At 46.3% G+C, this 129,064-nt stretch overlaps 2 protein-coding genes across 3 annotated transcripts; one reads left to right on the plus strand and one right to left on the minus strand.

Annotated features, from left to right (window-relative positions):
• The first annotated feature begins 40,331 nt into the window (after positions 1-40,331).
• BNIP5 (BCL2 interacting protein 5) lies at positions 40,332-61,568 on the plus strand. Its single transcript, XM_055264333.2, has 12 exons — positions 40,332-40,508; positions 46,513-47,126; positions 48,514-48,630; positions 50,145-50,209; positions 50,490-50,733; positions 51,796-51,927; positions 53,027-53,088; positions 53,702-53,942; positions 54,790-54,921; positions 56,113-56,177; positions 57,724-57,975; positions 59,938-61,568. The coding sequence occupies exons 2-12, from the start codon at positions 46,517-46,519 to the stop codon at positions 59,971-59,973; spliced, it is 1,956 nt and encodes a 651-aa protein (XP_055120308.2). The 5' UTR covers positions 40,332-40,508; positions 46,513-46,516; the 3' UTR covers positions 59,974-61,568.
• Positions 61,569-63,139: 1,571 nt separating this feature from the next.
• Positions 63,140-107,094, minus strand: PNPLA1 (patatin like phospholipase domain containing 1). Of its 2 annotated transcripts, XM_055264334.2 has the most exons (9): positions 106,492-107,094; positions 85,625-85,857; positions 84,050-84,115; positions 82,777-82,986; positions 81,748-81,808; positions 75,058-75,666; positions 71,165-71,249; positions 69,713-69,838; positions 63,140-65,328 (listed from the first exon to the last, which is right to left on the minus strand). In XM_055264334.2, the coding sequence occupies exons 1-9, from the start codon at positions 106,694-106,696 to the stop codon at positions 65,205-65,207; spliced, it is 1,719 nt and encodes a 572-aa protein (XP_055120309.1). In that variant the 5' UTR covers positions 106,697-107,094; the 3' UTR covers positions 63,140-65,204. The 2 variants fall into 2 exon arrangements, with proteins under 2 accessions (XP_055120309.1, XP_055120311.1); XM_055264336.1 differs by lacking the exons at positions 63,140-65,328; positions 106,492-107,094 and having other exon boundaries at positions 69,709-69,838; positions 82,777-83,028; positions 85,625-85,777.
• Between the last annotated feature and the right edge of the window lie 21,970 nt (positions 107,095-129,064).

A 129,064-nucleotide genomic window follows, 5' to 3' on the forward strand; every position in this document is an offset into this window, starting at 1 on the left:
GAGCTGGCCATGAGCAGCTGGTGCAGGGATGCATGGCAGGAGTCTGGCTGCCTTTGTAGGGCAGGAAGCCACCAGAATGCGTGAGTACCGCAGGGTCTGGCAGAAGGAATGGCAGCTCTGTGTGGACCCTCTAGAATACAGGTCACTGTATGCAGGTTGCACAACGGGCACAAAGGGGGTCTGGACAACTTTTCAGGAAGTTTCAGATCACATGGGCCCTGCTGAGTTTTAGTTTCCATGTCGAGATGTTGCAAGCCAAGGCTGCAAGGTGGCTGAGGGACCACGCCTAGGTCTGTGGTTGGGGCTTGAACATGATCAAGGCCCAGCCAGAGAGCTCCTGCCCCCTGCAGTCTCTCCATCCTCTACCTAGATGCCTGCAGAATGTTCACTTCCAGAAGGTGTATTGAACAGTGTTTCCCAGTTTATCACAGTGCACATATTGAAAGGTGCACTGGGAGCTGGGAGGCAATAGACTGAAAACTGACACAGGAGACGCTGGCTCATAGCAACGAAGAGAAGCTGAAAAGGAGTGGGAAGGAACTAACTGTAATTTTATATCAATGATCTGCATCTTTGTTTCGGTGGTTTGTGGCAACCAAAATGACTATTCTTTCTACCCTCCTAGTTCAGACATAGCCTGAGAGTTTTCTTTTTTTGAGATGAAGTCTCACTCTGTCACTCAGGCTGGAGTGCAGTGGCGTGGTCTCGGCTCATTGCAATCTCCGCCTCCCGGGTTCAAGTGATTCTCCTGCCTCAGCTTCCAGAGTAGCTGGGGCTACAGGCACCCACCATCATGCCTGGCAAATTTTCGTATTATTAGTAGAGATAGGGTTTCACCATGTTGGTCAGACTGGTCTTGAACTCCTGACCTCAGGTGATCTGCCCGCCTCTGCCTCCCAAAATGCTGAGATTACAGATGTGAGCCACTGTGCCCGGATGCCTGAGACATTTTTGGCAACAGCTGTGACAGAAGAAATGTGTATCCCTTCTGGGCAGGGGATTTAAGAAGTGGCTCATGGCTGATTGTGTTTTCTTTGCTCTGTTTCTGGAACTGTGGGAGCATCTTCTGGGATAAGGGTCTATCTATTTGAGACTCTGAATGACTACGACCACCAGAGCCCCCTTGTTGACCCGTGATGGATGTGAAATCAATTGAGAAGTCAAGGCTGGGCTCAGTGGCTCACGCCTGTAATCCCAGGACTTTGGGAGGCTGAGGCGGGCAGATCATGAGGTCAGGAGATCGAGACCACCCTGACTAACACAGTGAAACCCCATCTCTACTAAAAATACAAAACATTAGCTGGGTGTGGTGGCAGGCGCTTGTAGTCCCAGCTGTTCGGGAGGCTGAGGCAGGAGAATCGCTTGAACCCAGGAGGTGGAGGCTGCAGTGAGCTGAGATTGCACCACTGCACTCCAGCCTTGGTGACAGAGCAAGACTCCATCCACCACACACACACACACACACACCTCCCCCCACCCCGCAAAAAAAGAAAAAAAAGAGAAAAGAAGTCAACTTTGCTGTTGAAGCCACTGAGGTTTGGGGGCTTGTTTGTTACACAGCATCACCTGTCCTGACCAATGCATGACTCATTTCATCCTTGGCACAGCCCCTGAGAGAAGGGGCTTTATCTTCATTTCACAAATGAAGAGTCAAGTCTCAGAGAAGTTAGCAGCATGAAAAAGTTCACACAGTGAGGGGTGGAGCTTGGATTTGAATCCAGGTCTATCTAACCTCAAAGACTGAAGTGGGGATGAAAATAAGTTGTCATTGTTGTTTGCCTGTCACCCAGGTGATGTAACTCTTGTCTAGGCTTTGCATACGGAGGCTTTGTGACATATCTCTGCACTGATCACCCAGGTGATGGGACTCTTGTCTAGGCTCTTCTATCCTTGGATTGTAACCTTGCAGGATCTTGAACTCATATCCTTTCAGGGATCATAGAAGCGAGCACCTCAAAGCTGCCATAATGAACTTGTGGAAAAGTAGGCACTATATTGCCAAATGCAAAATATCTGGGCTATATTTTGGTCTGAGATAACCATTTGAGATTCCTGGAAAATAGGGAACATGGAGGCCAACTCTCATAGGGATGTTGTATAAGACAGCAAGCCCTAAGTCAATGATCTCAACCCTGGGGATCAGCACCCTCCATGCAATGGGGCATCTTAACCCATTTTGTGCTGCTATAACAGAATACCATAGACTAGGGAATCTATAAAGAAAAGAAATTTATTTCTTAGAGTTCTGGAGGCTAGGAAGTCCAAGGATGAGGGGTCTGCATCTGGTGAGGGCCTTCTTGCTGTGTCATCTCATGGCTGAAGGCAGAAGAGCAAGAGTTTGAGAAAGAAACAGAGCAAAAGGGGCTGAACTTGCTTTTAATACAAGCCCACTTCCAAGATAACTAACCCACCCCCAAGATAACTAAGCTACTCCTAAGATAATGACATTAATCCATGTATGGGGCAGAATCTCATAACCTAATCACTCTTATTAGGCCCCGCCTCTCCACACTGTCACATAGAGGATTAAGTTTCCAACACCTGTGCTCTGGGGGACACGTGAAGACCATAGCATGGGGGACTGTTGAGTATATGGGAGGGACCAGTCATGAATATTTTGGCTGAGAGTTGTGTTTGAGAGCTGAAGCCATGCTCCATCATGGCAGGGCACACATAGACCCTTGAATGCTCTGAGGAATGAATACTGAACAGTGTAACTCATGGCAGAAGGTGGAATATTTAAAAGGCAGAACTACCTGGGTCAAGTGAAATAGTGCACAAGCAGCCTGTAGCCTGTGACTGGCTCCTCTTCCCTTCCCGTCCCCACCTTTCACCTTCCTCTTTCTTTCTTTCCCTCCCTCTCTCCCTTCCTTCCCTCCGTCCCTCTCCCTCTCCCTTCCCTCCCACTCTCCTTCCTTCCTTCCTTTTCTCTCCCCCCTTCCTCTTACTCTCCCTCCCTGCTTCCTTGTTTCTTTCCTTCTCTTTCCCTCTTTCTCTCTCTCATTCCTTCCTTCCTCTCTTCTTTCTCTCTCTCTCATTTCCTTCTTTCCATCTTCCTCTCCCTCCATCCTTCCTTCTCTCATTCTTTCCTTCCTTCTCTTTCCTTCTTCATCCCCTTCCTTCCTTCCCTCCTTCCTTCCTTTCTTCCTCCCTCCTTCCTTCTCTCATTCTTTCCTTCCTTCTCTTTCCTTCTTCATCCCCTTCCTTCCTTCCCTCCTTCCTTCCTTTCTTCCTCCCTCCTTCCTGCCTTCCTTTCTTCTCTCTTTCTTTGACTGATGTGTTCTGAGCCCAAGAACCCTGTGAGGTATTAAGTGGTACCAAAATTGACTCAAGAATCAAGAAGAAATAGAAAACCTAAGAAGTACTATAACATGAAGAACATAAAATCTCTAGTAAAATAAAATCTTTCACAAAGGGAGGACTAGGCCCAGATGGTTGTATGAGCAAATTTTACAGACTTTCAAAGAATGGATCATTCTAATTATGTCCCAAACAACTGTAGCTAGGAATATTAATGCTTGATTCTCAAGAGCCTCATTTCCTAAAATCTGTAGATTCAAAAGTAGACTGGCAGGTGTTGGAAATCCTCAAATGTTGTGCAGTTCCTTGGAGTTTTAGCATTAAAAAAGAAAGGCCTTGCCTGCATTAACTTTGAATTTTGTAACAGTTACCAGTTAATAGAGATACTCTATGCATTTATATACACTCTGATTTTATAGGAATGGAGGCATATCAGACACATAGTTCTGCACCCAGGTTTTTTACTTTGTAACATATCTTGGACATCATTTTTGAGCATCATTTTAAAATTTACTGTTTTAAATAGCTGCATAGTATTCTATCATATGAATAACCATAATTTCAATAAACAGGTGATAATCATTAATGTGATTGATAAACATTAAGGTGATTTCTAGACTTTTGTTAATTAAAAATGTGGTATAATACTTTCTCCCATTCATACATAATTCCAGGCATCATGAGTATGTCTGTAGGGTAAATTTCTGGAAATGAAATTGCTGAATCAGAGAGTATTTCCATTTATAATTTTGGTATATATTGTTTAATCACAATTGATAAAGTTTGTATGAATTTATAATCCCAGTAACAAGATGTGAGTACCACTTCAAACTCCACAACTTCACTGGCAGTGCTTGAAGTCATGATGCATATTGCCAGGCTCCCTTCAAGTAAAGTTCTATTAACTCTACAGAAATTTTATAAATGGCAGACGTTACATTTCCAGATAGCTCTGTGGTAACCAAAAAAGAATTGATTTATTAGCAATTTTTATATCACATTGAGACAAAATATTATTTGTGATAAATATCATTATTTTTACATATTTAAAACATCTCATGTATTAAGAAATCATACTTTAGATGGGGCCAAGCTGGCCAATTAGAAGCAGCTGTGGCCCATGGCTCTCACGGAGAGCAATGAAAACTGAGAGTGAATTCTGCACCTTCAATTGAGATATTCAGGTTCTTGCATTGGGACTGACTAGGCAGAGAGCTCGACCCAGAGAAAGTCAGGAAAAGCAAGTTGGGCAATGGCCCACCCAGGTATGGCACAGAGCTATCTGAGCCCCCACTCGCAGGCAAAGGAGTCCATGAGTGATTGTGTGACTCTGCCCGGGAAGCCATCCTTCTCCCATGGATCTTTGCAACCTGCAGATCAGGAGGTCCCCTCATGAGCTCAGCCACCTTGGGTCTGAAGCACAGAGCTGTGTGAATTCTTGGTGGAGTGCTCACTGGCTCACTGGGAGCATGGAAACCAGGGAGTTTTGCATACTCTGCCCCAAGAATTCCAGCAAAGTGGGAGATACATCCGTGCATTCCCCTAGGACGGGGGCTGGATCCAGGGAGCCAAGTGACATCATTCTGAGGCCCTACTCCCACAACACCTCACAAGACCCATTGGGTTGGAATTCCAGCTGGCCAGCGGCAGCAGGCTGGAGACAGCCAGAGGTGGACCGAGTTCCCAGGGGGAGGGGCAGCCGCTCTATCTGTGGTTTCAGTTGGTCACTCTAGCCTGTTGGCACCAGGGACCAGGAGGAGTCCCCTATAACACAGCATAACTGTTGTAATTGATCATGGCCAGGCTGCTTCTTTAAGTGAGACCAAAATCCATCCCTCCCCTCACTGGACAGAGCCTCCCGATTGGAATTTTAGCAACTCCAGCCAGAGTTCTATGGACAGAACTCTGATTTCTCCCTGGGATAAAGTCCCCAGGGAGAGGGGTAGCTGCTGTCTCCCCAGTTCAGCAGACTGAGCCTTTCCAGCCTGTTGGCTCTGGAGACTCCTGGGGGTCAGCACAGCAGACCTGCTCTGCCAAAGGGCAGTCAGACTGCTTCTTTAAGCAGTCCCTGATCCTGTTCCTCCTGACTGGGTGAGACCTCCCAACAGGGGTCTCAAGACACCTCCTATGGGAGCCTTCCAGCTGGCATCAAGTCAGTACCCCCTTGGACTGGTGCTCCCAGAGGAAGGATCAGGTTGCCATCTTTGCTGTTTTGCAGACTTCACTGGTGATACCCCTAGATGCAGGAGAGACTGAGGCGACTAGGGTCCAGAGTGGACCCCCAAAAACCACAGCAGCCCTAGTCCTAGGGAAGAGTGGTCTGACTGTTAAAATCAAACAGAAAGCAACAACAACATCAACAAAAAGACCCCACAAAAACTCCGTTCAAAGGTTAGCAACGTCAAAGATCAAAGGTAGACAAGCCCAAAAAGATGAGAAAGCATCAACACAGAAATGCTGAAAACTCAAAAAGGCAGAATGCCTCTTCTTCTCTAAATGATAACAACACCTCCCCAGCAAGGGCACAGAACTGACCTGAGGCTGAGATGGCTGAATTGACAAAAGTAGGCTTTAGGAGGTGGGTAATAACAAACTTCTCTGAGCTAAAGGAGCATGTTCTACCTTAATGCAAGAAGCTAAAAATCATAAAAGAACACAGTAGCTTATAACCAGAATATTCACTTTAGAGAGGAACATAACTGACCTGATGGAGCTGAAAAACACACCATGAGAGCTTCACAATGCAACCACAATTATCACTCGCAGAATAGGCCAAGTGGAGGAAAGAATCTCGGAGCTTCAAAACTATCTGTCTGATATAAGACAGGAAGAGAATAGAGAAAGAAGAACAAAAAAGAATGAACAACAAAACCTTCAAGAAATATGGGATTATGTAAAAAGACTGAACTTAAGACTGATAAGGGTACCTTGACCCACCATGATCAAGATGGCTTCATCCCTGGGATACAAGGTTGGTTCAACACAGGCAAATCTATAAATGTAATTCGTCACATAAACAGAACTAAACACAAAACAACATGATTATCTCAATAGATGTAGAAAAGGCCTTCAATAAAATTCAACATCCCTTCATGTTAAAAACTCTCAATAAACTAGCTATTGAAAGATCACACCTCAAAATAATAAGAGTCATATATGACAAACCCACAGCCAATATCATACTGAATGAGCAAAAGCTGGAAGCATTCCCCTTGAAAACTGGCACAAGACAAGGATGGCCTCTCTCACCACTCCTATTCAACATAGTACTGGAATTTCTGGCCAGGGCAATCAGGCAGGAGAAAGAAATAAAGGTATTTAAATAGGAAGGGAGGAAGTCATACTATCTTTGTTTGCAGATGACATGATCCTGTATCTAGAAAACCCCATCATCTCAGCCCAAAAGCTTCTTAAGCTGATAAACCACATCAACAGAATCTCAGGATACAAAATCAGTGTGCAAAAATTGTTAGTATTACTATACACCAACAACAGGCAAGTAGCCAAATCGTGAATGAACTTCATTCACAATTGCTACAAAGAGAATGAAATACATAGGAATACAGCTAACAAGCAAAGTGAAGAACCTCTTCAAGGAGGACTACAAACCACTGCTCAGAGAAATCAGATAGGACACAAACAAATGGAGAAGCATTCCATTCTCATGGATAGGGAAGAATTAATTCCTGAAAATGGCCATACTGTCCAAAGTAATTTATAAAAGAATTCAATGTTATTCCCATTAAACTACCAATGACATTCTTCACAGAATTAGAAGAAACTATTTTAACATTCCCATGAACCAAAAAAGAGCCCAAATAGCCAAGATAATTCTAAGCAAAAAGAACAAAGCTAGAGGCATCACATTACCCAACTTCAAACTACACTATAAGGCTGCAGTAACCAAAACAGCATGTACTGGTACAAAAACAGACACATAGACCAATGAAACAGAATAGAGAACTCTGAAATAAGACCATACACGTACAACCATCTGATGTTTGACAAACCTGACAAACACAAGCAATGGGGAAACGATTCCTTATTTAATAAATCACGTTGGGAAAACTGGCTAGCCATATGCAGAAACTGAAACTGGACATCTTCCTTATACCTTATACAAAAAATAATTCAAGATGGAACAAAGACTTAAACATAAGACCTAAAACCATAAAAACCCTAGAAGAAAACATAGGCAATACCATTCAGGACATATGCATGAGCAAAGACTTTATGACTAAAACATCAAAAGCAATGGCAACAAAAGCCCAAATTGACAAACGGGATCTAATTAAACTAAAGAGCTTCTGAACAGCAAAATAAACTATCATCAGCATGAACAGACAACCTATAGATTGGGAGAAAATTTTTGCAATCTGTCTGTCTGACAAAGGGCTAATATCCAGAATCTACAAAGAACTTAAAAAAATTTACAAGAAAAAAACAACCCAATCAAAAAGTGGGCAAAGGAAATGAATAGACACTTCTCAAAAGAAGACATTTATGTGGACAACAAACATATGAAAAAAAGCTCATCATCACTGGTCATTAGATGAATGCAAATCAAAACCACAATGAGATACCATCTCACACCAGTTAGAATGGTGATTATTAAAAAATCAGGAAACAGCAGATGTTGACGAGGCTGTGGAGAAATAGGAATGCTTTTACACTGTTGGTAGGAGTGTAAATTAGTTCAGTCATTGTGGAAGACAGTGTGACAATTCCTCAAAGATATAGAACCAGAAATACCATTTGACCCAGCAATCCCATTATGGGGTATATACCCAAAGCATTATAAATTATTATACTATAAAGACACATGCACTGTATGTTTATTTCACCACTGTTCACAATAGCAAAGACTTGGAACCAACCCAAATGCCCATTAATGATAAACTGGATAAAGAAAATGTGGCGCATATACAGCATGGAATATTATGCATTTATATCCTTTCCAGGGAGATGGATGAAGCTGGAAACCATCATTCTCAGCAAACTAACACAAGAAAAGAAAACCAGGCCAGAAGCAGTGACTCATGCCTGTAGTCTCAGAACTTTGGGAAGCTGATGTGGGGAGTTTGAGATCAGCCTAACCAACATGGAGAAACCCCGTCTCTACTACAAATACAAACAATTAACCAAGCATATTGGCACATACCTGTAATCCTAGCTACTTAGGAGGCTGAGGCAGGAGAATCGCTTGAACCCAGGAGGCAGAGGTTGTGGTGAGCCGAGATCACGCCATTGCACTCCAAACTGGGCAACAAGAGTGAAACTTTGTCTCAAAAAAAAAAAAAAGAGAAAGAAAAGGAAAAAGAAAAAAGAAAAGAAAACCAAACACTGCATGTTCTCACTCATAAGTGGGAGTTGAACAATGAGAACACATGGACACAGGGAGGGGAACATCACACACTGGGGCCTGTCATGGGGTGGGAGGCTAGGGGAGGAATAGTGTTAGGAGGAATACCTATGTAGATGATGAGTGCAGCAAACCACCATGGCACGTGTATAACTATGTAACAAACCTGCATGCTCTGCCCATGTATCACAGAACTTAAAGTACAACAAAGAAAACTTTATATAAATGCATAAAGTCTAGAACAGCTAATATATTATAATGAAATGTCAACTATAATCCCAGCTCAAAGAGAACACCGTAAAATTATGAAGAGCTCTCCACAAATCTCTAAATTTATGTCCTCATAAGATTACATTTCTATTTCTTCTTGAATAATTTCCTCATTTTAGCTATGATTTAGTGATAGTAAGATGGTAATCATGAGGAGAAAATTCTCCTAACATTCCCTTGAGAAAATTCTGCCTCATTTCACCACACACCTGAGTCTTAAGCAGTCCCTTCTAATGTAGCTGAATAATAGATCCTCACCTGGCTGAGTCTATGAATTGAATCCACGTATGTGAAATAAGACCCCCAAGGAGAAGTAATAAGCTGGGAATGCCATCAGCTCATCTTTCTTCAGGCCTTTATTTGTCATTGTCACTTGTAGAAGCAGGACAGCCCTGGCATTGGGATTGGCAGAAACAGAGAGTACCAAAGGGAAAACTGAACTTCCCTAATTTTTGGAAAGCAGCAGATTGGAAACAGATGGGCTCCAGCGTTTTCCTTGTGTGAGGTCATTGTCCCAGGTAGCCTTACTCAGAACCACATTTCTTGTCAGCAAAACAGAAGTCAAACGATATTTCTACCTTCCAAGACAGTAGAACATAATGTCAGATTTTCTCATGGATTCCCACAAGTTCAAGAAACTTTCATGGCCTTACTTAAATGCTTAAGCATTTCAACTAAAAAATTATTTGTCTTTCAAATACACAGGAATCTGGAAAGATTTTAACCAGAAAAAATTGGAATTCTAAAGTAAAAAATGCATAAGGCCATGAAAATTTTTTACAGCTTTTAATTTAGATGTCAACTGGGGAAAAATAAACATTCTCTGAAGTTTGCTTTTATACCATTAAAGATTTACTTTTTATTAACAGCAATACAGGGCGACTTATTCAGGTTGAATCTTGAAGGTAAACTTTAACTTAATTTTATTTATTTATTTATTTATTTATTGAGACAGAGTCTCGCTCTGTTGCCCAGGCTGGAGTGCAGTGGCACAATCTCGGCTCACTGCAAGCTCTTCCTCCCGGGTTCACGCCATTCTCCTGCCTCAGTCTCTCCGAGTAGCTGGGACTACAGGCGCCCGCCACCACACCCGGCTAATTTTTTTTGTATTTTTAGTAGAGACAGGGTTTCACCGTGGTCTCGATCTCCTGACCTCGTGATCCGCCCCCCTCGGCATCCCAAAGTGCTGGGATTACAAGCGTGAGCCACCGCGCCCGGCCAACTTTAACTTAATTTTTAGTGTTGGCTAATTTTTAAGCATTTCTCAGTCACCTACCATGATTTCATCTCAGAAACCAAAATCTCAATTTCATTTAGACCTTTGAAACATTAAAACAGAAGATTAAATGCTTCAAAATAATATTCATGTAGAGACTTACATATGTGGACCAGGAATCTCCATGTATTACAAAGTTTATGAGAACATAACGAATGTTGATACACACATTTAATTCTGCAGTAAAAACTTACAACAAGTAAAACTGTAACAAATCAAGAAAATTTTGTAGGTTACACATTTTATGTCTAAAAATATAGGTATTAAACAGTCAAGAATGGATAAAAGAAATCACAAGAGAAAACAGAAAATATCTAGAGACAAATTAAAAATATGAAATACCAAAAATTAAGAGATACATCAAAAACAGTACCATAAGGGAGAAATTTATAGCTATAAATGATTATAAAAAATAAGATACCGAATCAACAACTTTACTCCTAAGGAACTAAAAACAGGGAAAATGAGGGACTATTAAAGAGGGACAACTAAAAGCTAGCAAAATTAAAAAAATGATAAAGATAGCAGTGGAAATCAGTGAAATAGACAATAGAAAAACAATATCAAAAATCAACAAAGCCAAGTTTGTTCTCTGAAAAAGATCAAAACTGACAAAATTTTATCCAGATTGACTAAGAAAAAAAGGGAATACTTAAATTATTAAACTCAAAAATAAAATGAGTACATTACTGGCAAATTTTTGGAGTAAAAAAGGGATGTAGGAGAGTACCATAAGGAAATATACACTAAAAAATTGAATAGCCTAGATAAAATAAACAAATTCCTAGAAACAAAAAACCTACTAAGACTGAATCAGAAAAGTTGAATAAACCTATTCAACAAGGAGATTCAGCAGGAAGATTGCGTCAGTAATCAAAAACCCAGCAACAAAGAAAAGCCTGGACCAGATGGCTTCACTGTTGACTTCTATCCAATGTTTAAAGCGGAATTAACACCACTTTTTCTCAAACTTTTTCAAAACATTGAAGAGGAGGTAATGTTTTCTAACTTATTCTAGGAGGCCAGTATTACCCTGACACCAAGCCAGACAAAGGCATCATAAGAAAACTACAAACAAACACCCCTTATAAATGCTGATGCAAAAATCCTCAACAAAATAGAGCAACTCAAATTTAGCAGTACATCAAAAGAATTATACACTATGAATGAGTATAATTGACTCCTGAAATAAAAGTATGTTCCAACACATGAAAATCAGCGTAATATCACATTAACATAAAGAAGGAAAAAACCTTCATGTGATCATCTTAATCAAAGAAAAAGCATTTGTCAAAATGTAACCCACATTCATGATAAAATATACTTCATAAGCTATGAAAAGAAAGAAAACACCTTAACATAATGTTATACAAAAAACAAAAACAAAAAAAAACACACAGCTAACATGGTGAAAGACCAAAAGCTTTTACCCTAAGAGTGAAAACAAGGATGCCTGCTTTTACTACTTCTATTTAATACAGTACTGAATGTTCTAGTTAGCTAAAACAATAAGGTGAGTAAAATAAAAGATATTCCAATTTTTTAAAAAGTAAAATTATCTGTTTGCAGATGACATAAACTTGTATATTAAAAATCTTTTAGTTTCTGTGAAATAAACCATCGGATGCAATAATTAAAATTCAGCAAAGCTGCAGGATACAAAATCAATACACAAAAATCTGTTGTATTTCTACAATAACAATAAACTATCTGAAAAAGAAATCAAGACAACAGTATCATGTATGATAGCATCAAAAGACTAAAATACTTAGAAACCCACTTAACCAAGGAAATGAAAAACCTGTACAGCAAAAACTATAAACATGGCATGAAAGTATTAAAGATGACACAAATAAATGAAAAGACATCATGTGTTTATGGACCGGAAGACAATATCTTGTCAAGGTGCCATTGTTATCGATAGTCATCTACAGATTCAATAAAATCACTATAAAAATTCCAATATTTGCAAAAATAGAAAAACCTATTCTAAAATTCAGATGAAATCTCAAAAAACCCCAAGTACCCAAATCAATCAATCTTAAAAACTAACAAAGTTAGAGGACTAACACCTCCTGGTTTCAAACTTCAGTACCCAAAACAATGCTGTACCAGCATAGTGACAGACACAAAGACCAATGCAATAGAAATAAGGAACCAAAAAAATATGGTCATGATTTTTAACAAGGGAGTCAACACTATTCAAAGGGAAAAGGAGGGTATATTTTAAATGGTGTTAAAAATGGATATTTACATCTATCTATCATCTATCTATCTATCTATCTATCTATATGTATATATATTCCAAATTAGCTTTTTGCCCGTCATGTATGTTGTAGATCTATTTCCCCAGTCTGTTGACTTTTGACTTTGAGGCATTTTTCTCTCATACAAATTTTTAATTTTTATGGAGTCAAATACATCAGTCTTCTGTTCAGTGACTTCTTCATGGGTATGGTGTTTCAGTTTAGGATGATAAAGAAGTTGTAGATATGGATAAATTAGATAAATTCGATGGTTGGACAACACTGAATATACTGGATGCCACAGAACTGTACATTTAAACATGGTTAAAATGTTTTAACTTTTATGTTATATATATATTACCACCAAACAAGGGCCAGGCTTACATGTTTATATGTTAGAGGTTTGGAGTACCTCTAACATTTATTCCCTTCCAGGGGAATAATTTATAAGCACCCACACAAGAAAAGTAGATACTGACTTCACAAATCTCCTTACAAGTCCCACAGCAGGGGCAGTCTGGGAAAGCAGAGGTGGAAAAAGTTACATAAACTTGAGGTCAGTGTGAGACCTCCCACCCCCCACTCTGGAATCAGATAGAGGAAGGCATGCATGCAGGCTGAGCTGGAGAGATGAGCTGGGGTGGGCAGAACGGTCCTCCCATGACCCTAGACCTGAAGTGCTCCCACATGCTCTCAGGCATGTATCAAGCCAAGAAAGCAGGCTAGGAGGGTAACACAGCTACCTGTATACAGGGAGCGATGAAATATCTGAGCTGCGCAAGTGGATGGATTCCTAGATCACTTCTTCCAGTTATAAGTGGTGTTTGCCTGCTGGTGGGTTGATGGATGTCAACAGCTACATTTCCCAGGAATGAGGCCTTAACTCAGGCAATGAATCTCACCCACCACTGAGACCATCACGGCCAGGGGTGGGCTACTAGGAGGGCAGGGATGAACCACTGCTAGAGATCCCGACTCCGGAATTCTGCACTCAGCCCTGGGGCCATGCCACCTTTTCTCCATCTCCCCAGGGAGATCAGGCCCTGGTCTGGGGATGGATCCCTGGGTGCCCGTAGTAAAGGGGTTCATTTAGGCCTTCCTTCTACAAACATCAATTGAGTACCTGCTGTGTACTGGGCACCAGGTGAGGCATTGAGTTTATATCCATTTTTCATACAGTTAAAGTCCTGAAAAGTGGCAGGTCATTGAAAATGACATAAGTCAAACTGAACTTCTCACAAAGAATTTTTTTTTTTTGAGGTGGAGTTTTGCTGTCACCCAGGCTGGAGTGCAGTGATGTGATCTCAGCTCACTGCAACCTCTGCCTCCTGAGTTCAAGTGATTCTCCTGCCTCAGCCTCCCTAGTAGCTGGGACTACAGGCACCCGCCACCACACCAGCTAATTTTTGTATTTTTAGCAGAGACGGGGTTTCACTGTGTTGGTCAGGCTGGTCTCAACCTCAGGTGATCTGCCAGCCTTGGCCTCCCAAAGTGTTAGGGTTACAGGTATGAGCCACTGCACCTGGCAACAAAGAATTTTAAAAAGCAGGAGATACATTCTCATGGTTTGAAAAAGTGGCCAGACATGATTACATTACAGTTAAAGAATTGACAATAGATAAAGACAATAGATAAAGAATTTATGAAAAATGAGTATAATAAAAAGTTCATTAATGAAACAAATGATACAAGTCACTGTCTTGGTCCAGTTGAGCCATTTACAGCATTAACCCATGAGCATGAGCCCTGGTCTTCCTCTTCTCTATTAGGTGGATTCTTGCCTAGGAAGGCTTTTTCCCTCATAGGAAAGTTCCAGATCTAGCACTTGATTTAATCCTGTTGGCTCTGCTGGGTCTTGGGCTCTTACTGCAGGAAGCCTGGGCTGATGCTGGAGACCCATCCTCTTTGTCACAGAGGATCCTAGGGCCCCAGTCTTCCTTGGCTTCCTCCTCTGGTCCCACAATGTTAGTGATCCACATTTTCTACTCAAATGTTCTCACGAAAGGTTTGTAGAGACACACAGAAAACACAGACCTTTACAGAGCAAAGGCCTGTACCGCAGAAATGTCCAGATCTGGTGGTAAATGTGAGGGCGGTGTGGGCTCAGAGGGAGCCTGTTGAATGCCAGTGTCAGGGCCCTGCGCTGCTGGCGTGCTCCCTCAGTGAGACCTCTGTCCTCAAAGGACCTCAGTGGGAACTAAGCCACCAATGGGACAGCCCCAGAACTTGAGTGAGGAATTTAAAGCAGGTTGTTCTGAAACCAGTATATGCAACTCAGAAATATTTTAATCCTGATCTTGATTTTTTAAAGTCCCAAATCCTTGTGAGTTAATTGCTCATATACCGGGGATGGGGAGTGATGGTGAGTAAACAAAGGGGAATAGGGCCCTGGCTTGGAAAGTTTGCACGGAAGTAGGGGAAACAGATGTAGCTGATGAGCAAACCATTGCTGTCCCCAGGGAGAGAAGACGTGAGAAGTGTGCCCATTGGGGACAGTGCTGGACAAAGTGGTGCTGGTGAATTCGGCTTGAGAGTCACCAGGGAGAGTTTCCCTCCGGAGAATCACAGGCTTCTGCTCTCTTTTTCCAACTTCCCTTTTGGAGGGCTGAGGTCTAGAAGCACAGCGGGGCTGTGGGCCTTCCGATCTTTGAGGGGGTCAGGGAGACTGCACATGAAATGGGATTCTGGGCTGTGGACTTCTCTCCACGGAAAGGCCTGCAGTTTAAAACCATGTCCACTAGGTGGTGCAAAAGCCTCTTTTTGTGTTAGTGTGGGGCCGGGCGGTGGCTGACTGCATGTTCTATGGACAGCAAGCCTGCCGTCTCTCACGGGGAGGTGTGTACTCTCCAGCTCAGGCATGCTCTGTAAGTAGACATCCAGGCCCTGCTTGAACACCTCCAGTGACGGGGAACTCACACCTCCAGGGGGCAAAGTAAGTAGCAGGGGTGGGGGTGGAATTGAGGGGCACCAAAAAGCCAACTCTCCATTGATAGCGTCAGCCTCCTTCCTAACCCACAGGCCACTGGTTTCTGCAATTCCTATTTTCCCAGTCTCTTTATTGGGAATAACTTCTTATCTCCTCTTCTTATGATCACTTTATCCTTGAGTAGTTTGTCAGCAGGGGCCTAGATGAGGCCTGTTACAGATCTGGGACATCTGCTAGGGGCGTGTCAAAGCCTCTCTACCCTCACCCTACCCATGTAGACCTGATTAGGAATCAAAAAGACTGGCCGGGCATGGTGGCTCACACCTGTAATCCCAGCACTTTGGGAGGCCGAGGCAGGCAGATTACAAGGTCAAGAGATCGAGACCATCCTGGCCAACATGGTGAAACTCTATCTCTACTAAAAATAAAAAAATTAGCTGGGCGTGGTGGCACATGCCTGTAGTCCCGGCTACTTGGGTGGCTGAGGCAGGAGAATCACTTGAACCCGGGAGGTGGAGGCAGTGAGCTGAGATTGCACCACTGCACTCCAGCCTGGCATCAGAGTGAGACTCTGTCTCAAAAGAAAAAAAAAAGGACGGAGGCTTCCTTAATTTTCTATTAGCTTTAGTTACACCACCCTTCTAGGCCTCACTTTCCACTTTTGTAAAATGAAAGACAACATCCTTTGCCCTGCTTAGCACATGGAGTTGCTAAAAATTTCAAATGAAGTAATGCATTCATTTATTTAACATTCATTGAGTACCTACTATAGGTTAAGCACTGTCTAGAAACAGGAATATCGTGCTGACCAGAACAGATAAACAAATTAATACAGAATATAATGGCAGGTGGTGTTATGTGCTATGAAGGAAAATAAAATAGAATCAAGTGAGAGGGGCCAAATTTAAATTGAGCTGTCAGAGATGTAAAAAACATGTGTAAGCAGGAACAAATCATCTTTACCTATGTCACTTTCTCCCCTGTAGTAGTCTGTCCCCTTTCTTTCTTTTTTCTTTTCTTTTTCTTTTTCTTTTTTTTTTTTTTTTGAGACTGAGTTTCGCTCTTGTTGCCCAGGCTGGAGTGCAATGGCACGATCTCGGCTCAACGCAACCTCCACCTCCTAGGTTCAAGTGGTTCTCCTGCCTCAGCCTCCTGAGTAGCTGGGATTACAGGCATGAACCACCACACCTGGCTAATTTTTGTATTTTTAGTAGAGACAGGGTTTCTCCATGTTGGTCAGGCTGGTCTTGAACTCTCAACCTCAAGTGATCTGCCCACCTCAGCCTCCCAAAGTGCTGAGATTATAGGTGTGAGCCACTGCGCCCGGCCTGTCCGTCCTGGGCGCAGTGGCCCAGGTCAAGTCTATTTAACCTGCAGGTCACACCATGAAAGATGGACACTGTTGTTAGTTTGTTGTGTGCAATCCAATGCAATCTTATGGGACATGAATAATGTAGACAGGCTGGGAGGAGAAGATCATCTTGGCCTAAAGCTGCCCCTCTCCCATCCTCATCCTTTGCGGGAGCCATCAGCTAAGACCACTGAGATCATAAAGTCTCCTGAATAGACCTCAGCTCTCCAGATCTGGCCTAGCTAAACATCCCAACTCAGGGCAGCACGGTGTATTGTTGAAAGTGCTCTGGCTGGAAAGCCCCAGAGTTCTAAATATGGCTCTTAAAATTCCAGCAATTCTGAGCAGGAAGAGATTTCCCCTCAGTCACATGATCATATGCTCCAGCCAGTGACAAGCTCAGGTTCTCGACCTGTGGGGTGGGGTGGGGAGTACATACCAGATTCTCAGGGGACAGCTGATTGTGGGTGGCTGAACGTGGCGTGCAAATCTCTAGAGAGCTTCTAAAGCACCAACAAAGGCACTTTCTTCTCCACCACCCCCACGAGTGTCAGTGAGCTGACCCAGTTTTAGGGTTTGGGGGATGGGGAAACTGAACATCAGGGGGACCTTGAGATCTGGGATTCTGGGCTTTCAGCCAGGGACCCTTCCAACCTTAGGAACAGAATATGCCAACTCTAGCCCTCTGCAAACTCTAAAATGATTTGCAATAAGAACATTATTTTTTCCTGACTGACCAGTGAGTAATTTACCAAGATGGGTCTTGATTGGCCACCAAAAGAAAAAAGGGCCTTTGACAAAGCAGGAGACCTGAACTAGAGCCAGCAGTAGAAGGCCCCCAGTGAAATGACAGAAGCAAAAGTTTGGCAGCTCAACCACATCTTTATTTTGAGCAAGATGAAGTGCCTTTCTGACAATACAAATTAATTCACCCAGCTTTTAAGTGAGGAAGACATGTCCAGATCAAAGTTCAGCTTCCCTTCTAAGGAGGCCAGCCCTACGTCATCTGCAGCTACTGCATCAGTTAGAGTCATGCTGGCCATAGCATCTCAACTGAAATCTCAGTGGCTTGATGTGATAGACATTCATTTTCTTGGCCACATAAAGCTTGGTTCATGGCTGGGGAGGGATCTTCCCCATGAAGTCATCTGGGGACCCAGGCTGATGGAGGTTGTACTGTCTCCTTCATGTGGCTTCTGTGTGGGGGATTGACACCCAGCCAGCAGGTAGGGAAGAGAAAGCGTGAAGGATTGGGGAGGTGTTTTTTTGTTGGTTTTTGCTTTTGTTTTTGAGACAGAATCTCACTCTGTCACTTGGGCTGGAGCGCAGTGGCACAATTTTGGCTCACTGCAACCTCCACCTACCAGGTTCAAGCGATTCTTGTGCCTCAGCCTCCCGAGTAGCTGGGATTACAGGCGTGTGCCACCAAACCTGGCTGATTTTTTATATTTTTAGTAGAGACAGGGTTTTGCCGTGTTGGCCAGGCTGGTCTCGACTTCTGACCTCAGGTGATCTGTGCCTGCCTTGACCTCCCAAAGTGCTGGGATTACAGGCATGAGCCAGCACATTCGGCCGGGGAGGTGTTCTTATGGGAGGCGCCCATCATTTCTGCCCATATTCGTTGTCAGAACTCAGGCTTGTGATATTCCACCTATGTTCCTTGCTCCTTTTGAGTGACTTTTCCCCTTATCTATACCATTCTCCACCCTTCTTCATCTTGCTCTGTGGCCAGGAGACTGTCCTGTATGGATTGCCCCAATGGGCTTCCTGTCCTCTGGCTCCTGGTTGGTTTTAGTCAAGGAACTCTCTGGTTGGAGATTGCCAAGGTGTTTTATTTCTCTAGTCCCTCCCTGCTGGCTCCCATAGGTTGGCTGTGTTCTCCTACTTAAGGCCGCAGCTCCTGTGCACTGCCCTCTTTGTGCAGCCATATTCTTTCCAAGCTGTGTCACTGCTCCTTCCCCTGGACCTTTTAGGCTTTCGGTTGAAATCTGTTCAACTGACATTCAGCAGCCCTCTCAGTGGCAAACGGTATCTTGATTTTCCTGAGATACCTGGCTCCCTACATGTAGATTCAAACATAGGTTTCTCCTTGTGGATCCAAAAAAAAAGAGATAATTTGTAATGCACTGTCTGCCAAATATCTTCTCCCAACTTCCCATCAAAACTCCATGCTGGCTTCCAATCCTTTACAGCTGCTTCTCTGCGTTATGGCATAGAACTTTGATGAATTAACCTGTGATGATGTTTTCACAGATGGTGATGGGGTCCCTCAAATTTCCCTCCATAGTGTATCTCTACTTGATACACGCATCTTCACAGGACAATGCCTTAATCCTTAGGAGAGACTGGCAGTGAAGTAATGCAGGTATCAGCCCAACATTCCATCCACTGTCCTCCTGGTAATAACTTCATCTCGGGGAGCAACTCTTTTCCTACTCCATCACAGTGTCCTGCCCCCAGCAGTTGAGGGGGGACCCTGTAGCCCAGGCTGGGCCATTAAGAGAAGCCCATTTCCATGGCCACAGCAACTGGTCCAGATGGTGCATGATCCAGGATAGGCCAATCAGGGTCCTCCCTGGGATTTCTCTTTCTGTGTCTGGCTGGGAAGTTACCCCAAGCTAGTGGTAGCTGTGTCTTCTGCCATGAGGGGACACCAGAGGGGCAGAAAGGTGAGGTGAAGTCCCTGGAGGGTCTGGTCTCCACTTCTAATCTTGGGGCTCTTGGAGCTGTCATGATCCCTGCAGATCTTTCTTCAATTCTTTTTAAAAAATTGATATATTATAGTTGTATATATGTTTGGGATACATGTGTTTGTTTGTGTGCTTTTTTTTTTTTTTTGAGACAGGGTTTCACTCTTTTACCCAGGCTGGAGTGCAATGGTGCCATCATTGCTCATTGCAACCTCTGCCTCCTGGGTTCAAGCCATTCTCCAGCTTCAGCCTCCCGAGTAGCTGGGACCACAGGTGTGTGCCACTACACCTGGCTAATTTTTGTAATGAGATGGGGTTTCACTATGTTGCCTAGGCTAGTCTCAAACTCCTGAGCTCAAAGCAATCCACCTGCCTTGGCTTCCCAAGGAGAAGGGATTACAGGTGTGAGCCACTGCGCCCAGCCCACATGTGAAATTTTGATAGCTGTAATTGCTTCAATTCTTTGACAATCCCAATAGCTTTCGAATACATCTCCTTTTCACTTACGTTAGTTTGAGTTGTGGTTTCTGTCTTGCACAATTATGAAAGGTCTATTTCTTGAGGAGGTACAATTTTTAGTCAAGGGATTGTTTGATACTCTTTAAGTTCACCACCAGGCCTACCACTTGTCTCTGTTGTAGGAGGAGAGTTCCTGTAACGAGAAGTTTTTAAGATGTCCTTTGTTCTGGGATGAATCAGAGGGAATGACTGCCTTGGAGCTCAGGATATTAAACTGAGTGGTGTCAAATATTCCCAGGATCAATCGACAATGCCATGTGTACCATCTCCTCCTGCAGGGATTAAAGGCCTGACATTTGGATATGATTCTAGTTTTCTCTCAAATCCATACTTTAAGAGCTTATGGGCTGGGTGCGGTGGCTCACACCTGTAATCCCAGCACTTTGGGAAGCCAAGGTGGGCGGATAAGTTGAGACCAGGAGTTTGAGACCAGCCTGGCCAACATGGTGAAACCCTGTCTCTACCAAAAAATACAAAAGTTAGCCAGGCGCAATGGCGCACGCCTGTAATCCCAGATACTTGGGAGGCTGAGGCAGGAGAATCACTTGAACCTGAGAGGCGGAGGTTGGAGTGAGCCAACATCATGCCACTGCACTCCAGCCTGGATGACAGAGTGAGACTCTGTCTCAAAAAAAAAAAAAAATCTATGAACATCAGTGTTATATAGCACACTAATCTAATAAAATGAAAGACAAAACCCATATAATCATCTCAATAGATACAGAAAAAGCATTTGACAAAATCCAAGTGTCTTATCATAAGAATATTCAACAAACCAAGACTAGAAGAGAACTTCCTCAACCTGATCAAGACCATCTGTGAAAACCCCACAGCTACCAACCTACTTAGTGGTGAACGACTAGATGCTTTTCTCCTAATATTGCAAGGTTCTAGTCAGATCAGTGAGGCAAGAAAAAGAAATAAAAAGCATCTAGGTTGGAAAGGAAGAAGTAAAACTATCTCTGTTCATAGATAAATGATACTGTGTATAAAAATTCTGAGGAATAAAAAAAACTGTGAGAACTAATGAGTTCAGTAAGTTTGCAGAATACAAGACTAACCTACAAAAGTCAATTGTATTTCTATGACAATGAACAACCTGAAAATGAAATTCAGAATAATTCTATTTCCAATACCATCAAAAGAATAAAACACAAATAAACTTAAAGCACAAGACATATACTCTGAAAACTACAAAGCATTGTTGAAAGAAATTAAAGTAAATCTAAATAAATGGACAGATATAACATGTTGCTGGATTGTTAAGATGGCAATACTCCCTAAATTGGTCTACATATTCAATGCAATCCCTATCAAAATTTCAACTGCTTTTTTTTTTCAGAAATGGACAAGCTGATCTTCATATTCATATGGAGTTTCCAGTGACCCCAAATAGCCAAAACAGTCTTGGATAGAAAAACAAAGTTGGAGGACCCACATTTCCTGATTTTGAAACTTGCTACAAAGCTATAGTACTCAAAACAGATTGGTACTGGCATAAGGATATAGATTAAGAACAGTTTTTTCAACAAATAGTGTTGGGACAATGAGTGTCCACATGCAAAAGAATAAAGTTGTCCCCTTACCTTACACCTTCTCCAAAAATTAACTCAAAATATGTCAAAGACATAAACATAAGAGCTAAAACTGTACAACTCCTAGAATAAAACATAGGAGTAAAGCTTTATGACCTTGGATTAGATTAGGCCATTGCGTCTTAAATATAACACCAAAAGAATAAATAATAAAACAAAAAAAGAGATAAATTGAACTCCATCAAAATTAAAAGCCTTTGTGCTTCATAGGACACCATCAAGAAAGTAAAAAAAAAAAAAAAAAAAAAAAAAAACCACAGGATGGGAGAAAATATCTCCAAATTATATATCTGATAAAAGAATTGTATCCAGGATTGATAAAGAGTTCCTACAACTCAATAATAAAAAGACAACCCCAAATTGGGCAAAGGACATGAATAGAGATTTTTCCCAAGAAGATACACAAATAACCAATAAGCACACGAAGAAATGCTAACATCATTGTATTAGTCCGTCTTCACACTGCTGGTGAAGACACACCCGAGACTGGTAATTTATAAAGAAAAGAGGTTTAATTGACTCACAATTCCACATGGCTGGGGAGGCCTCACAATCATGGCAGAAGACAAGGAGGAGCAAGTCACATCCTACATGGTGGCAGGGGAGAGAGAGCTTGTGCAGGGAAAAATTATGGGGTCTTGTGAGACTTATTCATAAGCATGAGAATAGCACGGGAGAGACCTGTCCCCATGATTCAATTACCTCCCACTGGGTCCCTCCCACAACATGTGGGAATTGTGGGAGCTACAATTCAAGATGAGAATTGGCGGGGGTTGGGGGGCACACAGCCAAACCACAACAATCATTAATCATTAGGGAAATGAAGAAAAAACTACCATGAGATACTACTTCTTGCTCACTAGGATTGTTAGGGAAACAGAAGCATAGGAGAGCCATGGTGACATCATTTTAAAATCAACTCCATCTTAAAACTATCAAGGCACGTTCCTTGCCAGTCATGACTCATGGTCCTAAGATGTTTACAGTTGAGGAAACACCTTAAAAATACCTGCAAGGACACACTCCTACAATAACGAAAAGTCCAGATGTCCCACTATCCTTAACAAGATATGCTTTTAAGATGACTATAGTCATGCTTTGTTGTACTTATGCACTAAAATGCCAAAGATACTTTCTTTAAATCAACAAAATACTAAATTTTATCATGCTGTCAGCCCACCCACACATAGACATAATTTATCTTAGCTTTTACATAGATGAGACTCCTATATGAGAAGAGTTTAAGACAGAGATGGCGTGTTCCTCCTCTTGCTTTCTGAGGATGCCCTATTCTGTGACCGAGTAGCTTTCAATAAACTATCCTCTGTCTGCACTTTGTAACTTGCCTTGAATGCCTTCCTGTGCAAGATCCAACAATCCTCTCTTGGAGTCTGGATTGGGACTCTTTTTCTGGCAACAGCAGAGCTATAATTTAAAAAAAAGATGGACATTAACAAGTGTTGGAGAGGATGTGGAGAAGTTAGAACCCTCATACATTACTGGTGAGAACATAAAATGATGCAGCTGCTGCGGAAAACAGCTCAACAATTTCTCAAAAAGCTAAAATAGAGTTACTGTATGACCCAGCAATCCTGCTTCTAAGTATATACCCGAGAGAATTAAAAACATATGTCCACACAAAAACGGGTACACAAATGTTCACAGTAGCATTATTTGTAGTTGCCAAAATGAAAAACAACCCAAATGTCCATTAACTGCTGAATGGATAAGCAAAATGTGATCTGTCCACACAATGGAACATTATGCAGTCATGAAAAAGGAATAAAGTTCTAATACATGCTGTAACACGGGTGAACCTTGAAGAAATAGTGTTGAGTGTAAGGAGCCAGGCACAGCATATGATTGTATGGTTCTGTTTATATGAAATGTCCAGAGAGGCAAATCCACCCAGCCAGGTGGGAGATTAATGGTTCACTGGGGTTGGGGGTGAGAGGGCCTGGGAAGGGACTGGTAATGGGTATGGGATTTCTTTCCAGGGGTATGAAAATGCTCTGGAAGTGGGCAGTGGTGGTGATGAATGCACATCTCTGCAAATATATTAAAACTCATGGAATTGTACACTTTTAAAGAGTGAATTTTAGCCAGTCATGGTAGCTCACACCTGTAATCCCAGCACTTTGGGAGGCCGAGGCAGGTGGATTGCTAGAGGCCAGGAGTACGAGACCAGCCTGACCAACACGGCAAAACCCCGTCTCTCTTAAAATCACAAAAATTAGTTGGGTGTGGTGGCACGTGTCTGTAATCCCAGCTACATCAGGAGGCTGAGGCACAGAATTGCTTGAACACAAGAGGCGGAGGTTTCAGGGAGCCAAGATCGTGCCACTGCACTTCAGCCTGGGTGACAGAGTGAAAAAAAGAGAGTGAACTTTGTGGCCTGTGAATGAGATCCCAGTAGAGTTATTAAAAAAAAATTTATGAGCAAACAGAGGCTCTGCATAGAGTGGCAGCTTCCCCAAAGAGGGCAGCAAATCAGGGGCACTTTCTTAGGACTGGCAAAGTGGGATGTAGCATGAGGATTAAGAACCCAGGCTTTGAACCTGAAGGTTGTGGGTCTGAATCCTGCTTCCACGTCTTATGAGCTGTGGAATGTTGGAAAATGGACTCAATCTCTCTGAACCTCTCAACTGTAAAATGAGAATAACTCCTACTTTGTGAGGTTCTTATGAGGGTTAACTTCTTGGTAGCTTCGAATATTCAGTAAATGATAGGTAGTTTTATCATTTTTTTCCTCTGGAAACAAGAAGGAAAGAATTCTCTGGAAGGCAACTTTGACCTTGGACTGAAGATGGAAAGAACAGGCCCATTTTAAATAAGTACAAAAAGACTTCAGGTTCTAGCTTGGGCTAGAGGGATATGGAAGACCCTCTCCAGGCATGGTGGGTGGTCAGTAGGGGTTCAGGGAGGGTGACTGGAGGCAGAAAAAGTACAGACACTCATTCTCCCACTAGGCTGCCAGGTCTGTAGGTTAGAACTGGATGTCCTGGTATTCAAGTTTTGTGCCAGGAGAAAAATGAGATAAGTTATTACCATCATGTTTTGTTACCACTTTTCCCCTCACTCTCAGAAAGGAGCTGGGAGCTCCTCTGCAGTCTCACATCAGATATCAAGTGTGAGCCCAGATCAGCCCAGGCTGTCATCGGCTGAGCTGGTGAATCTGCGTTCAAATGAACAACAGCAGCTGGCCTGCTAGGCCCGGCATCTCAGTGGGGCTGGCTGTTTTCTTCTCATCAATATTTGATCCTTGTGGAATAACAGATGATGTTTATTTCATTCTTTGTGCCTCTGCTTAGTTTTCACATCGTCTAAAGGGATGAGATATCTAACTAAAGTGCTATTAGGAAAACCGTAATAAGCATGATTCATGCCCGTGTTGCCCTTTGTCTAGACTTTTCTTTCTCTTATCTTGCATGGCTGCCTCGGTCAAGATAAAGCATATTTGTGAGCTGTATCAGTCACGGTTCAGCTGGAGGAAACCACAGCAGCTAATTTTAGTGGGAAAGGCATCAGGGGTTTACAAAGTCATTGGAAGGGTGGAGGAGTGGGTTCCTGGTGGGGCTCCAGGGATGAGCCGGAACCTCAACACCGCAGCAGTGATGCAGAAGGCGGGAACCACGCTGCGCATGGAGTGTCAGCATGCGAGCCTTGCTGGAATGCGCAGCTTCTCCTTGACCTTGCTTGTTCAGTAGCACGGGATCCACAGGAAAATGCCCTCACCTCACTTCCTCCTCCCAACCTGGGCCAGAGCATCGAATTGTCAGATCCTAATTCACATCAGAAACTCCAGCTGCTAAGGGGCCAGGGGAGTTTACTTTTCAGCTTTCCCACCTCTGAAGGAGAAAAAGGGCCTTTGATGGTGTGGTCCAGGCCAACCCACCAGGACCTTACATCAAGGTTTTAACATGTAATTTGGTTCAGTACTTACGTGAGATAACTGACAATCCTTTCATTTTTGTCTGTATAAAAACTATATTTGTGGTGTAAAGTGAATTCCTCCTGTCTGTGGCGTCTATAAGTTGACTTCTGAAGTCCTGTCTGTGAACATGGGTGCCCTCAAAAGCTAGAGAAGTGGCTTCCTGTCGATCAGTCCTGGAATCAGCTCTTGGCATGTGGCATTTGGTGGGTGCTGACATCAACAGTCTCCTTTTCCCCGTGAGGTGAGAAGGGTCTGTGTGCCATAGGAAAACAGAGCTTCCACGTATTCTCTTGGTTATAATGAGCACTTCCAGGAGGAAACAATAGAACTTGTAAGTGGATTTTTTTTTTCCCAATAAAGAATCTGCTGCTTAGGAACAAACTCAGAGGCCAAGAAGCATTTGAGAAGATGTTTAACTTCACTGTGAAAGAAAGGCAAATTTGGTCCAGCACGGTGGCTCACACCTGTAATCCCAGCAGTTTAGGAGGCCAAGGCGGGGGGATCGCTTGAGCTCAGGTGTTGGAGACCAGCCTGGGTAACATAGCAAGACCCTGCGTCTACCAAAATAATAAGAAGAAGAAGAAAGAAAGAGAGAAAGAGAGAAAGAGAGAAAGAAGAAAGAAAAGAAAGAAAGAAAGAAAGAAAGAAAGAAAGAAAGAAAGAAAGAAAGAAGAAGGAAAGAAGGAAAGAAAGAAAGAGAAAGAAAGGAAGGAAGGAAGGAAGGAAGGAAAGAAAGAAAGAGAGAGAGAGAGAGAAAGAAAGAAAGAAAGAAAGAAAGAAAGAGAGAGAGAAAAAGAGAAAGAGAGAAAGGGAGGGAGGGAGGGAGGGAGGCAAATTAAGACAAGAGTGCCTCATCTGATGGACAGCAATGAACAGGCTCCACAGTGTCCACAGTGAGCGTGAGGGTGAAGAAGCAGCCACACTCATTGACACAGCTGGTGGTGGAAAGAGGCATACACTTTTGGAAGGCAATTCGGCAGGGCCTACCCAGGTTGTAAGTGTGTCTCCCTTGTGACCCAGACATTCTGTTTCTGAGAATACACCTTTCACAAAACTTCTCACATACGTGCAGACATATATTTATAGAGATGTTCTCTAGAGCACTGGTTGTTCTTACAAAGCATGGGGAAAATCCAAAGGTCTAGCAATGGGGTTTGGGTAAGTAAATACAGTGGAATACCCTGTAGCTCACATAAAGAGAAGATCTGCAAGAACTGATGGGGAAGGACGCGTGATGCCCCTGCAGGTGCAAGGCTGGGGCTCCTGGGCCATCTGCCAAGTGGTGATGCTACCCTGTCTGTGAACATGTGGAGCTGGTAAAATGAATGATGATTCAGAGAACATGGCACAGCAAGGCATAGTTGCTTTTGTTATATAAGATAATTTCTATAAATTATTTCGAGGAATTAGACTAAAAGTATGGGATATTCTCTAGTCTGTATATCGTCCATATGTCATGAGAATTTTACTTACCTCTCAAGTACCCCGAGTGAGAAAAAAAAATGGACTTGGATGTGTTGTCAACCGTCTTGGGATTACAAAAGAGAGAAGCATTGCCTTGGGGAGAGAGGCAATGAGTGACCTTGCTGGGGACAAGCTGATTTGGGTTCACCTCCTTGTCCCCTTACCCTATCCCTGTCTGCCTAAGTTGCAGTGGGAGTAGGAGCTGCAAGTTCCACTCCAACTTTGCAAGGTTTCAAAGAGAAAAGTCATCAGTGGAAGGCTGAGAAGTTCATGTGGGTGAAATGCAATTGTTCCTAATGTCCCCTTGTGTGGAAACCCCCCTTCCTGAGAAGTTGATGGTCTCTTGGAGTTCTGAACCCTTTCCCTTACTAAGTTTTAAAAAAGAAATTATTTGGGGCTTGGAAGACAGAAGGGAGTCTCCCCCACTCTGTGGCCAAAAGCTCCCTTAGGATAATGTTTTTTGGGAACTGCCACCACCACTGGAACAAAACACAACACCACTAACAACAAAGAGGCCAGGCCAGTAGCTCGCGCCTATAATCCCAGCACTTTGGGAAGCTGAGGCGAGGTGAGTGGATTACTCGAGCTCAGGAGTTCAAAACCAGCCTGGGCAACATGGCAAAACCTATCTCTACCAAAAATTTAAAAAATTAGTGGCCGGGCACAGTGGCTTACGCCTGTAATCCCAGCACTTTGGGAGGCTGAGGCAGGCGGATCACAAGGTCAGGAGACTGATACCATCAGGGCCAACAGGGTGAAACCCTGTCTCTACTAAAATACAAAAAATTAGCTGGGCATGGCGGTGCGCGCCTGTAGTCCCAGCTACTTGGGAGGCTAAGGCAGGAGGGTCGCTTGAACCCAGGAGGTGGAGGTTGCAGTGAGCCGAGATCGCACCACTGCACTCCAGCCTGGGCGACAGAGCAAGGCTCCATCTCAAAAAAAAACAAATTGTCTTGGCGTGGTGGTATGCCTGTAGTCCCAGCTACTTGAGAGGTTGAGGTGAGGGGAGGCTGAGGCTGCATGAGGTGTGATCATGCCACTGCACTCCAGCCTGGGCAACAGAGTGAGACCCTGTATCAAAAAAAAAGAGGAATAGTAATAATATGATGCTATGTGCATAGAAAAAATGCCTTGGAAGAGCTTTTTCTAAGCAGTGGCTATTCCTAGGCAGGAAAGTGGCAAACAACAACAACAGTAACAAAACCCTCAGTGGCCATCGCTCAAGTGTGGCATCTCTGGTGTTGTAAATGAGACACAGCCATGTACTAATTGTTGCAGTACAACAGCCTGGCTCCCAGCAAACCGTTTCAACATGCTCTCTGCTCTTGTTTTGATAAGACCAAAGTCTGTCTTGAACAGCCCATTTTCTGGTTAATGGGGTGTTCTTATCAACTGAGAGGACAGTCACCTGCTAATGCAAGGGCCCGCCCCTTCCCTGAAATATAGCTCCTTCCCTGAAATACAGCCCCTTCCAGCTTGGGCCTAGTGCCTGAGATCCCGCCATCTGATCATATTTCCTGGGAATTGCAGTTGGTTGGGCTCAGAGGGCCTGGCCCGCAAGTTTCACCTTGTGGGCAACCTCTGTGAGTGGAAACCTGGTCTCACCTTGGACTTGAAAGTCAGAGCTAACTAAGAACAAAAGTCACCAAGGGCAGGAAAAAGGGTGAGGACGTGCTTTAGGGGTCAGCCTCGGCACTGGTTTTACATTTTTTACTTCAAGATTAATTATTTTACATCATTTTATTTGCTTATTTTTTAGGGCCACAAAGGGAACACTTTGAGAGTGACAGGATGGAAGATCTTCAGGCTCTGCCACCTGCCTGGCACCCACCCCTTCTGTGGGACAGTCAGCTCAACCGGGAGCCTGAGTGAGCCGGGTGGGGGCTTCAGGACCTGGAGACCCAGTCAGCTGAGTGGCTGGGTGTGAGAGACAGTGTGTTATTTTCCCAGGGTGCTGTAACAAATTACCACAAACTTGGGGATTTAAAACAATGGGCATTAATTGTCTCACAGGAGGTCCACAATCAGGCAGAGATTGATTCCCTCTGGGCACTCTGAGGGGGAGTCCCTTCGCTGCGTCTCTCCCAGCTCCTAGCCTCTGGGGGTGGCGGGCAGACCTTGGCATGCCTTGGTTTGTGGCTGCATCACTCCCATCTCTGCCCCCATCTTCATGTGGCCGTCTTCCCCCAGTGAATCTCAGGTCTCCTCCTGCTCCTTCAGGACCAGCTCTCACTGGATTTACACCCCCTCCAAATCCCGGATGATCTCATCTTGAAATCCTTAATTATGTCTGTGAAGACCCTTTTTTTCTAATCAGGTCACATTCACAGGTTCTGAGCGTTAGGACCCGGACGTATCCTATCGGGAGCCATTCTTCCGGCCATGACCGAGAGGGACCCAACACAGCTGAGGCCAGTTACTGCTCTCCTTCCCTCAAGTTACGGCGATTAATTAGTCATGGCTGTGGCGTGATGGCAGCAAACCTCTCCTTGCCTAACCATTCACATAACCTCGTATCTGTAAAAGAGGTCCCAGCTCCTGAGGCCTCAATTACATCCTTTTGATGCAGGGCAGGCAAGCCTAATACTGGGGCTTAGCCCAGGAAGATTCTTGGCTCTGCCCCAAAAACAATCCAAGTTCAAGCTGGTGGTGTTAAAACAGCAAATTTTATTGAAGTGACAGTGTATGGCAGCAGCAGAGGTCCTGCTCCCTGCAGAGCAGGGCTACCCAACAGGCAGTGTGCCCAGAGCAGCAGCTCAGAGGCAGGGCTGCACTCATATTTATACTCACTTGCATTATATGCAAATTAAGGAGCAGATTATGTAGAAATTTCTATTTTTTTTTTTTTTTTTTTTTTTTTTTTTTTTTTTTTTTTATTAATTTTTTTTGCATACAAAAACAATAAACATTTTCTAAAAATACATACAAACAAAAAGATGCGTATCAAACATATTAGGAAGGTTGCACATGGGAAGTCGGGGAATAGAAATGGGGGTGGGAGTTAAAATAAATGAGAGAGGGACTTTATATGGATCAGTGATAATAACTCAATCCTCTATTTGACAAAGAAGAGGGAGAAGGAAGAGGAAGAAAAAGAAAGTGGGATAAAGGATCAGAAAGGGAGGAAAATAGAAAAAATTAGAGTATGACTCCAGGGTAGACCTGTTTTGTTGTCATTGAGTTGGTTGGTTGGTTTGTCTGTTGTATTCTTCATGTTTCGCCAAGTTGGCCAGACTGGTCTCGAACTCCTAGTCCGAAGTGATCAACCCGCCTCGCCCCCCAGAGCGCCGGGACCACAGGCGTGAGCCACCACGTCCAGCCCCCACATTGCTTCTGGCCTCCGTGGTAGACCTCCCAGACGGAGCGGCCAGGCAGAGGAGCTCCTCACTTCTACCCAGACACGGGGCGGCCGGGCAGAGGGGCTCCTCACTTCCCAGACGGGGCGGCCAGGCAGAGACGCTCCTCACTTCTTCCCAGACGATAGGAGGCCGGGCAGAGGCGCTCCTCACTTCCCAGACGATGGGTGGCCGGGCAGAGGCGCTCCTCATCTCCCAGACGATGGGTGTCCGGGCAGAGGCACTCCTCACTTCCCAGATGGGGCAGCCGGGCAGAGGCGCTCCTCACTTTCCAGACGATGGGTGGCCGGGCAGAGGCGCTCCTCACCTCCCAGACGATGGGTGGCCTGGCAGAGGCGCTCCTCACCTCCCAGACGATGGGTGGCCGGGCAGAGGCGCTCCTCACCTCCCAGACGGGGCGGCTGGGCAGAGGCGCTCCTCACTTCTTCCCGGACGGGGCGGCCGGGCAGAGGCGCTCCTCACTTCTTCCCGGACGGGGCGGCCGGGCAGAGGCGCTCCTCACTTCCCAGACGGTGGGTGGCCGGGCAGAGGCGCTCCTCACTTCCCAGACGATGGGTGGCTGTGCAGAGGCGCTCCTCACTTCTTCCCGGATGGGGCGCCCGGGCAGAGGCGCTCCTCATTTCTTCCCGGACGGGGAAATTTCTAGAAAAAGAGTGGTAACTTCCAGGTCACCAGGTAGTTGTCATGGAAAGGGGCGGTAACTTCTGGTGTTGCCATGGCAATGGTAAATTGACATGCCGCACTGATGGGCGTGCCTTAGCGTGTCTTATGGAAAGCTGCTTCGCCCTGTCCTGGTTTTACCCAGTCCTCAGTTTGGCCTGGTGTCCAAGCCCCGCCTCGGCAGTTGAATCCTGACTCCTAGGACTCAGCTTACTCTCAGCCACTTCACACCTGGCTGGAGGGTAGTTATAATGGGGCCCATCTGCAGAAGAAACTGTGGTGCTCAATGGAAAGAGAGGTAGGGGCACTTGGGGCAGATAGTTAGCTCCTTCTGGAATCCTCTCTCCTCCTCTCTGCTCATAGTCATTCCCAGGCCTGTGCTGGTGGGGAAATCCCTCCACATTCCCCAAGCGTCAGGGCTTGAACTGGATTTGCTCAGTGTCCAGAGAGCTGGAGCCACAGCTTCACTGTGACAGAGGAGGCCTGGCCGTGCAACTGGAGTTTCTCTGTGTTACTGAGAGGGCTCAATGTGTGAAACCCAGCGTGGATGGGAAGGGATCCTTTCATGGGGAAGAGTGACCTGGAAACTGTCACTGTGGCAGGTACTCCAGGAATCAAAAGCCCTTTGACAAAAAGGGCCTGTTTCTATAATTTACCTGGTTGAGGACCAAGCCAGAGAAACCCTGGTAACTAATTTTCTTTTTTTTCTTTCAGACCGAATCTCGCTCTGTCACCCAGGCTGGAGTGCAGTGGCACCATCTCGGCTCACTGCAACCTCCGCCTCCAGTGATTCTCCTGCTTCAGCCTCCCAGGTAGCTGGGATTACAGGGGCCTGCCACCATGCCCGGCTTATTATTTTTTTTTTTTTTTGGTATTTTTAGTAGAGACAGGGTTTTACCATGTTGGCCAGGCTGGTCTCGAACTCCTGACCTCAGGTGATCTGCCCACCCCAGACTCCCAAAGTGCTGGGATTACAGGCGTGACCCACTGAACCTGGCCTGTGTAAGAATTTTGTTGGAATATACATGTAGTAGTGGAATTGCTGGGTCCTGGGAATACATACACCAGTTTTGACTAACAGTGCCTGATTGCTTTCCAGAATAGCTGCACCAGTCCATATACCCTCCCGCTGTAGCAGTGCATGGAAGTTCCTATGCCCCTGTGAATGTTCTGGCCAACACAGGAAATCTGGTTTAAAAACAACAACAGGCCGAGCACAGTGGCTCACACCTGTAATCCCAGCACTTTGGGAGGCCAAGGTGAGCAGATCACAAGGTCCAGAGTTTGAGACGAGCCTGACCAACATAGTGAAACCCCATCTCTTCTAAAAACACAAAAAGTTAGCTGGGCATGGTGGCGGGCGCCTGTAGTCTCAGCTACTCAGGAGGCCGAGGCAGGAGAATCGCTTAAAATCCCAGGAGGCGGAGGTTGCAGTGAGCCAAGATCGCACCACTGCACTCCAGCCAGACAGAGACTCCATCTCAAAAAAATAAAACAAAACAAAACAACAACAACAAACTAGCATTATGGGAAACCCACCCTCACTCCTATACCCTAAGGACAACTAGTCTCAGTTAATTTGTTTTCAATTTTTCCAATGGCTACTGTATTAGTCAGAGTTCTCTAGAGGGACAGAATTAATAGAATATATATTATTATTATAATATTATATTATTATAATATATAATATATATATTATATATAATATATATAATAATATATATAGGAGTTTATTAAGTATTAACTCACACGATTACAAGGTCCCACGATAGGCTGTCTGTAGTTTGAGAAGCAAGGAGAGCTAGTCTGAGTTCCAAAACTGAAGAACTTGGAGTCTGATGTTTGAGGGCAGGAAGCATCCAGCATAGGAGAAAGATGTAGGCTGGGACATCACAGCTACTTTCATTAATCTAGATAATGTTTTGAATATCATTTCAGAGAAACCATTCTTACGGAAAAGAAATATCCTTCTGCCTAGTTTTAAAATTTTCCAACCGAATTGCATATAGAAATTATCAAACATTTTTGTTTGAACCTATTGGTATAGTTCCCTGATAGTAACAGTTTCCCAGTTTTAAGTTAATCTTTTTTTTTTTAATTGAGATGGAGTTTCACTCTGCCTCCCAGTCTGGAGTGTAGTGGTGCAATCTCAGCTCACTGCAGCCTCCACCTCCTGGGCTCAAGCGATTCTCCTGCCTCAGCCTCCTGAGTAGCTGGGATTACAGGCGCCTGCCGTCAGGCCTGGCTAATTTTTTGTGTTTTTAATAGAGATGGGATTTCACCTTGTTGACCAGGCTGGTCTCAAACTCCTGACCTCAAGTGATCTGCCCACCTCAGCTTCCCAAAGTGCTGAGATTACAGGCGTGAGACACTGTGCCCGGCTTCAGTCTTAATCTTAATCTTTGATTTCCTAAGACACAGTCTTCTGGGTTGTGATGGCTAAGTCATTTAATGCACTTTCAAGTTTAACTTACTGTTTGATCTTAAGAACTACTGTGCATTACTGCTTTATGTGATCCTGTTGTGTCTTTGAGAATGACCAAAACATGTGACTCTCAGCATTAATCAGGGTTAGCAAACTAAGGTCCATCACCTGTTTTTGTATAGCTGGTGAGCCTTTAAAAATGGTTTTTACATTTTTATATGGTTGAAAAAAAATTTTTAAGGAATAATATTTTATGACATGTGAAATTCATATGAAATTCAAATTTCAGTGCCCACAAATAGAGTTTTATTGGAACACAGCCATGCTCATTTGTTTAAGTATCAGCTATGGCTGCTTTCTCCCTCCAACCGCAGAGTCGAATGGTTGCAACAGGGATCATACAGCCCACAAAGCTGAAAATACTATCTGGCACTTTGCAGAACAGCTTTGCCAACCCTTGGCATAAATGATTCAATCAAAAAAAGTTTATGGAGAACTTAAACTTTGGTGAAGGACAAGCTGTTCTGGTCTCCATGGACATTTCCTGTCCTGCTAGGGAAACAGTCACAACACAGGGTGATAAGTGCTAGGATGGTGTGGCACAGGGGACTAAGGCCTCGAGCCACACTGAGGAGATCAGGGAGGGCTTCCCAGAGGCAGTGACATCTAAGTTGAGACCTAGGAGTGAGAAGGAGCTGGCCAGCTGAAGAGGGGTGAGGGGAGGTTAGAGGTGGCAGGAAGAATGTTCTGGGCAAGTGGAAGAGCATATTCAATGGCCAGAGGGATCAGGACTTGTTGGAGAAACTGGGAGATGTTTGCATTATTATTTGTATCATAGGCTTATTTGTAATTAGACAATTTAATTTTTCATGTAGATAAATAATCATCTACTTAAGGCTCTTAGTGATATAAGCAAGGAAGGGGGAAGGTCAAATCATTGATCAATTGATTGATTCATTCATTCATTCATTCAACGAGCATGGAGTGAACACCTTCTAAGTGCTGAGCACGAGGCTAAGTTCTGAGGATACAGAGGAAAACATGTGGATCCCTGTCCTGAAGCCTTAGTGAGGAAAAGCAGATAGATTTAAAAATAATTTCTGCAAGTATGAGGAGTGTCTAATCTGCCAGGTCAGGGAGGGCCCACCATTTCCATCCTTCTTCCCCCTTGCCACTTAGTCATTTTCCCAGCTCCCTTGCTGCTAGGACTGGATATATATCCCAGTTTTGGCCAATGAGACATACGGGAGATCTGCTGAGAAGTGTCTAGGGAAAACTCTCTAGATTAAAGATGATGCCACAGATGACACCATCGCTTTCCTCCTCTTGCCTGCCTTTGAATGGGATTGTGGTGGTGGCACAATGGGATCTGTGGCAGCCATCTTGTGATCATGAATTGATGAGCATTAGGACAACATTGGTGGTTGTTGTCGTCATCATGCTGCTGCCTCAAACCTGGAACTACCTGTCTTCAGGGACTCCTAGTTAACGTGAGATCATTGCATGTTGTTATTGCTTAAGCCAATACTTCTCAGCTGGGCGAGATTTTGCTCTCCAGGGGACTTGGAGGCATTTTTGGTTTTCACTGCTGGGTGGGATACTACTATCATCTAGTGAGTAGAGGCCAGGGATTCTGCTAAACATCCTATAATACACAGGACAGCCCCTCTCCCCTCTAGTAAATAGGTATCCAGTCCAAAATGTCAACAGAGCTGAGGTTGAGAAACTCTGGCTTAAACCAGGTGCTTCCTTTACTGGCACAGTGTGAGAGGGCTTGCCAGAGCCACTGGAGGTTGAGGAGACCAATGTCCACCTTAGGGCCCAGGAAAGAGGAATTTGGGGAATTATCCTGGCTGGGCTCACCCGTATGAGACTGTTGGGCTTGGAGCAAGTTCTGTGACAGAGCTGTGGGCCCTAGTACCATGATGAGACCTCACTGTGGGCTCCTCTACAGCAAATGCTCCCACTACCCAGGTGCCCACCAGCATCCTATGCCAAGTGCTCACTGCATCGCCTCACTCAAGTTTCCTAACAGTCCTGCAAGGTTGCTATCATTTATTCCCATTGTAATGGTGTGAAAATTGAGGTTCAGAAGAACAGTGGAGTGTACTTTGGAGACTGGCAGATTTTTATTTTTATTTTTTGGAGACAAGTTCTCGCTATGTTGTCCAGGCTGGATTAGAATTTCTAAGCTGGAGAGATCCTCCCGCCTTAGCCTCCTGGGTAGCTGGGAACACAGTTGCATGCCACAAGGCCTGGCTGACTGGCAGGTTTTAATCTGCCATTTACTAGTATCACTTAAGCATTTTACCTTTTTTTTTTTTTTTTTCGGATGGAGTCTCATTCTCGCCCAGGCTGGAGTGCAGTGGTGCCGTCTCAGCTCACTGCAACCCCCGCCTCCCAGGTTCAAGCAATTCTCCTGCCTCAGCCTAGCGAGTAGCTGGGACTGCAGGCGCACGCCACCATGCCCGGCTAATTTTCGTACTTTTACGAAAATACGAAATGTTGGCCAGGCTGGTCTTGAACCCCTGACCTCAAGTGATCCGCCCGCCTCGGCCTCCCAAAGTGCTGGGATCACGAGTGTGAGCCACCGCACCCGGCCTATTTTATCTTTTTAAGCCTTAATTTCCTGATCTGTAAAATAACAATATATTCTTTATGAACATTATTTTGGGGGCAAAAATCACGTATTTAGAAGCTGGTGCTACGGGCTTGAGGTCTGGTAACCATTTTGCGAATGGCCGTTGTCATTGCGATCACCAGCGCGCCCCCTGGGGGTGGGCAGCCGGAGCTGCAGCGCAGCTCTGCTTAATGTCAAAGCCACAGCTTTCCCACTCCATGGGGATGGGCACTCGAGGCCCCCGCTTGCAGCAGAGACCCACAGACAGCTGAGGGGGAGGAGAGTCAAGGAGTCGCTGGGAGCCACGAGGTAGGGGAGCCTGGAGGGGAACTGAAATTCACTGAGCATTTCCGGCACAAGACCTAAATCAGGCATCGCACACAGCAACCGAAGGGATATTCTGAGGCTATTTTCGGGCTGGAGACTTTGGTCCTGGGTTCTGACGGGGCTTGGGAAGGAGTGAGGTCATAGTCTTTCAGGTACCTCTCACTGAGGACACGGAAGGAGACTTAGGGAAGGCCAGTGGGTTGGAGGCTGGACCTCGAATTAGCAGGTTCCAGGCAGAGGGTGTGGCCCAGGAAAGGAGTGAGAGTTCACCAGCTTGCTCTTTGCTCTGCGGTGAGCAAGAGCCGCAGAGCAAATGAAGGTCCAGGCTCATTTCCATATGTAGATAATTCTGCCGGAGTGGGGACGGATTTCTGGGAAGCAGTGTTCACACTCAGAGAGGTTAGAGTGTGCCTTGTGAAAATCCTTCTTAGGTTGGTTACTCGGAACCTCCACATCCCGCGCTCCTGAGACTGGGGCCCTGTGTTCCACCCACTCCTCTCCGTTGGCTACCATCATTTTTATCCAAGACCACGTTTATCTTCCGTGCCCCGTGCTACACACCCAGGCCACACAAGCGGATGAAAAATCTTTCTAAACAAATGTACAGACTCTTTGGGAAAAAACAAAAAACAACAAAATCTCAATTTTGTGAATATGCCACTGTTTATATATTTTCCTGTTAATAGGCATTTAAGTCGTTTCAAGTTTTTGAGGGTTTGGCTATCACAAACAGCACTGATATACACATTCATATAAAAGTTGTTTGGGGGGGCCATGGGGATGCATTTCTGTGGTGTATCTGTCGGGGGTGGAATTGCTGGGTCACAGAGCAGGTGTTTGTTCAGCTTTGATAGATATTGCCAGCCGATTTTTCCAAGTAGTTGCACCATTTTCCACTCCCACCAGCAGTGTATGAGAATTCTGTTTGCCTCACACCGGCTCTGACACTTGGGATTGTCTGTCTGAGAATGACAGCACAGCAGTATGGCTGAGTCCCGCAGACATGCAGTGAAAAAAGCCAGGCGTAAAAGAAAACATGCAGACCGATGATGCTCAAAAATAGGCAAAACTAATCTAATCTGGGAGTCATGAGGGGAACAAGGTGGGTTCTGGGGTGCCAGGAATGTTCTCTTTCTTCATCTAGGTGCTGGTTACACAGGTTTATTCCCTTTGTGAAAATTCATCAAGCTATCTGCTTATGATCTGTGCACCTTTTTATACGTTATACTTAAATAAAAATTTCAAAAATATTCTCTCTCAATCTCCCTCTCTCTCCCTCTGCCATCTTCCCTCCAAGGACATGGTTGGGAACTGTCACCTTCAGAGCCCCCTTCAAGGCTGTGTGACCTGGACAGTTGCACAGGGTGTGCACTCAGAAGGGCCTAGTGCTTGATTTAATGTTTTGCTGTCTGTCTTGAAACTATTAATACTTTTTGAACAAGGGTGCTTTGTTTTCATTTTGCATGGGGGCTCACACGTAGTGTAGCTGACCTTGGCCCCAGAAGAGGCAGCTGCCAGAGTCTGTCTCCAGATCCCTGGCTCAGGACGTGGTCTTTGGCAGGCACTGAGGGCAGGGCTACGTTGTCCCCCAGACCCCTGATGGAGAAGGTGTGGAGTGCCCAGAGCTGCCCATGACGGTTCTCCCTCCCATGAGAACCTAGGAGCGCATGTACCTGCAGATGGGACTGCAGATGGGAGATGCCTGCACAGTGACCCATTGGCTGTCTGCCCCTCCCCTTGTTTTTATTGTGGTAAAATATGGATGACATAAAGTTGACTGTTTTAACCTTTTTAAAGTGTACGGTGCAGTGGCATTAAGTACATTTTGATTGTTGTACCACTCTCCACCATTGAACCATGTCCACAACTCAAAAGTTGAGTTTGAGTGTGCCTTGTGAAAATCCTCCACATCTCAAAAGTTGTGGAGATGGTTCAATGGTGGAGGTAGTGGTACAACATTCCTCTCAAACTGAAACTCTGTGCGCATTAAACAACTTCCCATTCCCTTCTGCTTGCTTATATGATTTTCTCTGTGTGTTTCTCTCTTCCCAACTACTTTGTGGACTCCATGAGGGCTGGGCCAGGCCGGGCATATTCACCTCGGAATAAGAAAGAACACATACAATACACACAGGGCCTGGAAGAAGTGGTTGACACAATAGTTTCATTAAATAAATGAAAAATATGTAATATTATTTAACCTTTGTTTGAAGGCTAGGTGACTTCTTGGACTAATAAATTCTAAATTTAGTGCTGAGACAGTGTCTGGCACATAGCTGGATCCAAAACCTGTTGACAGAATGAATGAAGCATTAATAACTATGTTGCCCATAATAAAACAGTGGCCCTTTATTGAGCCCTTACAAGTACCAGGCACTATTAATACACAGAAAGAAACATGTCTGGCACTCCATACATTTTCTTCTTTCCTTCCTTCCTTCCTTCCTTTCTTCTTCCTTCCTTCCTTCCTTCCATCCATCCATCCTTCCTTTCCTTCCTCCCTCCCTCCCTTTATTCCTTTCTTTCCTTCTTTTTTTCCTTCCTTTCCTTCCTTTCTTCTTTTTTCCTTTGAGACAGGATCTCACTCTGTTGCCTAGGCTGGAGTGCAGTAGCACGATCATGGCTCACTGCAGCCTTGACCTCCTGGGCTCAAGCAATCCTCCTGCCTCAGCCTCCTGAGTAGCTGAGACTACAGGCAGTGCCACCATGCCTGGCTACTTTTTAAAATTTTTAGTAGAAATAAGATCTCACTATGTTGTCCAGGCTGGTCTTGAACTTCTGGGCTCAAGCAATCCTCCTACCTTGGTCTCCCACAGTGCTGGGATTACAGATGTGAGCCACCATGCCTGGTCTCCTTCTTTTCTTTGTAAGCGTCATCACATTTGGCCCTACAACTACCCTCTGAGATGACTACTTGTTTTATAAGTGAGCACAAGCTCAGCGACATCGTGTCCCCTGCTGTGGTTACACAGCTGGCAGGTGTCTCCAGATGGGGCTGACTCCAAAGTTTGGTGCTTCTGTATCTATTTTGTAATGCCTCCCTGTGTTAATGAACCAAAACAGAATTTCTTAACATTTTTTGCTTTCTTTCTTTTTTGAGACAGAATCTCGCTGTGTCACCCAGGCTGGAGTGCAGTGGCACGATCTCAGCTCACTACAACCTCTGCCTCCTGGGTTCAAGTGATTTTCTTGCCTCCGCCTTCCGAGTAGCTGGGATTACAAGTGTCTGCCACCATACCTGGCTAATTTTTGTATTTTTAGTAGAGATGGATTTTCGCCATGTTGGCCAGGCTGGTCTCAAACTCCTGACCTCAGGTGATCCACCTGCCTCAGCCTCCCAAATTGCTGGGATTACAGGCATGAGACACCGTGCCCGGTCTTTGTTTTCATTTTAATAAAACTAGTTTTTCTTTTCTGATTATAAACATGTATTTACACTCTATTTTTTAAAATAAGGCATTACAGAAAGTGGAAATCTGACTTTTTAAGACTTCTTAGAATGTTCTCTCAAGATCCATGGCAACCCTTCCCGGGCACAGCAGATCTGGAACACGTGGCTCTTGTGGACTCTTCCTTCTGGGTTGTCTCCAGGTCAAGGGATATATGTATCCCATCGCTGATCTTTCTTTCTAGGCACCTGCCTCCCCACTGATCTTCAAAGATAACTGAGGGATGTTGTAAAGGCAATAAAGCCACCTCCACTTTCTCTCCCTAACCTGCATTTCCCATTAAGGCTTGTTTTCAACTCTACAGCTGGGGCTTTCCCCAGCCAGACCTTAGATTATTTTCTGAGCTTTGGTTTCTTACTGGGGTTTGGGTGCAATAAGGAAGTTGTCAAGTGAAACTGTTTTTTCCAGGGTAGCTGAGCTAAGCCTCCTATCATTGGAGGAACCTGGGACGGGTGGTAACAGGTGGAGGCAGGTGAGCCAGCCCATGGCTCTCTGGATTGGCTGCCATGAGCTCAGCTCCTGGGAGATACTGTATATATGGACGGCCAAAGCATCTTCTGAGACACTCAGAAAATTGCCAGCACCAAAGTAGTGGCATCTTCTCCCTGGGAGAGCTGGGTCTGGCTTCTCACTGGACACAACTTCCAGCTGACAGGGAGCAGAGCCTAACACAGAGACCTCTTGTCTGAAGATCCCGGCCCAGGGTATTCAGGACAGAAGTGATTTCTGTGGTCCAAGGTTGGTTGAACAATACAGTCTCCTTTGGGGGCAGGAGCAGTGGGTATGTATCTTGGGGTCCGGAGAGGAGTTTAGTCCTGGGAGTCAAACCAAGAGTCCAGTCCCAATTCTGCTTCCAGCATGCTGGGCTCTCTCAGAGAGGCAGTGGGGGTGGAGGTGGGGGAATCAGTTTTCTTATCTCTAAAAAGATGGAGCAAGGTTCAATGACATTATCTCAATGGAGTGTTTCTCAAAGGGCTCTGGACTCACTTGGACTTAAAACTCTCTATTCAAGTCCCAGTCTCGCTTATTAGACGCCACCCTGAGCAAGGAACTTCACTTCCTTGGGCCTCAGTTTTCTTGTCTGTAGGATGGGGCAGCATTACGTAGCTCACCTGCTAGTTTCCCTACCACAGGATATGGTAGAGGTCGAGTTATAGACAGTATGTGAAGGTACATGAGGGAACCCCCCGATAAATGGGAGGTGTTATTATGACCTATGGTTAAATTAAGGTTCTATGAGTTTTAAGGTTTTTGGAAGTTAGTCCAAGAATGGGGAGATCTTATTAAAATAACTCATGGTCTACTGCTCTCTTGGGTGGGAATTTAGAGGCTGGGGGGTGGATTATAACCCACAGTCCTGACCGACTCCTCACACAGTGGTGCATTGCCTGTGGTCTTGGATAGAGGACAGAATGGGAGGGCATGGGTGTCTATACCTAGGCACATGTGATTGTGTGACTCCATGTGCACAGGTCATGGTGGGCATGTATGTGAATGTGGTTATCTCCATCAGTGTGAAATAGCAGGTTTCTCCCCTCTAAGTCCATGTGTAAGTGCATGCATGTGTATCTATGCTTACATGAGGGCATTTGGTGTAGAATAGAGAATGTAGGATTTGAATCAGGAGAAGTGGAAGAGTCTCAGCTCTCTGCTTCCCGGCTATGTGACCTTGGGCGTGTCTCTTAATGGTCCGGAGCCTCAGTGCCCCACTGTTAGCCTATCTGATTCACTGCCCCTGGCAAAGGTGAAATGAGATCATGTCAATGAAAGGGCTCTCTGGACGCCGTGTGGCTGCATGAAGGTGAGCTGGTTTGGGTTTGCACGTGCCTGTGTATCATTTGTTTGTTTCACAAACACTGAGAGCCTCCCAGGCTCAGGTCCCCTCTCATGGAATTTAGAGTTAGGACCGATGGCAAGTGGTGAGCTTGGTCACATAATTGTTTCCTTACACTTGGGACAGGAGAAATACAGGGCGTCTTGAGTCCATGTAGGTCTGTGGTGTGCACAAGTGTGTTCTGGTGACACATGGATGTCTGTGGTGTTGACTGTGGGTCAACGTGTGTGTGCCACACACTGTCCCTCAGGGTGCTGCTGTGGGTGTGCAGCAAGTTGGCTCTCTGTGAAGTTTCTATTGTGTGAATCATGGGGTGGAGAAGGGGAGCCGCAAAGTTATCTCCATGAAAGGCACCAGAGCAGTTAAAGAGTAACGCGGCCAGGTGAACAAATTAGAGAACAGCATAGAGATGAGGTCACCGTGCAACTTAGAAAGTAAACAAAACACAGCAGCAAGTTTGGGGAAGGCAGGCAAACTTCCTGCTCCAGGGTCAGCTTTGTGAGCCTTCTCTGGTTCTTTGTTGCTGTTGCTGGACATGTCACTGGTAAATGTCACGTCTTATCAGAAGAAGTCTTGTGATGTGCAGATCACTCGGGTATTTCTGAGCTGATTTGGACTTTGCTCTGACATCCACTTTCGGCCAAGGCAATAACAAGTTTACAAGATCAGCTGGGTTTCCGCATAGTGAGGCCGTGCTGCTCGCTTAGGGTTTCTGGTCTGGAGCACAGCCTGCGCGGGGTGGGATTCCCTGGTGGTCGGGCTGAACGTAGTTGAGCACCTGGGGCACAAAACCAAAAAAGAAGAAGAAAGGAAAGGAAAGTCTTGCTTTGATAAATCCTGGATAGCAGAATTTTATACTTGGAAAGTCTTGAATGGTTTAATTTTGGCACATGTAGGCAAGGGGAGGTTATTAGGATTAAAAGACAAGCTTCTCAGGGCTTAGAGACTTTAAAAGTCTGAGGACACACCATCCACAGAAGTTCTTTAGGGGTCTTCCTGGGGGCGTGTGTCTTCCCCAGTCAGCCACACTCTCTCAATCCCTGGCCCAGAGCTGAAGACAATCTTTGGAACATTACAGAGGAGGAGCAGTTGGAGCAGGGGAGAGGGAGGAGAGAGCTAGACTGAGGACAGTCACAGCCACCCAGAGAGGAAAGAGAAAAGAAGGAAGTAGGGCTGGTATCAAATGCTGAAGCGCGTAAGGGAGGACAAGACATGGGAAGAGGCCACTGGATTTGGAATTAGGAAACCTTGGGAGACCCTGGAATCTCTTCCCTGGGGAAACTCTTGGACAGCAGAGGCCCCTTCCTGCCTCTGGGCTGCAGCAGCAGCTGTGGGGCTACTGGCCTTAGTTTCTCTCATCTCCCCGTGGGCTCAGGGCACCGGTTATTCCAGGGAGGGAGCGGCCAAATCACGACAGCTTTCCTGAAAAAACATCAGGGAAAGCATGTGCTGGTGGGATTGTGTTAATGTTCTGATCAAGAGGAGCAGCGTGTCCTTGGAATGTGGTAGGAGGATACTGCTGCCATTGGCAATGGCGAAAACCGTTTCCATAGCAATGACAGCTTTTTAAAAGATTACTGCGTCTCTCTTCCCATTAACTGGGTAAGGAAGTGCTGGCCCTCCATGCGATGGGTCCCACGGAGCCAAATCTGTGCAGACGGAAGAGAGGCTGAGCTGAACAAGAGTGTCCTGGTTCTGTGGTTTTGTTAATGAACAGCTTCTCTGCCAACCCCATCCAATTTGCCCTGACCACAGGAACATATGGAAAATGCAGAGAGAATCCTGACACCGTTCAGTAAATATTTCTGGCTCAGCTTACTTTTCAAAAAATGTGATCTTAAATCACATAGAACTTCAACCTAAATTTATCTTCTTTTAAGACCATGTGCTTCTGAAGAGAGAGCAGATGCAGGGGAATGGAACATTGCTGTCATCACTGTGTACTCACATCCTTACTCCTGCGCATTCAAAGAAGACCAGAATATTCCCTCTGGGGGCACACACTGCATCTCGTCCATGATTGTATCCCTAGCACCGAGCATAATTTCTGGTGCAGAGTGGGTGCTTATTAAATGTTTGTTGAGAGAAATAAGTGAGAACAAACATAAATATTTTCCTCTATGATTTCTTCTCCTTATCCTACCCTGCATTGTCTTTGGAAACACAACCATAAGGCAGCCAGTCTCACAGCCTTTCAGGAACATTAGTGAATTTCCACATAAGGTACAGATACATATTGCGAAAAGTTTCCATGTAGCCCAGATGTTCCTTTTAAGGAACATTAAACAACAAATAAGTCCTTTTAAATTGCCTGCCTCCTCCCCGACCTGATTTCTCATTTCCTCCAAGGTCGTCCACGTGTGGACACTCAGCCCCAATGGCCTCTGGCCTCGGCAACCTGGGGCTGCAATACCGTCTGGTTTCCTTCCCAGACTGGTGCTTGGAGGAGGGAAGGCATCCCAAATGTTCGTGTCACCTTCAAATATGTATGTTCCTATTTCTTTTCTTCTTTCTCTGTATCTTCTTCACTTTCCTGTGGATCCCACACATAAGAAATTGCAATTATAGATTCTTATTTTTGCCTCTAAGCTGAGCATAGCAATAGAATACATTTTAGAGTACATCCCATACCACTAAACATTACTTGGTCAATGCATGCTAAAGCTTTAATGACAAATTAGAGCAGGCAACCTGTGGTCCTAAACTCCATAGGACTCTCCAGGGGCTCAGGTTTGGCATTCAAAACCATATTTTATTTTTCTTTTACCTTCCACTGAAGGGAAGAGGCCTTCTGAACAACTCTGGAAAAATTGGAAAGCCCAAAGAGTTTTAGATTAAAGACACACAAATCAAGTGCACTGCCCACACCCAGGCCTGCTTGAAATGCTGCCCAGGAAGGAAAGTTTTTTTTTGTCTTTTTTCATTGGCCGCTGCTCCATTCTGGATGGAGAATGGAAGAGCCCCCGCTGCTCTAAGATGAAATTGGCCCGAAAGCACTGATTGCATGTTAACTACACATCCAAAGATACTTACATGTTGTGCCATTTACTAAATGTGTTATACATCTATTCATTTGTCTAATAAGTGCTTATTGAGTGGCAGTGATATGCTAGACATTGTTCTAGGCACTCAAAGATAGAAGACCTAGTAAAATAAACACAGGAGATGGAGAGAGACTCAGACAGGAAACAACTAAACACATAAAGACACGACATTGCACACCACCAGGCCATAGGGTAGGAGGGGAAAGGGTGTGCTGATGGGGAATGAGCAGGGAGGGCCTCGATGGGAAGGTGACAGTTGAGTACAGCCTCGAAGGAAGTGAGGGAACAAACCATGAATGAACTCATTCTTTCCATGAGGGAAGAATGTTCTAGAAAGAGGGACTGGTCAGTGTGAAGGCCCTGAGGTGGGTGGGCCTGAAGGACAGCAAGCAGGGCTGTGTGTGTGGAGTGGAGTGAGAGAAATGTGGTCAGAGGGGTGATGGAGGCTGGGACGTGTGGGGCATGCCAGATGCTGTAAAGATTTTGAGTGAAAGGGGACCTCTTGGAGGAAGGGAAGTAACTTTTGTTTTAAATGCCCCCACAGCTGCAAAGGGGAGAAGATCCTGTAAGGAGGGCAAGAGGAGAGCAGGGAGGTCAGTTAGGAGGTGGTGGTAACAGCTTAGGTGAGTGCAGATGGGGACCTAGAGACCACAGGGGGCCGTCAGGGTGAGGACAGGCTCTATGAGAGTGAGGCCAACAGGCTCTGCTGATGGGTTGATGTGGGAGTAAAAGAAAGAAAGGAGGCCAGCAGTGGCTCATGCCTGTCATCCCAGCACTTTGAGAGACCGAGGTAGGTTGATTGCTTGAGCCCAGAAGTTTGAGACCAGCCTGCACAAACACAGCAAGACCCCGTATCTATTTTCTAAATAAAATTATGTATTTTTTTTAAAAAGAAAGAAGTCAGGGGTGACTTTACATTTTTGGCTTGAGCAGTTGGAAGAAAAGAGTTGCCATTGACGGAGCTGCCTGGTGGAATATTCATGACAGCCTGTGAGAGAGGGCAGGGCTCAGGCATGCTTCGGATGAGAACATGGGGCTAGAAAAGGTACCTGAGCTGCCCAAAGTCCCAAGGCTAGTGAGGGGCAGGACTAGGCCTCTGGCTCCAGCTGTATTCGTTTTCCATTGCTACTGTAACAAAAGCCCCCAGACCCAGTGGCTTTGGACAAGATGAATTAATTATCATGCAGTTCTGGAGGAGAAGTCCCAAATCAGTCTTGATAGACTAAAACCTAGGGGTGGACAGGGCTATGTTCCTTTCAGGGGCTCTGGAGGTGCAGCTGACCAGCCCTGAGATCTGAGCACAATCTTCCTGTGGTCCAGTTTTATCCTCTGGAAAATGAGAATAACGACCCCCATTCCCCGAGGGTTTTGGGGCAATTTGCACAAGACAACAGCTTGGAGAAATTGTTGACACTACTCACGTTAGTAGGCAGGGTGAATGGGCCCACTGGTCAGCACCGGAAGCCAACTTCGGTGTGCCCAGGAGGCCTCTGCTGAGGGAGCTGTTTGGCCGGGCGAGGCGGCTCATGCCTGTAATCCCAGCACTTTGGGAGGCCAAGGCAGGTGGATCGCCTGAGGTTGGGAGTTCAAGACCAACCTGGCCAACATGGTGAAACCCCATTTCTACTAAAAATACAAAAATTAGCCAGGTGTGGTGGCGGGCACCTGTTATTCCAGCTACTCAGGAGGCTGAGGCAGGAGAATCGCTTGAACCTAGGAGGTAGAGGTTGCAGTGAGCTGAGATAGTGCCACTGCACTCCAGCCTGGGCAATAGATGGAGGCTCCATCATAAAAAACAAAAACAAACAAATAAAACAAACAAAACAAAACAAAAAACTAAGGGAGCTGTGTGTTTTGATTGCAGCCTGATGGAGAATCCAAGGTGCCCAAGGAGGCCCCTGGCAGAGAAGAAAGCCAGGTCTCTGGACAGGCCACCAGCCCCCGGGAAAGGCTCGGAGTCGTGGGACTGCCATTGCCTCTCCCTGCCCACTGCCCCCTCCAGGAAGGCGCTTCACTGGATGACCACTGATTGGGCCAGACATTCAGACAGCCCAGCTCCGTCTGCAGAGGCTCACTGCACCACCGCTGCAGTCCCTAATCCCGAGGAGACCGGAGAGTTTCTCCCCAGCGAGCAGAGGCCTTCGCAAGACACCAAGAAGGGGTGGCTGAAGACCGTGCTGAACTTCTTCGTGAGGACGGGCCCTGAGGAGCCCAGAGAAAAAGCCAGCAGGAGGCCAAGGGGGAAAGAGGGCTTCTCCCAGCCTCCAGAGCCCCTGGAAGCAGCAGGGGAGCCAGCCCTCAGGAAGAAAGCCCACCACGACAAGAAGACCAGCCGCAAGAAGCAAGGTCACAAGAAACACGCGGCCGAGGTGACTAAGGCAGTTCAAGACCAGGAGGCCAGAGGTCAAGAGGAAGGGTTGTCCAAGGCAGCTGCTGTCTTGCGCTCCGGGGAGGCTGACCTGGGCCCAGCTCTCAGGAGTGAGTGGACTGTGCCTGTTCCTATGGCAACCCCTAGGGTGCTCTAAACTTGTTCCAGGAGCCTCTCCACAGAGGGACAGGGATAGTCGGGGGAGCTGTCAGGGGCTGCACCGCTGTGACTTCCTTCCTCCCTCCCTCCCTCCCTTCCTTCCTTCCTTCCTTCCTCTCCTCCTCCTTCTTCTTCCTCTCTTTTCTCTTTCCTTTTCTTTCTTTCTCTCTCTTTCTTTCTTTCTCTTTCTCTCTTTCTCTCTCTCTCTCTTCCTTTCTTTCTCTCTCTTTTTTTTTTTTTTTGAGATGGAGTCTCTCTCTGTCGCCCAGGCTAGAGTGCAGTGGCACGATCTTGGCTCACTGCAAGCTCCGCCTCCGGGGTCAAGTGATTCTCCTGCCTCAGTCTTCCGAGTAGCTGGGACTACAGGTGCCCACCACCATGCCTGGCTAATTTTTGTATTTTTTAGTAGAGACAGGGTTTCAGCATGTTGGCCAGGCTGGTCTTCAACTCCTGGACTCAAGTGATCCACGGGCTATGGTCCCCCAACGTGCTGGGATTAAAGGTGTGAACCACCATGCCTGACCCACTGTGACATTTCTTTGAGGTAGAACAGCACTGTGGCTGAGCGCTCCAGGGAGGACCACCCGCAGTGCCGCCGTTCACAAGTTGTGTGGCCCAGGGAGGCAGCTTTCCTCTCTGAGCCTCAACTTTTTTCATGGATAAGATGAAGATAAATATAACATTACTGTCTCACAGAGTGGCCATAGCCCACAAGGAAAGTGCTCAGTGCACAACAGCTGTTACTGCCAACTCCTCTAGTTTCAGGAGCATAGACCTAGGAGAAGTGAGAAGGCAGGGAGCCGGGTGAGGAGGGAAGCCCTACTCCCACCCCACTGGTGCCTATGTGCTTCTGGGCTGCTGCTTCCAGGCCTAGGTTCTAGACTTGGCTCCATCAGGAGTAAACTTGCTGTGTGACCTTGAGCTTCAGCTGCTCCCTCTGGAGCTTTTGATTCCCCACATGTAAATGAGGGTGCTGGCTCCCAGGGTGCCTTCCCATTCTGCCTCCCAAGGCTCTGGAGCTGAATGCCCACTGGCACCTAGAGGGAGGAGGGCTCTGCTTTGCAGCACTCAGAACTCAGCGTTTATGATGGGGAGAAGATTGAGGATTTGCGGGGAGGGGGTTAGCGAGAGAGGTGTCTTGGTGGAAGCAGCCTCTTCTCAAATAAAAATGTTAGTGGGTTTCTGATTTTTTGGTTAAGCCTAGAGCAGGCTGCAGCAGCGCCTGTTGCACTGTGGATTCTGTGCTGTTTTCTCATGTTGATGAACAAAGTCAGGAGAATGTCACTGACACATGCACATACACACCTACATACCCGTTTGCTTTCGTCTCTATTCCAGGTGGGGAAGATTCTGATCACCAGTCCTTCCCCATCGAAGTGGATGGTGCTGGAGCTTCAGATGTTTCTCCCCATGCCACAGGTCACCAGCCAGAAGAGGAGCTCAAAAAGCCTGACCGTGAGTCGGAATCTCTAGTGACCTTTTTGCCTGTGGCTGAGGTGGCTGTTACTGAATGAGACAGATTGTTCTGAATGATTACTGAGACCTTGGATGGTGGCTCTCAAAATACATGCACTGGCCTTTCTTGCCTCTTTTGGTGCCTCTGGCCACGTTTGCTTATTTTAGAATTTCACAGAAGGGAGGCTGGGGAATTGGAAAGGCTGCTGGCAAATGCTTTTGCCTTATGTGTTAATGAAAATGAAACTTTTCTTAGTCTTTTAAAATTTATTTTACTTTAAAAAATATATAGAAGAGTGAAAAGTATAGTTCAATGCTTTGTATACTCACAGTTGTTTACATGCTGCCACAACTTGTATACTCAGTTGTTTACACTCTGCCAGTTTGCTTTGTGTGCGTATCATTTTGTTGCTGAATCATTTTGGAGTAAATCATGCTTCATCCCTAAATACTTAAACATACATCTCCAAAAAATAAGTACAGTCTCACATAAAACCACAATACCATGAGTGTTCCTAATAAATGGAGAATAATCCCCTATTCATCTAATTCCTTGTAAAAAAGATGAGCATATTTTATCATATATGAAATGAAGGAGCTATGCATATGTCAAAGAATAACTAAAAGGCATTGAGTTAGTTATTTTGCAGCGAATTGTTTTCTTACATGAGAGGGAACCAGCTGGTAGCTGAGTCAAGCGACAAAAGCCAAACAATTTATAAGTGAGAGGGAAGTGAGAGAGGGAAGTTAGGAGTAAAAAAAAAAAAAAAAAAAAAACCCCACAGACAGCCTGGGAATAGGGAACTTTGTTTGCATCTCTTTTCATGTAAACTCATCAGCCGGCACCTAGCAGAGGAGAGTGTGGGCACATTGTCCTTGAATAAGCTGACTGGGGTATCAAAGGAAACCACTTCCATTGTCAGTGGCTTCTCCGTGCAGACATGGGGGTGTGGCTGAGGCATCAGCGTGGTAGGCTGTCTCTGTGTCATGCCTGCTGACGTCCTTTCATCCTCCACCTTAGTTAGGCCAGGTATCCACCATTTTCCCACTGGAATTTTGCAGATTGGAAGATCAACATTAGCCTTGCAAAGTGTTCTCAAGCCCAGTCCCTCATTTGACAGCCTTCTGAGGGAGGCAGGACAAAGATTATGACCACATTTCACTGGGAGAGATAAAGGCCCAGAGAGGTTAAGAAACTTTTTCAAGGTCACACAGCTTACTGAACCCAAGTAGACGTTCCTAGATCTGTGACTTTCAAAGGAAATAGTGGGACACAAGTTGAATGCCTAAAGGGCTGACCTGAAATTTCCTGCATAAAGTGTCATGATTTGGCTTAGTGCCTTCCCCGGTGGATCTTCCAACCTTCTCTCAGAAGAACTTGCCCCTGGGATGTGGTGCTTTCCCTCCACTGTGTGGCCTAAAGAGTTGTTTAAGACAACTGTCCAAGATGGTAATTTAGAAGGAGTTGTCTGTGCATTTAGAAAGAATAACCGGATGCATTTGCTTTCTTCCAGAGGATGCTATCATTCAGATGATAGTGGAATTGCTCAAAAGAGTGGGAGACCAGTGGGAAGAAGAGGTGAGGAGTAAACTTTGCAGGTCTGCAGGGGCCCTCTGCCTTCTCTTCCCCCTCCTCTGCCAAGCTCCACCTGTCCTTGCAGGCTGGGCTCTAGTCCCTTCCTTCCCTGAAGCCTCCTTCTGCAGCTTCAGAACTCAGCCCGCCCCCTGCTCTGGGCTCTGCTGCCTCCCCTCTCCTGGGGCCATCCTGCAGCTTGGCTGCTCTTCACTTGCATCCAGAGAGCTTTCCCCCTCTCCTCAGTATCATGAGCCTGACTCAGTTTTTCTCCTCTCCCCAACAGCAATCTCTGGCCTCACAGCTGGGGGTGGCCCTGCCAAACCCAGAACCAGCTATTAGGAAGAAATCACAAGAGAAAAAGACAAGCCTCAAGAGAACCTCAAAGACAAACCCCAAGAAACACGGCTCCGAGGAGGCCAAGAGGGGGGCTGCAGATGTTTCCAGTCCAGAGGCCCGGCCACCCAAAAAGTCCAGCTTTCTGCCCCTGTGTGTCGGCGGCCATCGGCCTTCCATCTCCAGCAGCTATGGTGAGCAGGCTCTGCAGTTGCCATAGCAACCCTGCAGCTGCCTCCAGCTCTGGAACCTTCCCTGAGGATGGAATTGACCATTTTAAAGGTTGCGTTGTGCCTGGCCTGACTTCTGCACTCTGCCCTGAGTGGTGTGAGGATGACTGTGGGAAGAGAGAAAGAATGCCAGCAGGTCACCTCCACACACAAAACCTCAGCGAGGTCTAGGCAACCCCAATAAGCCCTTGATGGAAATTATGTTCCGGGATTCCCCAACCATCCATATTTCTTGGCCACCTCAGCTTCTGCACCCTGGCAGGGAGGGGAGTAGTGTGTGCAGGAAGGAGCTGGAGCAGGGGAGGCAGGAGACCTAGGTTCTAGCATATTGTCTATGTCATTCCCCATTTTTGTGCCTCAATTTCCTCACCTGTAAAGTGAGACATTTCCTTGCTGCATATCTATAACTCAATCAGTCCCCACAGCCATCACATGAAGTACAACTATTATCCCCACCTCACAGATGAAGGACCTGAGGCTTTGGGAGGTAAAACAATGTGTTCAAGGTCACGTGGCCCACGGATGATGGGACCAGAGCTAGAGGCAGAAAGGATCAGACAAGTCATTTCTTCCTGGGCATCAGGGAGAACAGGTCATCCTGTTAGGCCATCCTGGCCAAGAGAATTTACATCTTAGAAAGGAGGGAGTGACGCTTAACACCAAAGAGGGGATTTTCAGGCCTGTGGTGAGATATTTTCATGCAGGGGGATTCTGGCTATGATTCATTAATTCATGCCATGGGACCAGGCCTCTACTATTCAACTTGTGGATCAAGTCAAAACGGTGGAGGGAGGAGAGGGCAGCAAAGCCCAGGAAAGCCAGTTCTATGGAAGCACAAAGGGATAAGTGAGCTTGGTCCGGGCCAGTAAATCAGAGACACAGCCCTGCCCAGCAGCAGTCTTCCAGCCCCGTAAGACCTTAGTGTGATCCAGCCACGGAACCCACTTTGAGTCTGTGCTAGCTTCTGTGCATAGTTAACAGCCCCAGACGGACAAAACACACCCCCTTTTTCCTTCTGCTTCTCAGGCTTGGAAGAACCTGAAGTCCAGGAGGCCCCATCTACAGAGGCTGGGGCTCCAGGTCCCTCCGTGCTTCCCACCCCATCAGAGAGCCAGGGACCTGGAGAGGAGCTTCCGCTGGACAGAGCCTCGGAATACAGTCAGTACTCCTCTCCTTTTCTCAGACACCCCTTGCAAAACTTCTGCTCTGACTCTCCCCTTGCAAAGAGACACTGAGCCAGAGAGGGGCAGTGACCTGTCCAGACCTCCCTCTGAGTACAGCAGGCTGGGGAGGCAGCTTGGGGCCCAGAGCCCAGGCCCAAGCCAGGCTGCCTGTCTGAACCTCGATAAATGGCAGTAGTGTTGGTGCTTACCCTGATGAGGCAGACAGGAGGCAACGGGAGGAAAGTGCTGGCCCACACCAAGGGCTCGGCCAATGGGGTGATCTTATGGACCTGGGTTTGAGTCTGGGCTCTGACCCCTTTGAGCTGTGTGGACTTGGGCAAGTTACTTCATCTCTGGTCTCAGTTTCTTCATCTGTGAAATGGGGGCAGCACATACCTGCTTTCTAGAATTGTAGGCAGCATTTAGGGCAGCCCCTGTTAGCAGCTAATACGTGTTAGATGCCATTTGTTGCTCTTATTGTCGTTGTTGGGTGGCCCAGCTTGAGAGCAGAGCTCAGAAGTAAAGAGGATAGGGAGAGGGGTAGGGGCCTTGGGAGGAAAGCTCAGCTAATGGCAGCTGCCATCTCTGTAATTATTATTTTACCATTGGCAGAGCCAGGCCTAGAAACATATGTGTGTGTGTATATATATATATACATATATATATATATACAGGGCAGAGTGCAGAAGTGCAGAGTGCAGATATATATATATCACCGTCAGGTCTGAAAAGACCTGGAAAGATCTCTGCCCCCCTATCCCCTGCCATTCTGCCTTGTTTGCTTTTCATAGAAAATATGCCTTGAAGGGAAATTCTGCCTGGACAGGGAGAAGGTGCAGGGTAGGGCACCTGTAGGGAATGGGCCTTTCCAGATGGCCCTGAGGGGCCTCCTCCTGGGTGTCTATTTAGAGGCCCTCATTGGTAAAGTGAATATGTACCCCATGAAACCAGCTCTGCCCTCAGGCCACCTCTGGCAGCCCTTTAGCCCCCTGGAGAATCACCCAGGGAGCCACCGGGGCATTAGGAAATGAAGACTGACCACAGAAGAGCTTTTCTAGCACCAAAGTGTAACCGTGCATGTTGATCTTTTTCAGAAGAATTCATTCAGAAGATCATTTCCATGCTCCAAGATGCAGAAGAACAGCAAGGAGAGGAGGTGAGGAAGACGCTCCCCACGTAACCCTGACCTCACTGTGGGCTCCCCAACCCTGCCTGCTGTAACAACTTTCCTGTCTCTGCTGCACTTCTGTGTCCTGCTGCTCCAGTCCCTCCATTTTTTTTTTTTTTTTTTTTTTTTTTTTTGGAGACGGAGTCTTGCTCTGTCGCCCAGGCTAAAGCACAGTGGCTCGATCATGGCCCACTACAACCTCCACCTCCTGGGCTCCAGCGATTCTCCTGCCTCAGCCTCCTGAGTAGCTGGGACTACAGGCATGCGCCACCACACCCGGCTAATTTTTGTATTTTCAGTAGAGACAGGGTTTTGCCATATTGGCCAGGCTGGTCTCGAACTCCTGACCCCTGGTGATCCACCTGCCTCAGCCTCCCAAAGTGCTTGGATTATAGGCATAAGCCACTGCACCCGGGCCCAGTCCTTCCTTCTTGAAGCTTCCCCAGCCCCCTCCAGACCACACGTATTTCCCCAGCACTGAGCATCAACCACCCTTCTCTGGGCAATGCCTGCTAGCCCACCGTGGCTCTCTTTCCCCAGCTCACCTGAGATCTCCTCAAGGTCAGGGACCCTGACTCAGTTTCTGTCACCTCCCCCACAGCAACCTCAAGTCCAGGAGGAAGAGGTGGGTGTAGAAAACCTGGCCCCACACTGCAGAAGGAAATCTCAAGAAAAAAAGTCGAACTTCAGGAGAGCGTTTTACCATAAGAAACACGCCTCCAAGGAACCCAGAAGAGTGGGGGCAGCAGGGGCTGCCAGCCCGGAGGCCCGACGACCCAAGAGGCCCAGCTTTCTGCCCCTGTGTGTCGGTGGCCATCGGCCCTCCACCTCCAGCAGCCTTGGTGAGCAGGCCTGGTGTTGCCATGGTAACAGAGGCTTCCTCTTGGGCAGGGCTGCTGTGTGGACTGTCTGTCGTTGACAGGCTGGCATAGTGGGGGATGTCCACTGTTGCTGAAAGCCCTGACTGTGTCTTTCCATGCTGAGCAGAGTGGGGGGTGTGGAAGTGTGGGGAGAGGTGAGGGGCCAGGTGCCAGCAGGACCCCACCCCCAGTAGCCCCTGCGCACTGCACACGCCCGCCCCCCTCTCCACACACAAACACTTAACAACAAATATGGTGGGAGATCCATACCGCTGTGCATCAGAATCACCTGGCCAGTTCATAGAAAAACACAGAGACCCAGGTTTGATGAAGTAAGAGATGGCCTGGGCCTGTTTTTTCACTACACCAAAGCGTGAGGGCCACTGGTGTACAGTAATTCCCCTGACATCACAGAGTGCCTACTACCTGCTAGTTTCACACATATTATCTCATTTAACCTGCTCGCAACCCTGTGAGGTCAATCTTATCACTCCCACTTAACAGATGCAGAAAGTGAGGTTCAGACAGGCTAAGTGACCCAGAAAACCTGGCAGAGGGAAAGGGTTCGTTTGGTGGGCCCTGTTGGCACACCAGTTTTAACTGCGCCCCTCCCAGACTGAGGAGGCAGAAAAGGTTGGTGAGCGAAAGTTAGGTTTCTGGGGAAGGCCAGGAGTGCACCATGAACTCCTCCGAGGCAGAGCCAGGGGCAGGAAACTCACCAAGGAGCCTGGAAACCAGCCCCTGCTTCTGCCCGTGCCTCCAAACAGCTTCTTGTCAGGAACTAGATTCAGCTCTCTGCAAAACACTCAACAACTCTTTTTTGCCCTAGATCCAGAAGATCTCGAGTGTCGGGAGCCCCAGCCCGCAGAAGGGGAGCCAGTTGTGATCTCAGAAGCACCCTCCCAGGCCAGAGGCCACACGCCAGAAGGGGCACCTCAGCTGAGTGGAGCATGTGAATCTAGTCAGTAACACTCCTGCTGTTACCTGGACAGCTTCCCGGGTGCTTCTCTTCCACATGGAGTTCACAGGCTGAATAGGGGAGGGTTCTGAGGAAGGAATGGGGAAGGCAGCAGGCAAAGACCCCAGGAGACTCTAGGATGGGGCAGGGGGGCACAGGCTTGGCCTTTAAACTGGGGCTGTTGGGGCAGAGTTGTGGGTAGAGGACACCTGTCTATCCTGTGGGATGTAATTAACACCCCCCATTTGTTTGCTTGAATGTTTCATATGGAATTCCTAGCTTGCTCCGGGTCTCATCAGCAGTGGTGTGCTGGCAGACAGGCTCTCCACTGGGAGGAGGATGCCCTACTTTGTAGCATTTGCAGATTTCCATGGCATAAATATTTTTGCCTTGGTGATTTCAAGCTGCTAACAGTTTATAACAACTAGTCCACAAATGAATTAGCCTGGCATGGTGGTGTGTGCCTGTAATCCCAGCTACTTCACCACCAGAGTGCACACTGGCCCATCAAGCTGCCAGCACCTGCCTCCTTGTGCCTGAGGACCCAGGGCCGTTTTGCAACTCATGTAGGGGGCAGAATTAACTCCTGAGGCAGGAGAATCATTTGAACTTAGAAGGCGGAGGTTGCAGTGAGGCGAGATCGCGCCACTGCACTCCAGCCTGGGTGACAGAGCGAGACTCTGTCTAAAACAAAACAAAACAACTAGTCCACAGATTTCCTGAATATTTACAGTGAACTTAGCATGAGCAGACCCTGGCACACCACTGCTTAGAACCCAGGTGGATGGGTGCATTCCTAATGGGTCAGTAGCCCTGGCACGTCCCCTCCCTGCATTCTGATGTGCTGCTCCTCGTCCAAACTCCCATTCCTGACTGTGCTACCCTGTAGCCTGGATAAGGGACACTGGGAGGGCTCAGTTTCCCACCTATCAAATGAAGCTGAATGTGGTTACAGGTGAGGCCCAGCAAGCCGGAGTCCCTTCTATTTCCATAAAGGGAACCCAAACAAGTCTCTCACACTCCAGCTCTAGTTTAAGGCAAGAATTGTCTTGGTCCATCATAACTAATGTGTGTGCTGAGTTTTAGAGAGAAAATACTTTCACAGGTGGATGTGTTGTTACAGCACTTTGTTTTTGGAAGGGAACTGGACATCACCCAGTCAACAGTCACTCAATCCTCCTTTCTTTTCCTTAGAGGAGATCATCATCCGGAAGCTTGTGGCGCTTCTCCAAGAAGTGGATGGCCAACTGGGGCAGCAGGTGAGCACCACTCAGCCCTCCCTAGGCCAACCCCAGCGCCTCATCTACCCACAGCTGAGACCTACCTGGGTTCCATCCCCAAGTCTGCACCTCTGGGCAACTTTGAGCATGTCCCTTAACCTCTCTGAGTCTCGGTTTCCTCTTTTCCAAAATGAGAAATAATTACCTACTTGACCAAGCTTAGTGCATATGTAGAAAACACCAGACATGTAGCAGATGAGAGAACTGTTTAAAATAACACAATGCTCGTGTGGCCTCCCTGCCCCAGCCAGGACCACACCTGTCCAATTCAGCTATTAAAGTTCGGCTCGTTTCCCCAGTCCTTGAAAGCCTCCTCCGCCCACACCTGGCCACTCCTGGCCCCACCCGCCTGGCTGATTCCATTCCCTGTGGTCTCCAGGTTCACTCTCCGTCTTGCTGTGCTCTTCAGCATTTATATGGTCTCCCATTCTTTCAAGCTTGTTGATGTTCTCCCCTGATAGGCAGTCTGTAACAGAAGGTTCCCCACCCTTGGAAAACACAGTCTATTTGGAGAGACAAACACAGATCGCATGTGAAGAGGTCAGGTTAAAGATGAGTAATCAGCACAGTGGATGCTCTGGGTGCCTCTCTTCACCACCAGAGTGCACACTGGCCCATCAAGCTGCCAGCACCTGCCTCCTTGTGCCTGAGGACCCAGAGCCATTTTGCAACTCATGTAGGGGGCAGAATTAACAGCCTCCACTTCCCCATGAGCAGCCCTCAACCAATGGCTGGTGGGAGTTGGTGGATAGAGACCCCAGCTCCCTTGCCTTTGTGGGATATAACAGGAATGTGCTCTCAGCTGGATCCCAAGGTGCCCTGAGTGGATTTAAACTCCAGTTGCCACCCCCTGGGCCACCTTCCCATTCTTGTTCCAGGTCTCATTCTCCCATCAGCATTTCCTGGGATCATTTAATGAATAAAATGCCTGTACCCAAGTCCTTGTGTCTGGGTCTGCCTCTGGGGAACCCATTTAGTTATTAAGAGAAAGGAGCTTGTTAGAGGAGGCTTGGAAGGAACTAAAAGTCCTCTAACATCAGTACTAAACATTCCTGTACTAAACATTTTATATAAATTCTGTCATTTCATTCCCCACCACTCCAATCCCCGCCCAGCAATCCTGGGGCTGGGTGGATACTTTACATTTTACAGATGACCAGAGGCTCACACACATAGTAGGTGCGACTTAAGCATCCCAATTCTAGACTGTCATACATTTAAATAATAAAGTACGATTATTTGTCAAATAAGGAGTGGCTAGGGTAGATGAGAAGGCTCTGTGGGGTGTTTACTTCTGAATTATCTGAGTCTAAACACCTGTACTTCCACCCTTGCCCTCCTGCTTTGAGCTGGACCTTGCAGAACAGATTCTGAGAGGCTAGGGGCAGTGGAGGGATGTAACAAGGGGAGCTCATCCCAGGGACAAGGAGGTGCCCCGCCTGCCTGCATGGAGTTGTGGGAGGGGCAGTTGGCAGGAGGGGTACTGCCAGCAACACTAATGACCTGCTTTCATTTCCGCTTCCAGATCAGGCGCCACCCCAGCTTTAAGAGGTTTTTTTACGAGTTCTCGGACTCCTCCCTCAGCAAGCTGGTAGCCACCCTGAGCAGCCAGGTGGCCCACTCTAAGCTGGACAGGAACCGCGCCAGGAGACTCTACCAGTTTGATGTTAGCTTAGCTAACAAATTTGCTGGCAACAACAGCCACGCCATGTGCATCCTCATGGGCCTAAGAGACCACTACAATTGCACCCAGTTCCCATACAGGGGGGACCAGCTGGTGAGAGAGGGCGGGGAAGACAATGGCGATGTAGCATAAGTGACAGCAGGCTCACAGCTGGCCTCCAGTGGGATCTGCTTATTCTCCTCTCCCCTCCCCTGCTCAGTTCAGAATTTTTGGGTCTATCTCAAATGCCACCTCCTCACTGAGGCCTTCTAAGACAATTCTAAATCATGACAACATTTTTCTTTTCTGAAACCTCACTGATTTTACTCCATAATAAGCATCTTCTTTATTTGGCTCTAGTCTTCAATTACATGTACATTTCCATGCTTTTTGATAGAATGGCATATCGGACCGGCTACGATCTTGGCTTGCCTTGTTATTATTTTGCGGGCTGTATTGCTTGGCTTCTCAATTCTAGGCTGTCATAAAATGTAAATAACAAAGTAAGGTTATCTATCAAATAAGGGGTGGCTGAGGTAGACAAGAAGGCTCCATGGGCTATCGGTTCTGGAAGGCTTCCAGGAGGCGATCACTCACTGACCTGGCCTTAGTTGCTTAATGAACAGCCTCTCTCCTGCCGTCACCTTCAGAATGTTCTGAGTGCATTTATGCTTTTCCTAATAATTTCCCCTCCCCCAAGTCTCTGAGATATTCCCTTCAGAGTGATGCTTGTCACTGATTTTTTTTTTAGACAGGGTCTTGCTTTGTCACCCAGGCTGGAGTGCAGTGGTGTAATCACAGTTCACTGCAGACTCAACCTTCCTGGGCTCAGATGATCCTCCCACCTCAGCCTCTCAAGTAGCTGGGACTACAGGTGCATGCCACCACGCCTAGCTAATTAAAATTTTTTTTTTTTTTTTGGTATAGAGATGGATTCTCACTATGTTGACCAGGCTGGTTTTGAACTCCTGGCCACAAGCAATCTTCCCACCTTGGTCTCCCAAAGTGCTGGGATTACAGGCATGAGCCACCACACCTGGCCTTATTTTTTAAAAATTCTGAGCTCTCATATTTTCTGGTGGACTCTGATAAAGATTTCTTCATCCTTTTCTAATTCACTTAACATAACCTGCTTACAAACATTTGACCCAGATCCACAGTGTAGGAGCCTCTGAATGAAGGTGTGACTTTAGAGGAATGAAATGTCCTGTTTGCTGGTGTTGGACAAATAGGACCAGAACTTCTACATCCAAGTGGTCCCCTGGGAAACCTTTTGCAATGATGCTACTATCACCCAAAGCACTTCTGTCTTTCTTGGAATTACCTTTAGAAGCCGTTTGAAAAGTCTCTCAAGAGAGCTGGCTTATTTCATGGTAGTTGTATCTTGTCATTCAAATGCTCTTCTCTACTTCAGCTCATTTTCCTGGTGGGAAATCCTCCTTACCATGGACCCCTCTCGCTTCTTGGCCTCACTGTCTTCTCCTAGAGAATAGGAATGTTACAGATAATTTGCCCTCTAGGGTGGGTTAGGTAATAGCTTACAGATTAATCTGAGTTATTCGTGAAAGATATTATAGAAACATCAGTTCTGACATCCTCAGTTGCCCTGACTCCATCTTCTGGTTTTACTAACCATTCATTCATTCATTCATTCATTCATTTAACTGGTACCTATTGACGGCCTCCTATGTGCTTAGTTGTGCAAAGGGCTGGGAGGCTCTGTGGAAGGTTCTGCCTTCAAAGGCTTCATCTGCCGATGGAAAAGACAACTGTTTGATGACAAAATTAAATAGCAACCAAATACCAAATGAGTGGTAGCTGAGGCCCATGAAGCAAGTTGGTCCTGGGAGCCTTCCAGGAGGTGGAGGTACTGGTTTTGACCTTTGAGAATGGGGAGGCTGTCTGGGGAGAAAGGATCAGAAGAGCAATGTCAGCAGGAGGTGTTGCAAGAACAAAGACCCAGAGATGGAGGCTGGGGTGGGGTGTCAATGGGATAATGGGAAGTCTGTTGTTTCCAGAGTGAACCCATAAATAATTGAGCTGTGGCTAACATCTATGTTCTTTTTCTCTTCCCAGAACATCACAAGTCCTGAGGTTCAAAGTCCAGATTGAAAGCTGTGTCTTGCACTCAAATTCCCTTGAACTAGCCAAATGGTTCGCAGCTTTAGCCAGGAGACCCTGAAGATGCTCTGTGATGTCCCAATCCCTGCTTCACAAACGTGATGGAAGACAAGAACAGACAACCACTCTGTGTCCATACCCTAGTATCTGAGAAGCACAAAGCATTCTTCCACAAGGCAAGACACAGAGGCCATGTCTGGGGAAATCAGCACTGGACTGGGAAAGAGGAAGACCGGGACTCTACCTGCTGAACCTACCCCAGACTTGCTGCGTGACCCTCTACACATTCCCCCTCCTCTCCAGACTTTGGAGTCTAGGATCCCACCCAGAAGGCCTACTGATATTTTCTCAGATGTTCGTTTTAACTGAGTCTAGTTTTTAAACTAAATTTTTATTTAATCTCTAACCAGAACATCCACATGCATCCAAACAGATGTGCATTGAAGTGTATCCCATCATTTCTTCAGTTGACCAGTAGTTCTTCATGCTCATATGGATTTGTAGATGCCTCCCAGGAACTCTGCAGGCCCAAGATGGAAAGACCTAGATACTGGGGACACTTGGTCTCTCAGAATCCTTCTAACCCTGTGTCCTGTCATTCTGTGACTAGAGAAATGGAGCTGATACCTTGCACCTCTCCCATCTCATGGGATTGGCTAGGAGTCAGTGAGAAAATGGATGTGAAGAGTTCTGAAAATTACCTAGTGCCATGTCCATGTAGGTACTATAGCTTCTTTTGGGTAGTTTTCAGGAAGTGGAGGAGGGCTTCAATGGGCTGGACTGCCATGGATTGTTGCACAGGGGTGCACTGCTCAAGAGCACCATACTCCAGGAGGTACAATTCATATCGTAGACATTGTGGATTTGTAGATTTATGATGACAGTTTTGCAGCTGGTAGCAGTAACATGTCTTGAGAAAAGGGCTGTTTGTTGTATTTGCACAAAGGTGAAGTGTGGGGGTGCCAGAGGCTCTGCCTTCTGTACAGCTCAACAGTTTCAACAGCTTGACTCAGGTGTGAAATTTGCCACATGTTCATATCTATGTGCAGGAAGGACAAGACTGTAGACAGACAGCCAGCTCCCTTGGACACTGCCCAGAACATGTGGTCATGGGGGAAAGGGTGTTAAACCTGGATGGCAAGTGAGATCTTGTGACCCTTGGGGACATGGTATTGCCGTGTTGAACCTGCTGTCGCACCATGGGGTAGGACTGGGGAGGAGGGGCAGTCTAGAGCGGAGAGGACCTGGGTGCTTATATGGGACTGGCCTCCAACCTGAGGCACTGGCTTCATAAGCTCAACTCAGCCTATCCAGAAAGCCATTTGGTTTTTATTGCTGCTTCTGAGAAGTGGGGGAGAGGTGAGCTATTTGTGGATTTATTTTAGGCAGTGTTCACAATCATAGCACCTAAATATGAAGGATCAGAATAAGTTATGAAATGAAGGTCAGGAACCTTTTGTACATAGTTTCTTATTTGGAATGATGTTCTTTAAGCTCTGTGAGTATTTGGTATGTGCTCCTGATGCTGGCATCTGAGTCTCATTTTTGTACCGTGTTATTTGAGCAAATAAATACATTAATTTGCACAAAGGTGTGATCTGGGTTATTCACCATGGAAGCAAGACAGATACCCACCTGCCACATCTATGACAGTCTGGTGCCTGCAAGGCTGTGTGGGTTGGCCTCCTTGTCCCTGCCTGGATCCCCTCCAGGTGTCCCATTCTTGGAGTGCCAGCTCGCTGATGCAGTAAAAAAGTGTCCTGGGCTGGGTGTCAGGAGACTTGGGTTTTAATCCAGCCGCCCCCAGGCTGGGTGACCCTGGGGACAAGATACTTGCCCTCCAGACCTGACATTCTACAACTCAGTGACTCTCAATGTGACAGTTCATTGTATGTCCATGAAAATTGGGAGCAGTACTGATTCCACCTTGTCTCTTATTAGTCCCCCAAATCTGGTGCTTAAATTCTGTCACTCAGAGCCAAGATAAAAAATTGTTAGAATACAGCGCTAGGTTTTTGGTCTGTAACATGTTGTCTCCAAGGACAGACATTGATGGTGTCCTTTCTCTTCTCTCAGGTGACACATGAGTGTCTGTTCCTCAACCCCTGAAGGCTCACCCTAATGCTCCGAGGAGAGCAGGAGGAGGCAGCATTATTATCCTCCTCTCACAGATGAGGAAACAGAGGCTCAGAGTAGGGAAGCGCCTTGTTCACAGTCACACAGCCAGATACAGACAGAACCCAGCCAGGAGCAGGCTCTGATAACTCCTATTTTAGTGCCCTTCCCTCCAGTTATGATCTAATCCATTAGTTCATTTATTCAACCAATGTTTATTGAGCACTTACTATGGACCAGCTCTGATGCTAACTGTGTGGAATACACAAATGCAAAAGACACAACCCCTGCCCTCAGGATGCTCACAGGCCCCATTGGTTATGGGGCTTTTGTGCCAATATGAATATAGGGCACCCTGTGAGGGTGCTGTGGAGGGGTGGGGCCCCTCAACTCCCACCATAGATGTTTTTGGTTTTGTTCCCTCAAGTGCTGGCAAGTATGTAGAGCAACACAGATGGTTTTTACAAGAGCACTGCGGTGCATAGAGGTTCTGCTGCTTTGCATGGCTTTAAAAAGGTGGGCAAGTAACATCACAACATAATTAACCTAATTCCCTCCCTCTGAGAAGTCAGAAGCTTAAGTGGGTGAGTCAGAGATAATGGGGTCAGCTGAGAACTGGTTGAGCTGGAGGTGTTAGCGGGGGTTGTGCTGTGGGTATCAGTCAGAGGTGCTTGCCTGGAAGAAAAGACAGCATTCTGGTGTTGCCCCAGGCACAAGCAAGGCCTCCCAGTTTCAAAGCACAGTGGCTGACATGTAACAATTCATTCATGTTGATTAGGAAAAAAAAGAGAAAAAGGAGAAAGAAGCTAATTTGGGTTGCCAGATTTAGCACATAAAAATACAGGAGGCCCAGTTAAATTTGAATTTCAGATAAATTACAAATAATTGCAATATTGAGGACATACTCCTACTAAATAATTATTCATTGTTTATCTGAAATTCAAATTTAACAAAATGTCCTCTATTTTATCTGGCAACTCTGAAACTAATGTAAGAAAAATTATTTTAATTACCTCAAAACAAGAAAAATAATTAACCCAAGTGAAGGGAAATATGCAAGTGGATGTATTAATACTTTAACATAATTGACATTAAGAGCATCTAGGCTCTAAATACAGACTTTGAATTAAAACAATAATTATGATTAAGTTCGAGTCTTCTTTGGGTCCCAGGGAACAAGCATTCCTGGGCTGTGCAAGAGAGGACACTCTCCTCCCCCTAGTTTCCCAGGCCTCAGGCTTCTGCAAACATGGAGGCCACTCCTGGAAGAAAGGCCTGCGGCCAGGCGGGCCTCTCTAGTCAGTCACCCCCCAGTGCACACCTCCAGCTGCTTCCTTTGACTGGTCTGGCCACAGATCAACCAGAGTAGGCAGAGAATGCAAGACCCCTGGGACTTTGACCATTTTCAGGGTCTCAAAAGTACATTTTCTTCCCTGAAATGGCTGTTAAGTGGGGTCTGTTGCCGCAGCCAAGCCCCAACCCCCTAAATCCCCAGCCCCACCAGGCTTTAATTTGCATATGGCCTCCTCAGGCTCCAAAGGCCAGTTTAGTATCGTCCTCCACCCATTCATTCTGGGTTTTGCATTTCAGGATTTGGTAAGCAAATGTACCTGAGGCCTGTGGGCAGCTGGGGCTTCATTGCTGGGCCTGGCGGGGCCTGGAGGTTGTCTGCTCTCTGGGGAGGAGGGGGGCAATTCTTTTCTGGACAGGCCGGAAAAATTGAGGCTGACTTTGTCTTCCTCTGGAACATTTTCACTGAGGTGTGAACAGTAGACAGAGAGCCCTCATTTGTGTTGGCTGCAGGGGAGGGACATCTGGCCTCCTTCTTCCTCTACAGCCACCCAGGACTCCAGGGCAGCCTGTCTCAACACCACAGCACCACAGAATCCCGGGGGAGCTCTAAAGCTCTCAATGCCTGGGCTGCCTGACCAACTTCAGCCAGCGATTCCAGTGACCAGCTCAGGCCAAGCCGTTAGTACACTGTAAGAATTAAAAACCAAACAACAGAACTTGGGCTCCTGCCACTACAGGAAAGAGGGAGTCTGTCGTTGGCTCAGTCTTGCTGAACCTCCAAGAGTTTTGCCCTTGGACAGGATCCTGGGGAGACTAGAAATGATCTGGCTCATCTCAAAGAGGCAAGCTTAGGCCAAGGTTGAGAGGAGGGTCCATGAGCGCCAATCAGTGCTGGCATCCATCAGTCTGTCCAGAGTAGGGTAGTGGAAGGGTTGAAAGGATCGCAGGAAGCTGAGATGCTCACCCTGGAAGGGAAACAGATCTTGTGCACCATCGGGACTGACAATAGGTGTTGCCCCTGGTCCTCCAAAAGGCCCAGAGTCAGGGGAGTGTGCCGGACAGCAGTGAGAAGCAGGCTTGGCCTCAGGGTCCTCAGGTTCTCTCCCGTTCCAGCTCCAGTTCTCTCTCTCGGCTCATAGCTTCCTAGGAAATCCCCCATCTAGGACTTCCCTAACCCTAGTTCCACCGAGGATCACCCTTACAGGTTCATACACCTTGGGCAGCCCTGAGCAAGTAGCCAGGCCTTTTATAGCCAATGCATGGAAATTGGAAATCTCAAGCTACACCAAAAGCCAGTTAGGGGGTTCATTTCATTACACAAGGGTCTTTTGCAAGCTTGCAAATGTAATCTCCAGTGGGAGGTGATAAAAGGGTGTTTGAAACATCATTCAATGTATGAAAGTTCAACTGATACTTTTTTTTTAGGAAGAGGATAGGGCTGAAGTAGTCTCCGGATGGCTGAGTACAGTTGTGCAGATTTTACACTATACAAGGGTACCGTGCCATATAAAAGGGGTAGGCAATTCGTAGACTTATGCATGTCTGTGCATGTTCTTTGTAGTTTTCTAGCAGTTGTCAGTCAAGTGTCTTGCTCTAACAAACTGAGTATATTATGACAATTTTCCAGCGGCTGGTAGTCATGTTCTCCAGGAAGGGGTGCTATTTTCTTAGTACACAAGGTACTGCCTGGGCTAGTGTTGACCTTGACTGTGACCAGGAAGGGAAAGGTGGGAGAATAAAAGGAGCTGGATCAATGAGACCCAGGAGTCACCACAGCATCCCAGAACAGGATAGGCAGTATCTGCCTTCCAAGGTCATCCTAAGGAATTCCACACTTCAGGGCAGCGTTCCTGGATCCGGCTGGGATGAGGTCTGTAGGTGACCCAAACTGTCTCAGAAGTGGAGAGCAGAGGGAAGTTGAGTGGGCAGGGAGCAGACCTGGATAGGAGAAGCCGAGGAAGAACAGGTGAAAAGAAGGGAGACAAAAGGGAGAATCAGAAGACCTCACTTCCAAGCCTTGCCTCCACCTCCTGTGTGACTTGGGGCAAGTTACTTGCCCTCTCTAGGAAATTGGAGGAAGACACTTGCCGAGCCCAGATAAATGCTGGGATGTGGACTTGTACATTCTTGGATAATTTTCAAATCTCCATAATTTTCAAATCTATCATTCTGTTGCTTAGACCCTGCAATGACTCCGCAGCACCACACGGGAAGTCCAGCCTCATTAGCTGGTCATCCAAGCCAGCCTGACCTACCTTCCACCACATCTCCAAGTTCACTTCCAGGCCTTTCCGCTACCTCCATCCTTGCAACTGCAGTTAACTGCTTGCAGAGACTATTTCCTTGTTCTGGGCCATCCCGTGTGCCTGGAATACCCTCCCACACGCTTATCCTCAGTCTGACTAACTTCTGCTCATCTTCCACACCTCCACCAGGTTCCCTGAGATTCCCCAAGCTAACAGAGTGAATTAGCTGCCTCTCCTCTGTGCTTCTATTCCACAGTAATCCAGTGGTTCTCAAACTCCAGTGTGCATCAGTCATCTGGTGGACTATGTGAAATACACACCGCTGGGCCCCAGCCCCATTTCTGATTCAGTAGGTGCAGGCTGAGCCCAAGAATCTGCATTCCTAAAAGCTCCTAGGCGGAACCATGCATTCAGATACCCTCTCTCTGCTCCTTTCTCTTGGTGCCCCAGTCCTACACACTGCCCCGGGACCCTCCCAAATGTCCCACACAGGCCTGGGCACTGGTCATAAGGTCCTGACATGTCTTTGTTACCCAGAATTACACAGGATGCTTCCACATTCAGCTTCTCATTTAAGTCCCAAATAACCATGGGTTGAAGGCAGGGTGGATGTTACAGAGAGAAATCGAAACTCCCACTAAGTAAAGTAACTTGTCAGAATAGAGAAACCAGTGCTAACCCCTGTGACTTCTGACCCCCACCCCAGTGCTCCCACCACCCTCGTAGGCTGTATCACTAAAGTTGGAACATCAAGACACTGGTGACAGACAACCTGAATTTGGATCCTGTCTCTGCCACCTATCAACTGTGTAACTTTGGGCATGTTACTTAACCTCTCTGTGCCATGGTGCTGGGCACATAAGTACTATGTAAGTTGTAGCTATGTTATTACATTCACATTGGAATGGGGGAAATTCCATAGAAACTCAAAGAAAAGGATCTCTTCTGGTGGAAACTTGGGGCATCTCACAGACTTGGTAGGAATTAGGAGGATTTGGGGGCAGGATAGGGTCCCCCTTCTCCATTTGTAGCCTGTAGGCAGCCTCTCAATTTCTCAGTCTGTCTCTTCACTTTGAGGCCAGTGACACAGTCCAGAGTCGGATGACCACTGAACTCTTACTGGAGGAGAGCCAAGGCTAGCAGAGGAAAGCTAGGCTGATGCATACACCCACCCAAGCTCCAGGAGAAGAGCAAGTCTGGCATCACTGCCGGTCCTAGAATGAAAGGGGCCTGGATTAGACTTAACCCAGCCTGCAGCCTAAATAGAGCTATCTCAGCCAACACATAGGCCCATGAAAGAGAAACACAAATGTTTGTCCTTGTAAGCCACTGAGATTTGGGGGGTTGTTTGTTATGCAGTGTTATCACAGCAGCAACAACTGACTAATACAATTTGCATCAGAGTATGAATTTCAACCTCTGATTAAAAAACAACACTGATTAGTGTATGGGACATCTACACTTTAGCTTTTGTTCTAGCCTCTCTCTGCTTGTCAGCAGGGATATCAGCTGGGGACTGGAAGTCTGCACAGGACTAGCCATGGATGTGACAGTGGTTGTAATTTGGGAGGAAATGAGCAGGTTTCTCCTCTTCCTGAATCACTCCCCGCTTCTCTATCCCTAACATTTTTGACCTTCTCTTTTCTACCCCTTGCCCCAGCCTTTGGAATTGCTTAAGACCATCAATTGGTAAATTGCCACCTCCAGGCAGGTTCATCATCTGTTCTGGAAAGGAACACAGCAGACAATCACCTGCCTGGTGTATGAGGTGTGACCCAATGACAACAGTGCTTCCCACAGTATGTGAATGTTGTCGTTTGTTTTTATCACAGCCTGCTTCTTCATAAAGCACCTTCATTCCCAGAAGATTTGTTAACCAAAGTGGTTCTTGCTGAATTGCACTGTTCCTGCTTCTCTGCTGCAGTGGGAAGAGAGCTGGCCCTGGAATCAAGGAACTGGAGCCTGGGCTTGGCTTCCAGATAGTGCTCCTAGCCCCAGGAAGGCTCCCCACACCCACCGCAGATCCATGGCTTCCCAAGGCCCAACGTGACCATGAGCTCCTAGAGACAGAGATAAGGACACTCAAAGGTCAGGGAAGTGCTGGGGCTGGAGATCAAGAATAAGTGAGAAGAAGCCCAGGCTGGGATTGTTGATCCCATGAACCCAGGGACCTCAAGCTGCTGTCCTGCACCCTCCCTTACCTACCTGTCATCCAGAAAGAACATGTGGTTTGTTCCACTTCCTGCAGCAGCTCTGAGAATCTCCTCTACCATACTGCTTCCCACCACTCACCAAGTGCATTGCTTAGACTTTGAGATGAGCCTTTCGCCACCGGGTGAGCCTCTGACCCTTCTCTGTCTGATAAATCCGTGTGCCCACCCAGGGACCCCACTTGGGACAAGAACAACCAGGAAGGATGTTGCTCAGAATGATTAGAGGTTTTTCTGACCAACAAAGACTTGAAGCGAATTATATAGCAGTGTGGGTCTGTTCCATTCAGAGAATACTATGTTGCCCAGCCCAGACTCCAACTCCTGGGCTCAAGCAATCCTCCTCCCTCAGCCTCCCGAATAGCTGAGACTACCGGCACATGCCAACATGCCTGGCCAATTCAGAGAATACTTTGATAACCCAATGAAACAACTGTAAATAATACCCATCTTGGTTTGAATCTGAGGCTGTCATTTTGAATTTGCGAGTCTGTTTGTATACATGCGTGGGCCTTTACTTAAAATATGATGACTCAGTAAAAAAATTAAAACTTGGTTTAGGTGGGGCTCAAAGTTCATCAGATTCTTAGGTTTTAGTCTTATCTTTGATCTAAAGTTAGACTAGGAGTAAACTGTTGAAACTTGGGGATAGAGTTTTAATTCATTTTTTATTTTGCCAGAGTCCAGGAGAGTGTTTGGCACTTAGTAGGTGCTCAATAAGTGTTGACTAAGTCAAAGACAGCATAATATAGTCAAAAAGCTCTAAGAAGCAGGCCTACATTGACTAGGGCCCTTAACTGTATGCTGGCAACAGTTGAGTGTCACGTAGGCACTCACTTGTCTAGTTTTGTTTTGTTTTGTTTTTTTCGAGATGGGGTTTCGCTCTTGTTGCCCAGGCTGGAGTGCAATGGTGCAGTCTTGGTGCACTACAACCTCTGCCTCCTGGGTTCAAGCGATTCTCTTGCCTCAGCCTCCGGAGTAGCTGAGATTACAGGTGCACACCATCATGCCTGGTTAATTTTGGTATTTTTAGTAGAGACGGAGTTTCACCATGTTGGTCAGGCTGTTCTTGAACTCTTGACCTCAGGTGTTCCACCTACCTCAGCCTCCCAAAGTGCTGGGATTACAGGCATGAGCCACCATGCCTGGCCTGTCTAGTTTCTTTTTTTTTTTTTTTTTTGAGACGGAGTCTCACTCTGTTGCCCAGGCTGGAGTACAGTGGTGCAATCTCAGCTCACTGCAAGCTCTGTCTCTCAGGTTCACGCCATTCTCCTGCCTCAGCCTCCCGAGTAGCTGGGACTACAGGCGCCCGCCACCACACCTGGCTAATTTTTTGTATTTTTAGTAGAGACGGGGTTTTACCATGTTAGCCAGGATGGTCTCGATCTCCTGACCTCGTGATCCACCCGCCTCGGCCTCCCAAAGTGCTGGGATTACAGACGTGAGCCACCGCGCCCGGCCTAGTTTTGTTTTTAAGTAGTATCTCTTCAGAAGCAGAGAGGTAGCCAGTTAACCTCTGGGAATTATGTAAACTTAACACCTACTTATTGTGAGCTATTACACATTCTGCATTCTATGAAGCAATTTACATCATTGATCACATTTAACTCTCACAACTTTATGAAGTGGTATCATCCCCATTTTACAGGAAATGGAGGCTCAGGGAGAGCAAGTGTCCCAACCATGATCCTTGAGTGGAGTTGTGGCAGAGCAGGAATTTTATGTCAGATGTGTCTGTTCCAAAGCCCAATCTCCCACCGCACCCCCTACTCCCTTACACTCTCCTCTATTCCTCGGCATCTCTCTGAACACAGTTCCCAAAGCTGCTCCTCTCCGTGGGATTTAAGGAACGTTAGTCATGCTCACTGGACTTTGCCGCTTGGTTTTTTGGATCCCAGATGTCTTGGGAAGCCTTTTCCGGTGCCACTTGTCTTTTGCTTGTTCTTCTTGAAGACCTTATTCACCCAGTTTGAGTCTTCAGCAGGGCTCTCCCTAGGCGAAGAGATTAAGTAGATGGTTCATTATGAGCCTGGCCTGGGCCCTCCAACGTGGTGGCCTGCACAGCTCCACAGGTGGACACACCCGCGCTGTGGTTCTCAACCCTGGCTGAGGATCGGATTTCCCAGCAAACTTTTTTTAAAATATAATCAATGAATATTTATCTAAGTAACATCATGCCCATGAGTCAAATGAAACTCAGACTTTTATAGAGTTATATGTAAATGTAAAAAAGTTTAAATTATGTGAACAAAATGCATAACTTATGCCTAAGCTCAAAATTGTTAAATTTATACAAACTCTTTCAAAAAGTTTTATGGTTAAAATTATACTTAATGTGGGAAGCAGGTAAATTTTAATATGCTTAATATGAGAGAGAGTGCAAACATTAAAAGCAAGAATGCCTCGGGCTCTGCTCTCTCAATACCTGCAGCTGTGGTCACGGAGAAACCCAGCTACTGCCAGAGTGGTCCCAAGGCAAGGAGGGATGGAGGGATGAGAGGGGGGCTGGGGTTGTGTGGAGAAATACCCTTGACCCAACTTCTGATCTCCTGCGGTGCCTCCCCCATCACCAGTACAAACGGCATTCAGCCAGCAAGGGAGCCTGGGTAATGTGGTCCTCAGGGAAGTTTTTAAAAAAGCAGATCCCCAGGTCCTCTCATAGTTATTGCAAAGATATAATGGAGTGTATGTTATGCAACCCAGACACTTGATGTGCATAATAAAAAAGATTTTCTGGGGACAGTCTACAGTCTAGGACTATCAGGTCATTATCATGCTAATAGAAAATAGTTCGGAGTAAGGAAGGCCTTTGATAGAGACCCTTAATTCATTTCATGCAGGAGCTACCTAAGGCTGGGAGGTAGGATGCCTGCAGGCCCTCTTGGAACTGTGGCATCACCAGAGAGTAAAATATGAGGGCAGGGGATGCACATTCTTTTTTTTATTTTATTTTATTTTATTTTTGAGACGGAGTCTCGCTCTGTCACCCAGGCTGGAGTGCAGTGGCACAATCTCGGCTCCCTGCAAGCTCGGATGCACATTCTTGCACTGCACTCAGAGAAGGAGCATCCCCACTGTGCAGGAGAAGAGAATGACATCATCAACACGGACAGGCTCCTTCCCCACACACTGCCCTAACTGAACAACAGAAGGCGGCTTTGTGAGATGTAAAGGGGTGGACCTGTAATTACACAATCACACACACCAGAAAAGGATCCCAGAGTTCCTGGGGCAGCTAAGGTGGTGGAAGATATCGCTTAGCCAGGCTCGCTTCTCCCGCCCAAAGGAAACAGCGTGCTCCACGAAGGAGTAACTTACATTACGTAAGGCTTGCTGATGGTTTCCTTCACATGAACCAGAGGCACAGCGCTTTTTGGATTTGAAGAGACAAGAGGAGCTACAGCTAAAAGTAAAAATATAGGAAACCAGAGTGAGATGGGGAGGGGGGATATGGAGTCATTTTTGAAATAGCAAGTCAGTAAATGAGAATGTTTAAAAACAGCAAAGAACTCTCTTGTCCTCAGATTCTCATCTTTATAACCAAAGTCATGTTGTGGGACTTGACTGAGATGCAGGCCTGCGGCATCTGTGGAGCGGCTGACTCAGACCCTTGGTAGAACATTAGAAACAACTCCCAGGGGCAGGCCCGGTGGCTCACACCTGTAATCCCGGCGCTTTGGGAGGCCAAGGCGGGCAGATCACTTGAGGCCAGGAATTTGAGACCAGTCTGGCCAACATGGTGAAACCCTGTCTCTACTAAAAATACAAAAATTTAGCTGGGGGTAATAGTGCATGCCTGTGATCTCAGCTACTCGGGAGGCTGAGGTCAGAGAATCACCTGAGCCCCAAAAGTTGAGGGTTCAGTGAGCCAGGGGTGAGATACCGTCCCCCCGCCACCAAAAAAAAAAAAAAAAGAAAAAGAAAGAAAAAGAAGGAAAAGAAAAGAAATAGCTCCCTCACAGAAAGCAGCGTGTTAGGGAAGGTTTTCAGGAAAATCCCCTGGAGGCGCCTGGACTTCCCATCACAGGCTTCATGTAATGCTTTTTGCTTGTCTCTTAGAACAGAGTATTAATAGTTTCACAGCCATTGCTCTTAAGTAAGCTCTTTGCATGTTTTTAATGAGTATGGGGGTACATAATATATGAAGGTTAATATGTAATTATGTATTATATATAAATAAAAGTAATATAAAGTGTATGTGGGTTCCTCTGAAGTTATTTTGTTAGAGACTTATTGTATGTCCCTAACTCTCCCAAATCTATTCACAATGAGGCTTGTCCTTTTGTTTTTGGATTTTCCTAGGGCTTTTAACAATTTTCCTGTTCCCCAATGCCACCAATGGCCATCATTAAATGACTGATACCACTAAACTCTAGGGCAGGGGTGTCCAATCTTTTGGCTTCCCTGGGCCACACTGGAAGAAGAATCATCTTGGGCCCCACATAAAATACACTAACAGTAATGATAGCTGATGAGCTAAAAAAAAATAAATAAAAAATAAATCTCACAATGTTTTCAGAAAGTTTATGAATTTTTTGTAGACTGGTACATTCAGAACCATCCGGGCCACGGGTTGGATAAACCCGCTCTAGGGGGTCTCAGCTCTGCCTAACTCTCATAGATGGCCTAGGATGTCACCGTTGAGGCTCAGCTGTAAGCTATAACATGGTTTCTCAATCTCAGTACATGCTATTGACACTAAGGGTCAGAGAGTGCTTTGCACAGAGGCTGTTCTGTGCATTACAGGATTATTTTTCAGTGTCCCCAGCCTGTAACCACTAGGTGACAACCAAAATGTCTGCAGACATTGCTAAATGTCTCCTGGAGACAAAATCACTCCCAGTGGAGGATCACTAGACTATATATGCCCTCTATCCACCCCCAATATGAGTGAGGAATGCTGACTTGGGGCCCAGGATTGCTCAGGTACCCGAAGATGGCCGCCTTCATGCACAGGTGTGATTAATGTAAAACAAATGTTTTGCATTTAACAGGAAATAAGAGAGCAGGTAAAACACTGTGCCCAATTTTCTGACTCTTTTTTTCCTTAGACGGAGTCTCACTCTGTCGCCCGGGCTGGAGTGCGGTGGCACGATCTCTACTCACTGCAACCTCCGCCTCCCAGGTTCAAGTGATCCTCCTGCTTCAGCGTCTTGAGTAGCTGGGACTGCAGGTGCCTGCCACCATGCCCAGCTAATTTTTTGTATTTTTAGTAGAGATGGGGTTTCACCACGTTGGCCAGGCTGGCCTCGAACTCCTGACTGAAAGTGATTTGCCTGCCTCTGCCTCTCAAAGGCATGAGCCACAGCCTAATTTTCTTAATGGTGTTTTGTTTTTGTCTCATTAAAAGAGTCAAAGTAAACATGTTCCAAAGAAAGGGCATCTCTGCCAAGTTGGGGCTAATTCCCAGACGAGGAGACATTGTCGATCTGTGACATTTACTATAATAGCTCTGGAAGTTTGACTGAGGACCATGAGCACCCTATAATCTGGCTTCAGTCCTTCATTTGAGTCTCTGTCCCTCTGTCTCCACCCAGACCATCCATGGTGGCCACACACAAGTCCTCTCCTTCCTAAAGTACCTTGAAAGTACCCTGCACATTCCTGTGCTGCACCTGAGCGTCTTAAATAAACAAAACCGGAAATGCTCCTTCTACTCCAACCCATCCAATCCCACAAACCACGATGTTCAAAATCCTGCCCATTTAAGCTCACCTGTCACCTCCAAGAAGCTTTTCATACTGCCCCAGAGAGAAGTGGTCTTATTCTCTACGAATACCCTCCAACACTGTGTTTTTATTAGTTATATAGTACTTAATACTTCTGATTTTTTTTTTTTTTTTTGAAATGGAGTTTCACTCCTGTTGCCTAGGTTGGAGTGCAATGGCACAATCTTGGCTCCCTGCAACCTCCACCTCCTGGGTTCAAGCGATTATCCTGCCTCAGCCTCCCAAGTAGCTGGGATTACAGGCATGCACCACCATGTTTGGTTGATTTTTTGTATTTAGTAGAGATGGGGTTTCACCATGTTGGTCAGGCTGGTCTTGAACTCCTGACCTCAGGTGATCCACCTGCTTCGGCCTCCCAAAGTGCTGGGATTACAGGTGTGAGTGACCACACCCAGCCCCGATTGTATTTTTGAGGTTAGTATCCGTGTTATCTCCCCTGCTGAAAGGGAGATTTCCTGAGTAAGGAATTGAGAACATTTTATCTTTGCAGGCCCTATAGTGGTGCTTCTGAAACCATCTGTAGTAGTAAGGAAACAGTTTTTTAAAAATTTCTGGCCGGGAGCAGTGGCTCACGCCTGTAATCCCAGCATTTTGGGAGGCCAAGGCGGGCGGATCACAAGGTCAGGAGATTGAGACCATCCTGGCTAACATGGTGAAACCTTGTCTTTACTAAAAATACAAAAAATTAGCCAGGCATGGTGGCGGGCATCTGTAATCCCAGCTACTCGGGAGGCTGAGGCAGAAGAATGGCGTGAACCCGGGAGGCGGAGCTGGCAGTGAGCCGAGATCACGCCACTGCACTCCAGCCTGGTCGACAGAGCGAGATTCCATCTCAAAAAAAAAAAAAAAAATTTCTTTGTAGTCTATAACAAACTAGTAATTTTGTGAAATACAATGCAAATTAATTAGTAAAAAATGGTCAAGCTCCGGGATGTTGTGGCAATACCTTAGTGCTATAAACGTTTCTAAATGATTACTCTTAATTTCTGCACACACTCCGTGGTGGGCTAGTAACACACAGTTGACGGCTAGATTGGTCTGCGGACCACTCTTTGAGTAGCACTGCCCAGCACAGCAGCTTTCACAGTAAAAATCTACTGGCCCAGCGGTCTCAAATGTGAGCAGGCAAAAAATCACCTGGAGGGCTTGTAAAAAAGACAGCTGGGCCCCACCTCCAAAGCTGGTGATTTAGTAGGTCTGCAGTAGGACCTGAGAATTATAATTTCTAGCAAGTTCCCAGGTGATGCTTTTGCTGCCGGTGGGGGGACCGCACTTTGAGAAGCACTGCACCGAGGGAAATGAACCAATGTCTATTATACTGCCCCCTTGTGGCGGACTGTCCTCATAATGGACAGAGACGCTAAAGCTCACTGCTAACTTCAGCCACGCACCCCTAAAGAAGCAATCAGCCCTGGTGTCCTTGCTCGCTTGCCAAGGGGCTCCAGGCATGAGAAAGTCAAAAGAAGCCAGAAGGGTCCATACCTTGGGGCTGTTCTTGGCCTAGTTCCTCCACAGGTGGCTGAGCAGGGAAGGCTGAAAGAGAACTTCGGGGTGGTGTTTGAGGTGCCCCCACAGTTGAAGGCCCCAGGGGTGGCCTGGGTGAAGTGGGTGCCTGAGAGTGTGGGGATCTGGCTGGTGATCCAGACGGTTGTACCTGCTGCTGAGGTGACAGAGGTGACAGTCCAGGTGGTGGGGTGGGCAGTGATGAGCCAGGTGTGGAGCTGGGTGGCTTCTGCACAGCTGGGAATGATACAGGTGGCATGCCAGTTGGAGGAAGTGGCGTTGAAGAGGCCAGTGGCTGTGCAGGTGGCAGTTCAAGTGGAGAGACTGGTGCTGAAACAGGTGACTCGCATGTGAATTCAAGTGTCTGCACAGGTTGGGACACAGGCGGACCATGGCCGCCCCTTCCATCCCCTTTGGGAACCCACTCCGTGTGAGGTTGCGTGGCTCCTTCCGGACTGGCCTGCCATGCTCGAAGGCTTGGTTGACTGCGTTCAGGGCACTCATTGCCAAGGGCGAGTTCTATCTGGCAGTACACTTCTACCCGGGGGAATATCACTCTCTTGGAGGGAGAATTAAGATAAACAGCATCTAGGGAGAAACAACAGCATGGGGAGTTACTCAGCCCTGGCAGCAGCATGGCCTTTGCAAAACTGGTTTCTTGAGTTATTTTCCTAAACAGGAACAGTGCTTTTCAAAGGTCTTTCTGTACTTACTTGAATTTATAGTGAGTGAAAACAAACGTGATGGTTCCTGGCACTTACGGTGTAGTGTAGGGGAGCAGGCGTTGCCCACCCAAATCATCTAGAGTTTCAACCGAGGCAAGTGCAGGAAGAGAGGAGTGTGGTGCTGTGAGAGAGGGCGGTCATCTGAGGGATTGGCAGTGAGCAGAGATCTGAAGGGTACGTGGCCCAGGATGGTCAGGGCGGAGTGGTGAGGGTGTTTCAGCAGAGGGAACAGCACACACAAAAGCCACAAAGTTTGAGGACACACCAGGTGGTGGGGGGCCTGAAAGGTCAGTGTGGGGCGGGGGTACTGTGCTGGGGTAGGAGGCTGAGGAGGCAGCAGGGGCCGGACCATGTCAGGGCTCTAGGCAGCAGCTAGGATCCTTGGTTTTCATGGCAAGCATTACTGTAGCATGACTTTTAGGCAGGGGAGGTAACCAGCTGAGGCTGGTTCTGAGAAGGTCACTGTGGCTGTAAGACTCATTGAGAAAGGTGAAAGGGTTGCTTGAGCCTGGGAAGCTGAAGCTTCAGTGAGCCATGATTGCGCCACTACGCTCCAGCTTGGGTGACAGAGTGAGACCCTGTCTCAAAAAGGGTGGCGGGGGGGCGGCATTTATCTAGGCCACATAACGGCCCTTAAATAAGAAAACAAACAATTCAGTTTTTAAAATGTGTAAAAGAGCCAACTTAAAGGGCTCCCAATGGCCAAAGCTGGAACAATTTGAGGAACAAAATAAAGCAGTATTGAATAATAACCCAAAGTATAACATAACCGTGAGTCCATATGGATATAAACATGTATTACGTAAGTAAGTAAATCAGGGAGAAGACAGAAATCTCCCCTGCAGAAGAATTCTAAGTAATTTATGTAGATGCTTGACCCTTTAGGAAGTGGAGCATAACTTCTCACTCCTTAAGTATGAGCTGTGCACAGTGACTTTCTTCCAAAAACTGCAGTAAGGATAGACAGAGAAAGAGTACTTCACAATGGAGAAGCCTGACGGACGCTACCTCGGCCAGGCGGTCACGGTCAACATCAGCAGGGATAGGTCATGTTGGCAGCACGTGCCTGTGAGGTAACGTGATGTGAATAGCACCTTATCTCTGTGGTCTCCTCCCCAGAACTCACAACCCCAGCCTAATCATGAGAAGAACATCAGACAAACCCCAACTGAGGGATGTTCTACAAAATACCTGACTGATAGTCAACTCTGTCAAGGTCATCAAGAATAAGAAAAGTCTCTGTAATCCCAGCACTTTGGGAGGCTGAGGCGGGCAGATCATGAGGTCAGGAGATCGAGACCATCCTGGCTAACACGTGAAATCCTGTCTCTACTAAAAATACAAAAAATTAGCTGGGTGTAGGGGCAGGCACCTGTAGCCCCAGCTACTCAGGAGGCTGAGGCAGGAGAACGGCGTGAAGCCGGGAGGTGGAGCTTGCAGTGAGCCAAGATCGCACCACTGCACTCCAGCCTGGGCAACAGAGCAAGACTCTGTCACACACACACACACACACACACACAGAATAAGAAAAGTCTGAGAAACTGTTATAGGCAAGAGGAAACTGAGGAGATGGGACAACGAAATGTAATGCGATCCCTGGGTGGGGGGTCCTGGAACAGAAAAAGGAATTAGGTAAAAACTAAGAAAATCTGAATAAGCAATGGCTCTTAGTTAATAATATATCAAGCTTGGTTCATGAGTTGTAACAAATGTACTGGACTGAATACCATGTTATATATGTACCATTCTGTAACGTCTAACAGATGTGAGACAAACACCCTGTATTATTTTCACAAGTTGTCCATAAATCTAAAACTACCCTAAAAAAACAAAGCTTATTAAGAGTCTAGGTGAGAAATGTACAAAAGAGTAGAACAAATGCTTCACCAAAGAAGATCTACGGAAGGCAAATAAGCAAATGAAAAGATGCTCAAAGTCATTAGTCATTAGAGGAATGCCGATTAAAACCACAATAAGTTACTGACATGCACCTGTTAGAAGGGCTAAAATGAAAAATTCTGAGCATTAATTAAAAATACCAAAAGTTTTGGAGGAATGGGAATGCTCATCCACTGCTGATGGGAATGAAACATGGTACAACTGCTTTGGAAAACAATTTGGCAGTTTATTAAAAAGTCAAACATATATTCTGGTTATATATCCAAAATAATTGAAATAGGATCTGGAAGAGACATCCATGCGCACTGCAGCGTTATCCACAATAGCCGAAAGATGGAAGCAACCCCAGTGTCCTTTGTCAGATGGATGGACAAAGAAAATGTGGAATATATTCAGCTTTAAAAAGGAAGAAAATCGACCAGGCCCAGTGGCTCACGCCTGTAATCCCAGCACTTTGGGAGGCCGAGGCAGGCAGATCACGAGGTCAGGAGATCGAGACCATCCTGGCCAACATGGTGAAACCCTGTCTCTACTAAAAATACAAAAATTAGCTGGGCATGTTGGTGCATGCCTGTAGTCTCAGGTACTCAGGAGGCTGAGGCAGGAGAATCACTTGAACCCAGGAGGCAGAGGTTGCAGTGAGCCGAGATCATACCACTGCACTCCAGCCTGGGCAACAGAGCGAGACTCCGTCTCAAAAAAGGAAGAAAATCCTGTCACATGCTACAGCTACAACATGGATGAACCTTGAGGCCATTATGTTAAGTTAAATAAGCCAGTCACAAAAAGACAAATACCGCATGATTCCATTTATATGAGGTACCTAGTGTAGTCAAAATCATCAGCACAGAAATTGGGATGGTGGTTGCTGGGGCTGGAGGAGGAGAAAAGGGGGAGTTGTTGATCAACGTGTGTAAAGGTTCAGTTTTGCGAGATGAAAAAGTTCTAGAGATCTGCTGCACAACAATACGAACATAGTTAACACTACTGAACTGTGTGCTTAAAATTTGTTACCTGTTTTTTTACCACAGTTAAAATATTTGTGTATGTATGTTAAACATGAATGTACCATGCAATCCCGTCATTCCATTTCTAGGTATTTACCCTAGAGAAATGAAAGCATATGTCCACACCAAGACTCATGCATGAGTGTTCATAGCAGCTTTATCCATAATAGCCCAAATCTGGAAATAATCTAAATGTCCATCAACAGGGGAATGGGTAAATGGGCTGTGGTATATGCATACAGTGGTATATTCAACTCTTTTGGTAGATGAGCTGTGGTATATTCATACAGTGGCACGGAACGTAAAAAGGAACAAACTATTTATACATTCAACAACACAGATGAATCTCAGAATAATTATGCAGAGTGAAAGAATTCAGATTTTTTAAAAAGAGTTCACATTGTAGTGAATTAATCTATAATGGCAGAAAGCAGATCGGGGTTGCTTGGGAATGGCGGGGGTGAGGGAAGGTGGGAGGGATCACGAAAGGGCATGAGGAAATTTTGGGGATGACGAATTATTCACTATCTTAATTGTGGTGATGGTTTCACAGGTGTGTGTGTGTGTGTGTGTGTGTGTACAGAGAAAGAGAGTCACTTACTAAACTGTGAGAGGGAAGAAGGGAGTGGGGGAGGAGAACGGAAGAGAGGTTTGGCCAGGCATGCCTGAATGCCGGATGGATATTTTAGACATGGCATCCTCTGAGCTCCAACCTCACTCAGCACCCACATTCACACATCTGTGTGGGGAATGCGGATTTTCAAGCACGCCAGCATGCGCTGCCCTTCCCTTTGGCAGAAGGCTGCTGCCAGGATGGGCCGAGTGTAGAGAGAGTGGCTTGCCTGGCAGCAAGAATAATTAATTCTCCTCCTTTGGGAGGGAGGAGAAAGAGGCTGTGAGAATGTGAGCTGAGGAGTGGAGGGTGACACTTTTTGGGGTGTAGTTTCCTGCTGGTGGTGACCCCCCACCCAGAAAGCAGCCCAGGGGAGGCTGGGCGGACTCCCATTTTCTGTTCCCAGATGGCAGGTGGGGATAAGAGTGTGGCTCTAGAGACCAACTGCAATTTCTCAGTATGTGTCAGTAGTTCCTCTTCACATCTGATGCAGGGAGAAAAATCCAGTCCCACCAAATCCAAGAGGACTGAGGTGGTGGAGGTGAAATCTGCGCTGAGAAACCCATGCCATACACTGGCAAATTGGAAGAGGAAGCAAAAATAGCTGGTAGTCAGCACGAGACAATTTCTCCGTTAGGAACTGTATCTTTCCTACTTGGAGTGATTCCAGGGCCATTGAAGAAACCTGCCCCCATCCATATACTGGCTCAATTTTGGGGGCGGATTCCTGAAGTGCCACCATCAGGTTTCACCCAGCAGTAGGCGGGACTGACTGTGGCTAGGACTCAGCACTTTGACGTTGTCATGAGAGCTACCATTTATTTGAGCATTGTGCTAAGGGCTTGTGGCTTCGCTCCTTTAATCTTCAAAATAAAACCATAAGGTTCCATGATTAGGCCCCTTTTACAGATGAGGAAACTGAGGCCCCAGGAGATTAATTACCTGCTCAATATCACACAGTTAGTAGGTGTCAGGAGCTAGGATCTAAACGCCCCTTTTTTTTTTTTTATAGATTAGGAAACCAAGCCTTACAGAGGGGAAGCGATTATCCAGAGGTCACACAGCTTGTGGGTGGGGTGGGGGCCTAGAGCTACTTGCCTCCAGAGCCCAGGTTTTCTCCATCCTGCTCTCCTGTCTGCCCAGCCTCTCCACACCCCTTGTTGGGAGAAAGGACCCAGGAGAAAGTAGAGACAGGATAAGGGGAGCTTGGGAAGCAGGAAGGAATTTTGAAGAAGGGAAAAATAAGTGAACACCTCCTAGGAAGAAAATCTCATCCAACCCCTTAATCTCACCCGCAGAGTATTTTTTAAAGCTACATACACAAAAAGTTTACCACAGAATTACTCATAATCATGAACATTTGGAAACTCAAAGGAATGATCAAGCAAATTTTTCTGCACAGCTATGATGGAATATTATACAACTGCTAAAAAAGACAGTCACAAAGACATGTGGCAACAAGGAAAATGCTTCTGATGTAACATTAGGTAAACCCTTTGATCTGGTGATCCCTTTTTCTGAAAATGATTGATTCTAAATATGGCAAAGGTTTTGTTGATTTCTTCCTTTTTTTAGAGACAGGGTCTCACTCTGTTGCCCAGAGTGGAGTGCAGTGGTGCAGTCATGGCTCGCTGCAGCCTTGATCTCAAGTAGCTGGGGCTATAAGCGTGTGCCACCATGCCCAGCTAATTGTTTAATTTCTTGTAGTGCTGGGAATCTCACAATCGCCCAGGCTGGTCTCAAATTCCTGGGCTCAAATGATGCTCCTGCCTTGGCCTCCTAAAGTGCTGAGATTACAGGCATGAGCCACCACACCCAGTCCTGTTCATTTCTTTTAACAAAGATGTTTGCCATGCAGTTAGCACATAAAAGACATGCCATTGGAATTGTTTCTTCTACTCTGATAAAGCGCAGAGAATATATAGATGGAGGGACCACCATTCCAAACCTACATAGGGCAAGGGCTCTTCTCTGTGATTTGCTGATCAATAGGTCACTCAAAGTCTTACACAAATATAAACTAATGACATCCAGTTCTACATTAATAATGTGATTTTATTGGAAAGAGAATAAACTGGAAGAGAATGAAATGACATGAAAATGGAATTCTCCAGGAAGGTCTGAACTCTGGATTTCCTAAATAGAGTTTTTACATTCATAAACATACATGTACAACTGTCCTAGACACTGTGCCCTTAGTTAACCCCAAAGGCCCCTTTACATGGAGATCCTACTTTCTGGACCCAGCGGTCTGGGCTGGTCAATGCAGCCTGTTAGGTCCCCACCCCCATTTCCAGCTCTCCCAGGTGAAGGGCGTCTCTGGGTCACAAATTTGAGGGGAATACCCCTCCATTCAGCCCTTCTACTGTTTGAACTTTCCCTACCCTCCAACACTACCCTTGCCTGGGGCCCCACTGGTACTTACTCAGCCGCCTCAAGTACAAAACTGCATCATCGTACCCTCGGTAGTAGTAATCGTGCAGGATCTGGGGGCGGGGGCACCAGGAGAGTAACCAAGGCTGCAGGGAGGAAGGGAGCCACAGTTCCCCCGACCCAGGGCAGCTACTCCTATTGCTCTTGAACTTTATTTGATGGGCTTTTCAAAATGTACCCATCCAGTGTTCCATCCCTCATTATCTGCTAAGAAGAACTGAGGAGAAATTCCTGATCACACGCCCCAGCGATGCTGCGTTCATGAGTTACACCATTCATGGTGGATCCTCAGCCTCCCCTGGGCGGGAAAGTGTGGGGTGCTCATGGCAGTACCACAGGAGGTGCATCGGGGCCATATGAAGAGCAAAGTTTGGAGCCTGAGTTCAGGTCTCTGGGCTGCCCCTTATTGGCTGTGTTGCTGTCACCTCTCACAGCCTCAATTTCTTCATCTATAAAATGGGGACAGTTATAATATTGATCACAGAGGATGCTAGAGGATTACATGAGATATTGCCCACAAAGCCTTTTCTGTAAAGGGCCAGATAGTAAATACTTATTTTGGGCTTTGCTGGCCACATGCAGTCTCTGCCTAACGTTCTTTTTCTTTTTCTTCTTTTTTTTCCCCCCATAACTCTCTAAAAATGGAAAAAGCTTTCTTAGCTCACAGGCTGTACAAAAACAAGCCATAGGCTAGATTTGGCCCGTGGGCTGCAGTTTGCCGACCTTTGATTTTGTACATGAACTGTCTGAATGGAAGGGTTCAGTTAATATTTCTATCAGCACTTCTGACATCATCTCGCTTTACAGGGGAGAATATTGAAGCTGGGAGAGCTTAAGGCACTTGTTCAAGGTCACATAGCTAGTTCGCAGCAAGGCCAGGATGCAGGTCTAGGAGGAAGTTTAAGGGATCATTTGAGGGGGGGAGACTCAGATGGAACTTGAGTGGGCCCCAGTGACTCTCTAACCCCACCCCTAGTCTCTGGTACCTTCCCCCACTCCCCAGACCCCTCCTGCCTCTCACCACCAGGTCCGGGGGGAACAATGCGTGGGTCATCCTGGCGATGTTCTCCAGGGAGAACTGGAAGGAGCAGTTGAACATGCGAAAGTCGTGGAAGATGGCCGGGCAGTCCCGGGGACAGATGTCCTGCTGCCCACTGAAGGTGGAGATGGTGATGGCATCGGTCCAGAAGGCACAGGGCTGCATGCCCGTGAAGCCCCCGTCGATGTACCTCTGTGGGGGCAGAGTGAGAAATGCCCACCTGGGACCAGAGTTCTCAGCCCCACTCGGAGTACATCGAAACGGCCCATAGAACATGGCACCAGCTTCAAGGGCCCATCAAGGAAGGTCCAGAAGACCCTTCAGGATAAGGCTGGAGACGGAGGTCCTGGTGGGTGTGTGGTGTGCCCTGGTCACTTAGTGAGTCTGCACTGGCCTCCGGACTCCCAGCCCGGTGCTCTGTCCTGCACTGATCCTCCCTCCACTATCTTAGTGGCTCTGAGACTGGGGCTCCCAGGGCTCTGCGTGCAGGGGACCCATATTCTGGGTAAAGCAGGAGATGTGCTCCTCTGCCACAGCCCCACCACCTGTTCATCCACAAGCCCCTTCCTTTCTGGGGCTTCTGTTTTCTCACCTATGAATGAAGGACGACAAATACTGAGGCTCTAACTCTCAGGGCTGGCTGACATGCAATACGGGCTCCATCTACTACCTGAATCCTAGTCTCTGGCCCTGACTTTCTCTGCATATAAAATGAGGAGGGGGCATGAGCTAGACCATCACCACTCAGAGTGTCGCCCACCCACCAGCAGCATGGGCAGCACCTGAGGCTGGTTAGGGGCGCAGACCCTCAGGCCCTGCCACAGACTGCCTGGATCAGAACTTGCATAATTTTACGAGACCCCAAGGGATTCACGGGCACATTAAAGTCTGTAAGGCCCTGGCCTACAGGGCCTCAGAAAACATCCTCATCATTTGAGGTTCCAGGTCCCAGCGCTTCATCTCCTCTGCTCTGTCAAGTCTGGGAAAACCTGCCAAGCCTACGGAGCCTTGATTTGCCCGGCTCGGCAGTGGGTGGCTGGGTCCAGAGAGGAACCCACCCCAGCTGGAGAAGTTCATCTTAAAGGCCCAGAAAGCCACCTACATTGGGAATTCTGAGTAACAACACGAGAAACTCTCCAACTCCAGGTCCTCCCACTACATTCTGAGACCACCCCCCTGCTCCCCCAGGTGTGAGTCACAGGGACCCGAGGTCCCTTGGATCTCGTCTCACCCCTCACCATGCCAGAGCACTCACCACACCGCGGTAAGTCGGGGGGATGAGGCCACAGTACACAGGGACGAAGCAGCTGCAGTATAGGGCCTGTGTGGAGAGAAGAGGGCTGAGATGCTGGAGGCCCGGGGCGAGGGGTGGGGACAGCTCACCTGTCGGCTGCTGGGCCACCCATCACCAGCCCGGACCTCCTTAAATCCTAGGTGAAGGTGCCGCACTGGGAAGCAGAGCTCCGAGTTCAATTCCTGGCCTGGCCTTCACTAATTGCGTCCTTGGTAACCTACTTGGTCCGTCTGGCCCTGATGTCCTAGCTTTAAAGCGGGAGGGGGTCCTCAATAGCTTCGGGGTTCCTTCTGATGCTGAACTTTCATGAATCCAATGGGATTCAACAACCATTAATGTGTGTCAGCCCTGGGCCAGGCCCTGGAAGCAAAGGAGGCTGAAAGGCCCACCCTTGGGAGTGTCCTACGAGAGGGAGCGAGCAAGTGAGTGACGGTGCAGTGGGGTGACAGGGGCTTGATGGAGGTGAGAATGGGCACCGTGGCTCCACAAGAGGGGTGCAGGCAGGGTGGGAGGGGATGAAGGGAAGTGCCCTGGCAGGAGGGACTGGGTTTCAACAGCAGGCAAAGCAGCGTGGGAAGGAGGGAGGGGATCCCAGCCAGAGGGAGTGGCAGGTGCGAAGGCCCAGAGGCCTGGCTTGTGTGTGGTTTGCTAGGGTTGGCATGGTAGGAGTGGAAGGTGGGGGAGAGGGCTGGGGAGAGAAAACTGCAGCAGTGGGCGATGAAGTCAGAACGGGGGTGGGCATGAGGAGGCAGATCTGGAAGAGCTGGCTGCTGATAAACCCAGGGGGCCGTGAGGGGCGAAGGAGGTATCTATGCCTACTACCTGTTCATCCCTCATCCCCAGGATTACTGCCAGGCCAGTATGGGATGAGGATGGGGTGGCGAAGGCCCTGTACGTGGGGGAAGGAAGGAGAAATGGAGATGTGGGATGGAGGCCATGCAGCTTAACCCCTTTATCCCGAAAGACACTGGGACCTATCTGCGGCCCTCTCCAGCAATCATTATTCATAACTAAAATTCAAATTAATGAGCTTAGGGCAGTGCACTCAGGATTAGCATGCACTTTTCTAAGTGTTAACTGACTTGGTAACAATTCAATCCCTTATCAAGGGCCACTGGAAGAGAGGGGGCAGAAAGGGGACATGGGGGCCCCTCTCCCCTGACCGTTCCCACAAAGTGGGAGAATTCAGGGGGGATGCATGGCAGCCCAGCCTGGAAGGCCCTGAAGGAGCCCTGGGCCCTCTGCAGGTCACTCCTGGGCCTCTGGGAAGCTCCAGGCTTAGCGCAGAGGGCCCGGCGGGACGGCTGTGAAGGCCGAAGCATTGAGGGTGGCGGTCAAGCCTGGTTTGTCCTGGGCTTCTGTGCCCATCTCATCTAACACTGCACCTTGCACAGGGAGACACTGGGGGCATGAAGGAAGGGAAGGACTAGGGAAGTGAGGCAGGCAGGTGAGGCATCGGGCTGAGCTGTGGAGAAAGAGCAGGAGCAGCCCTCCCGTGCCCCTCCGTGGCCCTCCCTCTCAGCCCAGCCCCCTTGCCTCAATGAGCTCCTCCTTGGACGTGAACTCTGAAACCACCACATTCTCTCCGTCCGTTAAGCGGGTGAGGCTCACATGGAGCTTCCCCGTGGTGACCTTGTAGGAGTCCTCGGGCAGGACCCGGTACAGAAACTGCCTCATCATCTGCACCATCTTACAGGACGGGGACAAGGGCCCCAGGAAGGATTTCTTCACCTCGGCCACACCCACGTTGAGGACTCTGAGGTACTCATCTGCAAAGGAAGCAGAGAAGAGGGGGCAGTTGGCGCCACCCAGTGGCCAGGGGCCAAGGGAGGTCTAGGGTAGTTTCTCCAACTCATCTCTGAATCCAACAAATGGAGAAACCAACTCATCTCTGAATCCAACAAATGGAGAAACCTACTCATCTCTGAATCCAACAAATGGGGAAACCTGGAATTCAGAAGCTGGGAAAACCCCAGGAATCAGCCTGCTGTCTTGCACATGAGGGAAGCAAGATACTGAGGAAGGAAGTCGCTGGCTCCAGAGAGCCCAGAGCTAGGCGATGGTGGAGCTGGACCCAGGCATCCTGACCTTTGTCCAGGAGTTGCTACGTGACAGACACCTTCATATCAACAGTTAAAGGAACACTTTAGCCCAACCCCAAATAGCTTTCCCCAACTTCTTGTCACTCTGCCTGGAAGCCCACTGCCAGACCACATTTTTGGAGTCCTGTATGAGATTCCTATTAAAACACTGGTGCAGTTGGAAGTTGTTCCCAAATTACGCCCTGGGATACTTGCTTAGTGCCCACTGAGTCTGTGGGCAGGGAAGGGGTGCTGGCCTTGGGCCAGTGAATCACGAGGAGGAGGTGAACTTTGTCTTGAAACCATTGCATCATCTTTCCTTTATGGCCCTGGTCCAGGTCTGAGAGGGAGATGACCCTGAGATATGGAGTATGTAAGGCTCGCCTGTGCCATGTGCTCAGTGGGCAGATGCGCTATTCAGGGGGTGGCAGAGGAGGGTGTAATCTTCCCCACCCCAAGTCCCCAGAATCCCACCAGGGAAGTCTGGGTTGTAAGCTTAATAAGGGCTAACTTGCTTAATTCCCACAACAATACTGGGAGGTAGGTATTTCTATCTTCCTTTTACTGACCAGGAAACTGAGGTTCAGATAGGTAATATAACTTTCCCAGGGTCAGCATCAGCCAGTTTATAAGTGGATAAAGTAGCATTTCAACTTAGGATGTGTGACTCCAGAGCCCAGGCTCCTTCTATTACACTAAGCCAAAAGCTTCTTCTGGAGCTGAGCCCACACCTGCTTTTTGCTGACCCCTGCTCATCTCTACCCTGTGCAAGCCTTTGGGAAAATCAGGAGTGAAAATAGCTCTGGAAAGGATTGCTAACTTTTTAAAGCAAACATTTATTTGTAAAATATGCTATAATACGCTATATGGAAGAACTTTCTTATAGTTAGTGTCATGTAGCAATGGCTACATGGGGAAGCCGTGCAGTCATGAGGTTTTTGCCATAGCAGGTAACCAGGCAGAGGCTGGACAAGTATCTCTGTCAGAGAGTTTATCAAAAAGATTCCTGCATGAGTGGTAAGGGCTAAGATTCCTTCCAACTTTGAGATTCTGGGATTCTCACAGGCACCTTGCAATATATCTGGGAAGTAATCAGTGTGCCTTACTCGCCTATTTATAAATAGAGCAGCTGAGACACAGAGATGTTAAGTGATTTACCCAAAGTCACACGGCAATTTGAGGACAAGCCAAAACTAAAGATGCCCTACTCCTCTTGTGTTTTATGGTTTACCGATTATTCCACCCCAGTCCTCTAGGTGAGTAAGAAAAGAAGCTTCAGCACCATTTTACAGATGCAGAAACTGACACAGAGAAAAGCTAAGTGTCTTGCCTGAGGGCAGGCAGCCAGGCAGTGATTTTTCTGACTCCATACCCCACCTTCTTTCCTTGGGGTTTGGACTGATCTCAGGAATGAAGAGGCTGAGCAAGCCTGGGTTGCCTTGGTGACAGCCTTTTTTTTTTTTTTCCAACCTTCAGAGTCACACCTGCATATGTGTAGTAGGGACCTCCCTGAGCAATGGAGCAACGTAGCTGTCACCCTCCTACAGGGGGAGGGTGCTCCTGGGAGGTGGAAAGGCCCTACAGTTTTAGTGAGGTTAGCCTTATCATGTGCCAGCAGAGGTAAACAGTGTTTGCCCTCAAGGGAGGGCAGCAGCTAACCCACTCACAGGTGATGTGATGTGGCAACTGCTCATTTGGATACCAAGGTGTTGGATCACTGCGGTCTCGCCCATAAGACCAGCTGGGATGGGGAGTCAAGCCGGGGCAGGGAATTCTTAGTGAGCAGCTTAACACCTGGCAAGGGTCAGTGGCTTTTCCCATGAGGCCTGGAGCCAGGAACGCCTGATCTCCCAGCAGAAGCCACCCCTGGGAGGGAAGCAAGGAAATTTGTTCTTATTACAAAAATCAGACATGCTTATTGTGGAAAAACTTTTAAAAATGCAGATAAGCAGAGAGAAAAAAATTAAAATGTCTTGGAATCCCTCCTCCTAGAGACTAACATGTGGTCTGTCTTCTTAAACTAAATATTTTATTTTTATTCATACTTATAAGGGATCATACAATACGCACTATTTGTAACTTGCTTCTTTCACCTAATATGTTGTGAATGTTTTTCCAGGTCAAGAAATATCCATTTATAACCTAATTTGTTTTTTCAAATAGAGTTTTGTTCTGTCACCCAAGCTGGACACCATGATAGCTCACTGCACCCTGGAACGCCTGGCTCAAGCAACCCTCTCGCCTCAGCCTCCTGAGTAGCTGGGATTACAGGCAAGTGCCACTACACCCAGCTAATTTTTTTATTTTTTAAAAAATAGGGTCTCGTTATGTTGCCCAGGTTGGTCTTGAACCCCTGGTCTCAAGCAATCCTCCCACTTTGGTCTCCCAAAGTGCTAGGATTACAGGCATGAACCATTGCACCCAGCCTATAACCTAATTTTAAAAGCAGTATGGAAAGCTGTTGTAAGGTTATACAATTATTTATTGATCAGGAAACCAAGAGTGGTTGGCTATTTAGTTTATTTTATTGCTCTTCTAAATAATGATGCAATGAACAATCTCATGCTAGCTTCTTTATCCATATACTTATTTTCCTTAGAATAAATTCCTCGAAGTGAGAATGCCAGGTCAAAGGCACGCATATTTAAAGTCTTATAATGCTTACTTTAATGGTGGCTTTAGTATATTATTCATCTACAGTCAACTCTCACCTATTCAGGGGTGGGGTTGGGTGACAGGAACAAAACAGTGGACAAAATAATGCAAACAGTGTCGACATTCCAAAGTAGTCACATCTGAAAATGGTGCTATCTGGAAATTAGCAATGCTCTAGCCAGTCATGTCGCCTGGGAGGAAGAGGGCAGGAAGTTGTCTGATTCTCTCAGTCTAGCTCTCCTGCTGCTGGCTGAAGCCACACACCAAAGGATTCTGTTATCTCTGCATCTTCTTACTTCTCTCCAGGGGTGTGTGTGTGTGTGTGTGTGTGTGTGTGTGTGTGTGTGTGTTTCTGTCTGTCTTCAAAGTCTCTGACTGTCTTTCTCTGTGTCTCTTTGTCTCTGTCTCTCTCTCTCTCCTTTCTCTCTCTCCCAGCAACTAATCTGGTTAAACAAATCTATGCTGGTAGAAAGTTAAGTGTTAAGCACAGCAATTGCTGGGTGCTGAGAGAGGGGATAAATTTAGCTTCTTTATGTATTACCATATTTTCCAGCACCTTCTCCCATTTAAAGGCCTCCTTCAGAGCTGCAGGCTGCCAGGCTCTGAGACACAGACTCCCACACTAACCACAGCAAGGTTATTAGAAGCAGCACCGCAGACCCAATGTGTCCTGATCAGGGTACTCAAAGTTGACTGCTCCCACCCCTCAGCCCACCCTAGGCACATCCACTTCTGCTCAAAGGAGGGGATTCTCTGAGGGTAAATCTGGTTCTCCTCCTCCTCTCACAATAGCCTATCACTGAGCTTTGCCCATAGGAAGCTCTTCAGAAACCTCCCCTGAGGTTTCCAGGGGAGAGGCCCATCTCTCCCCTGGAAATTCCTCCAGGGGAGAGATGGGCCATACTCCATGCCCACCAAGGCTCTCAGTGTGTGAACAAAGGAATATAAAAACCTGAGAGCAATGGAGATGCCCCCAAGGAAGAGCTACTTGACTTAATTACCCAATAAAAGCTTGAAGTCAAGATCATCCCAGATAGATGGATAGACAACAAGAGTTAACAATATTGATTAGTGTGGTCAGCTCACCAGGTTTTATGAGTCTAATTTGCCAAGAAAAATAAGTAAATAAGATGCTGGGTCAATGCTGGGTGTGGTGGTTCATGCCTGTAATCCCAGCACATTGGGAGGCTGAGATGGGAGGATCACTTGAGCCCAGGAGTTTGAGACCAGCTCTTACAGCATAGCAAGACCCCTGTCTCTACAAAAAAAAAAAATTTAAATTAGCCAGGCATGGTGGCATGCCACTGTAGTCCCAGCTACTCAGGAGGTTGAGGTGGGAGGATCACTTGAGTCCGGGAGGTCGAGGCTGCAGTGAGCCATGATTGCATCACTGCACTCCAGCCTGGATGACAGAGTGAGACCCTCTAAAAAAAAAAAACGTAAAAAGATGTTGAGACTGGGAGATTTTTGAATGGCACTTGGAAGCTATATTTCCAAGTTTCAGCCACTCAGAGAGTCTTTCTTTTTTAAATTTAATTAGAATTTTTTTTTTAGAGACAGGGTCTCACTCTGTTGCCCAGGCTCCTCAAAGGATCCTCCCACCTCAGCCTCCTGAGTAGCTGGAACTACAGCATGTGCCACCATACCAGATAATTCTTTTTATTTTGTAGAAACAGGGTCTCACTGTGTTGCTAAGGCTGGTCTCGAACTCCTGGGCTCAAGCAATCCTCCCATCTCAGCCTCCTAAAGTGTGGGGATTACAGGCATGAGCCACTGTGCCCAGCTGATCAGAGAGTCTTTCCGTGACTACATCCATTTCTTGGAAAGAGCTTAGGCTCTGGAGCCAGGCAGATTTGGTTCAAATCCCAGCTTCACCACATGCTATCTAGATCATCACTGGCCACTTAAATAACACCTTTCATCCTCAACTTTGTTGCCTGTAAAATTAGTATAAGAATACCTACCTTACTGGATTATGATGAGGCAGACAGCTTTTAAAGTGCCTGCACATAGTAAATGCCCAAATATTGGGTATGGCAATAATTCCTTATGTGACAAGGCATTTTGATGATTCAGACTCTCAGCCTGCTCATCTGAACAGGAGATAGTGATCCCTACCCCCACATCCTTATCAAGGTGTGGTCAGGCTCATGTATGGAATCAAAGAGCAAAATACGAGCTTGGAGTGAGAGGGTGCACCCCAGTTTCAGAGTAGTGTAGTCCTGACTGGGAGACACTCCCTCTCCTGTCAACTTGGGGGACCCTACAGGTATAGTAGGGGGAAAGAGGGGCTAGAAAAATCATCAAAGGGGAAGAAGAGGGATAATTGTACATGCGTTTATTTTATTTGTTCAGGTGGATAATGCTCCCCCCTTCACGAGGGCAAGGATGGTCTCTGTCTTGTTCATTCCTTTGTCCCTAGCACTCAATATAGTGCCTGGAATACGGTGGGCACTTAAGAAACATGCACGCAGGCATGAATAATGGATAAATGAATGAACTCCAGAAACTGAAGCGGGATACTGAGGTCCAGAGAGAGAAGTCGCTATTCAAGATGACCCAGAGGATAAAAACAGAAGGCTTCTCTTCCCCAACTCCACATGGCCTCTTGCTAAATGAAAAATCATAGAAAGGCGGGCACTTGGGGCTGATAATTTAAGCTGCTGAGGATGCCGTTCACAGGGTGCCAGAATTAGGTCTGCAGTGAGGGATGGATCTGCCACAGAGGATGGGACTGCAGGGCCCCATGCTCAGGGCGCACTGGTAGCCTAGCAACAACCTCCGGTTCAACCAATCACTGCGAGGCGCCGCCGCCGGCCCTGCTCCCAGAGCAGCGTGCGTGGTGGGCGCGCAGGAAGCAGGGGGCGCAGCAGCCCCTGGGGAGGGGCCGATGAATGCTCAGAATCCCTGCATGGATCACCTGAGAGTTGGCTGCTCCTAGCTGGTCCCTAATTGCAGACTGAATTGTAATCTGCGTTTTCCTGTGGGTATATCTTGAATACCCGACCCCAGCGTAATAATAATTGTTATCACCTTAACAACAATCGTTTCCCTAAGCAGGCTTTCCCACCTATTATCTCAGTTTATCCTCACAGTGACAGCCAGCCTCCGAGGAGCAGTGACCCTGATTTATTTACCATTTTATTTCTATGCCCTACACTGCAGGGGTATTGATTGAAAAACAATTTGGCTTGAAGCTACAGTGTCACTACTAGAAGGTTTACAGAGACTCTCTGGGGCAGTGAGTTTTCAGTAAGGGAGCCTTTGTTCAAAAGAAATCTTAAGTGGAAACCCAATATATAAAACAGCTAAAAATGTGGCTGTTCTGGGTTGAGGCTGTTCTGAGACTGTCCCATCGCCCCACCCACCTTAGGAAGGTAGCCCCTAAAACACTGCCCTGAGACTCCTAAGATTCTGGGATCCTAGATCAGAAATACAAGTCCCAATGAATTCTCACATTTTAAAGGTAAGAAATCCTGCCCAGGAAAAAGGTGAGGCTCAATAAATGTTGGCCAGATGGATGGGTGGATGGATGAATGGATGGATAGTTAGATGGTTGGTTGGATGGGTGGATGGATAAAGGAAGGACATACCCTAGGACCTAGTTTTTGTTTGCAGAAATAGAACTAGAATGTATATGAAAACTCACATTTTTCTGCTCTGCCCTAAATGCATTATAGGCTTTCACCAATAGCAAAACAACTCTGACCTATTCAGCACTTCGAACCAAACCAAACAAAACAATATTTTTAATGGATAATAACAATCCTCCACATAGACCTTCTTCTAACCCTAAGAGTTTACTAAAGAATTGAATTTAAAAGTTCAGACTGGCTTATATCCAATTGTCATGGAAACAGAAATGTCTCCTGCTGATTCATCACCCATGCTCCTAGCAAGGTGTCCGCAGGACCGTTTGCTTGCCCTCAGATAGAGGGCCTGGGGCCTCAGCCCTCACCCCACTATGAGCTTTTCCCCCCAGAATCCAGGCACAACCTCCAACATCCCACTTCAGGTTCTTACTGATCACCCTGAGGTGAAACAGGCAGAGAGAGAATGCATCTAGAAAGCTCCCTGGAAATGATCATGTATTTAGGGCCATTGCCCCTGCTCTTTTCTCTCTGTTTTCTTTGGTGGACCCAGAAGTCCTTTTGGGGCCCTGCTCCAAGGTAGAAATTAATACTGCCTCTCATCTAGGCTGTGACCTATCCTGCCGTACAGATTCTCCATGCACTACCAAGGGGACACTGGGATGATGTTACAGCTGTGAACTAAGTCACCCCCTAGTCTTAAGACTCAGCTGGACTTGAGGTCTCATGAGGCAAACCACAGGCAATGTGCTCTGTCAATCCTGCTTCTAACTTGTGCTCCCACAGGGATGCATGCTAGACTCTGAGCTAGGGCATAGGAGGAGATTCTTTCTTTTTCTGTTTTTTCTTTCTTAATCTTTTTAGAGACAGGGTCTCACTACATTGCCCAGGCTGGACTTGAACTCCGGGGCTCAAGTGATTCTCTTGCCTCAGCCTCCTGAGTAGCTGGGGCTACAGGTGCACCACCATGCCCAGCTGAGGAGATTCTTCCTTACGTGGTGATTTCATCAGGACAGAGTTGGGTTACCCACAGGATTCATGGGTGAACTCCTAACTCAGGGGAACCAAAAAAGTCTGGAGGTTTATTTACCATTTGTTTGGCTGTCTTCCCCCTAGAATTGGAAAAAGAGCTCAACTGTCTTTCTTGAATTTGAGCCCAAAGTGAAGCAAAGAAAACAATGCTATTTTAATACTGTCTAAGTGAGTTGGTTTAAAAATGGATCCTCCAAATGCAGTGTGGAATCCTGGATTGGATTCTGGGACAGAAAAGAGACATTAGTAGAAAAATCGGTGAGATTCTAATAAGTCTGCAGTATAGTTAATAAGAATGTACCAATATTGATGTCTTAGTATTGGCAAATGGACCATGGTTATGTAAGATGTTAACATTAGGGGAGACTGGGTGAAGGATACACAGAGCTCTGTACTATTTTAGCAACGTTTCTGTGAAGCTGACATTATTCCAAAATAAAAAGTTTATTATTAAATTTTTAAAAATCACAGATCAGGCCAGGTGCGGTGGCTCATGCCTGTAATCCCAGCACTTTGAGAGGCCAAGGCGGGCGGATCACGAGGTCAGGGGTTCAAGACCAGCCTGGCCAAGATGGTGAAACACCATCTCTACTAAAAATACAAAAATTAGCTGGGCTTGGTGGCATGCACCTGTAATCCCAGCTACTCAGGAGGCTGAGGCAGGAGAATTTCTTTAACCCAGGAGGTGGAGGTTGCAGTGAGCTGAGATCTTGCCACTGCACTTCAGCCTGGGTGACGGAGCAAGACTCTGCCTCAAAAAAGTTAAATTAAATTAAAAACACACACATACACACAAATCAAGCAAGGCTGTTAGGGATACAGTGCCTGGCACTCACAGGGGCTCAGTTAGCACCTGCTGATACCAGGGGGATGGATTAACGTATGTCACGTACATGAGTTGCTTTCCAAATAGATGTTTGTACTATGTAACGAGCACATTCAAAGCTTTACCAGATCTTCCATTCAATGTTCTTCTACTAAAAAGTCCAAGGGATTGTTTGGGGAAAATGAATCTTTATCCATTTGGATAGAGAGGTTTAAACATGTAAAGCATAAGTTCCTTTGAGTGAGATGGAAGATACTGGTTCCAACATGGTAGTGGGAGTTACAACAACAACCACACAATGACACCATTTCCATAATATTGTATAAAAAGTCCTTTTGTATTTGTCACGCCACTTGATCTTTCTTTCTTTCTTTCTTTCTTTTTTCTTTCTTTTCTTTCTTTCTTTTCTTTCTTCCTTTCTTTCTTTTTCTTTCTCTTTCTTTCTTTTCCTTCCTTCCTTCCTTCTTTCCTTCTTTCTTTCTGTCTGTCTATCTTTCTTTGACAGAGTTTCGCTTTTATTGCCCAGGCTGGAGTGCAATTGTGCCATCTTGGTTCACTGCAACCTCCCCACCTCCTGGGTTCAAGTGATTCTCCTGCTTCAGCCCCCCGAGTAGCTGGGATTATAGATGCCTACCACCATGCCCTGCTAATTTTTTGTATTTTTAGTAGAGACAGGGTTTCACCATGTTGGCCAGGCTAGTCTCAAACTCTTGACCTCAGGTGATCCATTTGCCTTGGCCTCCCAAAGTGCTGGGACTACAGGCATGAGCCACTGCACCCAGCCAGATCTCACTTTCTTAACCAACGTATAAATAATTGCTTGACCCATGGAGTGTAACAAGAAAGCTGTCATGTTGCTTGCAAAGCAATTTCTGAAATCACAATTAGAGAGGATGTAGAATGTAGACATTTAGAGAAATCCCGGTCTTGGCTCTGTTGTATAAACCTGGGAAAATTATCTAATCTCTAAATCCCTGTTTCCTCATTTGTAAAGTGAGTATAAATATAGTATCTGCTTCATAGGGTTGTGAGGGGATTAGAGTAAAAGATGCATATGAAGCACTTAGCACGGGACCTGGCACATTCTAAGTGCTTGGTAAATAGCTGTTATTCGAAATACACTAAGACGTGAATTTGAGCAGAATACATTTTTACAGAAAACACTGCCATCTCAGCTAACTAATTTGGGGAGTGATTTTTAATGAAGACATTTTGATTCTGAAAGTGTACCCAGCAGCCAGGACTGAAATCCAAGTTACATCTGGGCAACATATACACGTACACACCCACTCACACTCACCCACACACCTGCAACAGGAAAAAAATGGAGGTTCTCATTCATGTATTAAGGAACACTGGAGAGACTTCCAACTCCTGTAGTATGGTGGGCTGAGCTAAAGAGGAACCTTTCCAGCTTCAGAAACAAGAGATCAGGTGCCATGGCTCATGCCTGCAATCCCAGCAATGTGGGAGCCGGAGGCAGGCAGATTCATTGAGGCCAGGAGTTCGAGACCAATGTGGGTAACATACTGAGACCCTGTCTTTACAAAAAAATTAAAAAATTAGCCAGACATGGTGGCACGTGCTTATAGTCCCAACTACTCAGGAGGCTGAAGCAGGAGGATCGCTTGAGCCCAGGAATTCAAGGTTACAGTGAGAGCTATGATGACGCCTCTGCACTCCAGCCTAGGTGACAGAGAGAGACCCTGTCTCAAACAACAAAAACAATAACAACAAAAAGCCCAATATTAAATACAATATAAAACAAAGTTGTAAGACATGGTTGAACTCACAAGAAAGGAAGAAATGAAGAGGGAACTGAAAGCCAGTGGCATGAGAAGGAAAGCTGATGATGTGGTAACTGCGGGGACTGTTATCAGACAAGAAACTGGCAGGGACAGGGACTACATTCTTGGGCTGGGTGAACTGAGACCTCTGCTTAAAGCTAGGACCCTCCAAAGGCTGCTGGGCTATTACAAGGTGCCAGTGGCTTGTGTCTGCCCAGGGATCTGGGTGAAAAAACACAGTCTCCCATAAAAAATGAAAGACCCAAATCTGTATTACATATGGTTTAGAGCTTGAATCAATACAACCTACAGAGTAATTAACATGAAAATTGGTCCCAAGTCAGCAATAATCCTAGGGTGTTTGGCCGGAGCCAGTGCATACTAGCTGAGATGGGTCCTTCCACTGCCGGGGCCACACAGAATTCCCACAGAAAAACCAAGTCCTTGTGCAGATGAGCTCACAATTGCCATGAAAAACATTGCTCAGACCAGGCTGGATTCCAGTCATCTTTGTTTTTGTTTTTGTTTTAGTTTTTTGAAATGGAGTCTTGCCGTGTTGCCAGGCTGGACTGCAGTGGTGCAATATTGGTTTACTGCAACCTCTGCCTTCCGGGTTCACACAATTCTCCTGCCTCAGCCTCCCGAGTAGCTACGACTACAGGCACGCGCCACCATGCCCAGCTAATTTTTGTATTTTTAGTAGAGACAAGGTTTCAGCGTGTTGGCCAGGATGATCTTGATCTCCTGACCTCGTGATCTGCCCACCTCGGCCTCCCAAAGTGCTGGGATTATAGGCGTGAGCCACCACACCCAGCCTGTTTGTTTTAATAAAGTTTAATTTGTTCTCTGGGACATTCTTGACTTTGGAAAGTGCTGTTTTATCTATGCTTTTCTATTTCAAGGTAATTTTCTTTTCACGTATTCACCCATTCATTCAACATTCATTCTTCAAAGACTTATTTTGTGACTAATATTTGCCAAACACTGGGCCAGGAATGCATCCATGACTTCTTTTGTCTTTCACCATAATGTCCAAGGGATGTGTTTCCAATTACCCAAGTTACAGATGGCAAAACCAAGGGCAAGATGGGTCCCTGGACAGCCAAGAACCCACGGAACTTGGGGGCAGAGTTGGAAGTTCAGCCCTAGCCCTCCTCCTTCCTGGGAACTCTATTCTCCACTAATCCTGGCTATGTCTCATTCCTCAACTGAGTGACAAAGATAGGTGCATGAGTGACCAAGGAAAGGAGTTACTAAAGCGAGGTTCTCACAGAGGAAACCTTGACTCTCCAGTGTCAGCCCCAGTGGACCAGAATACACCTTGAGCCACCTACCAATGACAATAACCAGCCAGCCTCAGCTCCAGGGCCTCAGGAGAATTTCAGTCACTGGGCGGGCAGGAGCTGCCGAAGGTAGCACTGGCCCTAGTGTGGGAGGCTGACCAAAACGCTTCTCCAGTGCTCTGTCTCCGTGAGAGGAGTTGTGCTGGGTCCTGTTGTGCACACATTTGCGGGGCAGGGGGCAAAACACATGGCTCCTCTCGACCTCTCATGTTTTGCAAGATCCCTTTGAAGCCTGTTTCCTGCCCTGAGGAACAAGCCATCTCCCTTTCTGAGAACACAAGCATGTTTGCACCGGGGGCAACTACAGACCTCTCAGCCTGGAACTCTCTTCCCTCAGTGCACGTGGCTCTCTCCCTAGCTTCATCCACCTCAGAGGGGCCTTCCCTGGCCAGCCCACCCAACACTGTGCCCTTGTGTCATTCTCCCATCCTTCCCCTGCTTTATCTTCTCCTTTGAGCACGCATGCTGACCTTTTTTATATGCTTAATTTTCTATGGCTTAATTTCACCAAGAGAATATCAGCTTCATGAGGGTGGACATCCACTGCTTTGCTCACTGCCAGACCCCCAGGACCTAGAATGAATGAGCGAATGAATGATTTATTTCATCACCATAATTCAGCCAAAATCTGATACTCAACCTCCTTGTCTGCATCTTGAGGGAACTGGGCTCAAACAGTTAAAAGAAATTACTGAAAGATTTTCTTTACATATAATTTTAGCAAGATCCCCCATGGATAAGATGGACAACAGCGGGGCTGTACTAGTGCAGCTGGGGCTTCAGATGTGTCTGTCCCCTGCTTTTCCTCCCCATCTGCAGAACACTAAGGATCCCTGGAACACAGTTTGGAAACTATTGGCCTAAGTGAGGTCTGCCTCCAACTAGTCACTTTCTCTCCCAGGGTCTAAATACAATTATCTGCAAAATGAGGGAGCTGGACTTACTGACCTTGACACTGCAACATTCTAGCGTTATATCTCATATCCATAACTACAGAAAATTATCCAAGAGCCGGGGAAACTACAAAATACAAATAGCAAAGACACATTCAGTGTCACACTGGCCAATAGCCAGCAAACACCAGGAGTTTATCAAGGAGTTCTTGTTTTATGAGCAGTTTGTGGGAGCCACAGGACCCACAAGGTCTCAGATTGCTCAACCAACCTAGTTGATGAAATGAGACACCGTATCTGAAACAGTTAAGACCATACAACATCAAATGCTAGAATATGTGGGCAGATTTTATGGGCAAACTAGACATCATGGAAAAGAGAGATGGAGTGGGGTAAAATGGGATGGTGTCTGGGAAGGAGGTTTTCTCTCTGAAAGGGGGACAGAGGGTCATTCTAGGCAGGAGACACAGTAGGTGCCATGGTGCATTTCCCAGGCCCCCTGCTGCAAGACCGAGGCACTCATGCTCCCACTGCCAGGGGCAGCTGCTGGTGGGCCAGAGCTGAGCCCTTTCCCAGACAACAAACTGGACTTGGCTTTGTGATTGTCTGTTTGTTTGTTTGTTTGTTTGTTTTTAGAGACATGGTCTCACTCTGTCACCCAGGCTGGAGTGCAGCGGCACAATCGTAGTTCACTGCAGCTTCAAACTCTTGGGCTCAAGTGATCCTCCCACCCCAGCCTCCTGAGTAGCTGGAACTATAGAGATAGGTCACCACACCTGGCTAATTATTTTATTTTTTGTAGAAACACAGTCTCACTTTGTTGCCCAGGCTGGCCTCAAACTCTTGGCCTTAAGCAATTCTTCTGCCTCAGCCTCCCATAATTCTGGGCTCACAGGCAGGAGCCACTGCACCTGGCCAACTTTGTGATTAGGAAGTCGTGGTCTTGGTTTCAGGCAGGGGCAGAGTTTCTCCAGGATCCTCATGCCATTGATTATGGTTGTTGCAACAGAGACTTCTGGTTGTCCCCAATACCCATTCTCCCCTTCTTCCTTTGTAATTGAACCTCCAATTTTTAGCTGGCCACATGGCCTCCCAAAATAAAGTCTACATTTCCTGGGTTCTCTTGCAGTCAGGTGTGACCATGTGACTAAATTCCAATCCATGGGATGTAGCTGACGGGACATGTGTTACCTCCAAGTCCTGCTCTAAAAGACTGTGCCCTTCCATTTTCCCTTTCCCACTAGCTGGAGTACAGATATGGCAGGGGACACTTGGACCACAGGAAAGGCAATGCCTTTAAACTCCCGATGTCAGTTGACTTGCACTGTTTACCATGCTCTGGAGGCATCATGTTTCCCCACTGTGTGGCTTTGTCGTGTTGTCATGCTATGTCCTTGCTGGAAGCCTTGGTTCCTGCCCAACCTGTCTCTACCTGTCCAACTTCTACTCACATTTCAAGCATGGACTAGCTCAAATACTGCTTCTATGAGGCCTTCCATGTTTGGAAGTGTTTTCTCCATTCCTCTGCACTCCTATGCCTTATAATTCTCTAACATTCAATAGGAGCTTTCTTGCATTATAACTGTTTGGTAGCTGCCTTTAAGTTTGAGTGGACTGTAAGCTCCTTGTAGCAAGATCAGAGTTTCATTTTGTGTTATATCTTCGCATCCTCTGCAGGGCCTAGTATGTGATCAACTAACACAGAAGGAAGAAAGGAAGCAAGGAAGGAAGGAAGGAACGAAGGAAGGAAGGAAGGAAGGAAGGAAGGAAGGAAGGAAGGAAGGAAGGAAGGAAGGAAGGGACGGACAGACTGGCTTGCCAGTTTTTTACAGGGAGAAAGGTGCCAAGAAGTAGCTTAAGTGGGAGTAGGGTTTTAAGTCTGCCAAATCACTGTTCTTTGATAAGAAACATTTTATTTTTCAAAATTATGCAAATGCAGCTTCAAGGCATGTTTCCAACCCCACTTCTGACAAGATTGGAAATTCTGGATCCCCCAGTGGCAATCACAGAGACCACCCCTCTTAGGTGAATGAACGGATTAATGAAGGTTACCACATCTCTAGTAAAAACCAGGCACTATGTTAAGTGCTTTTACAACATTTTCATGTGCCTTGAACTGGCCTAGTCACAGAACTGGGCATACACGCCAGAAGAAGCACCTCTGCCACCTCAGCTTTCACAGGAAAGAAACACAGGATCTCAGGACAGAAAATCCCCAAACTGGCTACAGAAGTAGGGACATGGCCTTGAGGAGAGCCTCAGAAAATGCTAACTGGGTGCAGTGTCTCACGCCTGTAATCCCAGCACTTTGGGAGGCCGAGGTGGGTGGATTGCTTAAGGTGAGGAGTTCGAGACCAGCCTGACCAACATGGTGAAACCCTGTGTCTACTAAAAATACACAAATTAGCTGGGCGTGGCGGTGGGTGCCTGTAAGCCCAGCTACTCGGGAGGCTGAGGCAGAAGAATCTCTTGAACCCAGGAGGTGGAGGTTGCAGTAAGCTGAGATCACACCACTGGATGCTAGCCTGGGCAACAGAGCAAGACTCAGAAAGAGAAAGAAAAGAAAGAAAGAAAGAAAGAAAGAAAGAAAGAAAGAAAGAAAGAAAGAAAGAAAGAAAGAAAGAAAGGAAGGAAGGAAGGAAGGAAGGAAGGAAGGAAGGAAGGAAGGAAGGAAGGAAAGAAAGAAAGAAAGAAAGAAAGAAAGAAAGAAAGAAGAAAGAAAGAGAAAGAAGAAAGAAAGAAAGAAAGAAAGAAAGAAAGAAAGAAAGAAAGAAAGAAAAAAGAAAGAAAGAAAGAAAGAAAGAAAGAAAGAAAGAAAGAAAGAGGAAGGAAGGAAGGAAGGAAGGAAGGAAGGAAGGAAGGAAGAAAGAAAGAGGAAGGAAGGAAGGAAGGAAGGAAGGAAGGAAGGAAGGAAGGAAAATGGCATAGGTGAAAAAGATCCCATTTCCCATAGCAATAAAAAATAAAACTACAAGGGAAAAACAATCTAATAAAACACACATAATCTTTACTGAAGGATAAAAAAAAGACCAGAATAGAAAGATCAACTATATTTATAAATGGGAAGATGCAATTTCAGTCGAAAGCCCAGCACAGCTTTTCACATGGGGCAGGGAAAGGGCCAAACATAATGGAGGCAACATTTGAAGAAGACAAAAGGAGGAGAAAGAGGAGGAGATTGCTTGTCATATGTGATGAACCCTTTATTATAAGACTATAATGATTAAAACAGAAATAGACAAATTAGCCAACAGAATAGAAGAGACACTTGAATATTCCAGAAGCAGCATTTCAAGTAAGTGTGGAGATAGCCTCTAATTGGCTATCACATGGCAAAACAATTTAAAAATTAGATTTCTACCTCAAGCATTAACAAACAAATTCCTGAGGAATTAACCTAAATATGAAACTTTTAAAACTTTTGAAAGACAATGTAGAAGAAATCATTGTAATAAAGATATTCTAAAACACAAATTATAAGAGGATGGCCAGGTGCGGTGGTTTACGCCTGTAACCCTTGCAATTTGGGAGGCTGAGGAGGGAGGGTTGCTTGAACCCAGGAGTTCAAGACCAGCCTGGGCAACATAGTGAGACCCTGGCTCTACAAAAAATTTTTAAAAATTAGACGGGCATGGTGGCACGCACCTGTGGTCCCAGCTACTCAGGAGGCTGATGTAGGAGGATCACTTGAGCCTAGGAGTTCGAGGCTGCAGTGAGCCATGAATATGCCACTGCACTCCGATGTGGTGCCAGGATGAGACCTAGTCTCAAAAACAAAACAAAACAAAACCCAAGTTGTAAGATGAAAAGATGGATGCATTTGACAGCATTAAAATTAAAATCTGAATAACAAAAGACATCAAAGCAAAATAAAGATACAAGAAATAGAGTGGGAAAAGAGAGGTGCATTGTGTGTAACTGGTGAATGATAAGTGTACAGAATATATAAAGAACACCTATACCTTAAAGGAAAAAGATAACTCAGTAGGAAAAAAACAGGGAAAGGTGGTGAGCAGGCAAAGTACAGAAGAGGAAACGTCTGGTGGTCAATAAGTACATGGGGATGCTGAACATCACTAGCAATCAGGATAGATAGACTAAATACAGTAGATGAGATACAATTTCACATTTATTATATTGGCATAAGATTTTCAAGTGTGACATTGTGGGGAAATTAGAACTCATATCTGCTGCTTGTGGTTAAATTGGTACAACTGCTTTGGAGAGTAACTTATCAAAGTCATTAACAAAGTTAATGATACAAATACCCTAGAATGATACACATTCCATGTGAGCTTGGGAGATACAAACAAGGATGGTTGTAGCCACAAGGAAATTTGTCAAATCCATCAATAAAATGACTAACTATACTGTGGCATAGGAATACAGAGACTTGAAGAAAAACCAGAGACCTAGCCCTGCTTCCTTTTCGGCTTCTAACTAACGATGAGACTTTTGCTTCTGCGTAGAATGCTCTCCCCAAGATATTCTTGGGCTCATTCCCTTACCCACTTCAGGTCTGTGTGGAAATTCCACCTGCTCAGAGAGACTACCTGATCCTGCCTCCGCACCACTTAACATTGCATTGTTAAGCAGGGCAATTTAAAGGATAAGAATGTAGACTCTGGCCAGACTGGTTTCAAATTCTAGCTTTACCAAGTGCTATCTGTGTGACTGTAGGCAAGTTATTTAAATTTTCTGTGACTCAGTTTCCTCCTCTGTAAAATGAGGATCATAACAGTTTTCACCTGGGAGGGCTGTTGTGAGGACTGAATGAGTTAATATGCCAGAGGTAGAACAGTGCCTGATATAAAGGAAGTGCTAGTTAAGAGTAAATTGTATGACAGTTAAAATGAGTGAATGAACTAGACTGGAGTGACTGACGAGCTTCACAAACATGCTGCTGAGCGGACAGAGTGAGTCCCACACATACCTCCCTCACCCTTCCCTTGACTTCTGCCATAATTACGAGCAGCCCACAGTCTAGTCCTTGATTACACCCCACTGCTTGATGTCCTTTTTACAGGGTTTAGTTCCCACCACTGCCGTCCATGACCATCACAGCCTGGCCAAGTAGGTTTGCAGCAGTATTCATCAAACTGAATGAGTTAAATTAGGTCTGAAAAATCTTTTCTTTCTTTCTTCTTCTTCTTTTTTTTTTTTTTATTTTGCGATGGGGTCTCCCTGTATTATCCAGGCTTGTCTTGAACTCCTGAACCCACACAGTCTTCCGCCTTGGCCTCTCAAAGTGCTGGGATCACAGGCATGAGCCACTGTGCCCAGATGCTGTATTTTAAGATGACATAAAGACAGAAGAGTGAGGGTAATGGAGCAGATGAGCAACGCAGGCACCTGGAAAAGGAGAGAGAATCCCTGCACCAGGTGTTTCCAAGGCAGGACTTCTGAGACTCCAGGATAGAGTGGGGCTGTCACCCTAGCCCCATTCTGAAGGCCTGGAGTTCACTGGGGAAGAGCCATTAATGGCTACATTCACAGAAGACTGTGCATTAAAAAGATCTGGAAAGATCCATGCCTAGCCCTTAACACTGGCTGGAGGAGGGAGGGTGGGATTAGGGGCAGTTGGGCAAATGGAGGCTTTCTTTCTACTCTTTATTTATTTCCTTATCTGAGACAGAGTCTGGCTTTGTTACCCAGGCTGGAGTGTAGTGGCGCGATCTCACTGCAACCTCCGCCTCTGGAGTTCAAGCAATCTCCCACCTCAGCCTCCCGAGTAGCTGGGACTACAGGTGTGTACCACCACGCCTGGCTAATTTTTGTATTTTTTCAGTAGAGAAGGGGTTTCGCCATTTGGCCAGGCTAGTGTTGAACTCCTGATCCACCTGTCTCAGGCTTCCAAAGTGCTGGGATTACAGGCATGAGCCACCGTGCCTGGCCTCTATTTTCTACTTTTACTCTATACACTTTCGCATTGTTTGAATTTTGTCCAGTAAGAAAAATGTGTTTATTACTTGTGAGATATTAAAAAGAAAAAATTATCTTACGCATTAGAGGTACTCAGTGAATGGGCATTACTATTATTCTTTAAAATAAAGACTTTCCACCCAGCATAGAGGTCCCCAGCCAGGAAGGCACCTTGCTTGGGCTGGGAGGAGGCTATTGTCTGCAGCCTCTCCCTCACACAGCCCAGCCGGCCCTTCAGCAAGTCTCATTGGCTCTACTTTCAAAGCACATCCTGAACCCAATCTCTTCCCTTATCTAGTTTCCACCTTGCTCCCTCAAACACACTCTGCCCATCGTTCAGAGATCTTAAGAAGCCTAATCAGATGGTTGCCACATTCCGAACACTTGCCATATGCCAGGTATTGTTCTAAGTAGGTATTCATATTAGCTCAGCCAATCCTATAACCAGGGGTTCCCAACCCCCAGACCATGGCTCTGGGTCTGTGGCCTGTTAGAAACCAGGCCTCAAAGCAGGAGGTAAGCAGCGGGTGAAGCTTCATCTGTATTTATAGCAGCTCCCCATCGCTCACATTACTGCCTGAGCTCTGCCTCCTGTCAGATCAGTGGTGGCATTAGATTCTCATAGAGCATGAACCCTATTGTGAACTGTGCATGGGAGGGATCTAGGTTGCACACACCTTATGAGAATCTAATGCCTAATGATCTGTCACTGTCTCCCATCACCCTCAGATGGGACTGTCTACTTGTAGGAAAACAAGCTCAGGGCTCTGATTCTACCTTATGGTGAGTTGTATAATTATTTCATTATATATTAAAATGTAATGACAATAGAAGTGCACAACAAATGTAATGCACTTGAATCATTCTGAAACCATCCCCCATCAACCCTGGTGTGTGGGAAAATTGTCTCTCACAAAACCAGTCCCTGGTGTCAAAAAGGCTGGAGACCGCTGCTATAACAATGCCGGGAACTAGGCGCTATTAGGATCGCCCTTTTCTGGATGGAGAAAGAGAGGCGCAGAACGTTCAATAACTTGCTTCAGGCACGCATCATGAAATGGCAGAGCTGGGATCCCTCCTGAGGAGCTCACGCCCTCTGCCCCCTCCCCACTTGCTGTCACAGCCATCTGTACTCCCCCTCCCTTAGGTGAGATCAGAGCTTGTGGCTAAGGCCACATGACCTGGCCCCTGTCGACCTCCCACCACCTTTTCCACACCACAGGCTTCGCGGCTGCTGCTTCACCAGGAATTCTCCTTTTCAGGAGCTCCCAGTAGCTTGTTCTGTCACTATACCCAGCTCTAGGCTTGAATGTCACCTCCTCAGAAAGGCTTCCCTGACCATCTTCCTGAAATAGTCTCCATTTTATTCTCAGTCCCTTTCCTGCTTTAATTTTATTCACAGATCATATCACTTCCCGACCTTACACTAGAAGGTGCCTTGTTTGAATGTTTATTATCTGTTTCTTTTCTCTAGAATTTCTGCTCCACAAGGGCAGGGACTTTGTCCTCAGTGCCTGGAACAGAGCTCCGTCTAGAACAGGAGCTCTGTAAATGAATAAATGCCCCTCCAAGGTAGCCCACTAGGCTGTTGGGCTTGTTCCTTGGGGCTGCTAGATGCATCTGCTCCCCGGAACAGTGTTTCTCTCTGGGTTAGCAGCGTAGCAGTCCTTCTCGCTGAGGGTCCTGGACCAGCAGGACAGCAGGTGAAGTGAGAGCTTCTGTAGTCTCTCCCCACCCCTTCCTATTCTTCTCCCACTCTGGGCTCCCTCCTGTCTACCCCTCCAGCCTCAGGGCATTCATCCTTTCCAGCCACCTGGAAATGGTGGACAATACATCCCCATCAGGGTCATAGAGATTTGAAGAGTTGCCTCTCCCAAGGGTATTTGCATTTTGAAAGAGGCCAGGCAGGAGCAACACTGAACCCCAATGTATGACTGCCGCGGTGTAGCTTCTGACAGCACCATGTTCGATGTTCAAGGGAGATACTGCCCTTCACTCTCCCAGGCTCTGGGAGACAGAGCATCTCACAGGTAAGGGCACTGAGGGAGAGGGACAGGGGTCCAGGCTCACCCTACAGGTTAGAGACTGGGGCCTGGCAGACCCCAACCTTCAAATGTCACAGCTGCTATCCTACTCCAACCAGCTCTTCCCTTCCCTTCCTGCCACCCAGGCCTGGCTTTGTCCCCCAAAGCATTCCCAGCCTCCCTCACGCTCTTTCTGTCTCTGTGGAATCCCCCAAGAGACTTCCCAGGGGACCCAGAACACAGGCCTTACCCATTTCAATCCCGCAGATGGCCAGGGCGGCGATCACAGCACCAGCCGATGTCCCTGCAAAGCGGTGGGCTGTTTCCAGCATCCGGGGGGCCAGGTCCCGCAGGGCGTCCACGGCCCCTGCCTGGTAGAAGGAGAGGAATCCACTGCCGGAGAAGGAGATGGAGTGAGGGGTGTCCGGGTCCCCCTTGAACACCTGTTCTTCCATCTCCTTGGCCTCTGGCTTTCTGCGGAAGGCGGAGCCACCCTTCAGCACTTGCCTGCCCAAGCCTGGGCTGCCGCTCCCTGTAGGAACTCCCTGCCCAGCTTCTCTGCCACCCTGGAGCTTGGAATGTGTCTGTCTACCTGGCTGGAGCAACCACAGGCTGATCAGGAAGCTGCCTCGGCCTGTTAAGCTCCACCAGGAGGCAACCTCAAAGGTTGGAAAGGGGCCCCAGGATGAGATGCAGAAGGCCCTCCTGGTGTGTGAGCAGGGTCCTGATCCTGTGAGCCCCCCACTGGCTTCATTTCTTGGCTGGATTCATCTTGAGCACGGGATCCTCAGCCCTCTGCCCATCCGTGGTATACCAGGGCGCATTCACTGCTCCCCAACGCAGGGCCATGCCCAAGGAGGCGGGCTCTGCCCAGCCCTCAGCTGCAACATTCAGTTGCAAAACCTCCGTGATGGTTATCGGTGGACACCTCCCTCCCCAACATGCTGCTGCAGCAGTGAAGGGCTTCCAAGCCCGCCTCCCTCCAGGAGGATGGTGCCTACCCCGTCTCTTTTGGACGGGTCCCCCAAAAGAGATGCCCCTCCTGGGCTCCTTTAGGCTCTGTGGTATGTGTGAAGTGTTACACAAGCATTTTTATTTGTTTTTCTTACATAAACACCCCTTTGTTTATTCACTTGTTTGTTTATTTACATGTTAGCATCGGCCCTGGGTAAATTTTTAAAAGAAGTTTAACTTTGGAGGCCCCACCCACCACCGCCTCTGCACCTCTCTCTGTCTCTTCTCCCGGGCCCTTCACTGACCCTGTGACCTTGGTCAGTGCCCTCTCGCCAAGCCCCAAGCCCTCATGCTATCTTCTAAGTGTGCAGGAAGAAATCAACCTGAAATCTAGATCATTCTAAATGTGTGAGGCTTCGTGTTGTGTGCTCTTCTTCCCGCTCAGAAATGAGAAGTGTGAGATAGCAATGTTTAACCCCAAGGAGGAGCAGCTCGGGAGGTCACCTGTGGGGAAGTCGGGGTCAGAGCAGAGAGACGTTTTGGTAAGGGAGGTGGTGTGAAAGGACCAGGGTTAGCTCCAAGGGCCGCGGTTCTGCCCCCTGAGGGGCTGTATCATGTGGTCCTGACGGGGAGGAGTGGTCCTCACACCCACAAAATGTCCCCTCATGGAGATATAACAAAGAAGGCAAGATGGCGTCTCCCGCTCCCCTCAAAGACCACACAGCAACAGGACCAGAATCAGAATCAAGACAGCAAGGCCTCCACCAAGTGCCAATCCAGCTCCAGCCTCTCTGTCAGGATGTGACATCAGTGGCTTCCCCGCTCCTGGGGAGCTCGCACCATTCTGGTGGACTCACTGATCTGCATGGGAATTCCACAGTGAGGGCAAGGCCAGGCTTCAGTTAGGAGGGAGTTTTCTCTCTTGGATAGGTAATTCCAGGCATATCATTGTCTCAGGTTGAAGAGAGAGCTTTAGATTAGATAAAGTGTGTGTGAGTACATGCGTGTGTATGCATGTGTGCATGTGTGTGCAGATATGTGAGGCATACTGCTGGAGTGGGGGCGGGTGTGTCAGGGTGGAGTCCAGTCAGCTTTTGGACAGCAGAGACCCTGCCCCCTTCCTGGGAGGTCAGGTCAGCTCCACTGAGGGCTTGTGTGCCAAGCCGTGCGCTGTGTTGGGGCCCTGGGGGACAGGAGCACATAGACGCTCCATCCCCAATTCAGACATTTGCAGGCTTCTTGGGAACAAGACAGGCAAATGTGAAATAAGCAGAAAACCATACAAGGCAATCTATAATTAAGTACTAAACTGTGCAGGGCTGAGAATCCTGCCAGAAAAGTTAAGAGGCGGGGCTGAGCAGTGTGGGCTGGAATATCTGAGGAGCTGTGCGGCGGAGGTGTGGGCTGCGGGACTGGAGGCAGCTGGGAGGAGCAGGCAGGGCACTGGACGAGGCGCAGCAAGAGCCTCTTGCAGAGAAGGGAAGGGATGTAATGGGACCTGTTTCACAGGATGAAGGGCTTTGGATGAGAACCCTTCTGAGTCATGACGTTGGATCCCAGCTCTGCTATTTACAGGCAGTGTGACCTGTGAATGATTTCTCTGGGCCTCAGTTTTCCTCATCTGTGAAAGGGACAATACTGTCATTCCTATGCTGCACAGTAGCTGTAAAGGCTAAAGGTAATGGCTGTAGGATGCCTGGCACACAGCGTGTCTGTGGTTATCAGAGAGTAGTAAGAGTCAAGGCTTCTGGAACAAATAGACCCCAGAGATAAGGTGGAATAGAAAGGCAGGGTCCAAAGGGGAAGGCTTGATCCACGTGTGACATGCGGAGGAGCTTGGGGAGGTCTCAAGCAGCAGAGCCTTGGAAGGAAGATGAGACTGCAGCTGGAGAATGAGGAAGGTGGATGGTGGCCCATTCTCCTAGGATGATGGTGGCCAGGCCAGGGTGGCAGCTGCAGGAAGACAAGTTAATGAAGTTATTGCTGCAGAAGACTCTCAGGGCCAGGGACTGGTTGGATGGGCAGGGTGAGTCAAGGCTGAGGCCTCACTTTTAGCCTGGGGGTAGGGAGGAGTGGGGCTGTCTTCCACAGAGTTGGGGAAACTGGAACAGACCTGGGGAAGGTGGGTGGAGGATGATTTTACTTTAAGTGCATCTGAGATGACAGCAAGACATGGGCACTATCCATGGGGGACAGGGATGGCACCAGAACCAAGAAGAGAGATCCCTGCCACTGAGGCAGCAGAGAAGGGTAAGCAGGCAGAGGAGGGTGTGGGGTCATGTTGCGGGGAGGACAGCTATGGATAAGTTTCTTTTTCCAGGTCATCCCAGTGAAACAGAAAGCAAGGCCACCTGCTGTACATGGGCTGCAGGAACCTGGGGGGCTGGGGACCCACCACCCCTTCAGAGACAGCGCATCCTGACATGGCCCCCGTTGTCCCCACCTCCTTGGACCTGGCTGACTTCCACGAATGCACATATGTTTCTGTTCCCTGTGGACGTGGAGACGGCAATGCCGCACAGCCTCCTCCATGCAAACACGCCAGCCAGAAATCCGTGACTATACCCGGGAAGGCCATGGAGGAGCCGCTAACCTGGACCCTAAAGGCTGAGCCTGGCAGACTGGTCTCCACAGCTGACAAGGGCTGGTGAGCAGCAGGCCTCAGCCTGTCCTCTGCTGGGTGCTAAATTCTTGAGAAGGTTCCTTTCATTCGCCCTGGTTCCTGAGCCTCTACTCACGCCCTAAGAACTTCAAGCGAATGACATCGAGGAAGAATCACTTTCCAGCATCTCTGTATTTGATTTTTAGTCATCTCATGATCTTTGCAGGTGTTTTTTAACTAAGTTGACACTGCTTGTATGACTCATCCATCCCTGAGGAAATCACGTGGGAGAAATAGATTGCTTATCACACACACTTCCAACAAGACAACCCAAAATGAATTTCTAGAGGAACCTGGACTTCCCATAAGTTTAAGATATGTGAAGCCACCCAGGACAGATACTGGGGAGAAAGATGCACGTAGACTCCAGATTGGCTTTTGCCTGATGGGGTATCACCCTCTGCTTACATCCTGAAAATGTTAATTTAGTGAAGAACCTGGCGGTTTCTTGATTCGGTAGAGTAGGAAGGTCACAACATCACCCGTGAATATTCTTGCCAAAATGATGTCACCTCAATCTAATTGAGGCCTAACTTCCAGCTTACAGTAAATATGGAGTATGAAGGATGCCAGGTGCAAACAATCAGACAAACGGAGCCTGTGGGAGGCTGGCAGAGACTGTTGCTGGCTACCAGCAGCCATCTCTGGCCCACTTGCTCCTTGCCCACCTCCCTGTAAAGCAACTGAAAGGGCTGGTCCTCAGTTTCAGCTAAGGGTGAATCATGAGCTCACGGTGATCATCAGACCCCACCTCCCTGGACAATGAGAAGTAACAGGGACTCTGCTGGATTGCTTCTTAGAAAGATTTCCCTCCTCGATAAAAGGTAAAAGTCACATAGGGAGACCCCTGTAGCTCCATCCCCTTTTCTTCCTGCCAGAAACACTGTCCTGGGAGCATATGGTGTGTGGATCTATGACAACTGTTTTACTTCCATCAGGGGAAATGTGACAGACACGCTGAGTGTATTGATTATCCATTGCTTCATGACAATTTACCCTGAAACATGGCACTTTCAAACAATAAGCATGTATTATCTTATACCATTTTTGAGGGTCAGGAAACTGCAAATGGCTTAGCAGGTGGTTCTTGCTCTTGTCTCTCAAGGTTGCATTCAGGCTGATAGCCAGGGTTGCAGTCATCTCAAGGCTCATTGGAGCTAAAGAACCCACTTCCAAACTCACCCTTCTGGTTGCCAGTGGGTATCAGTTCTTGGTCAATGTTGACAAAAGCTTTAGTGCCTCATCAAGTGGGCCTCTCCATTGGGAGCCAACTTTCTTGGCAGCTGACTTTCTTCAGTGAGAGATGAAGAGAGTAAGAGAGATAACGAGGAAAAGAAAGTGTGTGAGCCCAAGACAGGAGCTGCAGCCTTTTTATAACCTAACCTCTGATGTAATCTCAGCTATATTCTATTGGTCACACAGACCACCCCTGGTAAAATGTAGGAAAAGTGTGAATACCAGAGCGTGGGTATTATCAAGGGCAAATTTGAAGGCTGGCTAAGGCATCAAAAATCGTATAAGAGAAAGCAAGAAAAAGCCTGGGTCCTTGATGAGATTCTTGTGTGACTGCACCAACCCTCACACCATTTGTGTGTGTGCTTCCTATGATGACAGATAAACAATGTCTTTGCTTTTAATCACTGTTCCCTCGGTGTTTGATGCTGAAAACCTCATGGCCAATGCAAGGGCGCTTAAATATTTCTAGTAAAATGTAGCCCATATTTTGAGAAAAATGAACGAAATATGCCCTTTGCTTTTAGTAAAAACAAAAGAAATACTTTAAGGTATAGATACTTTGTTATTATAGGTAAAATAACTGATTCATGAAAATTGTGAAAAACTTAATTTGAAAATTTGTATATATTTTTAGAAATTGTTTAACAACTTATTTTTGTTAGAAGCCAAGAAGTAGATTTTTTTTCTCTTCCCTACCCCTCCTGAAAAATACAGTGGGGGTCTGATAACTTTTTTCTTTTTGAGACAGAGTTTCGCTTTTGTTGCCCAGGATGGAGTGCAATGGCACTATCTCAGCTCATTGCAACCGCCACATCCCAGGTTCAAGAGATTCTCCTGCCTCAGCCTCCCAAGTAGCTGAGATTACAGGTATGTGCCAACACGCCCAGCTAATTTTTGTATTTTTAGTAGAGATGGATTTTCACCATGTTGACTAGGCTAGTCACAAACTCCTGACCTCAGGTGACCCGCCCCCCTCAGCTTCCCAAAGTGCTCAGATTACGGGCATGAGCCACCATGCCTGGTCCTGATAACTAATTAAACAGCCTTCCAATGTAGCACTGGCCTTTTCAGGTGTGTGACTTAATTTTTGAATACTTGAGCAAACATGTAGACATATCCATGGTGGGGGTAGAAGTCTTTAAATGTTTCCAAAAAGTCCGGAATTTTTAAAGATACAATGTAAGGAGAGAGGAGAAAGTTTGACACAGCTGAGATGGGCACAGTTGAGAAGCTTGCTGGCTTCCTGAGCTGTTATTTTGTAGGACCTTGAGATTATTCATGCAGCCTAAATAGTATCTTTTTTTCTCATAATGAAAGAGCTCTAGCATAAAGTACCCAAACTAGTGCAGCAAACATTCATATACCCACCAGCCAGACTGAAGAAATCTTAACATTTTACTACATTTGGCTCAGCTATTTCCCTGGTTTTAAAGCAATGAGACCTCACAAGTACAGGTGAAACCTCCTCAAACTGTTTCCTAATCAATATCACCCTTCACTTTCTCTCCCATGAGAACCGTGTTCCAGGTTGAAGGGACTCTTTCCCTTCCATGTTTTTTATATGAATATGTTTTATAAATAATATATACTATTGTTTTATAAATCTTTTTAAAAATTTCACATAAACAAACACATTGCCTTTATTTTGCAAATTGCTGTTTTTACTCGGTGTTATGATCCCCGGCTCCAGTCTTTTCCATTTTCCTGCTTTCTGGTGACCCATTATGACACCATGGGACAACATGTATCATTCTCCTCCTGATGGACATTTGGGTTGTTTCTAGTGTTTTGCTGTAACCAGCAATGCCACAGTGAACGCTCTTGTGTACATCCTTCCTTGGCCCTGCATAGGAATTTCTCAGGTCACAATGTGGGTTTATCAATGGTACCCACAGGATTTCAGTTGATGGAGGTGACTGAGTTACCACATGGAGAGGCTAGTGTCATTGAAGAGATTTCTATTACACATACTTGCATTTCCTTGCCATGCAGGACCGCATGGGGAAGCCCCAGGTTCGGTCAGCGGGCAGAAGGGATGAAAGGAGAGCACAGCCCAGAGCCTTTACGGTGTTTCCCATGGGAAAGGGAAGGGAAGCAGGGAAGCAGCTTAGGGGCAGGGAAGCGGCTTAGGACTGGCTGATTCAAATCAAGGTGGCAGGCTCTGGGTCATAGGGGTGGTCTCTAGTTGACTGGTGCCTGGCTCTGGGTGATTTTGCCTCTTGGAGTGTAAAAGCCAGATAGAGAGGGTGGATCAGAGCATGGGCTAGTTTACATATGAGAGGCGCCACTGCCCCACCCATCCCAGCCCTCTGCTATCTCTAAGAATGGGGTAGCCCTGGAAGGGGCAGCCTCGCCCCCTTCAGTGAGGCCACAAATGCCAGAACATCAAAAATTCACAAAATAAGAAAGCATGGTTAATACAGTGGGCACTTCTGCAACTCTACAAGGAGTTGCTCGATTGCTCTCTAGAGTTGGTGTGCCAGTTGCCACTCTCACTGAGTGTTTATAAGAGACCTAATCACGTCACTTCTCTTGTTACCAGATTTAAAACATTTTGCCAGTCTGAGGGGTATGAAATGCTATCTCACTGTTGTTTAATTTATATTTTCCTTATTTTTTGGTGAAGCTGGGCATCATTTCATTCATTGGTTGTTCCAGTTTCCTTTTCTCTGAATAGCTTGTTCTTAGCCTTTTTCCATTTGGGAATGCAGGGCAGGGGGAGTGTTGTCTTTTTGTTAACAACATGTAGACGTTGGTACTAATATTGGCTCCGCTGAATGCATTGCAAATATCCTCTCCCAGTGTGCAGGTTTTTAGTCAACATTTTAATGGTGTCTTCGGTGATACAAAAGATTTAAATTTTAATGTAATAAATTGTATCATTCTTTTCTTTTATAGTTTATATTTTTGTGTTTATGGTTTATGTTTTAAAGGCATCAGGATGCTCTCCCATATAAAATAAAATCTTGGTTATTTTAAACGATTTGACCATCAAGCCTAAGCTATTCATTCAGTCTCCTTTGGAAAGCTGCATTTTGGTGGGCAATTTGGCACCATCTGTTTAAAAATCAATACTTGCAGGAATTTATCCTACAGAAATACTCATAGGAGTCCTCCAAAAATATATGCACAGAATTTTTAAATACAGCATCAATTGTAATAACAAAGATCCAGAAATAAGCTAAAAGTATATCAATGGCAAGCTAGTTAAATGAATGATGGTATAGCCACATAATGCAATTCTCTGCAGCTATTGAAAAGAATAATTATAGACCTGGGTGTGCTCATAGGGAAAGTTATCCAAGATGTATTGGTAAGAAGGAAAAATAACGATAAAGAAACAAGGATTCAAGCAATATAGTATGCTACCATTTATGTCTAAAAGGTAGAGGAAGAGCTCCTCTATGTATATGCATGTAACATTTCATGCTGAGGATGGTTACTTCTGAGGAGAGGACTAGGGCTTGCAGGTGGAGGGAAATCCATTTTTCACTGCCAGCCTCTTGCGTTGTTTTCATTGTTACTTCCATTACAGTAAACAAAGAAGAATTGCTGTGGATGGTCACATTTTCTGTGCGCTGCTATTTGTTTTGGCATTTGGAATATTCTGAGGTGAAGAGGGCCTTTTGTTCCAATAGCTATGAAGAAATTGAATTATTAGAAATGGGGCAGGAGGTTTCATTATATGTGCTGTGTAGCCCCGTCTGGCTAATGAGATTTAGGCTTGCTGTTGTCTGGGGACTGAGGGCAGAGTGGGAGCAGTGGAGGATGGGAGGGTTGTCTGTGGGACAGAGGTAGGGTGGGACGAGGTGGGGGACAGGGGAAAGTGGATTGAAGGTGGGACAGGTCTGAACCAGAGGATCAGCCTGGGCTTCTGTAGCCCCAGGACCAACTGTGTGAGGTCTGGGTCACCCCCAGGCTCTCAGTCTCCTTGCACTGCCTGGCTGCAGGGTTGGAAGAACCTCTGCACCCCCTCCCCAGTGGAGAAAGAGATCCCAATCTCAAAGGCTCTGGCAGGCAATTCTCCCCAGAGGATAAAAAGCCGTGCTCATCCTAGGAAAATGTTCATCCAATAAACGAGAAATAAAGGCACCCTGAGTTTACCCTGGTTAAAAGAAGAGAAAGGGATCGGATCAGCATCCATGGAGCAAAGACAAGATGTGCCACCAGAGTTTAGTCCAGCCGCCTTTCTCAGGGCAGTACAGTATGGCCACTTAGGGAGTCCAGCTGTCTTAGTTCAAGACACAGCTATGTTAGTTGCACCTTTGACAAATTATTTGACATCTCTGTGCCTTAGCTTTCTAATCTAGAAAACGGGAAAATAATTAAACTTGCCTCCTAGGGGTTTCTCCTGGCACATGGCAAGTGCTTACCAAGTGTTAACTGTTTTTATTCTTTATTTCTCACTTTTGTAAGTTCAGTGCAGCTGGGGCCTAAGACCGTGGTATAGTCAGTGCATGAAGATTGGAACTACGTCTGAGGTGGACACACGTTCACCAAACTCACAAGCCTGATGAATGAATTGTAACCTAACTTGTTAATTTATATTGACCTGAACATGTAGGTAATCCCATCAGCACTTTCCTCTCTTGTCCTCATGTGGGAGCCCAGACTGTCCTCAGAGGCTCTTTGGGGGATGGGAGAACTTCTGTGCCTTATTTACTTCCCTGGCTGTTCCTGCTGTTTGACTGTAAGTCCCTTAGGGGAAGACACTTTGGTACACAGGAGGCTCGCCATTCATGGTGGTCAGAAAAATATCTGTTGAATGAGTGATGGTCATCGCAGTGCTCTCTATCATAGCAAAACACTGGAAACAACCTAAGTGTCCACCAACAGGGATTTGTTATGAAATTGTGGTCTAGTCACCTCACAAAAGTGAACAATCATTAAAAATGATCATTAAAATGATCATGGCCAAGCTTGGTGGCTCATTCCTGTAATCCCAGCACTTTGGGAAGCCAAGGAGGGAGGATTGCTTGAGCCCAGGAGTTCAAAGCCAGCCTGGGAACATGGCAAAACCTCATCTCTACAAAACGCACACATAAAATATTAGCCGGGTGTGGTGGTGCATGCCTGTGGTCCCAGCTACTTGGGAGGCTGAGGCAGGAGGATCGCTTGAGCCTGGGAGGTTGAGGCTGCAGTGTGCTGTGATGGCACCACTGCATGCACTCCAGGCTGGGTGACAGAGCCCACACCCTCCTCCCTGCCCCAGAAAACAATCATATGGAAAGATAGAGAAATGCTTGTGATGTAATCTTAGAAAAACAAAATAAATAAAAATAATCGAAACAGACCTGATGTGGATTCATCTGTATGATATTTTAAGTACAAAATGAGGTTCAGAAGAGGGTGTATAATATGCTACTATTTGTGTAAAAAAGGGGGCAAAGAACATAAGACTTCACTTTCAGATATAAGGATAAACTACCTCTGAATGAGACACAAGAGACTGAAAACATTGGTGGCCTCTGGGGAGGGGACCAAGAGATGGAGAGTAGGGAAACCTGTCCCTGACAATACTTTTGCACCTTCTGAATGTTGAACCATGTGAATGTGTTTCTGATTCAAAATTTAAATAATTTAAAACACTTTCTGATACATAGCAAAGTAAAAGTAAAATAAATATACTTTTTCCATATATTTCTCAATCCTAAGGCACATATTTTCCCCCCACGTTGTAAGGTTTCTGATATTAAGATGTATCTCACCATCAATTGCCATTTTATTATTTTTTATCCTTATTTTTATATTTAGGGAGAGAGTCATACTCTGTCACCCAGGCTGGAGTGCAGTGGTGTGTCATAGCTCACTGCAGCCTTGAACTCTTGGGCTCAAGCAATCCTCCTGCTTCAGTCTCCTAGTAGCTAGGACTATAGGCGCACAGCACAACACCTGCCTAATTTTTAATTTTTTGTAGAGATGGGGTCTCACTATGTTGCCCAGGCTGGCCTCAAACTCCTGGCCCCAAGTGATCCTCCTGCCTCAGCCTCCCAAAGTGCTGGGATTATAGGTATGAGCCTGGCCTCAATGGTCATTCATTTAAAAAAAAAAAATTTCAACTTTTATTTTAGATTCAGGGAATACATATGCAGATTTGTTACCTGGGTACATTTTGTGATGCTGAGGTTTGGGGTACAATTGATCCTGTCACCCAGGTACTAAGCATAGTACTCAATAGTTTTTGAACCCTTGCCCTCCTCCCTCCCTCCCTAGTAGACCCCAGTGTCTACTGTTGCATCTTTATGTCCTTGAGTACCCACTGTTTAGCTCCCACTTACAAGTGAGAACATGCGGTATCTGGTTTTCTGTTCCTGAGTTAATTTGTGCAGGATAATGGTCTCTGGCTACATCTATGTTGCTGCAAAGGATGATTTCATTCTTTTTTATGGCTGTATAGTATTAATGGTCATTCTTATTAGGTTCTCACAGTGTTTTTTTCTCCTGAAAAGCTTTTACTAAATCAATGTTGGATCTTAAAACTGATAGTATTTTATAATCAAGGAAATATAATACATAAAAATATGGGTGTGTGGAGAGGGACTGTACAGTGAAAACCATTGTGTGGCAGGATTGCGAGGATCTTTCTTTTTCAAAATAGTCTTTACTGGTATATTTACATCACCTTTTCAATATTTTTTTTCTTTAAACACAGTTTTAACTGCTCGCAGCGGATAATTGATGGTTTGGAGGAGTTCCCCAGATAACCTGCAAAGCAATAACCCCATGAAAGTCACCAACTCCTCAGCTTGGTTTAGCTTAAATATAACTGACAGAGTAAAGCCCTGAGCCCTAAATTTAGCTGTGGTTCCAAGGAAAGACCCTTCGTCTTTGGATTTTTCATGAGAAATCCACCTTCTAGGAACAGGTTGTGCAAAACTGGGATAATACTCACTTGGTCACTAGAAGGGTCTGTTCCAGCAATTGGTTCAGACCTCAAGTTTTGGTCTGAACCATTGCTGTGGTTCACAACAGAATGATGAGTTGGAATAGGTGATACAACCCAGAATCTGTTGGCCAGACTGTCATAGTGGGGCAGCACACTGAGCATTGTGACCAAAGGGTGGCCTTGAAACCTTGCTGCTTCCAGAAGTTCAGACCAGTCCTGACAAATCTCTGTGGATAAGGGACTTCTAAATCAAATAAATACAGTTAAGGAATATTGCAGGTGAGATTGGGATAAGCACTTGGAGAGCGACAAAGCAAACCTTCATATTAAAGGCACTGAAAAGTTCTGTGTAGCATGTTTTATTGGATTCTGGTCCCTTTCTTCCTGACTAAACAAATCCTAATTCTGTTACTTTCTTCAGGGCAGCCAAGCCCTTCAGGACAAGAAGACCCCAGAACAGAGGAGTTTAAGAAAGAGCAGATGAAAACAATTCTGGCCATAAGGTAGAGAATAAGCCTGCTGGGGAATTCTGAGAAAGATGTCTTTGCTCTTTAAAAGGACACTAAAAAAAAATTTTGCATTCAGTAGCGGCTGAGTAGCTCTCATAGGACCACGAACCTCCCACATGACAAAATTATAAAAAGCAACTATGAAAACCCTGGAGAGTAAACAAAAGGCATGGATATTGGAGGGGAGACAATACTTGGAAGAAGGGAATAGCAATGGATTTTTTTTTTAATTTTTTGTAGTTTGTTTGCTGAGGGAAGCCCCTAGTCAGGGATGTGTGGGTTGGTTAAAACTAGGATATAAAGCTCACGCTTGTACTGGCATGAAAAACCAGAAGACAGAGTTCTGGTGACTACACAGCTGGAAAGTGAGGTAGGAAATCCTGGAAAGGAGAAGGAGCCATAAATGAGTAGCCTCAAATTCTGTGTATAGACTCTGCTCAAATCTCTGAACCCCACATGTGCAGGACAGACTCCAAGCTGCACGCCTAAGGCTAAGTGATCTAAACTAAGATTTCAGCTCCCAGCCAGATGCAGTGGCTCACATCTGTAATCCAGGCACTTTGGGAGGCTGAGGCAGGAGGATTGCTTGAGACCAGGAGTTCTAGACCAGCCTGGGCAATGTAGCAAAACCTCATCTCTACAAAAATAAAAATAAAAAAATAAAATAATGATTTCAGCTCCTATTCATCAGAGGGAAGAGCATTTGCAGTTTGAGAGTTCAGCCAATTTAACTGCTAGCTAAAACAAATAAGCACAAACAGTAATACTTTTCAGAAGAACAAAAGAAATCCAGAGTTCCTACACCGTACACTCGCGATATTCAGGAGACAGTTCAAAGATGCTTGACATTAGAAGCAGGAAAATGTGACCCATACAAAAGAGAAAAAGGAATCAATGGAGAACAACCTTGAGACAACCCAGATGTAAAAACTAACAGGCAAGAATTTTAAAGCAGCTATTATAACCATTTTCAAGAATGTAAATGAGAATATGCTCACAATGAATGAAAAGATGGGAAATCTCAGCAGATAAACAAAAACTGTAAAAAGACCTCAGTGGGAATTCTAGCACTGAAAAATACAACATCTGAAAGAAAAAGACAAACAAGCAATAACCATTTTTTGCCTTTGGCCATCATCAGGATGTGATGTTTATTTTGCCACAGTCAACTTCTGGTCGTAAGGATAGCCATCCTGAGGACAAGGCCTGTGTGCTGTGCCATCTATGGCAGAGCAAGAAGACAGAAGGAATCTGGGTCTTTAATCATGTCTCTGAGCCACTGGATTAATTAGAATTTCCCTGCTGCCAGATGTCTTGTATTGGGAGAAAAATAAAATATCCTTATTTAAGCAATTTCTGTTTGGATTTTATGTTACTAATATGAGAAAGAAAGCACTGTTGGGGCTCAGAAAATGATATCCTAAAATATGCTGTTTTGGACTTCAAACTGAGAGTACCTGGGGAGCAGCAAATGCAGGGAAGGGTTTTCTCTGAAGTTCTCAACCTAAAGGCTCCTCTGGAAGATATTTAATTGCTGTGAATCCCTTCCCCACATATTTCACCTACTGGAGGAAACTGATGCATATTGCAAAAAGGAATACTAGAGTTGACACCACACCCAGAGCCCAGGCAAAATTTGTCCCAGGCTATTGTCTGTTCTTCAAAACCATTCATCTCCCCTAAAAATCATTTACTCTTCTTCTAAAGTTGCCTATATCCCCGCACTTCCTCTCCCCTATGAAGAGGGTATTTAAGCTTTAATCATCTTGCCCTTCTTTGAGTTTCAAGCTTTATGTGACTCCCATTCATGTGCATGTTAATAAATTGGTATGCTTTTTCTCCTATTAGTCTGTCTACTGTCTGTTTATTTCAGAAAAAATTATCAAATCTCAGAAATGTGAGGCGTAGACCAGGCGCGGTGGCTCACGCCTGTAATCCCAGCACTTTGGCAGGCTGAGGCAGGTGGATCATGAGATCAAGAGGTCGAGACCATCCTGGCTAACATGGTGAAACCCCGTCTCCACTAAAAATACAAAAATTAGCCAGGCGTGGTGGCACGTGCCTGTAGTCCCAGCTACTTGGGAGGCTGAGGTAGAAGAATTGTTTGAACCTGAGAGGTGGAGGTTGCAGTGAGCCGAGATCACACCAATGCACTCTAGCCTGGCGACAGAGTGAGACTCTGTCTCAAAAATAAATAAGTAAATAAATAAATAAATAAATATGGGGGATAATTTCTTAGAGCATCATAAGTGATAACACTCTGAAGTAAAGAATTTGGCTTAATTTATTTAACCCGAGGTTCACTAAATGTATGTGACTACATGTTTTTTTTTTTTTTCTAAGACAGGTTCTTCCTATGTTGCCCAGGCTGGTTTCAAACTCCTGGGTTCAAGGGATTCTCCTGCTTTGGCCTCTCAAAGTGCTAGGATCACAGGCATGAGCCACCATGCCTGGCTGACCACATCTTTTTAAAGTAACATCTATTGACATATCAAGCACACTTAGGAAAATCTTGTGTAAATCCTAGTTTCTACTTTAAAAATCTGCATCACTCAATTATATCACCTGTAGGATATTAAAGGCGCAGGCTATTTTGACCATATAACAAGTGAGATATACAAACAACTGGTAACTGGAAGTCTGCTAGGAGCCTACTGTTAGAAATTTTCATGTTTGCAAATTACTGGAAACTCTTGGTACTCAAAGTGTGGTATGTGAACAGCAACATCTCAGCCCAAGCCCAGACCTACTGAATCTAAGATCTGCATTTCAGCAAGACCCCTCAGTGTTTCATATGCATGTTAGAGTTTGAGAAGGACTCCTGTAAACTATAAACTGCAATAGAGATGTTAGCAGCACTGTTATTAATGAAAAAACTACTACAAATAATTTCTTCGCCTGCTATTTCAGAGACCTTCACAGAATCATCTCATTTGGCTTTCACAGCCATGCTGTCAGTTAGATTTTTTTTTTTTTTTTTTTTTTTTTTAGATGGAGTTTCACTCTTGTTGCTCAGGCTGGAGTGCAGTGGCATGATCTTGGCTCACTGCAACCTCTGCCTCCTGGTTTCAAGTGATTCTCCTGCCTCAGCCTCCCAAGTAGCTGGGATTAGAGGCATGTGCCACCACATCTGGCCAATTTCGTTTTTATTTTGTTTTGTTTTGTTTTTTGAGACAGAGTTTCACTATTGTTGCCCAGGCTGGAGTGCAATGGTACGATCTCGGCTCACCGCAACCTCTGCCTCCCAGGTTCAAGCAATTCTCCTGCCTCAGCCTCCCAAGTAGTTGGGATTACAGGCATGCGCCACCATGCCCGGCTAATTTTTGTATTTTTAGTAGAGATGGGGTTTTTCCATGTTGGTCAGGCTGGTCTCGAACTCCCAACCTCAGGTGATCCATTCACCTCGGCCTCCCAAAGTGCTGGGATTACAGGCGTGAGCTACTGACCTGGCCAATTTTGTATTTTTTTTTAGTAGAGAAGGGGTTTCACCATGCTGGTCAGGCTGGTCTCGAACTCCTGACCTCAAGTGATCCACCCACCTCAGCCTCCCAAAGTGCTGGGATTACGGGCATTAGATTTTTTTAAACCTCCGTTTATAGAAGAGGAAATAAGATTTAGCGGAGTAAAGTGACAGATTATGTTGAGTTATGATTAGTCCCATAGTTGGGAAAGAAGTTGCCGTTCATTTTCCAGGTACTAGGTCATTGTTTTCAATGATGCAGGCATTTGATGCCCAATTAAACTCAGAGACAAGCCCCTGCCATCCCTTTGAACATCATTTTGCAGTCTCTACTTGGATCGTGCTCCTCTCTCAATGCCCAGGGCTGTCCTGTGCCCCAGAAGGAGAGAAATGATAATCCAGTTCACACAAGCAGCCACTTCTGTCTGTCTACCAACGGCCCAAAGAGGTCTCAGCCCCTGAGAGGGGCCTGAATCCAAGGCTCAGAGTTAAGTAGACCCAATGGCCACAATAACAAATTCCTGGTTGCGAAAGCCAGGCCAGTCCCTAGAGCAGCCTGCAAGGACTTTTTAAACTTCACTCCAGTTAAGATGGCCCATTCTTTTCTTTTTGTTTCTGTTTTTGTTTTTGTTTTTGTTTTTGTTTGAGACAGGGTCTTCCTCCGTTGCCTATGCTGGAATGCAGTAGTGTGATCATAGTTCACTGCAACCTTGAACTCATGGGCTCAAATGATCCTGTGCCTCAGCCTCCAGCGTAGCTGGGACTACAGGCGCACCCCACCAAGCCTGGCTAATATTTTAAATTTTCTGTTGAGACAGGATCTCACTATGTTGCCCAGGCTAGTCTCGAGCTCCTGGGTTCAGGCAATCCTCCCACCTCAGTCTCTCAAAATGTTGGGATTACAGTTGTGAGCCACCCACCCTTCCTAGGATGGCCCAATCTAATCAATTAGGGAACCAAGACCAGGATGGGATTAGGATGTGATTGAAAAGAATTCATGATTAGTCAGAAAAGAGCAGAAGCAATTAGTTTTTAAGAAATTTAAGTATTACTTAAAGGTTTATTTTTAAAAACAATTCATGATGCATTCTTTACTTGGCTATTTAATGGTTGTTTAGCTGTTTAATAAAGGGTTGCAATTTTGTTTCTTTTTTAAAGGTGAGAAAACATATTGCTTTCTAGCTCAGTTAACAGTAGCTACAACTTTAGCTCTGTAGTCAGACCATATGACCTCGGAATGGGAGCAGCATACCCTGACTGTAAGGAATCTAAGATGAGGACAGTGCTGAGGGCTAAGCTCACATGGTGAGAATACAGCCAAAAGACATGTTAACTTCTTCCTGGTTCAGGTGAGCCAGTCTTGCACTTTAAATGTTGAACAAAATTCTCATGTACAATGATAGAACCATTCTGGAAAGTAATTTGCTATTTATCAAGAACTCTGGCCAGGAGCAGTGACTCACATCTGTAATCCCAGCACTTTGGGAAGCTGAGGCGGGAGGATCATTTGAGGCCAGGAGTTTGAGACCAGCCTGGGCAAAATATTGAGACCCAGTCTCTACTAAAAATTTTTTAAAAGTTAGTCAGGTGTAGTGATGCATTCCTGTAGTCCCAGCCACTTGGGAGGCTAAGGCAGGAGGATTGCTTCAGCCAAGGAGTTTGAGGCTACAGTAAGCTACGATCGCAGCACTGCATCTAGTCTGTGACAGAGCAAGATTCTGTCTTTAAAAAAAAAATTATCAAGAATTATAACAGTTGTGTCTTAGGTGAGACTCACTGTTTTTGATATTTCTTTGACTTATTTATCCCATTTGTGGAAATATATTCTAAGGAAATAACCTAACTCTAAATAAAAGAGCTCACCGCATTATTTGAACTATTCAAGCATTGTAAAGCTACATTGCAGAGTAAGGGAGTAGTAAAATGATCTACAGTGTATCCACCCAATGCTATGTTGAGTAGCCATATTTTAAATGATGTTGACATTCATAGTATATTGGGTATTGAACTAGTCTCCTCTCTATTGCCTTTATTTATTTATTTATTTATTTATTTATTTATGAAGACAGCGTCTCTCTCTGTCTCCCAGGCTGGAGTGCAGTGGCCCAATCTCAGCTCACTGTAACCTCTGCCTCCCGGGTTCAAGCAATTCTCCTGCCTCAGCCTCCCGAGTAGCTGGGACTGCAGGCGCACGCCACCACGCTCAGCTAATTTTTTGTATTTTGGTAGAGACGGGGTTTCATCGTGTTGCCCAGGCTGGTCTCGAACTCCTGAGCTCAGGCAATCTGCCAGCCTTGGCCTCCAAAAGTGCTGGAATTACAGGCGTGAGCCACTACGCCCAGCCCTCTATTGCCTTTCTGTCCAACAGATGAAAATGGTTGAAACAAAGTTAAAAATGAAAATTGCAAGGCAAAGATTTTTTGTGAAGTACTAGCTGTAACATTTGGTCTAAGATAATACCAGGAAGGGCCTGCCTAGACATTACCGTCTCTTCTATCTACTCAAATCTGAAGCTCAGCCATGCTTCATGTCCTGTCCTCTCCACGAGGCTTCCCCTAAGTCCTCAGCCCTCCTTTCACAACTCCTACAGCACACTTTAGTCCTCAGATAAACTGTCTTATGGAGTTGGTGTCTTCATTAAGTACCTGTCTCTTCCCTTGGACTCCCTGACATCAGTGCCTGGGTTTTTTTTTTTTTTTTTTTGACCCCTTTTGCTGTGCACACACACAGCCCAACCCCTGAAACCAGTCGCTCACCAAGTCCTACTGATTCCGCTTCCTGGCTTCCTTACTCCATCCCCGCCTCTCTGTCCCCTCCGTGAAGGTCTGAGTTCAGGGCTGCCTCATCTCTTGCTGCGTTACTGCAGCAATCAATGCTGTCTCTGTTAGGCTGCTTTGGGCTGCAAGTTACAGAAAACTCAATGTGCAGTGGATTACACAACAAGACTATTTGTTTTATTGGGGAAAAAAAACCCTCTCTAGAAAGCCCTCCAGAAAGTCCTCAGGATCTGCCAGCTGGAACTGGGTCATGCGTCCATGCCTGAGCTGCAGGGGAGGCTGGGAAAGCCCTTATTTGGCATTTTCCATCTCTACAGTGATGCAGTCTCTGCCTGGAGGAAGGAGAGAAGGCAAGGGGCAGTTTCTATTAGGATAGGGAGCTGACAGTTCTGCCTCAAACTTCCTTACCTTGGGTCTCCCCACCCCTTTGCTTCATTCCTGACACTGCCACTATTCATTCATTGATTTAACTAATCGTTCATTCATTGCATTAGTCAACTTTGGCTAGGTCTTTTTGTTTTTTTGGAGACAGGGTCTTGCTCTGTCATCCAGGCTGAAGTACAGTGATGCCATCATAGCTCACTGCAACTTAGAATTTCTGGGCTCAAGCAATCCTCCTGTCTCAGCCTCCCATGTAGCTAAGACTACAGACTTGCACCACCTTGCCTAGCTAATTAAAAAAAATTTTTTTTTTTTTGTAGAGACAGGTCTCTGGCTATGTTGCCCAGGTTGGTTTCGAACTCCTGGCCTCAAGCAGTCCTCCCACCTCTGCCTCCCAAAATGCTGGGATTTACAGGTGTGAGCCACTGCCTGGTTATGTTGTGGTAACAAACAATCTTGAACTACCAGTAGCTTGGAATAACAAGTTTACATATTTGGCCATGGTATCAACTGAACCTTCACTGGCAGCAGGGGGAAGAGAAAAAGAGATCTGTGCCAGCTCTGAAATACTTCCACCTGAACTTGACATGCATCACTCCTGCTCACATCTTACTGGTTAAAGCAAGTCACACAGTTACACCTAACTTCAAAAGGGCATAGAAGAGCAATCATCCTTTGTGCAGGATGAACAGAAGTAACAGTTACCACACTCAACACATATTTATTAAGCATCTACTATGACATTGCTAAGCAGAGAAACCAACCCCAGCAGCCCAGGAGTTCTAGGTTGCAGTGAGCTATGATGGCATCACTGTACTCCAGCCTAGATGACAGAGAAAGAGCCTGTCTCCAAAAAAACAAAAAGATCTAGCCAAAGCTGACTAATGCAATGAATGAAACCTTCGTTAAATGAATGAATGAATAGTGGCAGTATCAGGAATGAAGTGAGGGGGTGGGGAGACCCAAGGTGAGGAAATTTGAGGCAGAACTGTTGGTTCCCTACCCTACTAGAAACGGCCCCTTCACCTTCTCTCCTTGCTGGAGATGCATTGGTGAGCAAAACGAAGTATGTGTTCTGAAAGCCTTTACAGGCCGGGCGCTGTGGCTCACACCTGTAATCCCAGCACTTTGGGAGGCCGAGGCGGGTGGATCACGAGGTCAGGAGATCGAGACCATCCTGGCCAAGATGGTGAAACCCCGGCTCTACTAAAAATACAAAAATTAGCTGGACGTGGTGGCGTATGCCTGTAATCCTAGCTACTCGGGAAGCTGAGGCAGAAGAATCACTTGAACTGGGGAGTCAGAGGTTGCAGTGAGCTGGGATCACGCCACTGCAATCAGCCTGGTGACAGAGAGAGACTCCGTCTCAAAAAAAAAAAAAAAAAAAAGCCTTTACAGATGAAGATAGAATAGTCTACCCCCACCTTTTGCCCTCATGCTAACACATAGAGACTTCAGTTGTACCACCTCTTACATTTTTTGTTTGTTTGTTTGTTTTGAGACAGAGTCTTGCTCTGTCACCCAGGCTGGAGTGCAGTGGTGCAATCTAAGCTTACTGCAACCTCTGCCTCCTGGGTTCAAGCAATTCTCCTGCCTCAGCCTCCCGAGTAGCTAGGATTACAGGTGTGCGCCACCACAACCAGCTAATTTTTGTATTTTTAGTAGAGACGGGGTTTCACCATATTGGCCAGGCTGGTCTCGAACTCCTGACCTTGTGATCTGCCCATCTCAGCTTCCCAAAGTGCTGGTATTACAGGTGTGAGCCATCGCACCCAGCCTACCTCTTACATTTCTATTGCATTAAAACAACAACGTGCCTGTCTCCCTGAATAGACTATAAAACCTTAAAGATGGTTATTTCTTCTTATGACCCTAATACCTAGAATGGTACCTAACACCAGTAGAGACTTAATAAATATTTGTTGAGTGATGTATGAGAGAGGATGAACTCAGCTACAAGAAATAAGATGCCCAACTGTCATTGGCTTAAACAAGCATGGGTTGTGGTGGTATTTTTACAGAGTAAAAAGTCTAACACCCAATAACTGCTAGGGTTGGTTTCTCTGCTCAGCAATGTCACCCAGCACCCAGGCTCTTTCCAGCCTTACACCATGATATTCTCAGCTTTTGGGCTTTCCTTCCTGTGACTGTGCCTCATGATCACAGAACTGCTGCCACAGCTCCAAATAACATACAGTATTCATATTTAAGGTGAGAGAAGCAGAAGGGACCACAGGGGGGTCTTCTCTTAGGACTGTTGCTTTAGCAGGGAACAAAAGGCTTCCCAGAAGCCACCCAGTAGCTCACATCTCACAGCAAAGCATGACCACATGGCAGAACAAGGCCAGGAAAGAGAATATCTGGATTTCCAATCTCTGTGGTTGGAGATGGCAAGGAAGGGGCTGGGAATGGTTTGGGTAGCCAACCGAAAGCATTCACCGCAAATGAGGAATATGTGCTTAATAAATATTTATTAGTGGAGGCTCAGATTTTTATGGTCTGGTTCTTCCTTTATTTGTAATAGCATATAAAGAACCCTCATCATTGCAATGACTAACCACTATTGAACACGTTTTCTGTTCATCCTGAACTCTGTGCTAAGCAAGTTATACGAATTTTCTTCTTCTATCTTTGCAACCTTAGGACAGAGGTAATATCAATCTCTGTTTTATATATGAAGAAATTGGATCTCAGAGTAGTTAAGCAACTTGTCCAACTTGTTCACTTACCAGCTAGTAAGTGATGAAACAGGGATGTAAAGTCTCATGATCTGAGTCCAGAGCCCATGTTCCTATCCTAAATTGTTAGTTAGATCTCAGGGGAGCCTAGAGCTCATCAGACACAAATCCTTCACTTCCATGGTGCTGAAGCTGAGGTCCAGAGATGGCTGGTGACCTGCTCCAGGTTACACCACAAGCCTAAATCAGAGCCAGGCCCAGAACCCACGAGTCCCAACACCCAGGCCACTGTTTTATTTTCTGCCACACTGGGCATCCTCTGTTTAGAAACTCCACATCAGTTCACTGATCTTTAAAAAGACAAAATGCCAAATTTGGAATCCTGCGGACAATTCTGTCAAAAATAGAACTGTATTTGACTTAAGGTTTGGCAAATTAGAACAAGTTGTTTCCTTTTTTGGAGTCAAAACCTGATGATAAGCTGGTTCCAACTCTTTTATTCATCTCAATGGAAACTCCAGTGTGTATAATATTTTTCAGTTCTCAGGAAATAAAAGGAAGAATGTAAGGTCAGAGCCTCAGCTGGGATGTACTGAGATGACTTCCAACCCCAAGCTCATGACCCAGAAATGCCTTATTAGTAATGTTTAATCATGTCCTGTGTAACACAAGCCTTGGGAAGTCTCTTGGAGGAGGAAGTATTCAGGTTATACCACCTCCTGGCTGTGGGATCCCATGACTAGGCCCCTAACAAAAACTAAGCAGCACTAATGGACAGAAACACCTGGCATGAAGTGGGACTCTGTAAGAGCAAGTTCCCTCTCACCTGGCCTCTGCACCTTCTCTGTTGGGCCTCTCTAGGGCAGATATGCAGCCAGCATCCAGTGCAACAAGCAGTGCCGACCTTGCCCACACCCACCCTGTTTCAGAAGATCAAGTTCTTCTCAATAGGACTCAGTCTTTTGCAGGGGAAGTTTGCTTAAATTGAAAAGTTGGCCAGGTTCAGTGGCTCACACCTGTAATCTCAGCACTTTGGGAGGCTGAGGTGGGCGGATCACCTGAGATCAAGAGTTCAAGACCAGCCTGGCCAACATGGCGAAACCTTGTCTCTACTAAAAGTACAAAAATTAGCTGGGTGTGGTGGCATGAGCCTGTAATCCCAGCTACTCAGGAGACTGAGACAAGAGAATTGCTTGAACCCAGGAGGCAGTTGCAGTGAGCTGAGATCGCACCACTGCACTCCAGCCTGGGTGACAGAGCAAGACTCCATCTCAAAAAAA

This window comes from Symphalangus syndactylus, chromosome 23 (assembly GCF_028878055.3).
Source record: "Symphalangus syndactylus isolate Jambi chromosome 23, NHGRI_mSymSyn1-v2.1_pri, whole genome shotgun sequence".
Lineage (NCBI taxonomy): Eukaryota > Metazoa > Chordata > Mammalia > Primates > Hylobatidae > Symphalangus > Symphalangus syndactylus.

Excerpts from the sequence above, each read along its gene's own strand:
- BNIP5 (XM_055264333.2), top strand. The coding sequence starts at position 46,517 with ATGGAGAATCCAAGGTGCCCAAGGAGGCCCCTGGCAGAGAAGAAAGCC. Across the intron at positions 53,089-53,701 it reads AAGAACAGCAAGGAGAGGAG|CAACCTCAAGTCCAGGAGGA; the intron begins GTGAGGAAGACG and ends CCTCCCCCACAG. Across the intron at positions 57,976-59,937 it reads CATACAGGGGGGACCAGCTG|AACATCACAAGTCCTGAGGT; the intron begins GTGAGAGAGGGC and ends TTCTCTTCCCAG.
- PNPLA1 (XM_055264334.2), bottom strand. The coding sequence starts at position 106,696 with ATGGAAGAACAGGTGTTCAAGGGGGACCCGGACACCCCTCACTCCATC. Across the intron at positions 81,809-82,776 it reads TGTTCCCCCCGGACCTGGTG|ATCCTGCACGATTACTACTA; the intron begins GTGAGAGGCAGG and ends CCCCGCCCCCAG. Across the intron at positions 75,667-81,747 it reads TTTGTACTTGAGGCGGCTGA|ATGCTGTTTATCTTAATTCT; the intron begins GTAAGTACCAGT and ends GTTTCTCCCTAG.